This window comes from Hippocampus zosterae, chromosome 2 (genome assembly GCF_025434085.1).
Source record: "Hippocampus zosterae strain Florida chromosome 2, ASM2543408v3, whole genome shotgun sequence".
Classification (NCBI taxonomy): domain Eukaryota; kingdom Metazoa; phylum Chordata; class Actinopteri; order Syngnathiformes; family Syngnathidae; genus Hippocampus; species Hippocampus zosterae.
Window position 1 is genome coordinate 9,827,305 of NC_067452.1, and position 143,292 is coordinate 9,970,596.

Genomic DNA, 143,292 nt, shown 5'->3' on the forward strand with positions numbered 1-143,292 from the left:
CGCGAACTTCATTCTCATGCTTGGCCCGATAATGCCTCAGCATGGTGGAGGTGCTTCTGTTGGCGAATTGACTTGGCAAATTCGACATTTCACCTGTAATGAAATGTGAATAAGAAGTAACAAAGAGTTACCTTGAAATGTATTCGGATTAGAATGGTACAACACATGTCAATAATCTGAGAGGCAGAGTGCCTCTCGCCGAGAGGCTCTCGGCGACAGAAAAGGCGATTTGAATAAATAAATAAATAAACAATACCTTATTCTCCAGGACATCAAAATGGTCCCACACGGCGGATGATTTGCGTCTCTGCTCCATAATCGGCAAGGAAGGCAAGGCACGAACACGAAGTCTGCACTGACACGAGCTTCGACAAGCGAGCGTGAGTGAGGTCTGGCTTGTTTCGGCAGGTGGCATTGTGTCGCCAAACCCACTTCGTTATAAACACTGTGCGGCGGGCTTTTGCTGCGTCAACGCCCTCTGCACTGAGTCGACGCCCCCTGGACTAAGTGGCGCAGCCTGTACTGTGCCAAGCAGCCGATGCGGTCTAAACTGCACCGGTGCAGTTCACGTGTCAATTAGCAGCCTGGACTGTGTCAACGCAGCCGATGTGTCAATTAGCAGCCTGGACTGTGTCAACACAGTCGATGTGTCAATTAGCAGCCTGGACTGTGTCAACGCAGCCGGTGTGTCAATTAGAAGCCTGGACTGTGTCAATGCAGTTCACGTGTCAATCACGTGATGTAATGAAGCAGCACATGCATCGACACACGTGGTTTGCTCTGTGAGCCCGGCGCATGTGTCAATGCATCGGTGTCGCTGGACCCATCACTACTGCCTACTTCAGGCGCAAGACACAAGCGCCCCGGGAATGTCCAGCAACGATAGTCAAATTGCGCCCCGGGGATGTCCAGAAACGATAGTCAAATGGCGCCAACATTCCTCCTAATCAAGAAAGATGTGGACTGTTTTCAGCGTTTTTTTTGGCCACGCCATTTATCAAAAGAGAACAATCTGTGCTTGGTGGTTGCGCCTTCTCGGCAGCACACCTGTACCAGCACTGATTTTGATTGGGAGGAATGTCGGCACCATTTGACTGTCAGTGCTGGACAGCCCAAGGTCGCTTGTGTTTTTTGCGCCTCTAATGGGCAGCATTTTTCACAGCCCCATTTTGTTCAGTGGAGATGTCGTCGCTGTTGGACAGTCTGCGTTGGTGCGGCTGGATGGATGGCTGCTGAAGTTGAGGGAGAGGAGAGAGGAGCGTCGGCGTGGAGCGCAGATGCGTATTTGGAACTGAGAGTCGCCGCTTGGAATTGAAATGGATTTACATGGGACAGGAGAAGTAAACCAATCTCTTTTTTTCCATCAATGGATGGCATAGCTTCTTGTTGACTTTAAAACTTAGCTTGTTGCTGACATTTTGAGCATGACGTCTGTCCGTGCTTTATGTTATGGGTTGTGTTTATCATTTTACTTCATTTTAACTGTTTTATTAAGCGCTTTGTTACAGCTGCAGTTGTTGTTAAAGTGCTATATAAATCAGGATGTATTGTATTGTATAAACATTGTCATAAAAACTACAGAACCGCTTTCGTACACAGATTTTTTTCTGCTGACCTGCATCAGTGAAATACTCTACTCCTTGTCACACGACTAAAATCCTTTTTCACTTCCATCCATCTGCTTTCTTTTTTTATGCTTTGTGACTGAATCAACAGTTTGTATTTCTTAAATTCAGATTGTGTATAGCAGCAATTTTTATTTTGTCTAGAAGCGAAGTCAATGTGATTTTTAAAAAATCTCTGATGTAATGTAATTATTAGAATTTTTATTGTGCAGACCTCAAAATTCAAATCTCAGGACTCTATCGTGAAAACAGATAACATTAGTGATTATGAATTCATATAAATTGATATAATTTTAACAGTAGGCCTGTCATGTTCTATTGAGGATAAGGGACTCAGAAAATGGATGGATGGATGTTCTGCCTTGAGTGTGCGCATATTAGTGAAGGGCGTTTACCTCCAGCAGGTCGACCTGTGACGCGTTTCCCCATCAAGCCTGACTCTGTACTTAAGGACTGACAAGCTGCTTGGTCCATGTTGGATTTTTGACCTTGCTCGCTGTTGTGCTAAATTGTGCTTTTCTAGACCTGTCGGTACAATTCCTAGTCGCTCTCATTTTATTCATAAATCTTGTTTTAAGTATTTTTGTTATTCTCTTATTGCTCTTTATTTTTATGTGAATGGACTTTGGGATATTTTGTTTGTGCACTCTTGGCGTTTGTTTGAATCTTGCATCTGATTTTGTTTCATGCCTTGTTTTTCCTGGCTCCTTGTGACCAGCGATTTCAGCTTATACTTTTCTGTAATATTGTTCTAAATGCACTTTTTCTGAGCCTGCATTTTGGGAATCCTAAAAATTATTCGGTTTGGTCAGAAACCGACAAGGCCGTTCCTCCTGACTGACTTACACTGTAATGGAAGTCAATTTATTTCCAGTTCTGGTACAATTTATCTTGCATGATTTTTTCTGTCCAGAATCCAGACAGTTATTAATTGTCCCGCTATCTCGCTGTTCGAAATTGGATGTTCATCACTTTAACACGGTTCCAGGCAGATGTCTGTGAAAAGAGTAATCGATCACCAAACCACTTAATTGCAGTGTTAAACACACTTGCTGTCATTTTTAGTTGAGTTAGCATTTAGGTTTGTTTCTTCGTCTTTTTTCACCATTCCTTTTGTAATTATGATATTCATCAGAAATGCATCTTATTTAACCGTGATGCGGGCGATGATTACTGACTTAGGAACGACAACGTGTTCAGGTGCACTAGTAACCAGCCGAAGCTGTTGCGAGCAAGCCGTTTGTGGGCAAGTCGTGCAGAGCTTCTCCATGACCTACGACTACCTGCTATAGGTGGCATAATCCCATCGAAGCTTTGCGGGAACGTCCTGGTGGTTCTTCTTCTGCTTGTTTCAACCTTTCTCAATTTTTGCCATTCAATATATTTCATGAGGCACAAAATATACTGTACATTTTGATGAGTAAACGCCAATGTGAAACCGGTTATTTCGAGCCTTGCATTTGTGTAATACAGTATACTGAAATATACATTTAAGCTTTGTGTAATAGACAGTTTCTTCACTAGTGTATTCAAGTGGGAAAAATAATTGCTACAGTGTATTTGAGCATTTCAGTAATGTGGAAGAGTAATTCAGTTGCGTGGATGAGTATTTCAGTTGTGTGAGTTAATCCTGAATTACTGTGTCTTGTAGTTGATTATTGTATGTAAGCCACCCAATTAAAAAAAAAAAGTCCTCTCTCTCTCATCCATCAATGCTGTTGTCCGTTAAGAACTATTTGTAAACAGATCGTTCTCCCTCCCCCTCCTGCTCTTCCTTCCGGTGGGCCTCCACGTGCTATCAGCAGGGCTTTGTCTGAATGCAGCATTTGAGTAACCAATAAGCTATGAGGAGCCTAAACCCCTGCTGGTAACTTTTATATTTTGCAGTCTTCCACTGCCTTTACGAAACTGTTACCTAATAAAATGCTGTCAAGACAATCCTTGCACACTTTTATCATCGTTGAAGCTCAGTTTCTCTTGATAAGTAGCAGTCACCTCATGTGGGTTTATCGTCATGTGTCCCACCTTGCTTATGATGACACGTGAGGCATGTGCGATTGCACGCAGGGTCCTCCATGCACCTGTGTTCTTATGGGGCTTACTGTGGAATGTGTAATTCCTTTGGAAAAGTCAAGAACACACAGCAACCTAACCGTCTCTTTCAAATGACTTGTGTCCAAGAGTTACACACTTAAAGGCAGAAACTCCAGCCGAAACTGTAGTACAGTGGGCACTTTTCTTTTTATGTGTTTTTTAAGTTCAGTTTTTGTTTTTGTCTTTTCTGTGTCGACTGAATTGGGCTTTTTTTGTAATATATATCAAATATCAAGATTGTTGTTCATCTATGTGCTCTGTGATTGGCTGGCAACCAGTTCAGGGTGTACCCCGTCTACTGCCCGAAGGCGGCTGGGATAGGCTCCAGCATGCCGTGACCCTTGTGAGGATAAGCGGAATAGATAATGGATGGATGCGTGGATGGATAACATATCAACACTTTAGCCTAAGCCTGGCCCCAGGATCTTTAAAAATGCAGTAAGTTGAACCAAATGAACCGCACCCAAGGTGGTTGTTTGTACAAGCACCTGACTTCCATTCCAACACCTAATTAAAATTGTTTTTGTCTACAAGTTGTGGTCAAGTGTTTATCTCTTTGCTGAAAGATTATAGCAAAGGGCTCTCTGCTGTTTGATCTTTGTTAAAGCAAGATAGAGTTTCGGCCTCTGCGGTTACCGGGTGCTAGGCAACTCACGCAGACCCTCAAACAAACGCATCACCTCACAGTGATAACTATGTGAGTGACACAACAGGAACTGTCTATGTGTGTGCTCTTGTTTTAGTTCTCAAACTCATCACACGTGTGGTGGAATCGTCCGAACAAATAAATGTCATGCCAAATTCACATTTTGTCCATGCAAAATACCTTTTTTTTTCTTTTGTCCCCACAACACAACACAATGCCAGAGCTTTTCAGGATCCCAGAGTTTCCCAAGCCGGTTGAAGAAACAGTCGGGCCTTGCCTCCCATGTGCATGTTGAGGTTCACCAATGTGACATGCGGCTCCACCGGCCAGGCTTGTCCTTGCTCTGGCTGACACAGCTACCCAAGTGCCTAAATATCCAAAGCACTGCTTGTGAGTGCTTGAAGATTTAGGTGTTGCCAAAAGAAAGACCGGCTCATACTTCACACCTGTTGCATCATAACACTCGTTCCTTGCTTTTTTTGGGAGCTGTTTAATTGTTCCTTCCCAAACTGTGACATGGTGTCTGACAAGCACAAATGTTTGTTGTAGTGTATTTTAAAAAAGAGACCATTTGGAAATGTGCCAATCCAAAAAAAGCACTGCCTCTCTTTGACCATGTTGCATAACAAACTACGCTATGAGCAAAACAGCACTCTATGTCTCTTTGGTGACCTTGTCATGTGTTTTGATTCCACCGTCTAGCAGCTTTTATTTTTGGCCTTTCTCGTTTTCCTTTCCTCTCTGGCCTCTCTGCTGCAGCATGAGCGGCTGTTTGCATATGATAAACGTGTGTCATGGGTGGCAAACGAGATGAGATGTGTAGTGCTGTGTCGAGGGAGCATGTGATGTGACATAATTTTGGACGCCCAGAGGAAAATGGTTTGAATACTGACACAACATACAGAGGATATAAAATGTTTATACACCTCTTTTCGAATACCAGGTTTTTGTGATGTACAAAAAAAAAATGAGACCAAGGTAAATTATATCAAACCTTTTCTACTACCTTTAATGGAACCAATAACTTGTACAACTCAATCAAATTGAAAACAAACTAAATTATTGTGGTTGTTCACACCCTCTTATAATTAGGGTATGTTTGTGTTCAGAATGAGTCGGTCACATTCAAAACACATGTTAAGTAGGAGTTTGGACACAAGCAATGACCCTTTTTAAGTGTTTTGATTTCCCATGTTCTTGTAGGCTCAGCAGAAAGAAGCCTGAAGGGGTTTCGTTTCATAAAACCTGGCATTTGAACAAAGGTGTGTAGACTTTTTATGTCAAATTTATCAAATGTATGATAGTCTGACTATGTACCAGGCAAATGAATGAGTTCTCGAACAATGTGCAGTGAAACAGGCTACACAAAGGTGAACATTTCAAAGCTTTATTGCTTTTCTGACTGTATTTTGCTTGAAGGTGACGTTTTGCTGAGCGAAATTGCACTGCTGTGGGCATCATGTTACAGAGTGTTTGTAAAGGTTATCCTCAACTGCCCCTTGTGGTCCAAAGATAACCCCTAAATACACATAACACGTACCCAGCACAGACTCCATATGATCGCTTCCTGTCTTACATCCAAATTACACAACTGAGCTGATATCAGGCAAGGATGCCTCGTGCATAGTCCGAGAGATTCCCGCAGTTCATTTAGCTGCCAGAAGGGGAGCAAAAGGAACGCGGCAACGTCTCCCTCCTCTCCTTTCCTTCTTCATATTGTCTCAAGAGCTCTCCCAAAAGCCCCCAAGCATCCCTTCGGTGTGTCTCGAGGCTCGAGCTTATAAACACTTTAAAAGCGAGGACAGGCAGTGCAGAGGTGGAATGTAGCCTTGAAATGATGCTTCTCCTGGAGCAGGGGTCCCCAACCGCCGGGCCGCCGACCGATACCGGACCGCGGGTCATTTGGTGCCGGCCGCACAGAAAGAATAAACTTACATTCCTTCAGTTTTAGTCAATCCGGAATCTGAAAGACGTTTTATTTTGAAAAATTACTGGATTCTCTATTACATCAGTCTACAGTATGCGACTCTTGATGCAGGTGAATGCGCACTTCTTGGTCACGTTACCGCATAAAAAAAAACGTCTTTTAATTTTTTTCAGGAAGGGGAAAAGGCCCAGCCATGAAACAGAAGAGGAGCCAACGACTTCCAAGAAAGAGAATGCTACATTTAATAGACAGTATCAGGAATCCTATTTTAAATACGGCTTTATCTCAACGGGAGATTCACACGCACTAAGCCAACTCTGCATAATAAGCAGAAATGGTGAGTCGTATTTTTCATGCACTTTTTATTTGTGTGATGGTTCTGTTTGTGACCAACAGGTGGCACTGTAGGGCTCGGCCTGCAGCTGCACACCTGTTGGTCATTGTCCCATTAGTGTCTGTTAAAAGGACTCCTGGCATGACCACTCGGTCATTACTTGTTCTGTCATGTTTGTTTCTGTCATGGTTTCTGTTATTGTTAGTTCTTTGCTTCAGCCATGGTTTGTGTTTGATACTTTGGACTAGTGATGGGTCCATGAGGCCTAATGAAACATGTTGACACAATGACACACTGTGTTGATACTGTGTCACTGACCACTGACACCTGCTGGACTTAAAAAATCCCTGCAGGCACTTGACAGACTGAAGTGACTGATTTGAGGATGAAGCGTATACAACATCATTCACATCTATCTATTCCCATCTATTCCCCTCTGCCAAGTATCGCTGGAACTCAAATATAGGATCTGCTGTTGCACCTCTTCCCATTCTCCCTACCTCATCATCCAAATGTTGCCACAGGTCATCTAAACTAAAACTAAACCTAACAAAATTGGCATTTAGAATAGTTTCCAAAAAACTAATGATGAGTAACATGCCAGATGTAGTTTGTAGAGGTGCTTCTGTTGGTAGATATTTCTGTATGGCAAATTCGACATTTCAGCTGCAATAAAATATGTGAATGTAAACTAATAAGAGTTACCTTGAAACGGATTTGAATTAGAATGGAACAAGACATAAATCTGAGAGGCACTTGGTGAGACAAGGAGATTTCAATACATACCTTATTCTCCAAAAGGAGATCAAAATGGTCCCACACGGCGGACAATTTGCGCTTTCCCGGGAGCTGCTCCATAATATGCACGTACTTCGAGAAGCGAGCGACAGTGAGGTCTGGCTTGTTTCGGCAGGCGACATCGCGTCGCTCGACGCACTTCCTCATAAACACAGTTTGGCGGGCTTTTGCGGCATCGACGCCCCCCGGACTGAGTCAACACAGTTCTTGTAGTGGTCACCTGATCGTTTTGAAGCAGTACGCGCACCGACGCAGGGATTGCTCTGTGAGCTCGACGCATGCGTCAATGCATCGGTGTTGCTGGACCCATCACTACTTTGGACTCTTTTTGTGTTCAGGACTTTGTTTTGGATTTAGTTTTCTCGGCATTTTCTTAAATGCAGTTTCTCTAGTTCACCCTGCTCTTCCCTGCCTGCCTGCTTTTTGGGGTCCTCCATCACCACCATTCGTGACAGAATGACCCAACCAACTACTGGACCCCGCAGGAACCAAGGACTGGTCCCAGTTCCACCCTGTGCCTGGCGGAGCACATCTGCGGCCAATACCCTTTTCCCCTTCAGGCAGCGCAGGAGCCCTGTCACGCCGAGCCCCGTCCGCATCCACATTGCCATGTCAAGTGCCTGTTCGAATTAAGTCACATCCACGTCCACGTTGAGCCGAGCTACGTCCACATCAGACCGAGCCCCATTCATGTCTGGCTGTCCCATGTTCCCCATCACGTTGAGCTCCGTACACGTCAGGACGAGCCGAGCCATAGGGCTGCCGTCTCCCTCTGTTCTTGTTCTCCAGCAAGGCAAGGGTTGCCGTCACCCTCGTTCCTGTTCCCGGTGAGGCAAGGGTTGCCGTCGCCCTTCATTCCTGTTCCCGGTGAGGCATGGGTTGCCGTCGCCCCCCGTTCCTGTTCCCCAGCGAAGCAAACCTATTTGTGACCAACAGGTGGCACTGTAAGGCTCAGCCTGCAGCTGCACACCTATTAGTGTCTGTTAAAAGGACTCCCGACACGACCACTAGGTTTCGGGTCATTGTTTGTTCTGTCATGGTTTCTGTTACTGTTAGTTTTTTGCCTCAGCCATGGTTTTTGTTTAATACGTTGAACTCTCTCTGTGTTCAGTACTTGAGTTTGTTTTGGATTTAGTTCTCTCAGCGTTTTGTTAATACAGTTTGTCTAGTTCACCCTGCTCCTCCCTGCCTGCCTGCTTTTTGGGCTCCTCCAGCACCATTTGTGACAATTTGCTGCGTATCTTATTTTGAAGGCGCATTTAAAGGTTACCAGAGCGACCAGAGAATGTTGCGGCTACATAGGACATTCCTCGTGTTTATTATGTTTCAAAAATACCACACTTTTCATGCAGGTCATATTATATTGTTGTATCTATCCGGCCTTAAAAGGCCGGTCCCTGAAAATATTGTCGGACATGAAAACAGCAAAAAAGGTTAGGGACCTGTGTCCTGCAGGATACTATGAAACTTCACAAGGGAGCTATTATAAATTCCCCAAGCAATGGTAACCTTTTGGTTGATGAGAAAACATTTCAGCCATTGTGGTCAAGGTTTGTGTCACGTTGTGCCCGAAGCGACAGAGTAATCGTTTCGTGCGCAAAAAACTGGAGCGAAGTGGATCACCGAAATAGCAGACAGAAAGGATCACAAAAATGATATTTATTACAACACAAGATCCCCGTCCAAACGGACAACAGAAAACGCTGGTCAAAAAGAGAACCGGGAAATAATTGTAACGAGGCAACAGAAAACCCTTGCGGAAAAAAACGTCAAGGAGAAAATTTAGGCAAAATACTATGATCACTCACGAGGGGATATCTAGGAACGTAACAATTGTCAATAGTCTTTAAAGCAGGGGTGCCCAAACTTTTTGGATCGAAGATCTACTTTTCGATCAACTAACCTCACGGGATCTACCCTTACCGGCGCGTGCACACACACAAATTTAAGATTTACTTGCTTTATTTTATTTTTTAATTTTTTTTTTTGATGAAAATGAGACTGATAAGATGATTAGTGTGCAGTGTATATTAACACAAAAAATATATTACTAACATGTACAAAGACACACAAATGGTTGTTTGTTTTTTTTTCTTCTCGACACTCCTCGGATCTACTTGGGACCTGTCTTAGATCTACCGGTAGATAAGGATCTCCTAATATTAATAGATGACACAGACGGTTAAACACAGCAATCATCACAGACCTGGAACCGCCTCGGGTGGTGGTCCGGAGGACACCGTCGTCGCTGGCGCCCAAAGGGTGTACTCTTTGAGACAAGGGCACTCCTCTTCCACTGTGCAGGTTTTCAGGTGCATATATAGCAAGATGTCATACACGGGCATTTCTCGGTAATTCAAAGCAACTCGTGTTTCACACGCAGTAGCTCACTTTGCTCCAATGACAGATGCCTGCATTTCAGTAGACAGAAGAAACTGAGTCTTTTTCCAATCGAAAGGTCGCTTTGACAATAAGCCACTTGCAGATCTCCTCTGCGCATGCGTGAGAATGGAGGTGAAAAAGCAGCTACCAAACAACATGCGGTTTTTATGACAGAACATTGGTGTGGGCCTAACTGTACACTTTAAAGCTTGCAAGCATTGTTTAAATAGGCTTTGAGCCTGATGCGACAAAATGATGGGTGCGCTTTGTACCATGTTTAACTGCTCTGATGGAATTTGGAGTCTTGAACTTTGGTGTGAAATAAGAAAAAAAAAACCACACCATTGCAAAGCATTGGAAACATTCGATCATTCGTCACAATTAGCCGAGAGAAAAAGATCCAGATGGACGAAAATGATTGACTCAAATTGTAAATTTCTTGAGCACGTTTATTCACGAGGCGGCACGGTGGTCAACTGGTTAGCATGTCCACCTCATAGTGCAGAGGTGCAGGGTTCGATTCGGGCTCCGGCCTTCCTGTGTGGAGTTTACATGTTCTCCCTGTGCGTGGATTTTCTCCCAGTACTCCGGTTGCCTCCCGCATTCCGAAAACATGCATGGCAGGCTGATTGAACACTCAAAATTGTCCCGAGGTGTGAGTGCAAACGGAAATGGTTGTTCGTCTATGGGTAGCCTGCGATTCCCTGGCAACCAGTTGAGGGCGTATCCCACCTACTTCCCGAAGTCAGCTGGGATAGGCTCCAGCACCCGCCACGACCTTTGAGAGGATAAAGCAGACCGGAAAATGAATAAAAAAATCTGATTTTGTTATCTTGCAACAAAACCAGGATCAGGCACACTGGGCCACCCAAGGTCTTCAATCAAAGTACTTTCATAAAAATATGATGCTCCATTTCAAAATAAAAAGCCTCTGAAATATGCCAGTGTGACCTTTACACTATTTTTTTTTAATCATTAAAAATTCAGTTTTCGTTATCCCGCAACCAGTTTACTTCTAGGTCACTTTGGGTGGGTACCTTGAGTGGACTAGTGTGCCCTACATGTAGTCTGGTTCTTGAATTTTTAATGATTTTTACATTTCAGGTGTAAAGATCAAAATGGAATATTTCACAGGCCTTTAATTTTGACATGCATCATCAGATCTGAATGAAAGAGTATTTTCTTATTATTATTCTGATAATAATAAGTATTATGATATGAGTATGATACTTACAGTATTTAGTATCTGGATACCTTGGGTGCATGCAAACTCCACACAAGGAGACCAGAGCCAAAATCAAACCTTGCACGTCTGCACTGTGAGGTGGACATGCTAACACGTCAACCACCGGGCTGCCCTCATATTTAATTTGTTTTTGTGTGTGTAAAAGTCAAAATTGAAGATTTATACATAGGCATTTTATTTTGAAATTCAACATCAGACCTTAATGAGAGTATTTTAATTAGTTTCGATAGAATGGATAGATTTAGATAGCATGGATGGCCTCGTGTGTCTTAGAAGTAGTCTGGTTGCAGGATAAGAAAAAGAAAAAAAATTTTTTGATTCAGGTATAAAGGCAAAACTGCAGATTTCATAGGCCATTTATTTTGAAATGTAACATAAAATCTTTGAGAAAGTAATGTGGTTGGATACCTTAGTTTCCTTGACCTGGTTTGGTTCTTTTTTCATTCATTCATTCATTCATTCATTCATCTTTCGAGCCGCTTGATCCTAATTAGGGTCGCGGGGGGTGCTGGAGCCTATCCTAGCTGTCTTCGGGCAGTAGGCGGGGGACACCCTGAATTGGTTGCCAGCCAATCGCAGTTCTTTTTTCATTTCATTTCAATTCTTTTTCATTTTTTTTAATCAGGTGTAATTGTAGTCATTGATACGGAGTTAACTGACTTTTGTGCCTATCTCAACTTCAGAACGCTTCAATGTGCTATTCTGAGACAATTTTCGTTCTCCTTGGGTGAACTCGTTGCCTGACTGCTGATAAATTACAGTGATCCCTCGCCATTTCGCGGTTCGTTTATGGCGGCTTCGGTGCATTGTTTTTTTTTTTCAAACATTCATTAAAAAAAAATTGAAATATGGAAGGTCCAGGTGGGGCGCGTGCACGCTTGGGCGTGCAGGTGAGTGTATGTGTGTTGCTCAGAGAGAGAGAGAGAGAGAGAGAGAGAGAGAGAGAGAGAGAGAGAGAGAGAGAGAGAGAGAGAGAGAGAGAGAGAGAGAGAGAGACTTATAAGAACAAAAGCAGGTCTCTCCACCCTTAATTGTCTACACAACTTTAATTGACAAATCATGAACACGTCTGCTGCACGCCCAGGGATCGATGGCCTGTGTGTGTGTGGCATTTTTTTTATATGTGGCATTTTTTGTGTTAATTGGTCGCTACTTCACGGATTTTCGTTTATCGCGGGAGGTTTTGGTCCCCCGTAACCGCAATAAACGAGGGATTAATATATTTTATAACATGATTTTAAATACTACGGGTTGCCCGGTGACAAGTGGTTGGCGTGTGGACCTGGCAGTACAGAGGTCGTGGGTTCAATCCCGGTTGCGACCTTCCTATTTGGAGTTTGCATGTTCTCCCCTTGCCTGTGTGGGTTTTCGTCGATTTAAAATAACGTTTTTGGATCTGCTTCATTACATTTAGCGGCATCGGTTGCTGTTTTGGCAATTTTTGCCTCTTAAATTATATTAAAAACTCGGACTTCCAAGCGATGGCAGCTATTGATCCACTGTTTACATTATTAGCAGCTCCTTCTGATACACATGCGCAGAAAGTCGGTAAATACGGCAATTCCACTTGGACAAAATATGTAAGTGCAATGAAACCATCGATTGACGTTCCGTATGTATAAACACGAGACTATAAAATATTTCCACATCAACACTTTGATATTATTCTTTTTTTCCTGTGTGGCCCACTTTGGAGTGGGACACACACACTCGACTGGAACGGGGCAAGTATTCTTCCAACCTTGTTATTCCGGTTGGTCACCCGCCACTAAACGGCATTCCACCGTATCAAACGTCACTCAATTTTAGTGACTGAGAACGACACGGCCGCGACACCTGAACACGGAAAATAACCCCATTCGGAATATTTTCGATTTCCTCGTGATGGTTACGTTAAATGGAGTTTGCTGGTCTTATTTTCGGTCCCGTGATTGAATAGAATTTGCCCGAGCTTATTGCTAGCTTGTGCAATCAGCGCACGGAACATCCCGACAGGTAATGCTAGCAACGTAATACCGCGGGTACATCTGTATGTGCTCTTCAATTTCTTATAATAACCGACTCTTGTGTTGAGATGGTGTTGTTGTGAAGCGATAGGCCTAGTATCGCCTAGTAGCCAATGTAAGGCAGTTCATGTGGAATTGTATATAAGTAGATCTGCAAATGTAATGTTTTGCAGGTTCCTGTTTGCACAAAATGCACCATTATCAGAGTAACGCGTATTTCTCAGAAAAGATCATTAGAAGGTCAGACTCTTCACAGGCACCCAATTTTATGTAAATTCACAAAATTAGCAACAGAGGGGGGCATTAAGTGTATTCACGACGTTTTTCATCAAGGACTCACCACAGACTCAGAAGCATGACTGTCTTGTCCTTTACATGTTATATTTAAGGAGAGGACAGGCTTGGTGTGTGACCCCCATGATCCAGAAGAGCAGTCATGCACAATCCATCACCTGAAGGAGTAACAGAGTACCCTGAAGGATTTGTGGTGGCAAAAGATGCCACTCCAGAGACAACGCTGGGCACTGCCTACTCTCCGGTGGACTACATGAGCATCACAAGCTTCCCCAGGCTGCCAGAGGAAGAAGTGATGCAAGGGGGGGACATTGCCTACAAATCTCGTAAAGATGATGACAACGTCCTCGGCGAACAAGAGACAGGTCCGTAATACTGTCACATGCCGTTTCCGGAAATAAAAAAGTCCCCGAAAGACTCTTGGCGTGTTGTAAAGATTCAGAAAAGTAGTGGTAACATTATTCTATATATTTTCCATTTCAGACCCAGACATATTTTTGAGGTCTGCTCGTCTTCAGCGTCTCCCGTCCTCAGCATCAGACCTGGCTTACCACGATATCGTGTCTTTGAGGGAGACAACCAAAGACCCTTTTACGCGAGATTGTGCTTGCCAGCGGGATGGACTGAGTGTCATCATAACAGCCTGTCTCACCTTTGCCACAGGGGTCACCATTGCGCTCATCATTCAGATCTACTTTGGAGACCCCCAGGTGGGAGTGGGCATTCGTATGTTACAACAAGGATGATTTGCTGAAATATTTCTGGCCTGATGAGTGAAGCTACACACATACTGCCTGCTTTTTCTTGCTAGGTCTTTCACCAAGGAGCGGTGGTGACAGATGTGGCTCGGTGTACATCCCTTGGGTTTGAGGTTTTGGGGAAGCAGGGGTCCAGCGTTGATGCTGCCATCACTGCTGCCCTCTGTTTGGGCATTGTACATCCTCACACCTCTGGTTTAGGAGGGTGAGTTGTCCAAGGAAAAATCCTGTATGCATTGGGGAAACATTTTTATTGCATTTGCCTGTATTTACCGTTATGTCTATTGGTGTACTCAGGGGTGGAGTTATGTTGGTGCATGATATTCGAAAAAATGAAACGAGGGTCATTGACTTCAGAGAAACAGCGCCGGCTGCCATTCGGGACGGGTTACTCCAAACAAACCTTGATCTCAATGTGAGGCATTTTATCCCATGTAGCTGTTAAGCAAGTCATACTTTTAGGATTTTCTAATTGCATGATTTATGTGCCTTTCAGCCCGGTCTGCTTGTTGGAGTACCAGGAATGCTCAAAGGGATGCATCATGCACACCAACTTTATGGCAGGTGTGTAATAATACATTTTAGCCTTTTAATTCCACTTGAACACCTCGATGAGGTTCAATCCTTGTGCTGTGGCACACTGACACCACAACTTCGACATTCTTCTCCATAATGTATTCCTTCAAATCATGGCCTTGGGTCTTCATTTACTGAACTGTGAAGAGGCAGAACTAGAAATTATACTATGTTATTATCTATCATAGAGAACAAAGAGCCCAACCACACTAATTGTACTTGTTTCATCGCTGTCTCATATGAAAGACGCAGGAAAGGTCAACTTAACAAGCAGAAAGAACTAAAACAAATCACAAGGAATGGCATCTAATAATGTCAGCCCAGCGAAATAGATGGACCCTCATGCTGCGGTCAGACCCAGTGCGAGTTGATTGTTTCTCGTGTTGCATTTTCAAATATAGTCATTGCAGTTCACGAGGTCGGACACGAATGCATGCCAGGTGGGGCAGATTAAGTAATTTGAAGCAAAAAAATGTTTCTTTGCCCATTTGGCCAGGGTTTACAAATGTGAACTTGTTCTCATGTCACGGACAACTAGTTGAGAATGTAGTATGTCAGCGACAGCACACGCACAAACAGGTACACTTGGTGAAATAAAAAACAATGTGGGACACAATCATTGCGGTCTCTGGGACCAAGAGGTAGACAACACAGCCATCTTAGAATAGCAACTGGGATAGAGCCAAAAAGAAGCAGGTTTGGTAAATGGATAGCGAGAAAAGTTGGTGATCGGGTGAGTGTATTGACTTGTTTACTGGTGTTTAAATGTCAACCAAGATAGCATTTAACAACCAAAGTAAACAAACCACCTGTCACCAGATCGCCCAGTGATGTTCAAACTTCATTTATGAATTTATTTATTTTAATTCAGTTGAAGAAAGAGAAACTCCTCCTATTCCCCACTTGACATGACCGCCATATAGTTCCCCAGTGAACAAAGACAAGCGGGGCATTGTGATATTTTGTGTTTGGTCTGAACTTAGCATCACAATTTGGCTCAATCATCCTCAATACAACTTGCATGATTTGACTTGATTGATCAGTCTCCAGTTTGCATGCGAGTACCAAATTATGCGACACGTTTTCATCTCATCTTTCACCTAACTCAATATTTGTATTCCTAGGCTGCTAAACTGGCTCCGTGTTCAATTAGTTCTTGTACGTGTTTTGAATCGCTTAATTGCAGAGAAACTTTTTACTGGAGGTGCTACCATTTAGAATAGGGTCGATCCGTGTTAATTCCCACAAATCTCCAGAGCCTCCCAATGACATCTCTTCAGTTTGTGTGATGTTTTTTCTATTGGTGCCATATGATGTCAAATGAAAGAATCAGTAGTTTGAGCCTCCAAGCCCAAATTGTTTTCAGGTTACGGCCTGTCAAAGTTTGACTGCCAAATATAATGACAACACAAAACATTTCCACAATATGAACCCCCAAAATGTCCTAAAAAGTAATTGGAGTCATTAAAAATAGCCATTCTTAAAGGGTCAATATCACTAAAAATACTACACCCATGCTGTTTTTAAGTGCAGGTTCTGACAGACAGGGTCAGAATACATAGATATAGGAATGTACTGGTCTTTACCTACCTCAAAATAAGAGGTAAGGGCCTCCAAATATGGCCCAAAATTTAGTGTGCAGTACCTGGATCCCCAAAAAGGGCGTGGCACTCAAACTATGACAGGCCATAATCTGAAAACCGTTTGAGCTAGGAGATGAACTTTGGGTTCATTCATTTGACATCACAAGGCACCAATAAAAAAAATAATCAAATAAATTGAAGTGGTATCACTGCCGAGAGTGAATGAAATTGGTGAATTCCAATTGAGTGGAATGACCCAGTAACTATTGCAATTTTGATAATACAAAAATAAATAGCTCATGAAAACCCATATAGCTACCTCGCTGAACTGCTATCCTATTCCAAGGGCCCGTTTGCAAAAGGAGTACTGATGACAAATCATGATTCGTTTAAAAGCCTTTCTCAACTAAGCCAGTATTTCATGTCATACATTTGCCAGAATACCGTGGAAGAACGTGGTTTCCATGGCAGCAGATGTGGCCAGAAATGGATTTAATGTCACTCATGAGCTTGGTAGGTAATATTAATGTGACGTGTGCGTCACTTGGAAGAAATGAGATTTGATGATTCCTGACATCTTTTCGTATCCCTAGCTGAAGCTCTTGCAAACGTTAAGGACCAAAACGTCTCGGATGCATTTCGGGATCTCTTCTTACCTAATGGCCAGGCACCTCTCTCTGGGTTATTGAGCAGACGGCTGGATTTGGCCAGAATCTTGGATGCTATTGCAGTTAAAGGGATATCGGAGTTCTACAGTGGAAACCTGACACAGGAAATTGCTTCTATGGTAAAGAATTCGCAAATCTTCGCATATAAGAATGCATTCATTCTTCACACGCTCACTGAGCACTCATACTGCTCTAACATATCTAAAACCTACCTACATAACATAAACATACCTAAAATAATGGCATATGTCATTTTTCATTCTTTTCAGAGAACACAAATATACGAATTAGATTATTTTTATTATACATTTCGTTTTCAAGGGAACAATTGAATGATCTGGAAATTTTGCTGATTTTGAACAGAGGTGGCCAGGATCCTGAGATGTTGAAGGCAAATAATTATTCAGTCATTCATTCATCTTCCGAGCCGCTTGATCCTCACTAGGGTCACGGGGGTGCTGGAGCCTATCCCAGCCGTCTTCGGGCAGTAGGCGGGGTACACCCTGAATCGGTTGCCAGCCAATCGCAGGGCACACAGAAACAAACAACCATTCACACTCACACTCACACCTAGGGACAATTTAGAGTGTTCAATCAGCCTGCCACGCATGGTTTTGGAATGTGGGAGGAAACCGGAGCACCCGGAGAAAACCCACGCAGGCCCGGGGAGAACATGCAAACTCCACACAGGGAGGCCGGAGCTGGAATCGAACCCGGTACCTCTGCACTGTTAAGCCGACGTGCTAACCACTGGACTACCGGGCCGCCCGCAAATAATTATTTTTTGTTAAAATATGACTAAGAGGGGGACAATATTTTTTTTTTAACTTTTAAATGTATTAATGTAATGTATTTAATTCATTAAAATGCCATTTTGGGGGATAAACGTCTGATAGTACACACTATTTCAAAAAATACCAATTAAATCAACTCTAAAACAATACATTGGTTTCGTCAGGGGTAACTCAAACTATTAGTATTTCAAATCAACTTTCCATGATCGGCAATGCCTTCGATACGTTTAAGTTTCCGCTAAAAACAACAGTGTAATGTTATGTGTTTTTAATAAGGGAAATACCACTACACTGTACTAGTGTTGTACATCTCTCCAAATTCGATATGATTCTCCATACATATGGGGTACAATACGATTCAAAGATGCAAAGATTTTAAAATGTGAATGATTCATTTCAGTGTAATTACCATTCGATTTGAAATGGTACGGCTGTAGCTTTGTCATGTTTGTTAATATGCGACAACTTGTAAAAATGTTCCACAGCCCAAACTATCCAAGTTGATTAAATTCAAAGAAACCAGCAGTCATCAGCAATGTCAAACTGCTTTATATCTGCTGTATATCTGTAAGAAAACACGATTCGCTACGTATCTCAACACACAGGGTGCCACACAATTCAAGGATACGATTTTGAAATGTAACAATTTGATTTGGGTTGTCAAATCGAAAATAGATTTTCTGATTCAAATTGTTTATTATTCCATACATACGCTTCAAGAGTTTACTTGATAAAAATACAGTATGAACAGTTTGTGAGCCATGATTCATTTATTGCAGCTCCTGGTTAAAATTCGTGATGACTTGGCCATCGGGTGGCAGTATAATACAGTTATGAAGACAAATTAATTTTACGCCTCTACTGTAAGTAAAGCTATAATCTGGAGGAATATTTGCTGTTTTCTGAGTATTATTGCACTGTTTGTGTTCAAGAATCCGTTCCTTAAAACCTTACATGACCGCCACACAGAAGCTATTTGTTCGCCCCTCTAGTGGTAACCATATTATATTAGTGGATTTAAAGACAAATGATCAGAATCAGATTCAGAATCATCTTTATTAGCCAAGTATGTAGAACACACAAGGAATTTGTCTCCGGTAGAACACGCTGCATTTGTATCGTCATAAACAAGGACATTACAAATAAGTATGGAAAAATTAAGTCTGGAAGGACATTCCGTAATGTAAGTGAGCTGTTGAGCGGTTGTACAACCCAGTGACAACTGTGAGACAATGTGCAAAGTATCAAGCAGAGCTAAAGTGATCAGTGGTAGAATACAATACTATAACAGTTGTACAGTTGGTGCAGAAAATCATTAAACCATTTTAAAGTGACCAGTAGCAGTATTTGAAGGACAAGAAGTGTGCAATTATGTGGGTGTTTTAAATTTCCATTTAGTTTGGCAGTAAACCTCAACTGAGAGCGGAAGACTCGACTTAGAGCGGAAAACTCGTTTTTTGAAGAATTAGTCACATACTGCTTGTTATGAAGTGAGGTCTGTTGAGTTAGCTGCCACCATACATCACTCGTATCGCAAATTATTGCTCACCAATCAAAGCAGGGAAAAAATCAGACAAATTTCAGTTTTCATATCAAAAAGGTCACTTGTATTTCAAGGCACAGTTGAAGTTCGAGATGTTCTGAATTGTAATAATGGTAATTTTAGTGTTTTGTTTGGACCGGACAAGATTGAATTCAGTGGCCTGACTCTGAAATGGCCTTGACTATTGTGTTTCTCTGTTGTCCTCGTTTTTATAGGTGCAAGCAAGCGGTGGGGTGCTCACAGAAGATGACTTTGGTAACTACAGCACAGTCCTAGAGCAGCCAGCACACATCAACTATCAAGGTGAGTAGCAGTTTCATTCTCCATTTTCTTTATTTATTTTTGCAACAATAAGTGCAACTGACATATTGTTTTTATTGCGGATGTCTTTGAAGGACACCATGTGATGGTGACTCCGGCACCCCACGCCGGTATTGGCCTGATCACAGCCCTCAACATCCTCGAAGGTTACAACATTACCAACCAGGTGCCCAGGAGCAGCACGTATCACTGGACTGCAGAGGTACTGTTGAACCTTTCACTAAAACATATTTATAGTACAGTATAGTGGAACCTTGCTGACGCATTGGTGGATTCCATTAGAGCCGATTGCCGGTTACATTTCCTTTTTTTTCTGAATGATTGTAAAGTACGTAATGCAAAGGTTTATCTATAGAGTCCATAGATAAGAGCTTGACAAAAAAGCAGCTGAATGGCGTACTGAAAATATCATGTTCGAGATACATGCATGTACCAAATGATGAAAACTCGCTTCAGCCAACAACAGCTGATGCTAAGCTAACGTTGTAAGCCATGTTGTCCTTTACCTTTAATGGGACAGTTACCTCTTTTGACATGGCTGCCGCATATGCCCATATTTTGCCCTTGATGAGAAAGTTGCCCCCGCCATCCTGGCCACCACACAGGTGCGTACGTGAGCCTACCTTGGTCTACTGTATAGCTGTGACAACAGCGTCACAACCAGGAAACACATGGACCAATCTCGATCTGCGATTTAACCACTAGCACTGTGGCCAGTTGGGGCAAACAGATTTTGACAGCTGCTGAACAAAGGGCCGTTTTGAGTGGACTTGACACTATTTTCTATCCGAGGTTCCACTCTACAACAATTCATTTATTGTTTTGTTTCAGTCAGTGAAAATAGCTTTGGCCTTGGCAAGTGGCCTAGGCGACCCCATGTTTGACACTTCAGTCTCAGAGACAGTCAGCAAGATGTTGAGGTACACGATGCATTGCTCTCTTCTGCATTCATATGTGGTTTCTGTCAGGCTCATTCATAGAGACCTTCACTGTCCAATCTCTAAGCAAAGCACAGGGGTCCTTGCTCCGCCAAATGATCAACGACTCTCAGGCCTTCCCTGTCAGCCATTACACACCCTCGTTTAGTTTGGAGGATGGTGCTGCAGCTGCCCAGGTCATGATCATGGGCCCAGATGACCACATAGTCTCAGTTGTAAGGTATGCTTTCATGCAACTCTGGTTTGTTTGTTTCTTTATTTATTTCGTTTTTATTTCTTTTTGTTATGACTGAACTGACGAGCAAATTATTTCATGCAATATTTTGATTTTTAGTTCCCTAAATAAACCGTTTGGCAGTCGGATAGTGACTCCTTCAGGGATCCTTTTGAACAGCCAAATAAAGGCCTTCTCTTGGCCGAATAAAACCCACAATTCCAGACCTAACCCTGTAAGTAAGCCTTATTAGTGCTGCCTTGGGATACAAATTTAATTTGCTCCGTGCCCACACTCGTATTGCAAATCATTTCTCAGTGAAATTAATGGAAATGTCGTTGATGTGTTCCAGCACACCATGCTTGACACGTAGCTTACTCAGTCATCATAGAATAAAAGTTTGAGTTCTCAAGTCAAAGCAAAAAAAATGACTGAAAGATGGCCTCCATCTAAAAAACTAAATGGGATCAGTCGTATCTCAAGGCAGCACTCTATTTTATAATGTTGGATGTTGATTTCTTGTCCCCTTCTGAAACATGGTTGATGTCATTAGCATAACAGCCTCCAGCCTGGGAAGCGGCCATTGTCCTTCCTGATGCCCACTGTAGTGAGGCCATCCAACGGGGTGTGTGGTACATACATTGCGGTTGGATCCTCCAACGGAGCGAAAGCTCTGAGTGGCATCACGCAGGTGATTATCTTCCATAACAAGTCAGAATTTTGACAATGAGTGGGTGGTAATTTACACCTGGGAGGATGGAGATGTATATATTTGTATGTTCATGCCTTTATTCATGGAATGATGTTTTCTTATCTGTCACAGGTGCTGCTAAGTGTTTTGTCCTCACACAAAAACATGACTGACAGTTTAGCGTATGGTAGATTCCACCCACAGCTGGAGCCAGACACACTGCTGGTGGACTGTAAGTTTGTTTTCTACTCCTTTGTAAGCACATTCTGCGGATTCTCTTTGACAAAACTCTCCACAATGCATTTTGTAATTATTTTCTTTTTTTTTATATCAATCTCCATTTCAGCTGCAGTTACCACTGTTGACTGTTGCATTTAAACAGTATTTTAGAACCTGTTCATTTGTACAATCAATTCTTAAACTTGTTATTAAATGTTATAATATTGATGATTGCATCCAAGTCCAATGCCCCATTCTCTCTTACAGCTGAATTTCTAGATGAAGATGTTGAGCTGCTGCTGGCCAAAGGCCACAAGGTTGAAAGGATAGATGTTTTGTCATTGGTCGAAGGCACCCAGAGAACAAATGACCTTATCGTTGGAGTGACGGACCCCCGTAGTGCTGATGCCTCAGCCCTTGCAATGTCCAGGACTTAGCCATAGTCCACAAACACTGCTGCTTATTACAAACACTGCTGCTTATTAATTTTGGACATCAAATAAATGGAATGACAATGGACTATTCCGGGTGAAATCAAGCCACGCCAATGTGCAGTTTGAGGTGATTTCGCAGCTGTTGCTTGGATAAATAATTTTAATGCAGTAGTCCAAGAGATCGTTGTTGGCCTGCTTATCACAATTGAATATAATCTGTTCTTCTCCAAACAATGCATTCCCAATGTCTGCCAAGCAGATACTACATAGAAAAATGTATTTATCTGTTCCGATTCAGGCAGTCCTGATCATTTACAGTTAAACACCAGACTGCGGACATGTGAAATCAGACATGTAAAGTTTGGCAAACAGGATTCTTTGAAACTGCCTGCGCTTCTGCGCACATACAACATTGCTGCTGTACAGGACCATCCTTGCCTGGTACCTTTCCAAAAATGTCTGCCTGTAATGCAATTGAAGCTAATATTAAGAATCAGAATCATCTTTCTTGCCCAAGTACTGTATGTTTCAAACACAAATGAATTACTTTCTAGTATTTGTAGCCACTCCACTAGTCCAGCAAATAAGCCAATATAACACAATAGACATTTAGGACATGAGCACATACTGTCAGTAGAGAGTCATTGAGCAATGTTAGGGTACCATTAGTGCTGTTAAATTGAAAACTGTGCAAATGATACCGAGTTGTTAAGCATTTTAAAGTATGGTAAAGTAAACTAAAGTATGCATAAATCTGATTCAATAACAGTTGTGCATATGGTGCAAAGAGTTCTCAAGCACTTTAATGTGTGTTAATACTGATCAACAAGTCAACAACATACAAGCCAAGTAGTTCAAAATTGTTGCACCAGAAGATGGTCACACCAAATCCAACAAAGAAAAATGGAACTGTAAACGTTGTTAGAATGTGTTTGACCTACTTGCAAGTTAGTCCCAAAAATCATTCAAACTAGTAACTGTATGTACACGTACATAGTTTTTTTAATGCGTTCAACCTCAGATTTTTTTATTTATATTTGGAATTATTTTAGGTAGTGTACATAAAGGTTGGAAAGTCGCTATTGTCAAGTTCTTGAAGTGGTTCTATTTTAGTGTACGCTGGTGATAATTTAATCTTAAATTGTGCAATATGGCTTTGATGCTTGTTTTGTCTGTCCAGTGCCATGGACTCATGCACCATATGTGAATGTTTTATGTGATTGTTTTTCATACAACTCAACATCCTCCCTCAAAGTAAATTGTGACTAAGACTGCTCTATTGCACACGCACTGTATATATTTAAAAGAAAGTACTCTACTGTTTTAATAATACTGTACTTTTATGTTTAGATTCTATACGGCCATTCTTGAAAACGTGTATATAGTGTACGTATATTGTGTACAATTAAGTTTTATTTCGTTTGGCTTGATGTTATGATTTAAGTAACTGTCGCCGCTTATGCTTCATTCACTTATTTTGAAAAGCCTAAACGGAAACCCTGAGCGTGCGTAATGCCGTGTTTTTCGTTATCCCTGTTTTGTTAGCTAATTTGGCTAGCAGATGTCGACAGGTCGAATTTATTTCCAGAAAACAATGTGTGGTAAGACGTTTTCTCCTTGTTAAGTAACATGCCACGAATAATGCGTAGCTGATGTGGTAACCTTAAAAAATAAATAAAATGATTTCTAAAGCTATTATGTGATTTTTCGAAGTGTTTGCGCTGAATTACCTGCACGGCGCTAGCGATTGCTAATTGAAGCTTACTTGGATACCCAAAGTATCAGCATGGTTATAAATTAGATTTTTTCGAATGTGTAATTTGGCCTTGCACAACCAGTTAGCTTGTCGTAAAGCAATGTAAAATAGATTAATACAGGATTTGTATTTTCTTTTTTTCCCCCCGTGTACAGAGGCTTTGTGCCAAGGCCTGCTACTCCAGGGCCGATCATGTTATCCGACCTTTTGAGGGTTTTTAAAATCTATTTTATTATAATTATTTGAATTGCAGCTTGGATAAGATAATGCCAATCCTTTCATCAGTCAGCACATAAGCTCAGCATCGCACGTACTGTGCGTTAACACGTGTTTTGCTGGCTGCAATATTTCTGGTTTCTGAATGTCACAAATCCGAGGAAAACAATGAGTGTGCAATTACATTCTATAGTACTGTTTTACTGGGAGCGTTTCAATATCTTATCCTGAAGACTTTGTCGTACACGTGGACAAAATGGTTTAAATAACTTTGAATCTAACATAATAAAAAATAAGAATGTACAGGTATTGAAAATGAACCAATGAACATCAGACATGGCTGTATTTTGGAGGTCCATTATTTTGTTTTAAAAAAACGTAATCAAAGTGGTTCTTTTGCATTCCCAATCTGGCAGCACAGAGCAGAGTAAAATCAGGTGAAATAAAAGAAAATACATTTTAATCAACACAAATGAGTGGTTCTCTGAAAACCTGGTCCAGGAGTGTGACGTGTGAGTCCAAAACTGAACTTGTGCAAAATCATTACAAATGCTATCATGTTGCTTTCAATCAAAATTTATTGCAGTGTATTAAATAAAGATTCCGGGAGTTCATGCGCCCCTTTGTTTACAGGAAATTGTTGAATGTTGCCCGCTACTCTGTTGTTACGTGTTGGTACGATTGTTACATGGACAACATATACTCTAGTACCAAATTAGTTTACCTTTATTTATTTATTTATTTTAAACACTTGAACAGCTTCATTACCTCCATACAAAGATATTCAGTTGAAAAACTGTAACATGTGGACACTGGGGCCGCCACAAGAGATTATTTAGCTCGTCAACTAATCATCAACAGTCGTCTCGATGTTTTCTGAGAACCACCCATCTACAACAAATTATACAAGGTGATATATGCAAACTATGTTGTACAAACATTTGAGAGAATTTCTGCGATCAAACGGTTCACTTAATGAGACTTGACATGTCTTGACTGGTGATTTACCTGATCATTCATGCGAAAAGTGCCCTAATCCAACCTTCTCAGATTTGAAGGGTGCCCCTCCCCAGACTATATTTTTCATCTTCTTTAACAAATGTCAGTACTCTAAAAATAGTCCTTTTGACAGCCACCAAAGTGTTTCATGCCATCATTATGCTCTGTGACATATGACACTTGGAAAATCATTGGTTCCATGATATTTGCAGAATGATACAAGCTTTGTAGCAGCATTTCAGAGTAGTAATATTCGTCGGAAACGAGCTTCAAGCTGTTGGTTTCATTTGACCATCACTCCCTTTTGTTCAAGAAAATGATGAGAACATGGTTGAAGAAGCTTTGTGGCCTGTCAATGTGCATTTCAGAAAATCCCCAGGTCATCAGTTTAAAGTTTTCTCCATAATGATTGTCACCTACTATAGGTTCTGGGACTGTATTGCAAAATCTGGCTCATGGTGTATTGAAACTGTGCAGGCGTTGCTGATTTGTCTCCTGAGCATTTGACAGTATCAGCCTTCGGATTGAATCATAATCACTTGTTTTTCTCGTGTGGAATTTTAGTGTAAAGAGTGTTCCAACGCCACTCCCAGACAAAGAGGAGAATGGCTCATCGAGGCACTCCACCTCAGCTGTCCCAACAGACCCAAGACCTGGAGCGTGACAGTGACTCCGACTGGGACTCTGGCGTCGGTGATGACGTTGACTGTTGCCACCGAAGCCCGGAGAACGAAGAGGATCACAACAACCAAGATGCCACTGAAGACTGCATTGGGGCAGCAGCACATTTTACTGTTTTTGTTGCCTTTCAAGGGAGTATGGAAGATGAAGACTTCACAATTAAACTTGATACTGTCCTCCGTGGTATACCCAGCATGCTTGATATGGGTTAGTATCCTTTACTTAAACCCATTTTTCTAATCCAACGCACTTGTCATTAGCAGTAGCCAGCCAGTATGGATTGTTTTGTTTTGGAGTTGGGTTGTTTTAGGCAGAGGTTGAAAAATTGATTCCCGATTAATCATCCAAATACAAAAATCATATCGTGAATAAAATAAAAATGTACATTACAGGCAGAATAGTTGATGTTTTTATATTACTTTGTCCTTTAGTGGAAACCCCATTCCAACATTTGGATGTCGTGTTAAACATTCATTCATTCATTCATTCATTCATCTTCCGTACCGCTTGATCCTCACTAGGGTCGCGGGGGGTGCTGGAGCCCATCCCAGCCGTCTCCGGGCAGTAGGCGGGGGACACCCTGAATCGTTTGCCAGCCAATCGCAGGGCACACAGAAACAAACAACCATTCGCACTCACACGTAGGGACAATTTAGAGTGTTCAATCAGCCTGCCACGCATGTTTTTGGAATGTGGGAGGAAACCGGAGCACCCGGAGAAAACCCACGCAGGCCCGGGGAGAACATGCAAACTCCACACAGGGAGGCCGGAGCTGGAATCGAACCCGGTACCTCTGCACTGTGAAGCCGACGTGCTAACCACTTGGCTACCGGGCCGCCCCGTGTTAAACATAAAAAACATAATACAATTATCTTCAGATCATTTTCAACCTACATGTATATCTAATTGAATACACCCCAAAGACAATATATATATTCCAAAAAAGCTGGGTCATTTATATCACATTTTCTTTTAAAATTCAATTCAACGTCTGAGAAGTGACTGTTAAAGCTTTGGTGGAACTCTTTCCCATTCTTGCTTGATGTAGAGCTTCCGTCGTCGTATTTGACGCTTCATAATCCGCCACACATTTTCAATGGGAGACAGGTCTGGACTGCAGACAGGCCAGTCTCATACCTACACTCTTGGATATCACATTGTTGGAACACGCGCAGAATGTGGTTTGGCATTGTCTTGCAGAAATAAGCAGGGGTGTCCTTGACAAAGACCTTGCTTGGATGGCAGCATATGTTTCTCCAAAATCTGTATGTACCTTTCAGCATTAATGGGGCCTTCACTGATGTGTTGGTTACCCATGTCATTGGCACTCATACAGCCCCCTACCATAAAAAATGCTGTCTTTTGAACTTTGCGTCCATAATAGTCCGGGTGGTTCGTTTCCTCTTTGGCCTAGATGACACGACATCCACAATTTGAAATGTGCACTCGTCAGACCCCATAGAACACTTTTTCACTTTGCATCAGTCCATCTTGGATGAGCTCGGGCCCGAGAAACCGGCAGCACTTCAGTGTTGTTGATAAATGGCTTTTGCTTTGCATAGTAGAATTTCTTAGTTGCACATATGGCTATGTGGCGCAGAACTGTACAGTATTTACTGACATGGGTTTTCTGAAGTGTTCCTGATCTCATGTGGAGATATATTTTACACATTGATGTCAGTTTTTGATGCAGTGCCTTTGAGGACCGAGTTTGGACACCCCTGCCTTAAACCGTTTAATTATTTTGTCACGCAGTGGTTCACAAAGAGGTGAACCTCGCTCCTTCTTTGCTTGTGAATTCAGGGAGGCTTATATTATTACCCCATCACGGCACCCATTTTTTTCCCAGTTAGACTGTTCACCTGTGGGATGATCCAAACGTGTGTTTGATGAGCCATCCTCAATTTTCTCAGTCTTTTTTTGCCACCTGCCCCAGCTTTTTCAGAATGTGTTGCAGCCATAAAATTCCAAAGTTAATTATTTGTAAAAACAGGAACATTTATCAGATTGAACATTGAATATCTTGTCTTAGTAGAAGACTTGTAACTTGTAGCGTACCTTTAACGGATCATGCACCTCTAAACTGAGTGTTGGCTTCATGGTAGTCATTTGTTTTGGAGAAGGGTGTTTAATAGTTTATTTTCTCATCTATGTTCAAAGAAAAATCCCAACTCAATTACATTTCAGATAGATTGGAAGTTGTATTCTGCCCTCTTCTAGAATCAAAGACGCTTCACCCACAGCTTGTCGAGCCGTGGAACAGTGTGCGTGTTACCTTCAACATTCCACGGGATGCTGCTGAACGACTGAGGCTGCTGGCTCAGAACAACCAGCAGCAGCTCAGAGACCTGGGAATTCTTTCTGTGCAAATTGAAGGTTGGATACATGGATCTTCGTGCAAGACCATTCCACATACATTTCCTGCATCAAACAGTCGAAATAAGAGTAACAATAAGTGTTAAGACATAAACGTTTCCTCCATTGTTTAGGAGAGGGGGCCATCAACGTTGCAGGGGGACCAAATCGGGGACAAGAAGTCAGAGTTAATGGACCAATTGGAGCAGCTGGCCAAATGAGAATGGATGTGGGAATTCCAAGTCAGCCTGGTCCAGGTAATGCTGCTACAATGAAACAGTTTGAGAATTGTTTGTTTTAGCTCGACCTGTTGAACTTAGTGATGGAATTTTCCATCAAGACTTTTTGTAAATGTGTTTACCCATTCATTTTCTGAACAGCTTTATTGGCTAAAATTAATTCGCATGCTTCCAGGTAATATATTTTACACACCCTTGTTGAAATACTTTTTGCGATAGTTAAGAAAATGTTGACCGACATAAATCATTTCTACGCTTTTTCTACAGTTTTTTGTTGTCATTTGTTTTGTCGTTTATTTTTTGTTTTATAACAACAAAAACCTTGGCATTTGAACAGGAGTATGTCAAGTTTTTATTTCCACTGTAGTTTAATATGCTACTTTTTCCCAAGTAGGGGTGAGGATGTCAAATCCTTCGATGGTCCCGACAGGCTCAGCCATAGCAGGCCAAGCTCTCATGCCAGGCAACGGTGGACAGATGCATCCTCGTGTTCCAAGACCATCTTCACGGACAGGTTTTTGACTGTTTAACTTTTGTGTACTCAGAGATATTTTATAGTGAACATTTAAAGGACAGGATTAAAATTGTCAAAAGTTATACATTCTATTACAGATGTCATGGATCCAATGATGCCAGGCATGTCAGTTCAGCAGCAGCAACTTCAACATCAACAGGCTGGTCCCCATGGTCCCATTCTTCCCCAGGCTGCCCATCACATGCAGGCTTTGCAGTCTGGTAGACCAATCAACCCTGCTTCTTTACAGCAGCTTCAACAACATCACCAACAGCAACAAGCCCAACAGCAAGCACAATTCTCTCAGCTTGGAGCGAGACCTCCATTCAACCAACCGGGCCAAATGGCTATACCTCCTGGCTGGAACCCCTCTGGAGTCCTCCAGACACCGGCCGCCCAAGGAGGTCCTGCCTGGAGGAAGCCTCCACCTCAAGCCCAGATGGTTCAACGCCCTCCTTCCCTTACTACAGTACAGACGCCCAGTCACCCTCCACCACCTTATCCATTTGGTAGCCAACAGGCAGGTCAGGTATTCAGCGTAATGGGACAAGGACAATTGCAGCAGCAACAACAACAGATGGCAATGGGTCAGTTTGCTGCACCCCAGCCTAAAGCCCCACAGGTTGTCCCAAGTGGTGTTGTAGGACCACCAAGACCACCTCCACCCATTCCACCCACTAGTGGCCCACAGGGGAATCTCGCTGCCAAATCCCCGGGGTCGTCGTCATCTCCTTTTCAACAGGGTTCACCTGGAACTCCCCCAATGATGGCTCCGAGACCTACAACTCCACAGGGTTTTCCACAGGGTGTTAGCTCACCAGGAAGAGCAACCCTCAACCAACAAGGTAACATGCAACAAGGATTCATAGGAATGCCTCAACATGGACAACCTGGAACACAAGTTCATCCAGGTCGGTCACTTTTCTTTGGTGGGCATATTTGCGTGTATAAAGATGTAGACTGATCTACTGTTTACCATTAGAATTACTTGCCATTGCTATACTTGAGATGATAAGTCAATGAATCTTGACCAACAGGTATACCGAAGAGGCCAATGGGCTTTCCAACCCAAAACTTTGCCCAAGGTCAGGTGGGTACCACCACGTCAGGAGCCCCTGGTGCAGGATCTAGTCAGCAGCTACAGAGCAGCCAAACATTGACTCATACTGGTAAAATGCATTAAATTACAATACATCTTTGTTATAGTGCTTTCTCAACAGCTATAGATGTAAACAGCCAATATTTTCCTTCTCTGTATGCATCAGGAGTCCAGCAGTCATCCTCAACCCCAAACTCAATCCATGCCCAACCCAATGTTATGGGTGTACAAGGTGGCATTCCAGGTCAGTCCCCGGGCACAGCTAGTGGGTCTAACATGACCCAGCAACAGCAACAGCAGCAGCCAGGCCTTCAGACGCCGATGTTGGGCCTCCAGCATCAGGCCCAACCCGTGTCCTCCTCCCCCAGCCAGATGGTTCAAGGCCAGGGTGGAGGTCAGACTGTCCTCTCAAGGCCCCTCAGTCAAGGGCAGAGAGGAGGGATGACCCCACCCAAGCAAATGATGCCTCAGCAAGGCCAGGGGGTGATTCATGGGCAGGGTCAGATGGTTGGAGGCCAAGGACATCAGGCAATGCTCCTGCAACAACAACAACAACAACAACAACAACAGCAGCAGCAACAGCAAAATTCCATGATGGAACAAATGGTTGTAAGCCAAATGCAAGGCAACAAACAGCCATTTGGAGGAAAAATACCGTCTGGGGTTATGCCTGGCCAGATGATGCGTGGCCCTTCACCAAATGTTCCAGGTAACATGGCTCAATTCCAGGGCCAAGTCGGCCCACAGCCAATGACACCACAACAACAGCAGCAGCAGCAAATGGCTCATATTCAACAACAACAGTTGCAACAGCAACAGCAGCATCAACTGCAACAGCAACAGATTCAGCAGCAACACCACCACCAGCAGATGAATCAGCAGCAGCCTCAACAGGTTCCACTTACTGTCAATCCTAATCAGATGATGGGTATGCACGGACAACAACATTTGAGGCTTCCTGCTGGTCACCCTCTGATCCAACAACAGTTGCAACAGCAGCAGTTACATCAGCAGCAGAAACAGCAGCAGCAAGTAATGTTGCAACAGCAGCAGCAGCAACAGCAGCAGCAACAGCAGACCGCTCAACCACACCCACATCAATTGGGAGATCCCAATAGTGGGACAGGCGATTTGGGGGTCCAACAGATGGTCCCTGATATGCAGGTACAGCAGGCTCAAAGCATGATTGGTGGACCTCAGCACATGCAAATGGGAAATGGACACTTTGCAGGTCATGGCATGAACTTTAACTCCCAATTCCCGGCTCAGGTTCCTATAGGGGGGCCTTGTGCACAGGCAGGTGGTTTTCCTGTCAGTAAAGATGTAACATTGACAAGCCCCCTGCTGGTAAATCTCCTGCAGAGTGATATCTCAGCCAGCCAGTTTGGACCAGGAGGAAAGCAAGCTGGTGGAAGCAATCAGGTCAAACCCAAAAAGAAGAAACCTGCCCGAAAGAAGAAGCCAAAAGATGGAGAAGGACCCCAGCAAGTCGAGGGACCTGGGTAACCACTTTTATTGGCAACAAAAAGCCACTTTTCAAATAAATTGGACATTAACATTATGATTCAAGTTGATTTTTTTCTTACATTTTTAGAGGTCTGGATGTGAGTGGTATGGAGGATTCTGAAGTGCAAAATTTTGCTGGAGAACAGAGTTTGGGCCTGGACAACTCGGGCCAAAAGCTTGCTGACTTTCCCAATAGGCCTGCAGGTATTTAGGAATTGGTTTATTCATTCAAATATGTCACAATTACCGGTTTGAGTAAAGCATTGGGATTGACAGCACTGCCTTATAAACCTATTTTCTGATTACCTTTTTAAAGGTGAATTTGGACTAAGATACTCAGACATGAAATGAATGACTTGCCTAAGTGTCTTATTTGTAGTGTCATGTGGGTTTTAGCAGCATCGTGAAGCAGAATAGTTGTGGCATGATTTCAGGTGATATTAAAAAAGCAGGGGTGGGTGGGACAAATATAGTGAATAACTGCACGTGTAGTGAAGGCTAGTTATTCTCGGTTTCATTGAGTCGTTTTTAAATAGGGTCCGTTGTTGGTCTTCATGCTGCCGGTGATGTCAAGTTTCTTATGTCCAGTTATATCCATGTTCTTTGTATATACTGTATGTTGACATGTTTCCATTTGCTCTCTGTTTGCCCAAGTATTCACTGGCCAACCAGGTGATCAAAGGATATTGCAGCAGGTACCAATGCAGTTTATGCAGCAGCAGCAGCAGCAACAACAACAAATTCAACACATGCAACAGCAGCAGCAAATCCAACAGCAGCAGCAAATCCAACAGCAGCAGCAAATCCAACAGCAGCAGCAAATTCAACAGCAGCAAATTCAACAACAACAAATGCAGCAACAATTACAACAGCAGCAGATGCAGCAACAGCAAATGCAACAGTTGCAGATGCAAGGTCTCCAGAATGCTCAAGGGCAGCAGGGTATGACAGGACCACAGACCACAGTTCAAGGCCAACCCCAGGTACACCATCAGCTGCAACAGCAGCAGGGTCAACAGCAACAACTACAACAACAGGTAATTAATTGTAGTGATATAGGAGAGCATTTAACAATATGCTGTAGATATCCATTGATTAACTGATGCTTGATTTTCAACCCTAAACTACAGCAACAGCAGCAGATGTTAATGATGCTTAAGATGCAGCAAGAGCAGAAAAATCGCATGTCCAGCGCTTCAGGAAGTCAACTTCCTCCTCGTGTCATTGGCAATCAACCTGAGGCACAGAGACTCCCAGTCTCACAGCAAGGGAACATGCCTGTCATGATCAGCCTTCAAGGACATGCGGGATTAGCGCAGTCTCCTGACAAAGCAAGAGGGATGCCCTTGATCATAAATCCCCAGGTGAGGGCAAGTGGCGTACGCATGGAAATTGTGATTAAAATTACTGAACTATTAAAGAAAACTACATTTTACTACATGTGTGCTACATTTGAAATTCGTCAATTCTACTGTGTTTTGGCTTTCAGCTTGCAGGTGCTGCACGACGAATGTCCCTCCCTGAGTCGACGCAGGGTCCGCAAGGCACTGGATCTGATGAGACAACATCTGGGATCCACCCAAAGCAAGATAAACCAAGCGGTGCAGAAAGTGGCATGCAGCCTGGAAATGGCGGCCAACAGATGATGGCCAACCAGGGTTCCACAACACACGTGATGAAGCAAGGCACTGTTCCATCATCAGTGACGCAGCACACTGGAGCCAGTCCACAACAACAACAATTGCCCACTCAACCTCAACAAGGAGGACCCATGTCTGGCATTCATTTCCCTAACGTTCCCACAACTTCACAGAGTTCCAGACCAAAAACTCCCAACAGGGCCAGCCCCAGGCCATATCATCACCCCCTCACCCCAACTAATCGTCCTCCAAGCACTGAGCCCTCAGAAATCAACCTTTCGCCAGAAAGGCTCAATGCTTCAATTGCAGGGCTATTTCCACCTAAAATCAACATTCCTTTGCCACCCAGGCAGACAAACTTAAACAGAGGATTTGACCAACAGGGCCTCAACCCAACAACTTTGAAAGCCATTGGACAGGCGCCTCCAAACTTAACTTTACCAGGCAACAACAGCAACAGCGGAAATGGTGGAAATAGCACGAGCAACAGTCAGCAACCTTTCTCGACTGGTACTGGTGGGGCAGGCACTAAACCCGACAAGCATTCTGGAGGACAGAATAAAAGGGCAAGTCCTAGCAATAGTCGTAGGTCAAGCCCAGCTTCGAGTCGCAAGTCAACCACACCAAGTCCTGGAAGACAGAAGGGGGCAAAAGTGGCCATCACATGTCCTCCCCAACCTCAACAGCTGGTTAATGCTCAGGGGCAAACTATGATGCTAAGTCCTTCTTCAGTGACGCCAAGTCCAGTATCCATGGCGTCACAATTAAGTGGCAACATGGAGATGCAACAAACCCAGAGTCCCCTCCATGGTTTACAAGGTAACCCTCCTGAGGGCATCAAAGAAAGTCATATAATGATGGCATCCGAGCAACGTCAAATATCTCAGCCTCAACCACATCCTCAGCCTGTGCGGGAGTTATCGGCACCAAGAATGACAAGTCCTCGTCCTCCCGCTCCTCAGCAGCCGAAATCTGACTTGGAGTTGCAAGCTGGGACAGTCGATAGGCAGTCAACACACAAAGCACCACTGCAGGACTCTGGGGGTTCAGTGGCTGTCAGGGCTGCTCCCACTTCTCTGAACCAGCTTCTGGACGTCCCGAACAAGCCTCATCAACCTGTGCATGGTACTTTGGTTCGGGACGTTATGGCAAAAAACAGCCCTCAGTCAGCCATGGATCCAGAGAGACAACATCACTTAGACACTCAGAGTACAGACACGCTCGCCCCTGTTGCTACTTCTGCCGCTCCTAATGAATCAGAAGTTAAATCCAAGCCTCCTGTGTCAGCTCCTATTAGCAGTCACAGCATGCATCCTCATGTGACCTTCAATGCCGCTCCTAGCAATAACCAAAACCCATTATCCTCTCCAGGTATCAGTTCCAGTCTGAGTACAATGACTAGCCTTTGTTCTACCTTCACTAACACTAATGTTGTCCAGAGTGTAAGCTCTAAACCAGTTAATTCCACTCAGGGCAGTCATTCGATAGCAGTTAGCAGCAGTTCTAATGCCAGCTATAGTGCAAACCAAGCCGGCGTGATGCTCAAGCCCGGCATGGGCCCGAAACCTATTACAAGTGTGCACTCAGTCATACAGATTCCTACTTCATCCAGCTCAATTCCTCCCAACCAGATCACCGTATTTGTCACACCTAACCCAGTGACTTCTACACCGACATCTCAAGTTCCTACATCCGTGGTCTCCACGATGGTAACTCTTCCAAACAAGAATATTCGGCCGCAGGATATCCGACATCAGACACCTGTAACTCGACCGCCTCAGTTTATCACCACCACCCCTGTTTTTATCAACCCAATCTTTCAAGTCCCAAGTACGTCTGTGTCGCCCAATACCACAGGAGTTTCTCAGTCAGTCACTATGGTGGGACCTATCCAAGTATCTACGTCAAACATCCAACTTTCTACCGCCACTAGTTCCACACAATCCTCTGTGGCAAATATAAGCACATCTCAACTTGCACGAAGCACCGTTGGACACCTTCAGACTGTCTCCAATGTCTCTTCAGCCACCCCAATTGATGCACATTCAGGTCCTCAGCAAATCAACCATGGTGCTCTTAAAGTTGAAAATATAGTTGACGCTCAGAAATCAGGTTCAGCAGTCAGCCAGCCATCTCATTCAAGCCCTTCAACGTCCACCTCTTTCCAACCTCCCATTGCATCTCCGCCTTGCACAAGCCCTAGCAGTATGCACACACTTCGAAAGGACCTCATGTCTGCCGCTCCCACTGCGCAGTTAAAAAGTAAGCCGGCGCAGGTGGCCGTAGCTCTTTCTGGAACAGCTGATTCCCAGATACCTGCTCAAGTGTCCAGTGTGGCTGCTCCTCCACCACATGTCTTCCACCCTTCTGCTAGTTCCGTTATTCCAACTGAAGCTGCAGTGGACCACACAACTCATGCCACTCCAAACCATACAACACCAGCAATCTCCTCTTTTACTTCGGCTCCTGGGCAGGTTACTGTTCCAACACAGGCACCATTGCCTTCTACTCCTTCATTGTCAAACTGCACCCAGGCTGCAACGTCTCAAAATCCCATCACGAGTGTAGTTGGTACCACCGTTGCAGTCTCCTCTACATCATTGCTCTCTACAGTCAGTCCGGTAAAGAATCCAGTACCGTCCGTGGTTCCAATTGTTGCCATGCCTGGACTGATTCACGAGACCCCACCCACAAATTCATCTGTTGCTAGCACCGGCAGAGTTCCTCTTTCTCAGACCGGACCTGTGTCTTTTGAGCCTGCTGTTACACAAGCACTGGCTCCTCCTGAAACTATTCAGACCACACCAGGTAAATAAAAGGTCTTAGATAAATTGTACTGGATGCTTGGTACTTGTGTGTCCTCAAATTCTAGCCCACATATTTTTGTACTGGCAATTGTTTCTAACTCTTGAATATGTTGTGACTCATTTATCCGTGTTCCCTCAGAATCTGTTCAGCAAGATGCTTCACAAGAACCTGTTGCTGTTGAGAAGACAAGTGAGTGTGTCATTTTATTTAGATACTGAATGTTTTATGTGATCCCCTTTGAAATTAGGTAACAGACTTGTTTTTTCCTGTCCTTTCAGGTGAAGAGATCTTAACAAGTCCTGATCAGGGGTAAGATTCCTCATAACACGAGTGCTGCAGTTACTTTGACTACGTGTCTATTTGAGTACTTGTGGAGCTGGGATTTACAAAAAATACTCCTTATTAATGATTATCTTAGTTGGCCTAAGCCTTGTGCTTTCGAAGAAAAAACGCTTTGAAATTTCTCGCTCTACTGAAACTCAGGGAGGTCATGTGGTTTGCCAAGGGATATATGGTGAAAATCAGTGAGCCTCGTGGCCTCGGGACATGGTATGTATGATGAGCATGCAACTATACCTACACATGTCTCAGGTTACTTCTAGGTTATACAACTCCGCTGACCTTCATGGCCCCATCTCGTTGATGGGGATTGTATTCATACATTTGGAAGTGAAGCCATGTTTGTTCAGCACAGTTGATAGTTTACCGCTGTTTTTCCACTTCTATCACAGATGGGCAAAGAAAAGAAAGACGCCCATCAACTTAGTTCCAAGGTATGTATTTGAACATGTTTGCGCTGCAAAGACACAAGCAGTGGTCATGTTGACGTAGTGGAGCTGTCAGGACGAAGATGGACAGTATCTGTGGTAGATGAGGAAAAACAGCAGAAACCTGCGGGGTATCCGATCTTCCTGAGTATCGCAGAGTTAAGCTCACCCCCTCTTAATAATGCTGTCTTTTATTTTCTTCTCTTGGTTCGTCTTCTATCTGCTATTCCTAGGGCTGCTGTGGAGAAACCCAAGGGGCCGAGTAGACGCAGCTCTCGAGCAGAGAAGGAGGTGGAGGAAGAGCCAGTAGCAGAAAGTGGTGTCAGGAAGCGATCAGCACGGCCTGGAACAACTGCTGCTGCTGTTAAAGGTAACCCAAGCACAAGTGAATAAATGCCGTACACTAACAAATCTGAATTTTGATGACCACACCACATTTAAACTACTCGCTTATTATCTACATTCCAACAGAAACTGGAGCCAGCCCCACTCAGGCCAAACGAAGGAAGTCAAAATAGGAGCAAAATTCTGCTTTGACCACTGTTATGTTTCTGTATTCTGCTGTGAATCACTTGATTTGGATTTCTCTGTCCGACCTTTTTTTTTTTTACTCGAGCAAGAAATCATGTACAGATTGTTTTTTAAAAAATGAGATGCGTTGTCCGTCCTGTAATGTGAGATTGTAGTTAAAATGTGTGCAAATGTTTTTTGTTACATGCTGGATTAATCATGTTTAGACTGATAATGGAGCTTGTCTTGTTTGCAAAATTGTTAAAACTGAATAAAATTTTCTACCGTTTTAGTGTGTCAAATGAATTTTAGTTAGTCATAACAAACGGTATAGCGAGGCACAGATCAAAGCAGATTTGCTCCTTATTAGACATTAAAGCCATGCAACACACTCTTAAAATGTTAAAATGAAGCATTTCTTTACCCCTGTCGAGACTCAGATTGGATATTGTGCCGTCTGTGATTTTACATTTTGACTTGAAGATGAAAATCCCCCAACAACGCTTTAATAACAGACATTGTGTAGTCTGGTCGCGCATGCGCAATCCGTGTCTGTTCAGACGGTAAAGCTTTGTGGGCTTTGAATCCTGCACAGCTGTTTGCACTGACAGTCACCTGTTTTACTACTCGTTTAAATGTATACTGTATACCACATAGTGAGTTGATGTCAGCCCTGTTATGGGCAATTATTTGCTCCCGAAGTTTGAATTAACGGCGAACAAATAACTTTACATTCATTTTCTAATCCTCACAAATAGACCAACAACGCATTTGCGCTCACAATCACAGTCACACTTCAGCACAATTTAGAGAACCTGGAATCTAACCTGGCACAATTTAGAGGGCCCGGAATCGAACCTTCTACGTAGCCCATAAGGCACGGGTGTCAAACTCATTTTTGTCAGGGGCCACTTTGGAGTTTGACTCGGCATGACTCAGATTTGTTCTTTGTTTTTCTGTTCGGTGCTTTCTACCGTCTTTGTTACAAATTGCTTTACTGTTGTATGTTAGTTGCTCCATGTACAGCACTTTGTTTGCAGCGATGGCTGTTTGAAAGTGCTCTATAAATACAGTTGAGTTGAGACATCTTCCCTCAGAGAGCCGTTAGGACCGTGAAAGCAAAGAAATGTTTATTCATCACACATCGTATTATTACTTGTACACAAAAAAAAAGATAGCTCACAAGTGTTGGAATCAGTCAAGTATTTGTTCAATTATTGCTCAAGTGAGTATAAACAGGGTAAAAAAATTATTGCACAATGACACAGTTTTTATTTCGTAAGACAATTTGAGATTTTGGTACAGATTTAAAAAAGGATCATGAAAGTTGACACAGATATTTGCTTTCGCGGGCCACATAAAATGATGTCGCAGGCCAAATCTGCCCCCTGGGTCTTGACTTTGACACATGCCCTAAGAGGACATTGAAGGAAAAAAAAAACCTTTGCGTTGCCTTGCAAAGTTTTGCATTCCATTGCAAAGGTTTGCGAGATATCTCAAAACTTTTTTTTTTTGTAAGGGGAAGCTCTTTTTTCAAATGCGCGTTTTTGTACTTCCGGCTCAGCTCTTTTGTTAAACACTTGCTTCAGATGTCTTTCGTTCATTTGGAAAACGCATATAAGCTCAAGAACAGTTTTAATGTCTTTGTGTTTTAAGCCAATTTCAAAGTAAAATTTAATTAAGCTCGCCAACGGGTGAAAACACGCCATGTTTGTTGTTTTCAGTTACCCGCTCAGGTCTTTCCAGGGGAGCCGGTCTCACATACTGGTCCTGCGGTGCCCCCGAGTGGCCTTGCAAACTTCCATGGAGTGGTGTGAAATTTGCGTCTTTTTTTTTTTTAATGAGTGACCCAGTCAACGTCCTGTGCATGTTTTTGGAATGTGGGAGAAACCGAAGTACACAGAGAAAACTCACGCAGGTACAGGGAGACCATGCAAACTCAACTCAGGAAGGGCCGGAATTAAATCCTGGACCTCTTACTGTGAGGCGGACGTTCCACTGTGTCGCCATTATATTGATTTTCTTCACTTTTGCTTCTCTGTTTGCATTCAATCCACCGCTTGCAAGGTTAAATCAATGCAACATGGATACTAATTCGCACGAGAGTTACAATATCAGATGAAAAGGCTTAGATACTGTATGTGTTTTCTTTTTCATATACACAATGTGACATTCATGTTTAGTTTGACAGGAAAACATCTGGCACTGGCATTAGGCAGCTCGAAACGTGTTTTTTGATGAATTGCTCACGATTTGCCAATTAACGTGAAGTGTGTTGAGTTGACTGCCACCATAGAGCACTCCTGTCTCAAGTCTAGGGTCCCAAGTCAAAGCAAAAATGCAGTTGAATGAAGACCCGTATCTCTGGAAAAACGCAAATTTCACTTTTATCTCAAGGCATCACTGTACCAATTTTCCCTGGTGAGCAACATCTACCATGGCAACATAAAGGCAGGATATTCCCTCACAGTGTTGGGGAAAAGGAGAAGAGAAAAACTGCTGACTGAGTTTGCTGTTTGGAGGGTCAGGCCATGCTGAAGAGGTGGTCCACCCTCCTTAACCGATGGCCCACTGCTATTTTGGGGAGCCTCCTCCTCTAAGCACAATGGATAAAGGGTTGTTCTGTGTTTTGCAAGGTTATGTGGATTTCAGCTTTAAGGGTGGTTCATGTACAATGTAGATGTACGTGTGCGAATCAAAATAAAATAGGTCAACAAGACGCGGAACGAGATAGGGTGCATCAGAAGATTTCTTGTGTTTGAAAACGTTTTGTCGCCGTCTCCCTCGCTCGCTCTCTCTCTCCCTCTCTCTCTGCCTGTCTCTTTCACTCTTTGTCTTTGTCCCTGTGTCTGTCTGCCTGTCTTTCTGTCTGTCTGTCTCTGTCTCACTGCTTGTAAGCAGCAAGTTGGACAAGGAAGAATGATTGCCCGTGACTTTCGACCCTTCAGATGGTACTGCACAAAAAACCACCAGTGTGTCAAGGATATCGCCACATGGACTCAGGAATACTTCAGAAAACCAATGTCAATAAATACAGTTCGGTGCTACATCCATGAGTGTGAGTTAAAACTCTAGTATGCAAAGCAAAAGCCATTTACCAGCAACACGGCTGGCTTTTCTGGGCCCAAGTCATCTAAGGTGGACTGATGCAAAATGGAAACGTGTTCTGGGTTCTGACAAGTTCACATTTCAAATTGCATTTGAAATTGTGGACCTAGTGTCCTCCGGGCCAAAGAGAAAAGAACCATCCGGACTGTTATAGATGCAGTGTTCAAAAGCCGCATCTGTGATGGTATGGGGCTGTGTGAGTGCCAATGGTTTGCGTAACTTACACATCTGTGAAGGCACCTTTAATGCTGAAAGGTACACAGTATACAGATTTTGGCGCAACATCTGCTGCCATCCAAGCAACGCCTTGTTCATGGATGCCCCTGCTTATTTCAGCAAGGCAGTGCTGAATCACATTCTGCATGTGTTTCAACACCATCGTAAAGGAGTGCGGGTACAAACATGGCCTGCCTGCAGTGGAAACCTGTCACTATGAAACGTAATACAGTATATGACAACGGAGACCCCAGACTGTTGAGCAGCTGAAGCTGTATATCAAGAAAGTAATTCCACCTACAAAACTTCAACAATTACTGTTGAAGGGCATGTGAATTGTACAACTCATATCATTTTTATAAAGCTGTTCATGTCTGCTTCTTAAAAATTGGTATTTGTCGTTATTGATCACATGAAAATGACTCATCGGCTGGCAGTACTTTTACTGTGAAAGGTTTCACCGGAAAAGCCCAGTTTTATTTGTATTTTGACGCTACTAGTGGTCGCAATGAGAAGAATCAAGTGGGCTGCCACTTGGTGACTTGAGCAAAGAGCACAGTTGCGCACTGCTCTCGCGGTCTGCTTGTCCAGCTCTATGGACGGCCAGAAAAGAGACGGCGAAACGGGACGTTTTGTCGACGGGAGCTGGTGAGCCTCCCTGGAGGCTTGGCGGTGCTCAGATCCAGGAAAATCGGACGAAAAACACAAGGAAAGGCAAAAAACGGGAGAGAGGGACAGACATCCGTTAGAGATGTGCGGTCAGGCCGAGATTGCGGTGGTAAGTCCAGCGCAACGCAGCAACAGCATCTACCGCATCGCGCCCCCCACCCCACTTTTTTGTTCAACGAAGATATGAAATGAGACACGTTAAGACACGGAAGAGTAGCTATTCCTACCTGAGCCCATTTGAGGGGCTTAAACGAAACATAGCAGCATTTCTGTGCCCGTGGCCCAGCGACATGCTAGCTCACTCTCTCCGGCCGCGATTCCACGCTGAGGAAATGTCCAGACGACGTCGCTTGTTTCCCCTACTCGGCTGCTCTCTTCCTTTAGCCGCAGCCAAGTGTATCTCCCAACTATATTGTCTCGCTTTAACGTGTCCGCGTCGCCAATATCAAAAATGTGTTTGAACCGTCACAAGACTTGAAAGTGAAACGTGTACGGTCAAATGTTGAGCAGAAAGTTACTGTATACGTTGGGTTAGCTTCAAAACGCGGTCGCTTCACTGCCAGATGTTCTTTTCTTTGATATCTTACGTGTATTTGTCCTAATGTCACTTGACACCGTTCAGTTTTTTAGATTTAAAAACTATTCGGTCGCAAAAGGCTAAAACAGACTGTTGACTTACTTGCACATATCATGTCGCGGTACAATGGATCCTTGTGTTTATTTTGCCTGAAAGATGAGCTCTGAAAAATGTCGCCTGTGATACCTAAAGCCAAATTATTATTTTTATTACCAGCTTTGCTATGCACCAAACTACTTTTTAATTAGACCTTGAAAACTGATTACATGCTGCCTGATAAGACATGTACTTCTCTATGTGTTATGAATACTATTCAGCTCCGGACCTTCCTCCTGGCTGTGTCAACTGTGCTTGAAAGCAAGCAAAGGTCTGACACACTTGAAATTTGTTTTTTTTTCACAGGCCTACTCCTCCTTCTGTTGTAGGTATCTCAGTCTACTAGGCCTGCGCTGAGCATATTGTTCTGAAAGGAAACGGATAACAAACAGAGGAAGTGAACATGGCTGGGACCTCAGGCTTCTTTTCCAATGGGCCCGTTACGTGGATGGACAACGACGCAGAGATGAACAACCTCTACAGAGATCTGGAACTGGGCACAGTGCTGACACTTTTTTATTCCAAAAAGTCTCAGAGGCCAGAGAGGAGAACTTTCCAAGTCAAGCTGGAGACGAGGACCATTATCTGGACCCGGGGTACAGACAAAATAGAGGGAGAAAGTGAGTACCCATTTGTACACTTGTATTTTGTCACAATACCAAAATTTTGACTTTGATCCGAGTCCCGCATGAACCGATACTGAAACGATGCAAAAGTCTTCTCTGCTCTAAATAAACATTTATTGTAAATACTGAAACGTGGGATCAAAATTTCCGTGATCGCTGGGTCCCATTCACAAGAATGAAAGCTGCAAACAAGGCTCCCTCGACGGTGCTTGATGGCCGTGGCCCTGCATCAAGGAAGGCGGTTTCGAGTGGATGGCGGAGGGCTTGGATGCCAGAATAGGATGATAACCGAGACAGGCCTTTTTCTTTTTAACTGTATTTTTACTTTCGGTACTGGATGCTATAAACTTAATTGACATTGGATGACAGTACAAATTGACCAGTTTGAACGGCTTTTTAAGAGAAGAATAGATAAGATATCCTTTATTTGTCCCACACTGGGGAAATTTACAGCCTCCAGCAGCAAGAATGTATGTAGAAAGAAGAAAGGAGAAAGAGAAAAAAACAACAAACATCTTTCAAATAAATACAATATGAACACAAATGGATAAATCGCAGTACTATTTACAATTTTCCTTCACAATTTTCCTTTTTTGCCGCACTTTCAACATTCCGGTCGAGTTAGCAGGATCTCTGTGGATTGCCATCTGGTCTGGCAGGCCGCCTCGGCGGCTAAGAGTCACAAAAGCGGGGCTGCTGAGCCGGGCGGGCTATGGCTAAAGTCATGGCCAACCACTAAAACCTCCGTTGATGAGCGTCTCTATCTCCAACACCAGATCCATCGTACAAAACGGTTTGACTGGAGCTACAACAAACAGGAAATCGCTAATTTGATTAATTACAGAAACTTGGTAACACGTTCAGAATCCCCACGCTTAAGTGCAACTTTACTTGAGGCTAGCCTTGGCACAAAGTGAAATTGTATTGCCAGAGTATTATGTACAATAATGGAGAGGCTCCAGCCAATGAGAACTATTGCACGCTTACGACTCTTGTGAGCATGTTTCAGAAAATGGATGGATAGCAAATGCCATGTCACTGCACTGTGTAGGTTACTGTCATAATAGTAATTAATACTTGTTCGAGTACAACTGGATTGAAGTGTGAGACGCTCATTGAAGTGTAGCTACTGTAAGGGATATTTTTAATAATTCGTTTTGGTCCTTTGGCCCGAGTCTTTAAAAAAAAAATATTATTTATTTATTTATCTAATACAGGGGTGCTCAAACTTTTTGGATCGAAGATCTACTTTTCGATCAACTAACCTCCCGGGATCTACCCGTACCGACACACACGCACACGCACACGCACACACGCACACACACACACACACACGCGCCCTGATGAGAAACAGCCTGAAACGGAGGCATGCGTCGCACTTTTGCAGCCTGTTAACTATCGTGGCTCACACGTACCGTTTTAAAGTGCTTCCCTGGGCCTTCCTCGATTCCTATTCTTTGCTCGTGCCCTCGGTGAATTGTACACGAAGCAAACTCTGAATGAGAGTAATGACGATAGAAGATAGAGCGCAACAGTTCTGATAACAAGCTGCAATTGCAGACTGCTAAGAGCTAACAACTTCCGCTGACGTAATTACGCGCCACCGTAAATTCAAGATTTACCTGCTTTATTTTATTTGTAAATATTTTTTGGTGAAAATGAGACTGATAAGATGATTAGGGTGCAGTGTACATCAACACAAAAATATATATTATTAACATGTACAAAGACACACAAGTGGTTGTTTTTTTTTTTTCTCTTCGACACTCCTCGGCTATACTTGGGACCTGTCTTAGATCTACCGGTAGATCAGGATCTACCCAATGAGCACCCCTGATCTAATACATTTTATTGTACTTACTTTCAATGCAAATGTCGCATGTCCTTGAGAGCTGAAAGATCATTGCACTTAAAAAGGATGTACTTAAATTATTTTTGCTCTAACATCATCAGTATATCAAGGCATTTAAGAAAATACAATAAGAGTAAATACAATTACTATAAGTATAAAGTGTATGTTTTTTAAATTGTGCACAAAATGAACCAGCCAGTGATGGCCAAGCGGGCGTATTATAACTACTGGTAATTGACATGTTGAGTCGGGTGTGTCTTAACCTCAATGGCAGAGGCTGATCTCACTGATCTCGAGATCTGGATATGTATCTCGATAGAGAGAGGCAGATAGATATGGTTGATTCTGCTGTTGGATGTGATTTAGACCAGCTTGTGGTAGAGAGGTCTGCCAGAGCTGTCTTGTTCACGTACATTCCTACATTGTGCTGCTATTGTTGTGAGATACTTAAATTGGTGAACAAACTGGAACTCCCTGAGCAAGCATTTAACTTTTTGCCTCCGAGGCCAAGGCCAAGGACCAAGGACTGATTTTGAAACTGAGGCCTAGCCGAGGACATGTATAAAACCATACTATCATACCACTTGGTAGGTCTTCATGATTTGCAACAGCCCTCCATCATAACCCTTTGCACTCCCTAACGCTTGAATGAAGTGTTTTTATTCAAAGAGTAGAACAGTCAGCATACGTGTTATTTATACTTAGAAAAACAAAAATAAAAGCATATGGTATACATTTATGAATGAATGTTTTAGTGCATTAGTTTCTTAATATGAAGTAAATCAACACTCAACAGGCATGACGTGGCATGGAACACAAGTTGAGAAATGACTTTGCATAGAAGTCAATCACTGGCTGCAGAAAAAGCGGTAATCTCTCAGTGATAATTTTAACGTTTACCGGCAGCGAAACTGCTAACACCAAACTGCAGCATACCCGCGATCAGGCGGCCGATAATGTAGATGTCTTCCTCCTCCTCAACGGACAGTATTGACAGGCACACCATTCTCCACTTCCTCCGTGGATCTAGAGTGTACCCGGCAGCAAATGTCCCGAGGGGCAAGCAGGCTCCCCACTGCCTGCTCTTCTCGTCGATAAAAATGTGTCGATTGCATCAAGAGACCAGCCAACCAATTCCAAGGTTTGTTTTTTAGGCTGAAAAAAACATCGTCCAAAGGGCGTGATTCATACAAAAAAATCAGACGAGCATTCCCATTTCTTAAATATCGTAATTAGTAGTAGAGCTTGGGGAGTTTTTTTCGCCGCCATCTCAAACTTTCATCCGCGCGATTCCTCAGTTTGCGGACTAAAATAACAACCCGCATGCGCACATAACGTCATCTGTTGTGAACCCCCCCCCCCCCCCCCCCCAACACTGAAAACAAAACAAAACGAAAGTAAATTAGAAGAAAGACACTCACACACCATACCACATCACAAACACACATACAGGCGCAGTGAAATCGCGTGGATCACACAGTCAATTCAAGTGCGGTGACTTTTATAATTAAACTATTTTTCGGTACCGTGAAAAACACGGAAACGACACGCTACCCGTAACGATTGTTACTGTGAAATCCTCAGGCTTGCCGTAGTTTTTTTGTTTATTTGTTTTGACTGAGAAATTTCCTTGCGTCCCAAAAACGCACATTGTTTGGAAATGTGCGTCCTTTGGGAAAATTATGCGTCTAGGACGCGGGACGCAGAGGTAACGAGATGGCTGATCTCTAAACATTCTCTGAGTACTACTATTATTACCACTCCCACTAATACTACATTAAATAATTTAATACCTTCAAATTCACAATAATCATAAAAATTAATTCAATCAACCATAATTTTAAACTATGTATTATCAATATTCATTATTCCAAACATGAGAAAGTATTCAGCAAACATTACTAGAATCGAGCAAAAGGACTCCAAATCACAACGGCCAAACCCAGAAGTGAACTGCCGACATTATTGACTCCAGCTGTGACGCAAATTACTTGGTTCAAACATTTTAGTGCGACCGCACAAACGTGACGACTGTGCAAAAATAACTAAATAAAAGGTACCACTGTTACAGAAAGGCTTTACACGCTATTTAAACTTCCGATCGCGAACGCAACAAACCGTGATTGAAACTAAATGCGATGCCGCTCTTTATACGTTGCGCTAACTGTTACCTGTCAGTGGCAGACCCGCCCCTCTCAAAGCGCCAGAGTTAAACCATCAATATGGGTTTCCTTGGATGGAATTTATTAGATTCGTTCGTGATTTTTGCTGTCCTTATTCAAGTGTTTCGGGGCTCTAATTCCCCCCCTTCCTCAACTGGCGGACCGTGATCCACGTCCGGACCGCCGACCTCCTCTGTCTGGACCCTCGGCAAATTGTATAAAATAATAAATTATAAAGTCATTTTTACGTTATACATTTTCTGTTTTTGGACTATAATCTGCGCATGACCGCGATCGCTTGTTAAAATTATCCGTTGTATTATTTGCATGCATGAACAGATGTATTGCAGAGGACGCAGCAGCGCGACTGCGTGTGTATAATGTTTGACGAACTGGAGACGAGCAGGCTGAAAGCATGCCTTCCTTAGTACGTCTGAGCCAGGTGAATGTATCCAACCACCATCGATCAAAACCAATAGTTCCGTTTTTTACAATTACAGTTGAACACTAGCATTATTGTTACGTTCTCTAAATCAGCTTCATATTTTTTCAATGAATCAGGCGTGTTTGGTTACAACAGAAATATTTTACCCTGTTTGAAAATGCAGTGGAGAAAGGGTAGTTATGTCAGGACCCCCCATACCCGAAGGCAGACGGAGGCTACCTTCTTTGTCCACCGGGGTGAACCCCAATGTACATGCGTAGTCGGTGGGCAATAAGTATGCCCACACCTGCTCGGCGCCTCTCATCCTGAGTCAGTTCCTCCTCCCTCAAGAGGATTAGTACCATAGCCCAAGCTGTGTATGGAGGTCAGCCTGACGAAAAGTACTTAAAAATTCTCTACCTTGCACACCTCAGGTTCTACACCTACATCCCTAGAACCACTTTCTGTAGCTGGTGATCAGATTCCAAGGCCCCTGCCTTCCGCTACAGCCCACATCACCTCACACCCAACCCCTTGGGGCCCCTACCACAGGTGGTGAGCCCTTGGTGCAGGCCGGCCCACCAGGTGCCTCCCATTGAGACCCACTTCCAGGCTTGGCCCCGGAGGGAAGGGGAAAACAGAGTCTTTATTCTGTTTCTATCTCTATTAACTCTACCTACTCTTACTTGGGTTCGCTTTTCTACGGGTGACCCTGCCATGGACATACATAACCTCTGAGAATTTAGCTCTTAAGATCATTGGGACAAACAAACCCCTGCACCATGATAAAGTGATGGCTCAGAAAGGGGATTTGGGAGTCATGTGCATGCCAAATGTAACTTTGATCAGAGGGTGTGACTATGTAAATATTGAGGGAATCACCTGCTGAGCTGGCCGTCACCAGTCTGACCTGCTTTGTCTTTATCTGCTGTAAAGAGGCACAATTTTTCCTTGAGCACTTCATATGTATGATGTAATCTGGAAACAGTTCCGAAGTGGAGGCACATGAAACACTGGGGTGAATAATTCAATATCTGTCTTGAGATGTCTGGTGTATGCAAATACCTTTGTTTCCAGCATGTGAAGGAAATGCTTTCGTACGCAATAGTAATTCTTCCCTGAACCACCAGGTTGGATCAGAGAAGGTGCAAGTTCACACTGAAACAACCACTGTTGCTTTCACAGATGCGGTATGACTTTTATGTTGTCTTTCACTGCTGCCTTTTGGTTGCACACAAAATAATAATTAGTATTTCAGCTGTATTGCAGAGCTTTGATCAAAACTCGTTTTACATCTACTGCCTGAATAATCCCGGCGGCATCTTCAACCAGAAGTCTCAGAATTTCTTTGAATCAACATTTTTTGACTGAATTAAGAAAAATGTCATACTGATTCTGACACTTTGTTCAAAAAAACTGTGATCTTCTGAACGTACAGTACTAGGGATGTACCACTGCCACTGATATCAAGTACTGAGACTCGGTGTCATTAAATATCAACTCAACTTTATTCATAGAGCATCTTAAAAAGTAACACATCTGCTTACAATAGACTGCACATCTTGTAAAACCCAGACATATAAAAACAAAGACAGTTAAAATCATAAATTAATAACAAAAGCAGTCAACGTAATAATAATAATCATCACAACCAAGCTCTGCAGGAGCCTGCTAATAATCATGATTATTTTAATTAGGCGTGTTTCAACTTTCAGCAGGAGACAATGGAAAAACATGCAGTCCTCGAGGACTGGAGTTGAGACCCTCTGATTTCGAGATTTCAAGACAAATAATCTTGAATTGAATTTTAAAATGTACAAGCAGCCAGTTAAAGGGTAAAAAAAAAAGATGGATTTAAAAACAGCACCGATTTGCCGTTCCAACTTAAAATCCAGATTTGAGACTGTTTGCCCTAGATAAGAAGACAAGGGGCCAAAGTCAAGACGGTGAGATATATAAAGGTTCACTGCACAAACATATTGCAGTCGTGACAAAAATGCTTTTATTACAACAAAATGTTGTTTAGAAACACAAAAACAATTCCTTTCACCTTGATTTAAGTCTCTCTCAAATACATTTTACTTCAATGTAGTCTGTAAATATCTGCAACTGAGCCCACGAAATACTAAAATGTTATGATTATAACTTAAAATTAGACTGTACCCTAATGATGACAAGTACTGTAGAAAATTGATGGATGGATGGTTGTAAAGAAATGTTCATGAACATTTAGTTTGTGTACTTAAGAAGTGCTTGTGGAAGACACAATGGAGCGATGAAGGAAGCGTGGGAGTGTGCTGCAGGGTACATCCTCTCATCTCCTTTAATGAGGTTTATACCGCTGGCTACCTCCTTGTTTCCGGCATCTGCTCAAGTCGGTACCACAAAGTTGGACACAAAGGACTGATACAAGTCAACCTGTCCTGGTTTTCATGCAAGTCTGTCAGCACAAATTGGTGAACTCGGCTTGGTCCACGGAATGAGGGAGTAAGGTGGAACAGTTGTAAATGAATGCTTTGTTACTTATCATGACAAAACAATGCTCATGACAATTACCGGTAAACACTGTCAGTGGTTGAACAAGTTGTAAGTGTAAAAGTTTTAAAAAAAGATAGAACAGCACTATACAGGTCAAGCCTATATGCTATTTACCGCGTTTTAGCTTGGTGAAATTCATAGTCTGTTTTTTTTTCTTTGGGGGAGGAGGGCGGAGTGGGGTGTCAGAAAAGAGCATGTACACCTTAAAACAAGCAGATGTGGTGTGTAGGCGACAAAAGCACAGGAAGTGTGGTGGAGGAGCAGGAAGAGTGGCAGGAGCTGAAAAAAAAACATGACTGTGTGTGTGCGTGCATGTGTGTTAGTTAGAGAGTCCCCTCATTGCCAAGGCCTTCGAGACTCCTCAGCCCACACGTAAACTTTGTGTGTGCTCATTAACAAGAGGCAGGCTCCAAAAATCATGTGTCTTTAATCTCTCAAGCTCAGTGAGTGTATAAGCTTGATCATATTTGAACTTGGTAAGAGCAGTCAGAACCTTAGCTTAGTTAGCTTTTATATTGCAACACTGGGTGCTAGAACTGAAACACTAACCTCAATTAGCAGTTTCTTCAGTGGCAAAAGTTTGACTTGAATGCCGGTCACAAACCCCACACAGCATTTAACTGTAGTTGACGAGTGGATCAATAATTAACTTCTCCCTGGTTGGGAGTGGTACATTCGATGCCAATACTGTATTGTGTTGAGTGGTGTTGTTTGTTTGATTTGCTTATTAATATGTATTTATTTATTGCTTGCTTTTGCCAAAGTCTTTTGCCTAGTGTACACCAGTTGATTATTTTTGTTGTGATATTCACGCGTAACTCTACGACGGTCCACATACATCTCTCCCTCTTTTCATTAATTTGCCATTTTGATTGTGTTTTTTTCCGGAAATGTTTTTTTGCAAGCTCTGCAGCTAGTTTGCCCTTGTTTTGTGGACTCACCTGTTTTCTCAACACTTATGTCGTGTCATGACATCCGTGTGCCGTATCAACAGTTGACATCCGAGAAATCAAAGAGATCCGACCCGGGCAGAAGTCCCGGGACTTTGAGCGGTATATGGAGGACTCTACAGCCAGGCTGGATCAAGCGCACTGCTTTGTCATTCTGTATGGGACAGAGTTTCGCCTTAAATCACTCAGCCTCGCAGGTATGCATTTGAAGATGTTTGACTGCAAAAGCATTACAGCATCGTGAATGGCGTGTTGTTATTGTGTTCTTACCCCCCCTCCCTATATATCTATATATATATCTATATATCTATATCTATATCTATATCTATATCTATATATAATATATATAACATATATATATATATTGCTCATGAACCTAATAGCAACGTCGGATGAGGAGATGACCATGTGGGTGAAGGGGTTGAACTGGCTTGTAGCAGACACGTTGAAATCCCCAACACCACTTCAAATAGAGAGGTAAGGAAGTACATGGTGGACATTTATCGTGTCTTGGATTTCACTGTCGGGCTTTTAATGTCTTTAATGTTTCGAATTAGGTGGTTACGGAAACAGTTCTATGCCGTTGACCGCAACAGAGAGGATCGGTAAGTTGTTTAAATCAAGTTTCACGCTCATCACCCACATACTTGCACCTGTGGATTTGCAGAATTGGGCGTAGGGAGGTTGGGTGTTTGAAAAATGTTGAACCCCACACAAACTCAAATTCAAACGCACACATAGACACACACCAATTCCATGGGTGTCAGTTATATGCTGATTTTCACTTTTCTCGGGTTGGCCTGGTCCCTACCTCCTGTGAAAACGGCGATCAAGTTCATGAGCTACAGCAGCCTTGAGTGTTGGTGAGATGCATTGAAGGAATTAACCTCTCAGCCACATACCAGCAACTTTTCCTGTCGCAGGAAACAGTCCATGCAGGACTCGAGGAGATACACAGAGATGTTAGTCTGTCCTAGACAACAGAGCAAGTCACTTTGGGGCTGCAGGGGTTTTTCTTCCTTCTTGGCCAAACAATGCTGTTGATAGGACATTAACGCGCATCTTCATATTTGTGTTTAAAACAAAAACAAAATTCAACCAAGCATGTCCTCATGTTCAGGATATCCTGTAAGGATCTAAAGAACATGCTGAGCCAGGTCAACTACAGGGTACCCAACATGAGGTTCCTCCGAGAGAAGCTTCCGGTAACTTCACACTACTTGACACTCTGGCTTGCTCTTCTGATGCTTACTCTGGTGGCTTTAGTATTGGGACTGACACTTGAAGCGAAAGATGACTGCTCTTCTTTGTCATTTTTTTTCTCCAAGGACTCTGAGTGGAGGAATGGAGAAGTGTCCTTTAGCCAGTTTTCACAACTTTATCGCAACCTCATGTTTGATGCTCAGAAGAACGTAAGTTTATACGATGCATCTTGTAATGTGTCCACTGTTCACAGACAAGTCTGTCTGAGTTTGCGCATCCCCTCAACCATCAACCCCCGCAGTCCGATGCCATTTCCCAGGCATGTTTCCTCCCCCATCTGTCTGTTCTCAAATGGCACCAAGATCAATACAATCCGGTTAAAAACTCTCAAGCCCTTCTGGGGAAGGCCATTAGGACGCAAATAAACACATGCCTACAGATGAAGAGGAGGCAGGCTGGGGTATATTTCAAATAAATGGATGACCTCAGTGCCTGCCATGACTAACCATCCTCACACGACACAAGTTTGTGCTCATCCTCGCTCCTCCATTTAAAATGACATTGTTCTCTCTTTCCTTCAGCTTGATCTCCCATTTTTGCAGAGGTAGGCCAAAACTAAAACAAATAAATAAAATAGGCCTCCTCAGCCACATCCAATATGCGTGCTAACTGAGGCATTACTCCCTCTGCCAGGTTCATTGATAGACCAGAACAGAGGATCTCCCTTGAGGACTTTAAGAGCTTCCTTCTGGATTCTCAAAAGGTAATATCTCTGGTTTATTGCAGATTGGCTTCCCCTAATGCGTGAATATCTGTGTTTTTATGCACTTCATGTAAATGCAGGATATGTGGGCCACAGATGGCAGCAAGGTTCAGGAATTTATGTTTGGCTACCTGAAAGACCCTCTCCGGGAAGTGGAACAGCCTTATTTCCTCCAAGATGAGGTACACATGTTTTACAGTCCCAATATTATTGCAGGGGCTTTTTGCTGCCTGCTCGTAAAATGTGAAATTGTAGTCAAATGAGTTTGGAAAGTTTTCCACGCACCCCACTTCTCCAAATTCCCAGACTTGTTTGTTAAGGTAGATGGTGTTCAGTACTTGACACAAGAAAGCTCGATGTTGGCCTTAAACACCTCTTACACAATTAGAAAAGGTTGGCTGCGGTGTCATGTGAGTGTATGCAGAAAGTGCCGGATGCACTCTGTGGTTGCCATGAAGCGGTGATTAAGTAAACACAGCAGACAATTGAGAGCACTTATGCAAATCAGCTTGTCAGAGTTTGTACCGTCTCAATTTGCAGGAGGTCATAATTCACTTAAAATGACTTAAAACGGCTGGGAACTACTTAAACATGGCGTATGTTGCTTCACTTTATTTTATTTTTTCAATGTTCAGCAAAGGAAACATTTGCTCGTTTTTGCATACCAGTGGCGTTGGGTGGAATCCTGGCATCTCCAAAATCATCGCTTTTCAGGAGACCTCATAAAACAAGTTTGCTCAACACTTAATATTCAATAATCAATATTCAATCATTTGTAAACACCCACACGTGGACTGACCAATATAGATTTGTGCAAAAATATAACATTTATGTAATTGTGACATAGGCTGTTTCGGCTCAACGCCAGCGACATATCAAACATGATGCAGTTTTGTTGATTTGTACCTCAGTTTTATGTAATTCTGTTGACATTTCTATGAATGAATAACGGATTAAAAGGTGCAGTCTCAGTTAGGGGTGCTCTTTCTGTATTTAACACATACATAAGGCAGACTCTATTATTGGACGCAGGTACGGTAAAACTTACACTAGTTTAAAAAATAAGCATGCATGCATGCACTCTGGCGTAAGACAGCGGGAGCAAAAACTGAGTTCGGTTGAACTTCATTGAAGTATCTAACAATGTACTCATGATATTTTTTAAATCATTCCACATGTACAAATACATCAAAGTCCTCATCGTCTGTGTCCGAAATGAACAGTTGGGCAAGTTTTCCATCAAACCCGCCAGGCTCACTTTCGTTATTGTCGGTCAGTCTCGTTGCCGTGCAGCTTGTCAGAAATGTCGCCGGGATTTGTGAAAGCTTGAACAACAGTGCAAGCAGACTCGTTAGCCCAAGCATCCACAATTCATTCACAAATTGTGGCAGAACTCTCCCGGCGCTGCCTTGCAGTCTTAGTAAAGCTGTGTTCGCCTTCGCTCCCACGGCACTCACAACTTCACTTTGAACGGCATGCATACACTAATGTACAACGGTTGGAGTTCGTTTTTCAAGTCTCCTGGAATGATGGCAAGCTCAGAGAGTTCATTTGCTGCACTCGGTTTTTCACAATGGCTGTGAGATGGGCGCACTTCGAGTCACAAATCAGCAGGGATGGTTACGATTGGGGGTGGGGGGGAAACATCCGATCTCTTTGCGTCCACCTCACTCAGCCACTCTCTCATTTTCTCCTCATCTATCCAGCCCTTTTGATTAGCCTTAAAAATGACTACAACTATAAACTTTTCTTTTTGTAGCGTCTTCTTCTTAAAAATCACCCTGGGTGGCAGTTTCTGTCCATTACCATAGCAACCAAGCACAACAGTAAAAACGGATGTCTTGTGCCCCGTTGTGTGTATTGCTACCGTGCCGGTCCCCTTCTTTGCAGTGTGGTTCACTGCGATGTCGAAAGTGAGTGACACCTCATCCATGTTGATGTTATCATTCAATCAATCAAACTTTGTTTATATGGTTGAGCTGGATGTGTTTGTCGGCAATCTTTTTGCTGCAGCAGGAGCGGAAGATTGCCAGCCAGCCTTCCATTTGTAATCCGTCAGATATTGCTGCAGCCCTTGCCTTGTTTTATAAAACGAAAGCACAAAGCACCATGGATTCGTTGAGCTTGAATTCTCTCGCGGCTGCTCCATTCCCATGTTCCTCCGCGTAACTGATAGCTTGCAGTTTAATCGGTGCTTCGTAAGCGTGTCTCTTCATAGGTGCCATTTTCGGGGGTCTTTAGCAAAACTGATACTCTTTTCACAATGCACATTCAAGCACTAGACACTATACCTACTGGGGGTGTGCCTTTAGCATCCTCTGAAGCGCACCCTTCCCCCTTTAACATCCGCATGCTGTCCTGATCACGGCCACCTTTCCTCTATACTCTCATCGTGTCGGCACAACATCACTCAGTCAAGCGGAGCGCTCATCAAAGTCACACATTTACATTCACAGATTTTGGAAGTTGGTGCACACACAAGGCGCACCGCATTATCAGGTGCCTGCCTTATGGTCGTGAAAATACGGTAGTTATGTGTAGCGGAGTCTTATTGAGTCTGCTGTCTTTTTTGAACAGAATCATACTTGATGAGTAAAATGTTGTTGTTGCTTAATAATAATAATAATTAAATGATGTGAAGGAAATTGTAAATAGTACTGCGATTTATCCATTTTGTGTTCATATTGCATTTAATTGAAAGATGTTTGTTGTTGTTTTTTTTTTCTCTTCTCTCTTCTTTCTACATACATTCTTGCTGCTGGAGGCTGTAAATTTCCCCAGTGTGGGACGAATAAAGGATATCTTATCTTATCTTTTGGTCTCTCATGTCTAGTTCCTGACGTACTTATTCTCCAAAGAGAACACCATCTGGGATTCCTCCTTGGACCAAGTATGTCCAGAAAATATGAACAACCCTTTGTCCCATTACTGGATCTCTTCTTCCCACAACACGTAAGCTTGTTCCTGTCTACACCTGCTGTTGGGTTTTGAGTACACTTTAGTTGGCATCTTGTTGGGAAACTTCCATGCTTTTGAACTGACATCACCAATTAGATACAAGTGGATTATTCAGCAAACCATTTCCAGAATGTGAGAGGGCCTTCATTTTGTCAGGGAATTACATGTTTTCCTTCTATTGAAAAATGTATGAAAAACTGTTCGAATGTGAACTTCCTCTGCTGATAGCCAAACTGTCCTCTTTGAAAGAGCAGAATGACAGCTTCCGATGTTGCTTTGATTTGAGTCTGCATGTTTGCACTGGTCAATAAAAGAGAAACGGAAGCATGGCCTTTGTGTGTGAGCGATGCCAGTGTGATTAGCGTTGAATGCTTCAGAGTGAAAGAGGTATGCATGCTATGACTCTTCACATGCTTATTTGTAGGTACCTGACAGGAGACCAGTTTTCCAGTGAGTCGTCTCTGGAGGCGTATGCACGCTGTCTCAGGATGGGTTGTCGCTGTATTGAATGTGAGTAAACACCGTTTCGACTACTACATGAACCTGCCACACCCATGCGTGCGTACACACACACACATGCACAGAGCAGTTATAAATGAAATGTATTATTATTATTTCCTAACTAGTGTACATCAACATATACATGAACTGGTCAAGCTGGTTTTCTTTGAATGCCATAAAAGTGTTTCCTTGTGTCATACAAAATGGAACATACAGGTATGTCACACAGTGACTGCAAACGACTGTTGCAAGTTGAGATTCAAGTTCTATGTGTTGCTCTGTGTTATTGTTTCAGTGTAGTAGCTTACTGTCTTTTGTTGTTGTAGTGGATTGTTGGGATGGCCCAGAGGCAATGCCAGTCATCTACCATGGGCACACCCTCACAACAAAGATCAAGTTCTGTGATGTGTTGACCACCATCAAAGAGCACGCATTTGTTACGTCAGAGTGAGTTCACAGAGACTGTCAGCCTCTCTTCAGTGTCTTGCTCTTGGCATCCCCGGTGATGTATGACAAAGATAAACGGGTTGCGCACCTAAAGTGTGTAGAAACAATGCGACTTGAGGAAATTGTACGGTGTGAGAAAATAAGATAAGAAATGGCACCTAAGTGCAGTGAAAAGGGAAGTTGCGACTTTCGGTCTGATCTCTCCCACAGCTTTCCCATAATCCTGTCCATTGAGGACCACTGCAGTATTGTCCAGCAGAGGAACATGGCCACTTGCTTTAAGAAACTGTTTGGAGACATGTTGCTGACCAAAGCGGTGGATATCGCAGCGGATGGCCTACCCTCACCCAACCAGCTCAAGAAGAAGATCCTCATCAAGGTTGAGCTTGCCATGTTATTTTTTTTAAAATCAGCTTTGTACACACTGAGCTGCCTCTTTCATGTTTGCGCCATGTATTGTAGCTAATTGACTGCGGCCTCTGCTGTATTTTCTCATTTGCACGAGTCATGTAATCATGTTTTCATACTTGAAAATTGCATCGGTTTCAAAATTGCGATATTGTTGCAAATACAAAAGAATTTTTCATCTTCACTCTCACTTCTCTCATTTTCCATGTGGCAGCATAAGAAGCTTGCCGAGGGCAGCGCCTATGAGGAGGTGTCCACCTCTACTCCCTACTCTGAGAATGACATCAGCAACTCCATCAAAAATGGAATCCTATATTTGGAGGACCCGATCAATCATGTAACTGTCTTTGGAACAGTATTAAGCTTAACATGCATCTTCTGGGATACGTTTGTAAAGTCTGTTCACTGTGTGTTTTTGATATTGTGTAACTGTACCCTGCTTAGAACAAAATATCTTTGAACTGCTTTTCCTGATGGTCACATTTCTGTGCAACACATGGATGTTCTAAATAATTAATGTAGCTCACGCATTCTGCCTCCTCATATCCTGTCCCTCTTGCCGCAGGAGTGGTATCCGCATTTCTTTGTCCTGACCAGCAGTAAGATCTACTACTCCGAGGAGACCTCAAGTAATCAGGGTAATGATGAGGAGGAGGAGCACAGAGAGGTCAGTAGGTCTCAGTTGACGTGAATACAGTCTTGGACCATGCTGTCCCAAAGGCGAGATCTTTGCAACACTTGAAATGTGCAGCATCAAATTCTATCTTTTCGTTACGGGTTTCAGCTGTTTTATCACTCTCCCCACCACGTGCTAATTGACAGGTTTCCAATGGAATGGACCAGCATGTTACAGAAAAGTGGTTCCACGGAAAATTGGGCGCAGGGCGGGACGGGCGACAGATAGCTGAACGGCTGCTGTCAGAATACTGCCTAGAGACTGGAGCGCCTGATGGCTCCTTCCTGGTTCGAGAGAGTGAAACCTTTGTTGGAGATTACACACTGTCTTTCTGGTATGTTCCACATGGAGTATTTTATGTAGTTTCTGAAAAACGTGATTTTAAAATTCCAACAATTGAGGATTATACACATATTAATCTATAATAAATGACCAAATATTTTGGGTTATTTTTTATCAATTTTACAATACAATACAATACAATACAATACAATACATGCTGATTTCTATAGCACTTTCACAACAGCGGCAGCTGTAACAATAAAATTTAAATTTAAATTGAATTAATTTATATTTTCATTTTACATTTAACATACCGTATTTTCACGACTATAAGGCGCCATTAAAAGTCTTAAATTTTCTCCAAAATGGACAGGACGCCTTATGATGCGGAGCGTGTTGTGTATGCCCTGAGTTCCAAAACCTGACTGACAGCCAACACGCTGAAAGGCGGACGTGACTGTGGACAGGCCTGCGGCAATGAAGTCGGCCAATCAGCGAAGGGTGGGCGTGTATATATACATATATGGAGAGAGACAGAAAAGGCAGACGTGAGTGAGGACAGGCATGCGGCGAAGAAATCCGCCAATAAGTGAAGGGTGGGCGTGTAAGTGGACGCTAAAGGGACGCCCCGAGCAGGTATCAACACCTGTATAGAGTGTGGCTATGTGCATTATTGCAAAACAACTTCGGGTTTGGGTTTCTAAGAACCCCCGAAAATAAATTCTACAAAGCCTACGAAGCTCAGTTTGGACTGCGCCCAACAATACGGTGCGCCGAATGATCGTGAAAATACGGTAGTTTTTTGAATTTGTATTTGGGACATCAAATGAGGACTGCACTGACACGCAGATTCATTCTAGTACATGTGCATTTCATGGATTTAATGTTGTCATGTTCGGAGCATTGACTTTGTCAAAGCACTGACTCACAACACGTGGTGTCACGAACGGTGTAATCAATGAAAGTGATGGATTGAATGAATGTGGTCAGAGTTTTCCAGGACAGGTCACGATTGACCAAAAACTTTTTGAAGGTCTAGTACAGTGATTCTTAACCTGGGTTTGATCGAACCCCAGGGGTTCGGTGAGTCAGTCTCAGGGGTTCGACGGGGCCTCTGCCACGGAGGGTAAAACACATGTGACTCAACATGTTAATTAGTTATGACACCCCCGCTTGGCCATCACTCGCTGCAGATGATCACATTACATTGCATGTCCAATCTGTGGGAAATTTAGTTCGCTTAGTAGTCAACGTGTAACTTTCATGATAGTACGTTGTACAATTTAAAAAATAAAAGTACACTTATCCCTTGAAATTGTATTTGCTTTTTTTGTTTTTTTATATATATATATTTTTTTTAATATCTTGAATTTGTAAAAAACAAATATGTTTTTCATTCATGAAGGGTTCGGTGAATGTGAAAGGTTAAGAACCACTGGTCTAGTATATACGGGCTCTACAAGCACCCTGGAAAACGGTGACCCAAAAACAATACAATACATTTTTATTTATAAAGTATTTTCACAACTTCATCAGCTATAATTACATCTCTTTATACAGTATTCTGTGACTCCCTTGATAACTATGCCATACTAGCTATGTACTGTACTTAGAAAGGCCTGGAAAATGTTTTTGTGTTGTTTTTTTTAACACAAAAAAACCCACACTCTAAAAAAAATAATACGGAGTACATACATATTGTCACATTTTTACACTTTGTCGATCCCATCTCCTTTCCAGGCGTTCAGGACGAGTGCAGCACTGTCGCATTCACTCACGTCAGGAGGCCGGCAGCCCAAAATTCTACCTGACTGACAACCTCGTGTTTGACACACTCTTTGCGCTCATCACCCACTACCAGCAGGTGGCATTGCGCTGCAATGAATTTGAGATGAAGCTGACCGAGCCTGTGCCACAGACCAATGCCCATGAGAGCAAAGAGTGAGACTCACTCCCATATTAAGAATGACAAATTGTTTAGTGGGTTGTACAACAAATATTACATGTATTCCACTGCATGTATTTATTTAGTCGGGAACCAGGACTCTCGGAACTTGTCTCAAGTAGTTTCACTGCAGATGTCACATTTTAGATCTTATTTATTTGTCATTTTCTCTTCTTAATTCAGTGACTCTTTCCTGTAGCACCCCCCCCCCCCCCCGCCCCAAAGAAAAGAAAAAAGGCATACCGCTGTCGGTGCATGTACCACACTTTCTGAGTCATTGGTAGTGTTCGAATGTCCACCCAATTTCCTATATCGGGGTCGTGCCATTTTGTGGGGGGGTGTCCAGAGAGAAAGAATGTAGTGTACTCAAGATTAACCACAGTGCACTTTAAAAAATAGTGATCATTGATTGTCAATCTGCAGGTTAATATAGAACACAATGCATTGCAAGCAGGAAAATGAATACCGCAAGTGAGAATATCAAAGCGATACAGTAACCATACACGACCATTTACTTAAGTGAAAATATGTACAACAAAGGAAATGAAATTATTTCATATAAATACAGTATATATTTATAATTACAGTAAATAGAGATTTTATTGAGCTAGTCCGTCATACAGGTACAGTGGTCACGTGACATGCCATGAGGAGCAAGTTAGCTGGCTGACTGAATCGCCATACAGTGTGAGGGATGTATTATATGGACTACTATATACTGTAATGTGGGAATACATTGTGAATGAGAAGTTACTGATACTGATCAAAAACTCATGCAAAGGACAGATTGACTGAGCTACAACAATGGAAATAGTTCATTATGGCACTCCAGAGATGTGCAGAATTGGCAAAGTTTCACGCTGAAGTTGTAAGTCAACTGTTCAAGAAGTTAATGGCAAGGGGAAAGTAGCTGTTGGATGCCTGCTGGTTTTGGTGGGCTTTGTTCACTTGTGCCTACCAAAGGGAAGGAGCAGGAAAAGGTGGTTTCTGGGGTGAGTTGAGTTCAAGAGAATTAGATTGCACTCATTGTTGTTCTTGCAGTGGTCCTTGAGTGGATAGTGTTCAGAAGATGAGAAAATAAATGTACCTGTTCTAATATTTATATATATATATATGTATTTGGTGTTCCAGATGGTACCATGCGAACCTATCGAGGAGTCATGCTGAGAACATGCTGATGAGAGTTCCAAGAGACGGTGCTTTCCTTGTCAGGAAGAGAGCCGAGTCTAACTCATTTGCCATTTCCTTCAGGCAAGTAACTGTGACTTAATTAGCACATTTTGAGAGAATGTAACGATGGATGAAATAGGCAATGTATCGTGTGGTGCCAAGTCATTTATTGTATGCCAATGGTTGCCGTGCAGGGCTGAGGGCAAGATTAAGCACTGTCGTGTACAGCAGGAAGGTCAGACTGTGGTGCTGGGCACCTCGGAATTTGACAGCCTTGTAGATCTCATCAGCTACTATGAGAAGCACCCTCTGTATCGCAAAATGAAGCTGCGATATCCCATCAATGAAGACACACTGGAAAAGATCGGCACTGCTGTGAGTACCACATTGGGCTGACTAGAAACTAATAACTAGAATTTTATGTGGCTCTCTCATGTTGAATGCAAGAATGACGATCCAATTAAGAAACATTGTGTCATGTGACAGGAGCCCGACTATGGGTCACTCTACGAGGGCCGAAATCCTGGCTTTTACGTGGAAGCCAATCAAATGCCCACCTTTAAGGTGAGTGCCCGCTGATATTCTCCATCAGTCGAATTTCTTCTGACATTTCATTAACTTTCTGTCTGCTCTTTGCAGTGCACCGTAAGAGCCATGTATGAGTATAAAGCTCAAAGAGATGATGAGCTCTCCTTCACAAAAAATGCCACCATCTCCAATGTGGACAAACAGGAGGGAGGATGGTGAGTTTGATCGACATTGCGGAAGGAGCTCTCATGCGTTGGTGGCTAGCTGCATTATTTTATTCAGTGAGTTGTTGATTTTAAAATTACCCTTCTGCCAGGTGGAAGGGGGACTGTGGAGGGAAGAAGCAGCTGTGGTTTCCTGCAAACTATGTGGAAGAGATCAGTCCGTCAGCCGCGGAGCCGGACAGAAGTGTGAGGATTAAAGCCACGCAGCACTATGTGTTTCCTCAGCTTCACTCAATTCACCTATGCTCCTCTTCCATGTCCAGCAGGAGATGACAGAAAACAGCCCACTGGGAGATTTGCTGAGAGGAAGTGTGGATGTCTCCTCCTGTCAAATCGGTGAGCTACAACCCCCACCATCCTCATTCCGCTTCCTATTCGGCTCTGTGCTGCTGCGACTGCTGCTGCTGTTGTAGTGCTTGCAATCGCTGTGTCAAAGGGCTGTCTCCTTCCACGATTACAATCTATATTTCCAACTAGTTGTGCTGCTTTTGGCTTTTGTCGCTCTAGTACTACCATAGGCCATTTTTTGTTTGATTACAATGCTTTTGTTTCTTACTTATCAGCAATCTCGGCCCTGTGGCTAGGCAGGCTACCTCCATTTGCATTGCTATAGCCTCTGCTCACAGCATTTAGGACAGTGGTTCTTAACCTTTTTGGAGGTACCGAACCCAACCAGTTAATATGCACATTCACCGAACCCTTCACGAGTAAAAAATAAATGTATTATAAGTTCAAGATGTACCCCCCCACCACCACATTTATTAAAAACTGAAAAAAGTAAATGCAATTTCATGAGATAAGTAGCCTTTTTTTTTAATTGTACGACGTACTATCACGACAGTCACACGTTGCCTACTAAGTGAACTAAATTTTCCACAGCACTAATTGGACAAGCAATGTCATGCCAGTGATGGCCAAGCAGGCGTGTCATAACTAATTAACATGTTGGCTCTCGTGTGTCTCACCCTCCATGGCAGAGGGTCCGTCGAACCCCTGAGACCGACTCACCGAACACCTGGGGTTCGATCGAACTCAGGTTAAGGACCACTGATTTAGGATCCAAAAACGGCATCTTGTCCTTAGCTGGGGTTTTGTCTCCCTCTAGCGGCAGTATGAAAGTTAAACATTTTCTGCCTTTCTTCACACAACACAATACAACACATGCTGATTTATATAGCGCTTTCACAACAGCGGCAGCTGTAACAAAGCGCTTAACAAAACAGTTAACATAAAGTAAAATAATAAACACAACACATAACATAAAACACGGACAGTCGTGCAGTCCTAACCACTTTTCCGTCACACGCCTTGTTGTTTGAAGCAGTTTGAGATGAAAGAGGAGAGAATCAAAGTGTCCTTTAACCAGCGGATCCGAGACGTCATGCTCAAAATGTGCACACGTCGGCTACAAGCTAAGTTTCACGTGGTATTCAATTAAAAAATGGTATCCCAGTAATACTTACTTATTTAAAACGGGTCCTGTGAATTTAAGTGGAAATTTAACCTGCCAGTTGAGTAGAACCACCCATGACTATAACCAAACTGTGGCTGTGTTCGAAGGCCACATTTTCAGCCGCCTGATGTCATTTACGTGGTGTCCAAATTCACATTACGCATACTCAAATTTACCAAGGAGGCTACATGAGGAGGAACCTTTGAAGGCGCCGACAGACCCAGCCAGCAAATTGTCTTTCTAAAATGTGTTCGAGTGAGTTATGCCAGATGTGAGGTCATGCAGCCAAAAATGCGGCATTCGGAGGATGCAGCCTTTGAATTTGGACACAGCCTGTGGCAGGGTTTTTAACGTTCCGGATCTAGATATTTGATTTGAAGTGCACATCTGAGTTCTGAACTTGGTGTTTCCGTGTTTTGTATTTTACGACACTAAATACTGCAGAATTTTTGTGGATTTTAGAGAAATCTGTCATCAAAATACATGTACATAAATGCAGAAGAGTTGAGCCAGGACTGTTGACTATGTTTTTGACTCTACATCTGTTTCCGAAACAGTTGTACGGACCGATGGCAAAGGAAGCAGGCCACATGTCTTCTCCCTTGTGCCAACCACAGCCCTGCGGACAGGACCGGTGCTGGATGTTGCTGCCAGCAGTCAGGAGGAATTAAAGGAATGGGTTATGAAGATCCGTGAGGTGGCCATGACCTCCGAGGCCAAGGTTCGTATGTCAAAACCCTCTGTTCGTTTGGACTGTGCCTTTGTGGCCAGAGTTTTTGTCCGTTCTGGGGCTTCAATCTGTAGTACAGATGTTTCAGATTGATTGTGCAGTTGGCCTGAGTATTCTCATGTCAGTTGTGTCTGCCTTTACATAGCTGGAGGAGGGAAAGATGATGGAGAGAAGAAAGAAGATTGCACTGGAATTATCCGACCTGGTTGTCTACTGTAGACCTGTGCCATTTGATGAAGACAGTAAGTCGGACATAGCTTTGAGGCGGTGATAATGCAGTGAACCACCACCTTATCGTGTGTCTGTGTGTGTGTGCGCGTACGCGTGTGTGTTCTGACAAGACAACACTAAAGAGTGCTAGCCAATTTCGAGCATTTTTATTCCACTTTTTTGGCAGACAGAATATTGTGTTGTCACTATGTAATCGGGTACCATATGAAAGAAAAACTACTGCTGTTCTTTCATAATCGCCATTTGAAAAATTCTTATTTTTTTGGGTGACATCTCAAGATTTCAACAGTCCTTCCTTTCTATAGTACATGATAAAAATAAAAAAGAGAATATGTTTTTGATGGCAAAATAATTTGCACATGATAATGTGCATCAACAGCAACATTTTCACATTGAATAAACTTTTTACAAACTTTGCTCTGTTATAGGAATGTATGCATGTGTGTGCGAGTGCATCTGTTTTTTTCCCTCTCTAACCCATGAGTTTTTGGGGGCTGTTAGAAAGGTGACGTACTCTCTTACGAGCAAGGGGAGGTACTGACAAGCGTACGGGTTGGTCTCATCCACAAATATGGGTCTTGGGTTTGAAGTGTGAAGCATTATATTTGGCTTCCAGTCAACTTCATGCCGCCCAGAATCTTTCTCATGACCTAAAATACAAATATAAGCAATCACCATGCATATTATTTATTGTTATGATTTTTGCAGTGTCTTTGAGAATACCCTTTCCTTTCTGTGCTCTGCCAACAGGAGTGGGATTTGCACTGCTGATGGGTGTACCTGTGAATCACAGAAAAATATATAGTTACCATCAATCCATTTTATTTATTTTTAATTCCCATAGGGTATTGTGAACTTTTTTTTAACCTCTCTTTGCAGTGCGTGGGTAACTGTGAGATGCAATCTGTGTGATACAGACGTAGCACATTTACAGAAGCATGACCGTGAATATTCTCATCCATCCATATTATTTAATTCTGAGGGGATTACCTGGATACTATAAAAGTGAATAAATCCAGCAGTGATTGGCGATTTACAAAAGCTCTTACCAAAATGCTACACGTTAGTTACGTACGAAGTTCGCGCGTGCCTTCATGTATTTCTGAAGCGCTGCTGCTATCGGATGATCCAGAAGCGAATCACTCATCTGTCAAATACATATCAGGTCGCTTTATAGTACATCAGTCGCCGTCAGTTGACAAGATCTCTTTGTAATACGGCTCAAACCATCGCCGCGTTGCTCGTGAATGCCTTTTCTAGTAGACGTTGCAGTGTGTCTGTGGCGTTTTCTCCTCCCCATAATCCTTTCCGCCATCTTTCCTGTCACCAATTTTCCGTCTGCCACGACAAATACTTTGCTGGAGCGTCACTTGCTTGTAATTGGCCGTTGACTTGCTTTTTTTGACAGAGTCCTTCTTCTGCTTCCTGGTTTTACCCAAAGAGACCAACTGTTCTCTCAAATATACATGAAAGTGCTTTCTCGGCGCAATATTAAGAGGAGGAGGTGCCCAAGAGTCTCATCCACCCATTCATTAGAAAAGAAATAAACTAGCAAACAAACAAACAAAAAAATACAGTTGATAAGAAAATTGAAGCTCATGATTTTCCTGGACTGACACAATTTCTCATCGCTGGCAATGAAAGAGTTAAAACAAGCAATTGTTTGAAAAAAAAAAAAAGTGATTGCGTTAATTACTCACAGTTCTTCGGTCCCAATGCTGTATGAACACTAGTCCGGGTGAGTCAACACTGTCCTTGTTTCTCTGCATCCTCTAGAGATCGGCACAGAGCGTGCCTGTTTCCGGGACATGTCATCGTTTCCCGAAACCAAGGCGGAGAAATATGTCAATAAGATCAAAGGGAAAAAGTTCCTGCAGTACAATCGGCTGCAGCTGTCCAGGATCTACCCGCGGGGTCAGAGATTGGACTCCTCTAACTACGACCCTTTGCCCATGTGGCTTTGCGGTTCGCAACTTGTAGCGCTTAACTTCCAGACAGCGGGTATGCCCCAGTTATCACATTTCTTTATCGAGTCAGCACTGTTGACTATTGTTTTTTACGTTCATGCTCATCTCCTATCCAGACAAGCCCATGCAGATGAACCAGGCGTTGTTCATGTTGAATGGAAGGAGCGGCTACGTACTCCAACCCCCCATCATGAGGGATGACAACTTTGATCCCTTTGACAGACACACAGTGCGGGGCCTCGAGGAAGTCACTCTTCAGATCGAGGTATGACTTACTGTGTGATGTCATAAATTAAAGGGAGTTCTTTTGTACTTTGCACACTTTAAAAAAAAAGTGTGCCCCAGTTGGAAAAAACTTTTGGGGTCATATTGGATCAGGTCATTCCTTTTGATGAACTGTAATCCCTTCCATCCTGCTTATTCCACCGCAAAATAATATTTCTCAACTTTTTGGTCAAAAAATGTTGGGCAACATGAGGGCAGATTTCATGCATTTCAAAGATCCCCATCGAGTGAGGATTTTTATTTTTTATTCATTCATTCATTCATTCATTCATTCATCTTCCGAACCGCTTGATCCTCACTAGGGTCGCGGGGGGTGCTGGAGCCTATCCCAGCTGTCTCCGGGCAGTATTTTTTATTTTTTGTAAAAATCATATTTATTTTTTAAACAAATTAAACAAAAATGGTTGGCACGTTTTTTATGTATCGTTAACTTTATTTTGCCTATTGGTGCCGGCAAACTGAGCGGGCAGCTATGCTCGGGGTCCAACATACAGTACATAATTGTAGTTATTGTCCAATGCAAGGGTCATCCAGCTTTTTGAAACGAAGAGTTCTTCTTGGGTACTGATTAATGCGGAGGGCTACCAGCTTGGTAGTATGCACTTTGAAAATACATTTGCGCAAACCTTAAGGGCTCCCTGGTGCCTGTGGGCACCACCTTTGTGACCCCTGGGCCAATGACATGCCTGAAAATGTGTTTAATTGCCGTGCGCTAACCCCTCTGCTCCGTCCTTGCCAGTTTTGGGGTGAATCCAATAACTTTAACTTTAAGGTGTAACACATTACTGGGCTTGATCATATGTTGTTACTTAAATATCACAGTATAGACCTAGATCTTATTGCCATCCTTTTTAAAACTCAAGTATTCTGTAACAATAAGAATTATCTCAAAATGTCATCGTAAACTTGTGTGTGTGTGTGTGTGTGTGTGTGTGTGAGATATATATATATATATCTATCTATATCTATCTATATATATATATATATATATATATATATATAGATAGATATATATACATACATAAATACAATACATCATTTCCCATGTCTGAGGGTTTTTTTAACCTGTCAATCTCCTGCCAAATGTGGTGCATAACGTGACAAAAATGAGCCACATCTGTCTCGTACAAATTATGTTGACTAACAACTAATACAATACTAATACTGTACCTCATTAGTATTCATCCTGATGATTACTGTAATCATTGGAGTCATTTACGGAACCTATTCGATTACATTATCAAATGTCTTATTGAGACAATTAATTAATTATCAATCGGTATTAATGTAACTGCTATTTGTAGTCTGTATGCGTGTTTTTTTTTCCCCCATACGACATTCATATAAAAGAGTTGACACCAAATTAACAACCCAATAAGTCACTACTTGAATTAAATGATCATTATGATGATGAGGATTAGCAACCCAAATTCCTGGATATATTGCAAATCTCTATCAATTGGGCTACATTTGTACACAGTTTCAACCCCCATAGTATTGGTTGTGCCCTGTGACTGACTGGCGACCAGTTCAGGGTGTGTGTGTGTGCGTGCTCGTGTGCATGCGTGTGTCTGGATATCATGTCACATCACACAGGTGATGGTAATATATTTACTATATTTACCATATTCACTTGCCACGTCATGCAACTGAGGCTGGGTCCTTTGCGCTCTTAAAGAGACAGTACTTTGTAAGTTCTTTTCATGAGAAGTGTGATGTAAATAAAGAGCATTTTCTGATCTCTTTTTAAAGGTGTTGGGTGCAAGGCACCTCCCCAAACACGGGCGTGGCATTGTTTGTCCTCTAATCGAGATTGAGGTGTGTGGGGCCGAGTATGACAGCACCAAGCAAAAAACGGATTCAGAAGGTGGGTATTGAATTGCAAAACAATTGACAAATAGAAGTATATTGTAAAAGTGTCGTGGAAACGCATTTTCCGCCTTTCCGCATCGTGTCACAACGCCGCCAGCAGCCATGAACCACATTTGCTGGTTCAACGGGGGCAGAGGGAATGGGGGTTCTTGCCGAGGCAGGGCGGGACACGGCCCGAGAGCAGTCCTCGCCGGCGGGGGACAATCAGAATCGTGTTCAATGTGCCGATAGTTTGGAAATGATGAATAATCATTTTCAGTCTCACTCGAAGTATGACCGATGATGATTGGTGTGATTCTTATGTTTTCCATAACCGTGTTGTTTTATTCATTGTTTTCTCCGTTGCACTCTGTCCCGTTGCAGCCGATAATGGTCTGAACCCCACGTGGCCCAGAAAGCCGTTCCAGTTTGCAGTAAGCAACTCGGCCTTTGCCTTCCTGCGCTTTGTGGTCTACGAAATCGACATGTTCAGTGACCAGAACTTCCTGGCTCAGGCCACGTTCCCGATTCACAGCCTGAAGACGGGTATGCACTGCAGAGCACTCCCACTACTTCATTCGTGCCACTTGCATCACCAACGACCTTGTGTGACCTCTTGTATTATACATTCTGCCAGGTTATCGCTCTGTCCCTCTGAAGAACAGCTTCAACGAGGATCTCGAGTTGGCCTCCTTGTTGGTTCACATGGACATCGTCAGAGGAAGAGTAAGCAATTATCATATGCTAGCGGGCCTGTTGGTGCAGACCTCCTGCAGCTACGCTGTTGTGCCGTTATCTACTGCCCAAGTCTTGATCCACATTTGAAAGAGGCCTGATTTGTTTCTGTTTAGTTTTTGTCCTCTTGACACTGCTACGATACAAAACGGAATTGTGACACGTTCCCAAGCGTGTTTTTAAAATGTTGCGGAAGTGAGGGAGGGATGCGAACATCATCTGTGTATCCATAGGTGGCGCTTCTGCCACTTTGACCACTATCAACCCTGAAATTGAATAGAATTGAAATGACTGGCTGAGCTCATTTCGGTCAGCAGTTGTTAACTTTTCAACTGTTTGCCGTAAGCACATAAAAAAAACTTGAAGTTACATCAAACATGTTACTACACCTACAAAGACACCAACGCGGAATAATTTAAGTTGCACGACGCCGCATGCAAACAGTCTGGCCAGCTACGGACAGACGGAGCCAAAAATCAAAGGCTCATCGTTCCCTGTTCGCGTTCGGTGCAGATTTCAATGCCTTTCTGTCAATCTTTCCATCCTTTCTTTGGAACAAATATTGTGACAATCGGCACACACACGCCTGGTTGTAGGGTGTGACAAAGGTGTTGGAGCACCAAGACACAGAACGTATGGGCTGAGAAAGTGCCTCGATGTAAGTTTATTCTTTTATTAGTCATGAGACGATGCATGCGAGTTAGTTCCGCTACAATATTTGTTCGAATCCTGGACGGAATTAGTGGTGTTGAAATTTGATGGATGGATATTTTGTTGGATTGTTTGTTCCCCCTCCTTTTCAATTTTTTTTTAAATTATATTGGCCACCTATCAAGGAAGTGACGATTCTTTCAGCCATTTCATAAAGGGTGTGTTCTGAGTAGACAAAGCTGCTTGAAGGACTCGAGCGCCTCACATTCTGGTCATTGTGAGAAAGATTAAAAATAATGGTCTGAGGCCATGAGGTATTTTTGAAATTTACGTCCGGCCCACCTGTGTCGATCCCTTCCTGGTCTTCTCGAATTAAAAATTCACCCACATACAGTATGTCCTAAAATTTGTGATGAATTAGTTGTTGCTTAAACTTGTAGTATTGATGTTAACCGTTAGCATTTCCATCCGCAGGATGAAAACGGCGAGATCGTGTGCCCGTTCTCCATGAGCTCGTCGAGTGCTGCGGTGGCTCACGCGGGGCGAGAACGTTTCGGAGAACATGGCTCTGCATCGTCCGTGTCCTCCGTGTCGCCCGTGCCGCAGTCGCCCGCCCAGGCTGTGGCCGCGTACAGGGGCCGGGAGGGCTCCTTCGACTCCCGCTACCAATCGCCACTCGATGACTTCAGGGTTTCGCAGGAGCCGCTGCTCGACCACATGGACACGCAGAACAGAAGGTGCATCCATGGGGGGCACGAGGAACGATCACGAGGTCTCAGACATGCTGACTGTTGGGCTTTGTCCCTTTTTCAGGATGCTGCGGCGGACCAGAGTGGGCGGAGAGAACCGCGTCTGAATCAAAAAGCCGGCCCAACCGCACCTTGTGCTGACCCCCCCGAGCTGATCCCGCTCCCAGCCCCAATCATTACGCCTTTGCCCGTACTGATGATGTCACTGACTGCTGTGAACAGTTTCCATGGAAACGCCACCACCGCTTTGGCCTACATTTCAGGCAGCTCATTCGCTCCCCACACCACCACCCCGTCCGCCCAGCCCGCTCAACATCGGGGAGGGAGGGCCCGCGACACCGGAGAGGAAGCTGGTTGCTGCACACAGGAAGAGGGGAAGGGGGGGGGAGACATTGCAGGTGCTTTGTGAAAAGATTGAAAGTGTTTCCTGTTCCGGGCTGTTTACTCATCTCTGTGTGTGACAATGTATTTATTCCTGCTGTGCTGTCGGCTAGAGGACAGCGGCTCCCGACGTGCTCTCAAAGAGCTCTCGTCTGCCCTCATTTTAATTATTCCAATTATTTAAACAGTCATAATGTGATCTTTCCGTTTTCTTTCTATGTGTATGTGTGTAAAACACGAGGGCTCTGCGACTGTTTTGAACATTTTTCTCTCTTTGTGCTTTAGGGGATGTTATGCACCTCCTCTTTACATATTTAACTTTTTTTTTTTTGTGAAAGGCATCAGGAAGAAGTCATAGCTGGTCGTACAGCAGACGCAGCCATTTTCTTTTTTGTTACATTCCAAAAATCACAAACTTGCACACAATTGCGTTTTCATAGTTGACCATGCCGCTCGATCCTTTAACCGAAATTTCTAGTTGATCTTACTTCAAAGCAGTAGCAATGATGATTCATTTCGGTTCGTGATGGCAAACTGCCGGCGCCATGATCAGAAAGCCCTCCACTATTGCAAAGCGTGTTGTCAACATTTTGCTCATTTTTAAGTTTAGCTGCGCTGTAGGAGTGGGAAAATATGCCATATTCAAATGCTTCGTCCCACCGCTGCCATCATGCGTTTTAGGGATTTCAGGTTGAACTGACACCGCTCTTTCATTTAAACATCGACAGTCTTCGTTCACTCCTGACCTCCCTTCATGTTTGTAAATTCAAAGCAGGCGGATGGCAGTGCTTTTCGGATGGACGTCCTGGTGCCTTCATTGGGTCCACTCGGAGCTCGAGTTCAACTGCTTATTTGTTTTCGCTCTGTCATGATGTAAATTCAGTATTGTTGCTCAGTGTAACAACACTGAGACTCCCAAGCCATAAGGTATCATGAAGAGTTGGAAGTGAGAGCAGTGATGTTCAGGAACACTTTGTTAGGCCACAGAAAGACTTTTAGCATCGTGTGTGTGTGTGTGTGTGTGTGTGTGTGTGTGTGCGTGAAAGATATATAATGTGTACCCCGTATTAATTTCCCCCACCAGCTGTTGATGTTGCAGTACTGCAAATGTCTGTCTACACACCCCCAGCATTCACTTGCAGACATGGTACACACATCTGTTTTGACTGACTGGGTCTCAGCAACGCGTGACAAGACATAACCTGTTGCCCTTTCCTGTCATTTTTGGGGGGATTTTTTTTTTCCTCCGATGGCTTCATGCAGTTTGAGATTTAAAGAGGTCAAATAGATAGAATCTCACAAAGCCTGATTTTGGATGTGTGTACTGTGCGGGGCCCCAAAGTGTCTTTTTGTTTCCTCGCTTGACAGTCTTGCCTTTCTGTAATGTGCCTAAGACAACTATGGAGAGGAAGAGTTATCATTTTAATTTTGCCTTTGGTAAGGAACATACTAAAGCCTGAGAATAAAATACTTCATACTCACTGTTTTGTCTTTGTCTCATTTGATGGCCATCTTCTAATGTACACAAGAATTTGGAGGAATGAAACATTTCATGAAATACAGTTTATTCTGTAAATACACTTGTAAAAATGATACATTTTACCTAATTAGGGAACCCCAGTAAGTTCGGTTTTACAGTCAAATGTATGCACTCGGTAAAAATGTTCATACACGTCGAGGACGTCAAGGAGCGCTTTCAAAATTCCATCTATCAGTTATTTTGCTGTTGTGTTCTGAGGATGAATGCATCACATCCTTTGTTTTTACACAATGTACAACTAAATGGACAAAATCGGGAAAAAAACAACTTTAGTGCTTCATTTGTCATTTAGACGCTATGAAGAGTCCAACTTGCACTGCCGTGTCAGCTGCCACAGTCCAGAGGGAGTTAGTGCAAGATGGCAATTGTCCAAAGTCACATCCACTCAACGAGAAGGGGGAGGTACAGTTTCAAGGCCCTTTCCCATGGCGTTTGTCAATCTGCTTCTGTCGTGGGTCAAAGCAGAAGGAAATACTGTACCATTAGTGTCATTACATTTCAGAGCAGATTTCAAGTCACACAAGCTACCTTGAGTAGTGTTGTGAGTGTCTCTCTCGCCTGCTTGGCCGCACAGCGACTGCTCTATTTTCTCATTACTTCCTCTCGGGTGCGGCTCCACGGGGGAGGAGCCTGGTGGCGGCGGCGGCTCAGCTACTGCTGCGCCTGCTGCAGGTTTCAGCGCAGACACTTGCTCTGGTCGAGCTGCAGCTGCCCTGGTGGCGAACCAGTATCTCACCAGATCGGTTGTCAAACCAGTCACCTTTGCCAGTTCCTGTAACTGCAGCCGGAAAGACCAGTGTTCACTGTCGCTCATTTCAATAAGTATTTGCTCCCCCCCCCCCCCCCAAAAAAAAAACGCATGCAAATGAATTATTTGAATGCAACATAGAAAGAGCCCTTTCTCCTCAAGTACAAAAATGTTGGATGTGGTTTACCGAGTGTGTATATTGACAGTACGCTTAAACCTAAGTGAATTCAGAGCTTAGTTTTGGAATGCACGTTTGACGGCAACAGCTGTTTTTCACCATTTCAATTTTCCTGATTTTGTAATTTTGGGGTGTGGCCTAAACGGAACCCAGTGGCGCACGTTCGCATCTGGCATGAGTCCACATGCGGACTTGAACTTTGTTCCCATCCGTGGTCATCTGGTACAATTGTGAGTTAGTGATAGTAAACCCGGGCGGCTCGGTAGTCCAGTGGTTAGCACGTCGGCTTCACAGTGCAGAGGTACCGGGTTCGATTCCAGCTCCGGCCTCCCTGTGTGGAGTTTGCATGTTCTCCCCGGGCCTGCGTGGGTTTTCTCCGGGTGCTCCGGTTTCCTCCCACATTCCAAAAACATGCGTGGCAGGCTGATTGAACACTCTAAATTGTCCCTAGGTGTGAGTGTGAGCGTGGATGGTTGTTCGTCTCTGTATGCCCTGCGATTGGCTGGCAACCGATTCAGGGTGTCCCCCGCCTACTGCCCGGAGACAGCTGGGATAGGCTCCAGCACCCCCCGCGACCCTAGTGAGGATCAAGCGGTACGGAAGATGAATGAATGATAGTAAACCCTTCTTCATTGTGGGGATTTTTTTTGAACAGTGGACTACAAACACAATTAAGTTGGGACCTTGTGTTTGTCGAATAAAAACAGAACACGATTTGCAAATCATATCCAAACTATATTTTTAGTTTAATACACTACGAAGAAGATATTGAATGTTCAAACTGATAAAGTATTGTATTTGCATTTTGTAAAATGATAGGACAGGTGGCACAAAAGACAGTCATCAGACACCTGATTGGAACATCCCACAGGTGAACAGGCTAACTGGGAAGAGTTGCGTACCATGATTGGGGAAAAAAGGAGCTTCCCTGAATTGCTTAAATTGTCATTCACAAGCAAAAATGGGGTGAGGTTAACTAACCTCTTTGAAGTGCTGCGTGAGAAATAATCCAACCGTTTTACAATATTCCTCAATATACAATTGCAAGGAGTTTGGGGATTTCATCATCTAAGGCCCAATGTATAAAAAAGGTTTAGAGAATCTGGAGAAATGGCTGCATGTAAGTGGCAAGGCCGAAAACCAACAATGAATGCATGTGACCTTCGAGTGCCTCAAGCGGCACTGCATCAAAAACTGACATGAATGTGTAAGCTAGGGGTGCCTATTACGTCGATCCTGATCGACGGGTAGATCTAGAACTCATCCCAATTAGATCTGAAAGGTGTAGAGGAGAAAAAAAAAACATTTGTGTGACGTTGTACATGTTAGTAATATATTTTTGTGCTCATGTACACTAATCATCCTATCAGTCTCATTTTCCCAAAAAAATATTTTAAAAATAAAATAAAGAAGGTAAATCTTTAACCTACGGGTGGGCGCGTGACCTACGTCACCATTAGTTGTTAGCGCTCAGTCTGCAATTGTGATCAGAGCCGTTGCGATCCATCTTTGATCGTCATTATTCTCATTCAGTTTGCTTCGTGTACAATTCACCAAGGGCACGGGCAAAGAATAGGAATCTAGAGGGCTGAGGGAAGCACTTTAAAACGGTACGTGTGAGCTACGATGGTTAACGGGCTCTAAAAGTGCATCGCTTCCTTCCGTGTTTGGCTTCTCATCGTGGCGCACGTGTGTGCATGCGTGCGTGCGCGGTAAGGGGCGATCCCGGGAGGTTGGTTGAACGAAAAGTCTATCTTCGGTCCAAAATGTTTGGGCACCGTGCGGGGTGGTCCAAATGGAAGGTTGGTTACTGTATGACTGGGTACTTTTTTTTTACGACCTTTACAGTATTGAGTTTGCTCGCGAGCTGAGCTTACGTCTCTAAAATACATTTTCTCTCAATGCGACAATTCACAGAAGAGCCCCGTGTTGTTATGAATATTCCTGACAAGCCTGCCCGCCGGCTGGGAGACAGCCCAGAAACATAGCAAGCTAGCGCCAAACCACTAAATAGCAATTGCCCCCAAAATGCCAAGCCAAGTTCAAATGGCCACTTAATCTTGAGTCCAACATATCAAGAATTTTGAACATAAAATGGGTTCCGGAGAAATTGAGTTTGTGTCAGAAGGGGTTTTTTTTTTTAATATTTAATTTGAAAGATTGTTAACACTTTTCTCTGCGATGTGTCAATTTTAGAAAACATTGATTTGCATGGACAGGGACTTGAACTAATTTCTGCCAGCGTGAATGAACTTTGACTCATTGCGCCGACTGGTTTGTGGTCAGTACCTGCGACTCTTCCTGACCGCCACGGCTGTCGAGGTGCGCCTGGAGGAAGCGCTCGTTGTCCTGGTGGAGATCCTCGTCCAAGGCCGTGTTCTGGTACGCTTCCAACCACTTGAGCTGGCTGTTCTTTTGCATGTAGCGACAGTCCCCGAACCAGCGCACCACGTCGGGCCGGGGCAGCCCCGTGCCCGAGATGAGCTCGTCGTACTGAGCGGCGCTGGGCCACTGTGTTCTCGCGTACACTCGCTTGAGCAGGTGCAGCTGCTCCGCCGTCTTTTTGCCTCGCAGAACGGCCGCTTTGCCGCCGGGCATCGCCGCAAGGTTCGTAGACGCGCCGGATTGGGCGCTCCCACCCAGGCTGTCCGCTGGCTCATCCTCCAGTTTGCCATTGGCCTCGGTGACCTTCAGCATCTTTAGATTGATCTTAATTGGGTTGACTTTGAGTTCGCCGGAAGCGTCGTCATTTTGTCCCTCCTCGCCGTCAGCTTCTGTCCCGCTGCCCGATGCTCGCCCCGCCTCCTCTTTCCGTCTTTCGGCCGCCGCTGCTTTCTTCCTCCTCTCGGTGAACCAGTTGTGAATCTCCCTTCTGGTCATCTTGGTCTCACTTCGCAGACGGTCCACTTCTTCTCCTGTCGGTTCGGCGGCCTGAGTGAAGCTGGCCTCCAGCGCTTTAATCTGAGAAAAAAAAAATCTAATAAATACAGGTATGTAATAAAAAATGTATCTATATATATACTTTATACACGTCGGCTGTTGCTGGATGTTATGGCCTCTTAGGGGCAGTGTAGTGCTGTGCATGGATGGAGAAAGAGAACAGAAGAAGTGACTAACTCTTCATTTAACTCGTTTTTTACCGATTGGGAGGAATTTGTGCATTTGAGTTGTGCCATCTTTTTTGTGTGTATGCGTTTCCACAGCATTTATTTGTGAATTTTGGTTATTTGAAGGAATATCACTGCCAAGGTCAATGAAAAATGGCCGTTAGCATTTGAATGGCATCTTCCTTTGACTTTAGCATTAGCAGTGAATATTGTCTCCAAATATCAGTTAGCGGTCTCCTTGACTACTGTATTTACAACACTGGTCAACAGCACATTTGAATCAGGTGGTTTCGGGCACCCCTACAGGTATTTTTGACACCGATTAAAAAAAAAAATCCTAGCACATCGGTTTTGTGAGATATTCCTATTTTCTATGACTGACCTATAAATGATTGTGCAGTACGGATTTTACCACGCGCGTTTCAGAAAAACCCCCCGCACCTTTTTCTAAACTTCATATTCAGAAACTACTACTAAATAAAACCTTTCCTCTCACATGAACACTTTGAGACAGTAATTCATGCCTTTGTCACATCCCGGCTCGATTACTGCAACGCCCTGTACTTTGGAGTCAGCCAGTCGTCCATTAAGCGCCTTCAGCTGGTCCAGAATGCCGCTGCTCGCCTCTTGACTGGTACTCGTAAGAGGGAGCATATAACTCCTACTTTGGCATCCCTTCACTGGCTCCCCATTCATTTTAGAATTATTTTTAAGATCCTCCTCTTTGTTTTCAAATCTCTGAATAATCTCGCGCCACCTTACCTCTCTGAGCTCATACGCCCCTACACCCCTGCCCGGCGCCTCAGGTCTGTGGACCAGTCTTTGCTAGACGTACCAAGAACTAAACTGAGGCTCAGAGGGGATCGAGCCTTTTCTGTTGCTGGTCCATCTCTCTGGAATGACCTCCCACTGAACATTCGGCAAGCCTCCTCGCTGCCCATCTTTAAAGCCCTCCTCAAAACTCACTTGTATTCTTTGGCGTTTGACTCAGCATGACTTAGATTTGCTCTTGATTTTACTGCTTGGTGCTTTCTACCGCCTTATTACTTATTACTTATTACTGATTCGTCTTACTGTTTATTGTATATGTTAAATCGCTCCATGTACAGCACTTTGTATGCAGCGATGGCTGTTTGAAAGTGCTCTATAAATACTGTTGACTTGACTTGACTTGACTTAAATACACGCCATATCTTATGAAAACCCGATGTGCTCGGGGAAAACAAAGCAAGGGCTGATTTTAAATCAGCACAAAAACAATCCTCTGGAAAAGTTTACTCTCTGATAAAGGTTAGGTCTATTTCTTAGCACTGTTCTCCCGGGATGTAAATTTGTCAAAATGGCAATCTATTTATTTATTGTGGCCATATGCTCACCTGGTGGGGTTCCCTCTCCTTGTAGCGGACAACTGTGAAGTCAGGAGAAGGCGATCTGGGCAGCCTGCGTGAGGGCGTCGAGGGAGATGTCGGAGTGTGCGTTGACGTCGGGCTCAGAGGAGCGCAACCGTGCTGTGGCGTTCTGGCGCCGCTGCTGTTTTCGGAAAGGTCGATGGGCCCGGGGCTGCCCTCGTTGCCGCCGCCTACCGACGCCTTGTGTGGGGCACCTGGGCCTGAGCGCGGGCCCTTGAGGTTGCGGAGGTGGTAGCGTCGATCGCTGAACCACTTGCGGACTTCGCGCACTGTGAGTCCCGTCAGCGAGATGAGGCGGTCCACCTCCTCCTGGTCGGGGTAGGCGTTGCTCAGAAAACTGTCCTTGAGCGTGCCGAGCTGCTCCTGGGACTTCTTGCCCTTGCAAAAGCCGGGGTCTAGGAACACGTTGATGCCACGGGAGCTCAGGGAGCCGCCAGCTACGGGAGACGGAGACGAGGATTTGGAGGAAGGCGAGGATGCTTCGTCCATTTTGAAGGAGTTGCTCGCGCTCAGGTCGGCGTCGTCCGCACTGACGCTCGAGGCATCGTTTTTGTTGCCGCCGCTACTGTCCGTCGTGCTGCTGTTGCTGCCATTCGAAGGCTTGCTGTCCGCACTGACTCTGGGGGCATTTGCACTTTTACCGACGTCACTTTTACTCTTGCCCTGGGTACCGCTGGGGTATTTCACATTGGCGCCACTCACCTTTGTATTGCAACCCTGAGTGAGATTAATGACGCTCGCTTGACTGGTGCTACTCATGACGTTGCTCGTGGCCCCTCCTCCACTCCGACTACTCTTACTGCTTCCAATGACGTTGCTCCCGCTACTGCTGCTGCCCACTGACCCCATCATGCCGGTACACTTGTCGGCCACCAGGGCCGCGGCGGGTCGGGCCTGCATCGCGGGCCGGGCCGCCGTCTGGGGCTTGGGTGTTACGGCCAGTGCCACGGGGGTACCGTTGGCCATCACGGGCTGCGTGACGATGACGCCCCCCGGACTAACAAGAGAGCCCTGCAGTATTTGAGGGATCCCAGTGGCCCCCAGAACTGTGATTGTGTGCGCCGCCGGACTCGGGGGCTGGTTGTGTGCACGAGTGGATGCGGTTTGGATGACGGTGTTGAACAGTTTCCTCCTGGCCTCCTCAATCTCCTCGGGAGACCAGCTGATGCCTTGTTTGAGTCGCTGCGCCGTGAACCAGATCTTGATCTGCTCTTCTGGGAACTTGGTGACCACGGTCAGGTAGCAGAGCTCAGCCTTTGTGGGATAGGGGAATTTGCTGAAGGAGGTCTTCAAAAAGGAGGAGGAGTCCATGGAGGCATTATAGGTGGGGATGCTGCTCAACGGAATCATCACCTGGATGGGAAGGGTTGAGACGGTGAACAGGAGGTTTCCGTGCCGACAAGCGTCCATGTTTAATGAGCTAGAATTGAAGCAAAAATTACTTTGGGAAGATTCTTGGAAGATGAGGCGTCAGTGGAAACTGCAGTTGGAGACGACTGGTGCAGGCTTTTGTTGTGAACAGAGACCACCTGTACACACATTGGATTAAAGGTGCAATAATTCAGACACAGCTATTTTAAAAGCCGATTCATCGCTTCGAGACCTCCTGAGAACTTCTGACTTTAACCAGAAAATACTCTCGGATTTTCCAAGAAAGCAGACATTTGTTTTCAATGAAAATAAGACATTTGCAATATCTGCTTTTACTTTTGGATGAACATTTTTCCAGATGTTTGGACACGTTACGGCCCAAACCAGAAACTAAGGCCATGTCTACACCCAATTGGGGGTTTTTAAGCTGCGCGATGCGGCAACATTTACTGACACGCCTACCTCTGGTTATCTGACAGTAAAGAGCCCGGCTTTGAAGTCCTCCTTCGCCTGTGCTCTATGACAGCGTGCAGTAGTTATGGTTATAACCCGCACTTTAGCTGACGTCCAGACTGGCTCTCATGAAAAGCATTTTGGTAGCAGAATGATTATGAATCTCCACAGCCAAACGCAGATCTGAATATACTGTATCTGCAAATCGCCAGTTTGGCTGTAGTTTTCAGAATCCTTGTTTTTTCAATTAAAAAAAAAACTCTTTGGAAATGTTTTCCCATCCTGTTCATTGGTTTCTCAAAAACAACAACACAAATTCAATTGTTAAAAAAATGATCATTATTTGCAGTGCTACATTGCATTTCGTGAAGCAGTAAGTTCAACATGGGAACATCAAAACAAAGCAAGGAGGGAGCCTACCTGTGTGATGGGGGTCTTAAGGACCGGTAAAGTTCCAGACCCATTGACGATCTGAATCGCTGAGGGTAGTGTCACCTTGGTTGGTCCATTGTGGACAACCGTGGGGACATGAGCGACTTGGCTGACTGCAACGGGCTCCTTTTTCTCTGGCTCCTTGGAGCCAGATGAGGAGTGCGTATCTGAGGAAGGCTGGGACATTACAATTCGCTTGAGCTCAGATTTGCCTTTCAGCATCTTCATGATTGGGGTTTTGGTGATGGAAATCTCATTATCTTTGCCTTCATCTGACCCGGTGACTAATGTCTGCTCCACCACCGCCCTCCGATCCCTCCTTCTCAGCTGCAGAGGGCAATTAAAGGTGCTCGGGTGAATCCTGGCATTATGAAGGGCCAGGCCTTCAAACTTAAGCGCCGAAAAGCCACAGTTCACACAGAGGAAGCTCGGGTCCGAACGGAATTCCGGGTGTCCGGCGTACACGTGGTCTAAGAACAAATTAAGGTCATAGGTTTCAAAGTTGCAAGGCTTGCAGATGTAGGTCCCTGCATCCTCTATGGCTGGGTCTGCTGCCTCGAATTTGGGAGAGTCCGTGAGTTCCGGCGGGCTGAGCCTGGTGCTACTTCCAGAAAGTGTGGTTTGCCGCTGAAGAACCGGAATGTCCACGTCAACGTCCTTAAAGTGCTGTATGATCTTGCTGGGGATCATGCAGGGTATCGTGGACTTCCTCTTGCTGGCCATGGTGTGGCCGCACGGTGGGGAGCGTCACTCAAATAATTGCGAGTGGGGTGTGATCGGGAGGATGGGTGCTTGCTGGCAGCCTATAGGCTGGGCGTGGAGGGAGGGAATGCGCACAGAACGTCCATACGGCCACTCGGTACCTTCATCGTGGCCTGGAGGCAAAATGTGAAGCAGATAAAACATGTTGTTACAGTGAAAGAAAAATACAACTTGTGTAGCAACTTGTTCAGGAACATTGCTGGGGTCTGTAAGTAAACAACCTTAATTGTAAAAGTGAGTGGAAGATAGTAGCAATTAAACCAATCAAACCCCCAAATGTCGACAAGGGATCCTCATGAATGAGAATTTTTCAAAAAGCAACTCTGCTTCTTCACTAAAGTCGTTGGGGGAGTGATCCTGTCCGACCCCTCCTTTACCTCCCCCGCGCGCTTCCCCACCATCATGCGCACCCTACCCCCAAACGGAGAGCAGGAGAAATGGGGGGGGGGGCGGGGGGTTGAACGGGTCCTTACACACCTTGACAAATATTGGGACAAAGACTTCCGACATCTCACGTTACAGATCGACTTGCCGATCGTTATTCGTAATATTCCTCAGTTTTGTTGCTGCTTATAAGTCAGTATTTTCCTCCAAATTCTGCGTCTCCATACAACATAGTGAGGCTTCTTGCGGTTCTCCATCCCGCCTTCTCTTTCCTAAAATAATTCATGAATATCAACTAGACAAAAGTAGGCATCGGCAAATTCAAATATTCCCTCCCAACATTACTTTGAATTAAAATGATATTTTTTAAATAAAATAGAGATGAATAGATGAAAATACATTGAGGCCAATCCAGCACAAGGCACAGCCATGTTTATCATAAACCATCCATCCACTGTCGTGAGTGTTTATCGTCATTGGCGTCATTGGTGAGCCTGAACCTCTCAGTAAAGTAAATTTAGATTGCTGCCATGTTTTATGAATCGAACCAAAAAAAGATCACCCAATCAACAATAAATACCTGCAGATCATATGACAAGTAGCCCGCAGAATGTACCTCAATGTAAAGCAATACAAGTACAACCATTTCTTGACAAAACACTCAAGTGAAGTAAAATGTACTTTGATCAACACAATTTACCCCCCAAAAACTCTGAGTAAACGTAGCTCGTTATTACTCACCTCTGGCAAAGGGGGAGCGATTAAGTACCGGATGCTGGTTCTGGGGCCTGGACGTGATACCTCACGAACAAACTTACAAAGGTTATGGTCTCACCAGTTTAACTGGTAAATTCAACAGCCTCTCCAAGTCTTGCCCCTTATTACACAAAGGCACAACTGCTGGTAGATAAGACGATTCAAAATGTTGGCCACAACACAAACCTGCCCTTCTTCAAACAGCGCAAATACCTTCCTTCTTTCTGTCACTGGTGCCCACAAAGTAAACACACAAAAAGTGTTCTAGCAAGAGAAAAGTCATGGAGCGTTAGTTGCAGATGAGTTCACGCTCACTCCACAGCGACGCTACACCTTGACACACCAAATATGCGAATATCAATTGTTTTCATTGAAATGCTCAGTTTGGTCAACACCACTTGAGGTGAGTGAGGAACTGAGGCCTCGGCTCCACGTCGCCGGGGATTTTGCAAGCGCAAGATATTTTTCTACTGTCTGCCTTTTTTGCCACACATCCCTGGAGATTTTTCTTCATTTAAAAACAACAACAACAAAAAAGGAGGTTCTGAAAACTGTCCAAAGTCGGGATTTGCAGATATCTGCGGATCTGCATTTGGCTATTGACAGTTGTAACTGGAGGTTTATAACAATCAGTCATTCGTAAAGTCAGAGACACGCATCTCCTCTTCTTGCATGTTAAATAAATAAATAATAATTCAGTCAAAAGTATTTCTTTCTCCTCGTTGACACACATGTGCGTACAGTTCAGTTTCAGTACTTTTTTTTCGGAAATACAAAATAGTTTTGTGCAGTCAACAGCAGACACTGCTATTTTTGAACACACCCATTTGAAATATTTGCCCAATTGCACCGTCTTCGGAACGTGCCGATTATGAATGCTTGGTCTTGTTTGTTTTCTGAGAATCTACTGCACCTACTGGTAACTTGTCTGGCATGTAACAATAAAAAATGTACTAAAAACCAGGGATATTCTGGTTCGTAACATTGCACTGCTATTATTTTGAACAGCACTGTGTGTGTGTATGTATATATATATATATATATATATATATATATATATATATACTAGCTGGTTCGCCGCCCTCCGGGCGGCTCATCAGCTAGTTCCTGCGGAAGGCTGGTAAGGTGGGCCTTCGGCCCACAAAAGTGTTGTTGCTTGGTTCAACTTTTTGTTCATCTTCATTGCTTATCGCGAAAATAAAGAGATGTTTAGCTCTACTAAATAACTAACAATTTTATTGCAATGCTTGTGGGTAGACAACATTTTTTCGCTAAGATGCCCGCGCGATCGTAGTGAGCCACTGCCTGAGCGGCGCAGTGGCAGCGTGCAGCGGCGCGGTGAAGAAGGTACGTTTTGAAAAGGGACAGACGGAAGGACAGACCGCGTGCGGGACGACGCGCAATATATATATAGATATTGCTCTGTTTTGATTTAATTAAAAAAGCTGTTAAAGCAGCTGTTGTGTGACAAAATATTTTTTTCACCGTTATTGATGGACAGTAATATTGTGTGAGAGATTATGTGTGAATAATGTGTGAAAAAAAATGTTCATGTAAAATTGAAAATCGAAATTGTTATTTCATTAAATATTTTCATTTGGCACATGATTCCAAGTTGATGAGATCATTAAAATGGGGAAAAATAGGACAACAAATGTAAAAGGAAATTCAGAAACGATAAAAAATGTGAGTAATCACGATTAATTTTTTAGTTCATTTGAGTTAATTATGACAGTTGTATTTTTAATTAGATTAAATATTTTAATCGTTTGACAGCTCTAATATATATATATATATGTATATATATATATTATTATATATTCCCCCGTTCTTTTTTTATTACAGACATAAGCTTCCATAAATATATTGTGTGTGTGAGTACATATTTGCTTTCTATCCTGTTTATATATTTGTGACTGTGTAAATCAATGTGTATATGAACGAGGCCGTCGATGTGGAAGAACATGAACCTGAAAAACGCAACTGTCCTGCCGTTTTGGTTGATTTTAGCTAGGAAGACAGAATAACAAACAAACAAACAAACACACGTGACAACTAAATATTTTTGCAACGTGTTCGGTCTTTAACCATGAGACCTACAGCCCCCGTATTTCTGATGGTACGGACCCAGTTAGGGGCGATTACACGAACATGCTTGTAAATGCTCTAAGCATACTTTTGCGGCTTGGTGTGGATGCGTTTTTTTTTTTTTATTTAAAATAAAACAAAGCAGCGCGGACAGAAACCTCCTCCTACATGGAGAGGGGGAAATATTCAATTTTAAAAAAGCCCATCTTCATGTAGACGAAGCCTGAGTTGGCTACCACTTGATATGAACTTGACCATTTTTTCCCTCGTGACTTTCGCCATTAGCAGTCACACAGGGTGGGAAGTGAGGGGTTAACTAGCAACTGAGATTTGTTTCTGCCAAAGGAACATGATGTCCCTTGTTCCTTTGAGCATCCCTGGGTGAGAGGCACGCCGCTTGTCGTGGGCTGCTGCGCACCCCTCCTACTCCTCTGGCATTCAATTCTGCATCAAGGGGCATCGCGCTGCCAAGGCGGACCGGTCACATGACCGAAACAAAGGCTTCTGGGTGGACAGTTTCAGTCATCCATTACGCGGCCGTGTCGGGTGAGACGAGCGAGAGCCAACAGTGGGGGTTGGGAGACGCTTTGGGGTGTGAACTGTCGTGGAGGAAGCGCTGAGTTGTTTCAGAGAGGAATTTTCCCAACCCGATTGCCCCCTCCAACCGCCGTACCCTGCCCACCCCCGCTCTTCGACGCCCCCTTCTTGCTCCAAACTACAATCATGCAGAGCTCCACCCCACTTTGCCACCTCACTCCCTTTCCCTCCTCACTGTGCTTGCTCAGACTGGAATGTTCCAAGCCAAGAAGCTCCTCAGTCAGTGGAGATATTCTACAATTCACCTTCAAACACATTGGACACTGTTCTGAATATGATTGGAGAGAAAAATTCTATAGGTATAACATTCGGGGCAATGGACAGAGCTACAAAGTTGTGCCACAAAGTTTAGCCCAATCAGGGACTGCGCGATAAGCCTCAGCCAGGCAAGGATGCAGACAAAGCACTACGCAGGCTGCGCTATGAACAACACACCCAGCCGGCGTGTTGAATCCCGGAGTATGAACGCAATGGCGTCAAGTTGTACGTCACGTGTTGTGGCAATGGCGACTTTGTGTCTGTGTGTCGGCATTTGCATGTGTGGGTTTCCTGTGCGAAGTGAAGCGATGGAGGTTGGGGGAGGCCGAGTGAGCAAGGGCGCATGTGTGCTTACGTTCGTATGCATGTAGGACGTGGGGGTGGCTGCCGGCGTGCCAGTGAGTGCGTGTGAAGCTTGTTTACGGAGGGACCGAGGCGGCTTGTTTTCCTGCGTGCGACGGTCGCAGACATGCCGGTGACACAAAGAAATCTTTTTCTGCCGCTGGTTATTCAACACCTGTGTGGTGGTTCTGCACAACTCTCTTCATCTCTCAGCCTTACTTTTGGGAAGGGCCTCGATGGATCCACAGAATACAGGACAATAATAGCACATGCACCAGCTATCGTAGAGAGAAGGCTGCGTAGTATTGCAACAAAAATACCAGTCACTAAGCAGCGGATGCACTCGTGCCGATGACAATGCTGTGCTTAAGAGATGTATGTATACTGTTTTCTTGTTTACTCAGTTTCAAGCTTCCTTGCTTGTCCTTTTGCGTCACGCAGATACACCCCCCGCCTCCACTTCCCCTCTGGCCCTCATTCCTTCCCAGCGTTCCTCCCCCCTTCTCGTAACATGCTTGGCCAAGGGAGACAGGTCGGCAGCGCCACTGATGTGTTACTGTCCCCATGGCAACCACCCCAACGACTTGCACCACCCGCCGGGGCTTCAGGAAGACAAAATGGAGTTGTGTACCTCACACACACGTTCACCGTAGCTATCCAAGTTTGTTTGTTTGAAGCGGCATTTGGCGCATCCCTGGACTGCTCTTATTTTAGTAACTCCCACTGATAGTATTGGCGTTTCCCATATAGGTGTGGTCGGCATGGAAAGTTATTGGCCAGAGATGATGCTGACTCTTCCTGTTAACCACATGCCTGAGTGCCCTTACAGACATCGGCCTTGGTAACTTCTCGCTTTCTTCCCGAGTGGGATGAACAAAACCTCTCTCTTTCTTTGGGCTTGGTCTGCAGTGACCTTGGTAGTGCTGAATCTCAGTAAGCAAAAAAAAAAAAGAATAAAGAATTTAAACATTAAAGTCAAATGTTTATCGAACCACCCTTTGACTACCAAGTTATGGTCTTTCTCAGTTGCTCGTTTGCTGACATTCACAAGTCCCTGAGAGATTGGCTTGCGCTCATGACTTCAGCTCAGCATTGGCAACAGTGGAACACTTTATGTCAGTTTCCTACTGGGACAGCCCATCCTCTCTCAGCGACTCTCGGGTCACAGAGCAGATGGCTGTGTGGGTTGCAAAGGGCTGCATTGCTGTGGCCTCTGCCGGGGCATGCAGAACTGGGCTGCTGAATAGACCGCGACAGAAGGAGAGCGGGGAAAAAAATGGCGTTGCATCATACTCTGTGCCGCCCAACCTAAAATGGCTGGCATCACATGCTGCTAAGCAGCCGAGCAGAACGCAGGCTGCCGCTGCTGACCAAAACCTGCTCGCGCCGGATGTGGGAGTGAATCGGCGTGCTTTCGCCAAGACTGTGAAAGGCTCTCGACTGTCAGTTGATGGCGAGCTTATTGTCGACTTGGTAGAGCTACACGAATACACTGTCGTCATGACAGTGGAGAAGTGAGTGTGACGTCACTGAACGGCTGGCACACTGAAATGACTTCCTTGTAGAAGCCTTGAGAGGATACTGAGGATACAATTCAATTAATTCAACGGGTTACAGAAATCTCTTTCATTCATTCATTCATCCTCTGAAAGTAAAAACCTAACCTCAAAAAGCAAGTTTGGAAAGAGTTAGCAGTATTCTATAGCATTCCGGCTAAACAAAACACGGCAAGCTTGAGGTACATCTGTGTTGTTGTAAATATGGTGCATTTGGCGTTCACTGAAGTTCAGCCTGACTTCAACATTGAGTCATTGGCAGCAGCGTTGCCGTGGGTGAACTTTTAAATCCCCCAGAGCCGCACAAACATGACAACACAATATGATTAATCACCAGGCCAGCATGCTAACTACTGTTGACTCTTGAGCATCACTATCAAGCTGCTTGGAGTTAAATATTTCATTAAAGCAAACGATGAAGACTTAAAAAAAAGGCACAAGTTAAGAAGCCTATTTACAAAACATTTAAAAGGGGCCTCCATGGGTGTCATTCTAATGAGACAAATCGCATATGGAAATATTAGTGCCGTCAAGCGATCAAAAAACAATTTTGCGATTACTTAATTAGGTCTGTAATTAATGAACCGAATTCATCTATATTTTAATCTCATCTAAAAATTACTGAGAAAATCCCTATTTTCATTTTAAAATCGTTACACTATTGAGGCAGATCAAAAGACAAAAGTGGCATTATAAAGTATTTTATTGTTTTTCAGCAGACTTGGACAGATGCAGTCCTAGCCATTTACTTTCTGCTGTATTTGAGACTAGTCAAAGTGCAACCTTTAGTTTCGACCACAAGGGGGAATAGCACTGTTTTGTTTGTTTTTGTATATCTCTAAAGAATTACAAACTAAAAATAAAATAGAACAACAGGTCCTTAAAAAGTGCTTAGGTTAATAGATGGAAAATAGTAAGAACCATTTTCTGAGCAATACAAGTACTCAACACTGAACTTGCTTCAGGTAAACAATAAATAAAACAGATCCTTAAATCACAGTGCTGTAAGTTAGCACTTCAGAAATAACACTGTTCATCATGACAAACTAAAAGTGGTGAAATAAACATCAATCACTTCTAGTAGTCTACAGAGGATACATCAACTATGCCTCATACGTGGGATGTTCTCGAGTTTAGTTTGCCGAAGAGCTTTGCTATGTATGGCTCGCTCGCTATATTGCTAACGCTTTCAGTGCTAACGTTAGCTGTGGCTGCGTTCACGACTGTGTGCTTTGCACTGATGTGGGAAGCTAAATTTGAGCTGCTTCGGTGGTAAGCAAACTCCTTTTTACAAATTGGGCACAACACTACCTTTATCAACTGTGTCGCCAGGGCGTTTTTGGAATGTACATTTTCCATTCATTGTGGCGCGAACTCTCACATGCTCCTCCATTTTCACCTCTCCATTCCTCACCTTAAGCCCGCCCAACTCCAATGGGAGCCTATCAGCGTCGGCTAAACAAGCCCCAACATAATGGCAGCCAATCAATGTCCGCTTAAGGATGTGATTGACAGTTGTTTCCCCACCCTCAACAACTCGAACAAAGGAAGGCAAGACATAGGAAGGGCAATGAGAAAAAGGCAACCCACCTACAGAAACAATAAAGGCAGAGACTAAAATTTAGATTAACGCGATTAAAAACATGATGCGCTAAATGTGATGCAATTAATCGCAATTAACGCGATAATTTGACACTTCTAGGTAATATATATCAGATTATAAACCATGTTTCATGAAAAGTCAGGAATGAACACATAAAGAGTATAACGTTAGAAGCCTACAGTCAAACCTTGGTTTTCGACCATAATCCATTCCAGAAGGGTGTTTGGAAACCGAATTGTTCGAAAAACGAAACCATGTTTCCCATGAGAATCAACATAAAATTTGTTAATCCATTCCAAGTATAGAAAACAACTTTTTTTAAAGCATTTTTTCAACTATTTTACTCCATAAACTGTATACACGTGTAACTCTCTCTCTCTCTCTCTCTCTCTCTCTCTCTCTCTCTCTCTCTCTCTCTCTCTCTCTCTCTCTCTCTCTCTCTCTCTCTCTCTCTCTCTCTCTCTCTCTCTCTCTCTCTCTCTCTCTCTCTCTCTCTCTCTCTCTCTCTCTCTCTCTCTCTCTCTCTCTCTCTCTCTCTCTCTCTCTCTCTCTCTCTCTCTCTCTCTCTCTCTCTCTCTCTCTCTCTCTCTCTCTCTCTCTCTCTCTCTCTCTCTCTCTCTCTCTCTCTCTCTCTCTCTCTCTCTCTCTCTCTCTCATGACAATTGTAGATTGCATTCTTTTACACCTTAAATTTATAAACCCTAAAGTAATGGCTGTAACTATGGACGCTCTGTCTGCAATCCTACACTACGGTACAAGGTAACATCCCTCCATCCATTTTCTGAACCGCTTTATCCAAACAAGTCCAGTCTTGTCCATATTAAAAGTTTGCTGGGGAAGACATTCCTCGGCCTTGATGAGATTTACAAACTTAACTTTAAACTTTTCGGCAGCTTTCTTGTCTGAACTCTCTCTCCGTGACGAATCACTTTTTTCCTCAACTTTTCGAACCATCCTCTGCTTGCTTTAAATTCAAACTCTTCAGGAGCAATGCTAGGATCCTTTTCCTTTTTTAAATCAAATCTCCATACAATTGTCTCGTTTTGCCACAAATCGTATCTTGGCTAAGACTGTCCCCTGCTAGCTGTTTCTCATTTATGAAAATAAGTAAAAAATTCTCCACTTCCTCTTATATTTGTGGACTTTGTTCACTAAACACACGAGATCCTTCAGCCACATCACTGACTTTATGATGGTCTTTCGTTTTTAGGATGCTGCTGATTTCGCCATGCCGAACTCCTTAGCCAACACAGACAAATGCACACCTGATTCATATTTCACTATCAAATCTTTCTTAAATTCAATAGTTTTGCGCACGATTTTCCTCTTTTTTCAGCAGATTTACCGTATTTTCTGGACTATAAGTCACAGTTTTTTTACATAGTTTGCCCGGGGGTGCGACTCATACTCTGGAGCGACTTATGTGTGAAATAATTAACACATTCTAACATTTGACATGTTATTTTCACATTAAACCGCAAGCGGGGATCTCTAGGCCTGTGTTGATGCTTTCCACATTGACAAAAAAAAAAAACCTACGATGAATCTGACGTCAGCGAAGTAGAAGAGGAAGCACTGTCTCTTCTACCTCCGAAGTTGGCAGAGTTGCTTAAAAGTGACACCAAGGATGAAGATTTCATTGGATTTAGTGATTTGGAGTGACACTGATGGTTTGGTAAACTTGTTAGCATGATCATTATGCTGCAGTTATCTGAATAACTCTTAAAATTTCAGGTGAACATACCGGGCACATTCTCAGTTCATTGTTTATGGGTCATGTAACGTTAGCATATTGTACTCTTATTCAGCCTGTTGTTTTATTTTTATTTGCCTTCAAAGATGACATGTCTGTTCTTGGTGTTGGATTTTATTACATAAATTTCCCCCCAAAATGCGACTGATACTCCAGTGCGACTAATGTATGTTTTTTTGTTCTTTATTATGCGTTTTATGGCTGGTGCGACTTATAGTCCGGAAAATACCGTACTACTTCCACTTGCTTTCTTTAGTGCAATGCAAAAATAACAGTCCAATTTGTGTCGATCTCAACAAACGTCTGCTTTTTTAAAAATCTTTATTGAAAACATTGGGCGCTCTTTTTTTTTTTAAATGTCTTTGAACACGTCTGCTCACAATGTACGCTCTTTTTTTTTATTTTTGAAAACGTCTGCTCACAATGGCGCTTTTTCTTTTAAAAAAATCTTTATTGAACACATCTGCTCACAACGGAGGCGTCACTTCCTCGTCAACCTGAGGAAGCGTCACTTCTTTGTGTAACGAAGTCGAGAGAGGTCGAGTGGCACATTCAAGTGTGCTCAGTTTGGTCAAGAACCGAATTTTTGTCGTAATCCGAGGCATTAAAAAAAACTCTAAATTTTTGGTCGAAAACCGATTTGGTCGAGAACAAAGACGTTCAAAAACTGATGTTTGACTGTATTTGCAAAACTGTTTGAAAAGGGCAACCACGCGTTTCATTCTAATTGGAGAACAAGAACTATTTTTCATAAGACACTAAAGAATTGTATAGAGCAACAATTCTTAAAGTGTGGTACGAGTACCACAAGTGGTATGCTGGCTCTCTCGAGTGTCTGCAAAAGAATCACTGAACTAACACAAAATTACAGCATTGAATGCATGAAATAAAATCAAACCTATTATAGTGAAACTTGTAGATAAGAACACAGTCAATGTAAACGTTTTTAATCCAGTAATTTCCATGTACGGCGCATTAAAAAAAATGAACATTTTCAGCTGTGTTTTATTAACAAGATCTAACTGTTTTTTATAATTTAAATATGTGTTTTGACTTTTATTTGCAATACATCTTAATTGAATCTTTGTGTATTTTTTTTCTTTTCTTGTTGATCATTTTCGATCACATGACCAGCGTTTGTTTGTGTTGGTGTATGACATTGGGAAGATTCACTTATCAAACACTCATTAAGCAGCACCACAACAAAACAATACAATTATGTCATGGGGGAAAAGGATTTCCATTTAAGCACAGGGTTAATGTTTGTGTACAGTATATCACAGTGGCTTACAATAATAAATATGAATGTAATTTGTTCACACTACACTACTTTTCCCCATGAACACATAGACCTAGTATGTAACTGCATTTTAATGTTGGTCATCATAGTGGTACTCGCTAGTATTTGTTGGAGGTTGTGTTTAGAGAGTATATAAAAACTTAAAAGCAAAATGTAAGTGGCCTAATTGCGAAACTTTTAATGAGTGTCATTCAACTGGGAAAATGTTATTCATTGCACATCTAAGAATTGAATATGAAATTATGCTCAAAATTATTCAATCTTCAAGTGTTGCCAATTTGTCCGGTTGCACAAATAATGTTCTAATGTTATAGTAATTATAAAATCTAATCTGACCTGTCAAATTGGAACGGCCGAATGAGAACGTCATCGCCATCATACATTTCCCATGACGAAGCGTGTTCATCTTCCTTCCGCTCAACTTAGGCAGGCGGAGTGAGTCCCAACTTCGTGGACACGACAATAATACGCGCGTTGGAACCTTCGCACTCGCAGCGCAGAATGGGGAGAAAAAAAAGACAAATCTCCAGCCCTATAACACCACCCCCCTCCCCCGTCGGCTGTCGCCATTTTAAGCAGGCGACGTACGGTGCAGCTGGCCGGCGAAGGCGGACGCAAAGTTGGACGAAGGCTGAAGCGGCCCTGGTAGAAATGAAGACCAGGAAGCGACACTCACCTCACGTTGTCGGCGCACGTCGCTGTGGCAAACAAAACACACATAAAATAAAAGTTTTTTTCAACGGTAGCAGCTCAGTGGCACCAGCACGCCGACAGCAGGTCTGCGCCTCATTGATGGCAACTTCAAGGTGGAAGCTGCTCCGTCCATCTGCCGGTTGTCAAGACGCCTGAAGCTCGGCGGCTCGCGCCAGCGACCTTTCTTCGGTTCGGCCTGGTTTGATTTCGAGTGGTTCCAGTATGAGAGCAGCCAATGGAGGGAAGCAAAATACGGCGGGCGTAGAGAGGGAAGAGGCGAGCACGTGATGCATACGTCACTGACGGTGGAGTTGGCGTGAGAGCCCCCAGTGAGAGAAAGAGGCGTCCCGCCGTCAATCGAACCCCAGACATCGGACGGGCCGGTGTTCAACGTCCCGGCCGGCATTCTTCAACCGCATGCAGTGCAGCTAAAAACGCCATAAACACACCTGTCTCCCCAGGTGACCTCTCTTAAAGACACAGAACCATAGCAGTCATTCGTTCTTCTTTCAAATGGCAAGCAAAAACCGAATAGTCACACACATGACTCTTACGTTGTTTTTTGATTCTTAATCAAGGGCGGCCCGGTAGTCCAGTGGTTAGCACGTCGGCTTCACAGTGCAGAGGTACCGGGTTCGATCCCAGCTCCGGCCTCCCTGTGTGGAATCTGCATGTTCTCCCCCGGGCCTGCGTGCATGGGTTTTCTCCGGGTGCTCCGGTTTCCTCCTGATTGGACGCTCTAAATTGTCCCTAGGTGTGAGTGTGAGCGTGGATGGTTGTTCGTCTCTGTGTGCGATTGGCTGGCAACCGGTTCAGGGTGTCCCCCGCCTACTGCCCAAAGACGGCTGGGATAAGCTCCAGCCCCTCCCCAATTTTTGAAATTGAGATATCCGTAACTGCATTCCTGCGATCTACAGTTAATCACTTATTCAAGGATGGTGTAACATCACTTTTGTCATTGATGTTATTCAGTGTCTCAACTCTCATTACAGATATCTACAATTCAGTTCCAGGGAACCGCTAGAAAATTACAGATATATGCAACATAAATTGAGATACTTACGTTGTTTCTCTTACTTAAAACTTATTTTAGATTAAAGAAACTTGAGTTGAGCAAATACTGTATCTTCAACTGGAAATAGCATCTAGTCGGAAGGAAATTATCGATGTCTCAAATTGAATTTTGGGAAATCTTTAATTCCGTCACAGATTACTTGTAAATCATACTGCAGGTACCTGTAATTGAATTACAGGTACAGGCAAAATGACTTTGCAGACCTCTGTAATGGAGTTTGGACACAATACCGCACTTTCTTTTTGTTGTGTGGACATGGAATTCCTAAAGAGGCACTTAAAATGGTGACAAGTGTGTTCTGACACCTGTTTCGTAGGTTTGAATGTGATTGATTCATGTTGAACTCAGCCACATCTCAATCACATGAGGGTGCACACACTCAAGGATGCAAACCGGGAGCAGGTTTTTCGGTGTTTGTCAGTGATGGAAGGGTATGTAAATGGACCCACGCCTGAGCATCAAATTAAGCAGCTAGTATGTTTTACATTGAGGCATGTTTCCAATTACATTTGCAAGTTAACCTCCTTAAATATCACAGAACTTTGAAGCTTGGTAGCCTAAGGGATGATGAGTTCTTGTCTAACTGTTAACATAGTGTGCCGTGTGCGCGCCTAAAATGTTAGTGTTGAAAGCAGTTCCTTGTTTCGTTCAACTCATCACCTATCCAAATAGCCCCTTTGCCAGTTTATTAGGTAAACACAGCCTAATGAAATTCTAATATTTGCTTATTTTCTTGTTTGGATGATTTACGTCATTATAAGCTATTACATGTGCCCGCTTCGAAGTAAACAATGTTAGGCAGTCTTCCGAACCGCTTGATCCTCACTCGGGTCGCGGGGGGTGCTGGAGCCTATCCCAGCTGTCTTCGGGCAGTAGGCGGGGACACCCTGAACCGGTTGCCAGCCAATCGCAGGGCACACAGAGACAAACAACCAGCCACGCTCACACTCACACCTAGGGACAATTTAGAGTGTTCAATCAGCCTGCCACGCATGTTTTTTGGAATGTGGAGGAAACCGCACCACCTGGAGAAAATGCACACGGGGAGAACATGCAAACTCCACACAGGGAGGCGGGAGCTGGGATCAAACCCGGTACCTCTGCACTGTGAAGCCGACGTGCTAACCCCTGGACTACCGGGCCGTGGTAGGCAGTCCAAATTCCAAAATACATACCAGATATTTATCACATTGTTGTGATGGGCAATACCAGACAATTTTGATTTAACACAGTACTGATTCATCCATCGATCTGTCCATTACCTGATCGTCGCGGGGCTGCTGGAGCCTATTCCAGCTGTCTTCGGCCAGTAGGCGGGCTACACCCCAAACTGGTTGCCAGGCAATCGCAGGGCACACAGAGACGAACAACCTGCGGCGCTCACACTCACACCGACATTTAGAATGTACCATTAACCTGATATGCATATACCCAGACAAAACCCACACAGGCCCGGGGGGGAACATGCAAACTCCACACGATAGTTGTCCATTTAACAATTGTAATGTGTTTTGTTTGCAGCATATTAGTGATAAGGAATTACTTTTTAATGTTTTCTCAATGATATGTAAAAGAGTAAACCTCAAATGGCACACTTGAACTTTACTTAATATAACTTTACACAAGTTACCATTATATTTAAATCAATAAAGAAAGTAAAGTGTCATAAAAAGTAGGGTACACAATATGTAAAAGTCAAGTCAAGTCAACGGTATTTATAGAGCACTTTCAAACAGCCATCGCTGCATACAAAGTGTTGTACATGGAGCAATTTAACATGCACAATAAACAGTAAGACAAATCGGTAATAAAGGCGGTAGAAAGCACCAAACAGTACAACCAAGAACAAAACTAAGTCATGCTGAGTTGAATGCCAAAGAATACACGTGAGTTTTAAGGAGGGCTTTGAAGATGGGCAGCGAGGAGGCTTGCCGAATGTTCAGTGGCAGGTAATTCCAGAGAGAGGGAAAGGGTTAGTAATAATAATAACAAAGGGTATAAAATGTAGCTTTAAATTAGGTTTTCAAACTTTGGTTAGAATTTGAAAGCATGGTTTGAAACAAGGATTAGATTTCAAATTAAGGTTTTAAACTAGTGTTTGGGTTTCAAAGTATGGTTTTAAACTAGTATAAGGATTTCAAATGAGGGTTTTAAACCAGCCTAAGTGTTTCAAAGTCGGGTTTTGAACTGGGGTTAGGATTTCAAATTTGAGTTTGTGTGTCAAAGCAGGTTTTTAAACTGGGGTTAGGATTTCAAATTAGGGCTTTAAACCAGGGGCGTGCAGAGGTTGAGGCCACTGCCATTCACCTGGTAGGATCAGAATCAGAATCAGAATCATGTTTATTGGCCAAGTATGTAGAACACACAAGGAATTTGTCTCCGGTATAACACGCTGCATTAGTATCATCGTAAACAAGGACATGACAAATAGGTATGCAAACACTAACAGTTTGGTCATACAAACACAACAATGATCTTGTAGACGTGTACTCGTCCCTCCTCCCCTCCTCCAACACTGTCATTTCTAAATTTCCACCAATGCAAGTATGATTAAAAAATATATCCAACAGAGAAAAGTTAGAGAAAACTAAGGTAGGTGACACTCTTTTATTTTTGGTGCAGAAGATCAACACACAATAATATTAGGAAAATGTCACTGGGGAGCTACTGTATTTTTCAAACATCCCTGCAGGTTAATCATATGGCCCTTGGGGCTACCTGCTGATCGTGAGCATCATGTTGACGATCCCTGACTTAAATTATTTGCAGACAGTGTACGGCTGGCTCTGACTCCACCCCCACCACAAAAGTATATATCAGGCTGGTTAAGTGGTACAGTATTGGTTTTTCTTGAGTCCGCATACAATTACAGAGAGGTGCAGAATCGGTCCTGGTTTCATGGCATCCCTATGAACAACTGCAATAAGTTAGACCTGAGGAAGTCAGTGTTGCTTTTTAAATGAAATATTTTGGTAAACAGAATGCATTCATTCCTTTATTTATTGGAAAAGATGTAATGACTCGTAAGCCCGTTCGTGTGACTGGAATAGGTTTACATTTATTGACCACTTGGTGTCGCTGTAGATTTTCTGGACCTTTACGGCAACAGAAACGTAAGGACGTCGCCATCTCTGATTGGCTAACTCCAGCCGGGGTCAACCTACACTGCGCCTGCTCAGTCGGCCTTTTGAGGCAAGCTTCTGAAATCTGTCAGATCAGCGGACTGTCCTAACTCCTAAAACCTTCCTATACAGCACAACACCAATCGCATTTACTCCTCGCCAGATACTTAAATTTACTTTAAGGTGCCTTTAGTTTGTATTTTTTTGTTATTCGACGTGGGTGAGTACAGAAGCTGTAAAGAATGATGAGCAGCTCAAAGCGGAAAGAAGAAAATCATCTGCTGAACGGGGGTGTCAAACAGTCCACATGGAGCAAAGCGTTCAACAGCAATGCAGTTTGGGAGGAGAAGGTCAGTCAGCAGCGCTTTAAAAAACGTAACGAGTCGTATTGACTGCTTTTGTTTTGCGTAAAACACCTGTTTTTTTGTCCATTGCATCAAAGGCGGTTTATAGTGATTTTGCGGTGATGTTAAAATCGTTCATAATCGACTCAGATTAGCCAAATGAACAGTTTAGAATTTTTTTAATGCATATTTAGTTTTGCAGTCTCAAAGTGATCCGTCAAAATATTTTTGACATCTAAAAAATCATAATATATATCATCATTTTGACATCTGAATCTTTTTTTGAAGCCAAAGACAAAACCAAAAAAAAGTCCAGTTCGTAATATAGAAATGGATTGTGATGGAGTGTGTAAATCTAGTACAATAAAGTAATATTTGAATATGCAACGAGATATAAACGGGCTGCTGTAAATATTGTGTTGCTGCAATGTGACAATTCATCTTTATTTATCGAGCGAGCACCTTTAAAACAATAAAACGGCTAAAAACACAGAAAACACTCAAATAAGGGCAGTCTTCTGCTGTGTTGACAGATCAGGAATAGAAATTGGGTGTCAGGTGTTTTCTAAAAAATGGACATTGAGGGAGGCCTTTCCTTTTCTAATGTGCACCTGTACGTCATTGTAAAGTTTGGGAATAAGCAATAGAAAAGCTCAATCCCCTTTGAGTGTCCGCTTAGACTTGGGTCCCTCTATGTCTTAGGATGCATGATGCATCCGGCAGGAGTGTTGGGATGTAACAACTCAGAGACCTAAGGTGGGGCGAGACCTTTTTCAAATTTGCAAGCAAACAGCAGAATATTAAAATGAATTCTTATGCAGAGGGAGCCAATAGAGGAAGGACAGAATACGAGGTGTTTGCTCCCTCTTATGTGTTTCAGTTCATCGGCGAGCTGCAGCATTTCAAACCAACGAAGTATTATTAGCGAACGTCTACGACTTTAGGAAACAAAACATGGTGATGTGTTGCAGGGATTTAACTGATAATGCACCATTAATTTTTCTTCTCTAAATCTTTGAAGGATGAGTTTTTAGATGTGATTTACTGGCTCCGGCAAATCATTGCAGTGATCCTTGGTGTCATCTGGGGAGTCGCCCCACTGAAAGGATTTCTGGGAATAGCCATGTAAGCATTGTTCAACCGTCTTTTCTTCATATTTCATCAGCTTGATGCTGCAGGCTAACTTTCTCATGATGTTTTTGCCTCATTAGATTTTGTGTCATCAACGCGGGCGTCCTGTATGTATACTTCAGCAGCTTTCAACAGATAGATGAGGAAGAATACGGTGGAACGTGGGAGCTCACCAAAGAAGGCTTCATGACATCTTTTGCTCTGTTTCTGGTTGGGGAATATTAAATGATGCATGCATAGAACACCTGAAAAACATATTTTAGGCTTGTAAAAATTGTGCTTTGTTTTATAAAAGAAGGATTATTTATTTAGTGTGATTAAAAAAAATATGTGTCCGATAAAATGGGATTTAGGTGGTTAAAGTCCTACTGACAATACCTTACTTTCAGTATACTATACACCTATAACAAAATATATTCATGATCGAGAGATGAAAATTGTTGTTCTTGTGCGTATGAATCAACAGTTTAAGCTTGCCATTATTGGACTCGGCTCAATAATTAATATCTCCCATTGTTTGTGTTTCTCAGGTGGTGTGGATTATCTTTTACACAGCCCTACACTTTGACTGAAAGCTATTCCACCCAACAATGTATATGAACATTTGTGTCAAGAAGCAGGAACTCTGGCTGAAAGGGTGCTGATGTGGCCACAAACAGTGTGACTCCCCTGTGTGCACTACATAATGGACGTAATTGGTTGAAGATGGACATGATTTAATCAGTTTCTGTTGTCGCCGGGCTACATTTTACGGGTGACAAACCTTCGCATTTGTCATTCTTTCTCCCTTATGTATTAGTCACCATGTCTGACAAAACTTTTTAAAAAATTGTGGCTCTGGTTCAATTTTGAATGAATCAAATCCTTGATAGGAAATGGAGTATAGATGCTATTCTTTTGACAGACTTGTCTGCTGGAGAACATGCATATTGGCATCTGTTAGTACAATATATTTGGTTCAACTCCCACGCTGGTCCCTCAGGTGCACATGACCGTCACTCGGGTAATGTTGATGCTATTTGTTGCTTTTAGGATAAATCACACCGGTCGAATGCATTGAAATTGATACCGTTTTTTTTGTACTGTCATACCAAGTGTGTCAGAAAACATCACAGGACTGGTGTCACAAAAGATATTTCAAATTCATGTTGCATGACTACTGTCTTCATGGGCAGGAACTGTCAGCTGTTCAGGGCTTGTGAACAGTTGCGTTTTCCTACCACACCTTGAGCTGCTCCTTGTTCACTGAACCAAGTAAACGTCAAAGGATCCCTTCCCTTTCAAGATGGTTTTGAAATCTATCTTTCGTGACACCAGTACCGTATCTGTACCGACACACCTCGGATTATGCCGTTGCAATTTAATTGCTAGATTGTATTTTTTTGTCAATTGTCTTGTCTATTTGAATTTCAATCAAAAATTTCAGTTGGACTGCAGTAAGTTGATGTTTACCATCTGCTTCAAGTGTGTATGGTTTTAATAGTGGCTGCATTTTAGTATTCCTTTACTCATTCTACCAGCCTCGATCCATCTGTCTATACAGTATATTAATCACAATCTGTCCATCCAGTGAGGAGGAAACTGTTCATTTTTGTAAGCTAAACTTGGCCTGTGCACACCAAGACAAACTGTTCGTATATCTCAGTGTGTCATTTATCAATGACTGGCAAGGGAGGGCATAGAAATAATTTAATGTAGCTTGCAGATCAATCTTACTTCTTGTTTTGAAATTTAAGGTATTTTGTAAATTCTGTTGAGCGAACCTGTCGTCAAACCCAAATCTATGTACTTGCGTTACCTCTCACAGGGTGTAACATTGCTCAGTATTTTATAGTTGAGAACTTTTGATCTCAGTTCTGACAAAGTTGTAATGAAACTGTTAGGGTGCGCGCATATATATATATATATATATATATATATATATATATATATATATATATATATATATATATATATTATTATATATACATGCAGATTGTGGTTGAACCAATCCTGTTTTCTGATCAAATCTTTTGGGAATGATTAAACATGGGCTTCATTTGGCCTCCATTTTCAATGATTTTGTCCGTTTTATTTTTACCCATTGTTTACATAAATGACTGGGAACAAAAAGCATCGACTGTTCAGCGACTATTTTCATAACAGAAAAGGCACAATTGAGACTGCGGATGGAACTGAAATTTTCCAAAACTATTTTCGTTGCGGGAGGGGGATGGATTTTAAAAAGGATGATACCTCATACTTTTCACAGAACTGTCTTGAAATGCTCCATTCTTTGAACAAATATTCTTTTTAATGGAACACCTGAAAACAGATTTTTGAGGGGTGGAATTTTATTGCTTTTCCCCATTTCAAAGACTTTGTGATTCATTATCGTACAAATAACATCAGTACTGTAGTTCCAGTTCTCTTGGGCAGTGAACGAATTAAAAGGAAGAGAAACAAAGTACGGGGAGGGACTTAATTGATTTCCGTGGTAATTATTGTTTGAAAAACTGAATGCCTCGAAACCAAACGATACGAAGACGCTTTAAAAAAAGCTTTATTGAACAAGTCAGAATACAATTCTCAGCAAACAGAAAGCTTGGCAGTGACGTCACCAAAGAACATTACGTTGTGACGTCGATTCCAAGATGGCGGGCCCGCGTTCCACGATGAAATTTTGGAAGCCGGGTACGTTAGTTAAGTGTGTTGATTGGCATCGCTATGAGTATGTTTGATTCCAAATTAACTCGCTTGTCAGCTTTACAAGCCACTCAGCCGTTGAGGGGTCTTATGCCTCAATCCGGAATGTATGCAGTATGTGCAGCTAATTCTGGGGGAGTCGCTTTTCAAATTAAAATACGGGGTGCAAAGTACAGACTGCATGCATTGGTTTTGTCAATTCCTTTTTCGTTTCTTGGGTGTTCAGGGGCCGAGGCACCTGGGATCTCCGAGGAACGTGAATTAAACACCGAGACCAGCGGTTCCACCGTCGTCTTCAATCCTTTCATTTCGCTATCCATCGAAAAACAGAGACAGAAGCTCCCCGTTTTCAAGGTGGCCTTAAGACCTTACTACATGTCTTTATCTCGGTCTCAAGGCACAGCGAGCTGATCGTGGACCAACTGATTGTCTTTCCAGCACAGAAACAACATCTTGTACTTAATAGAAAGCTATCAGACTGTCATCATAGTTGGGGAAACTGGATGTGGGAAGACGACACAGATCCCCCAGGTTTGTGCAACATTTTTACAACACAGAAGTGATGCAAAACAATGCGTGAGTTTTGATTTATTATTCAATGAGTTTACATGCTGAGGGAGAAAAGGGAGGGAGTCATGAGGTGGGCTACACCATTTGATTTGACAGTTGCTCTGCAAGCTTGGAATATGAGTGACCGGACCTAGGAGTTTTTCGAGGTACGAGCCATCATTTGGCCAATTATTATTATTTGCTTGTATGTGTGAGTGCACACTTAAAATACAAGCAACACATGATGAGGAAGCATTTCTCAGCCTAGCTTGTTTGCTTTCGAGGGGGAGGCTTGATTGGATTAATGGCAGTTCCCTTCAGTGGGGAAAGATGATTTAAGATGTAAATATTTTGAGTCGTGAACATGGTCACGGAACGAATTCAATGAATATGTCAAAACACCACTGTATACACGCTTCCTACTTTGTCAAGAAAAGGCTAGTTACTTTTTTCTATGGATGCCAACATGCCTTGATTGGAATCTTGGGGTCAGGTGGGGAAAAAGGGGACGGGATTTTTTATTTTTATTCTTTACTTTGACGCTGGAATAGAATCAGTATCTTTACTTTGACCAGCCTCTTAAAAATATGTATGTATTTATTTAAAACGGGTATCTCAACTTTTACTTCAGTACAGACTAGAATGTGAGCACTGTTCCAAACCAGCTGAGCGGTGATGTCCTCAATTGTGACTTGAACTCAACCTGACCTCTTCTTTGTGGTGTGGTCTGGGTTTGTGTTGTGTCAGCACTTCTGCAACATTGATGTCATTCTACTCTGCTCATTCTGCCACTATCTTTCTGAATTCATCTCCCCTCAGTACCTTCTGGAAGCTGGCTGGGCGGCCGAGGGGAGGGTTATTGGAGTGACACAGCCTCGACGTGTGGCTGCTATCTCTGTAAGAGCTCTGCAGATGTCCCAAAGTTTGCCTTTTCTTTCTCAGAGTCCTTTCAACTCAAGAAAAATCAGTTCAACACTCAAGGACGCGGCCGCTTCAAGCACTTTTCCTTGTCGTTAGGTGGCTAGCCGCGTTGCAGAAGAGAGAGCCGCCCGGTTAGGACATGAGGTGGGCTACACCATTCGATTTGACGACTGCTCTGACCCCCAAGCCACAAGGATCAAGGTATTCACAAACACATGGCAAAGTGTTTTTATGCAGGGGTGCCTTGAAATACGAGAGACTCAATACTAACATTAAATAGCATCTACGTTGCAGTGCGATTAGCCTCAAAGCAATGGCTTGAACACAAACGGTGCAGTAGCACATATAGACAGACAATACAACAGTACTCAGTCATATATTCTTTTTCCTCTACAAATAAGAAAATATATTACTGGCCTTGCTGATGAGCTGAGGGGAGTTGACGTCTTAATTAACAGTATATGTGTCTGTCTCTTATACTGCCCCCAGGTGGCCAATGTATGCACACCAGGAGGAGCAGCACAATGGCCAGTCATTTGATAAAATGTGTTAAATAGAATGCAAAATAACATTTTTAATTATGTCATTACCATGTGTTTTTACAAAGTAATGTGTCATATTATGGAGCGATGCTTTCCCTTATTAAAAGGGACAATTTTTCTTGTTTTTGGGGGTAAGGCTAGAATGAATTAATGGCATTTCAATTCATTCCAATGGGGATAGATGATTTGATATTTGATTGTTTTGACCAATTAAACTTACCTATTCTCAAGGCACAACTGTAGAGTGCACACATAACATAATAACACAACATTGATTTCTTCCTATGCCTGTGGGCTTCAGTTCCTGACAGATGGAATATTAGTCCGGGAGATGATGGCCGATCCGCTGCTTAAAAAATACAGGTAGTGCCATGAAACCGCAAAGTTGACCTGCTTTAGTGGCTCCTCGTAGCTGTAATGTTTTCTGCTTTGGTGTCTGTCTTTCGCAGTGTCCTGATGCTGGATGAAGCACACGAGAGAACCCTGTACACAGACATAGCCATCGGCTTGCTAAAGAAGGTACCACAAGTTCAAAATTATAAGTCAGGGGTGTCAAACTGGTTTTCATTGCTAGTATGTTTCATGTGGGAAGCCTATTGCCGCTGCCTTTGATTTTTAAAAATTTGATGACTGGTATCTAAATTTTGTGGCAAGCAGTCCGGGGGCTTTCCTCTTATTTCACTTTCATGAGCCTTGTGAATTTTTTTCTTGATCAGATCCAGAAGAAACGTCGAGACCTGCGGCTGATTGTGGCATCTGCCACTCTAGATGCCAAGGTAACTGCGTCATTAAGATGACGTGAGAGGCTGGAATAGTGAAAAAAAAGTCATTGCCTGGTCAGACTTAATTGTACTGACAATGTAGTGTTCACTCAATGTCAGCTGAAATGTCAATGTTGTCTACATATGCAAGTTACTCAGTCGGATTGGGATGTACGCTACAGATACAGAGCTGTGCCTCGGGGGGGGGGGGGGGGGGGGGTAGACTGAATGGTGTGTTCACTTCCCAGCTCCCCTCTGCCAATGTGCCCTTGATAGTGAATCGATGATTTGCAAGCAGTATTGTCACAGGGCCAAGGTTCTGGCTCGGTACTACAGAAAAGAAATTGGGTGTATGTGTGTGTATAGACATGTATATCCAGCTCCTCTCTGAGCCCTTGGTATTTCTCGAGTTTCTCGTGTTCCTTCTTCCTGATGTTTCCATCACTTGGGACCGCTACATCTACTACAACGGCTTTCCTCTGCCCTTTATCTATGATCACGATATCTGGTTGGTTCGCCATTACCATCTTGTCAGTCTGGATCTGAAAGTCCCACAGGATCTTCGCTCGTCATTCTCCCTTTATATCTACACAAAAAAAAGAAATGTGTGTGTGTGTGTGTGTATGTGTATATATATATCCATCCATCCATTTTCCGAACCGCTTAATCCTCACTAGGGTCGCGGGGGGTGCTGGAGCCTATCCCAGCCGTCTTCGGGCAGTAGGCGGGGGACACCCTGGATCAGTTGCCAGCTGATCGCAGGGCACACAGAAACGAACAACCATTCATGCCCACATTCACACCTAGGGACAATTTAGAGCAGTGGTCACCAACATGGTGCCCGCGGGCACCAGGTAGCCCGTGAAGACCACTTGAGTAGCCCGCCAGTGCCTGGACATTGTGATTTGCTAGTAGAAATTATGATTTAAAAATGCAAACATTGGCAGTACTGTGAGACATTTCGAAACACGATCAAAGTCTGACAATTTAAATCATCAAGTATTAAAAATAACACATCCTCATATTATTGAAGGTATTTTGGACAAATATGTTATTTCAGACGTGTATCAATTTGGTAGCCCTTCACACAATCCGTACACATGAAGTTGCTCTCACCCTCAAAAATGTTGGTGACACCTGATTTAGAGCATCCAATCAGCCTGCCATCCATGTTTTTGGAATGTGGGAGGAAACCGGAGCACCCGGAGAAAACCCACGCAGGCCCGGGGAGAACATGCAAACTCCACACAGGGAGGCCGGAGCTGGAATCGAACCCGGTACCTCTGCACTGTGAAGCCGAAGCGCTAACCACTGGACTACCGGGCCGCCTTGTGTGTGTGTGTGTGTGTGTGTGTGTGTGTGTGTATATATATATATATATATATATATATATATATATATATATATAAAATTTTGGTTAAAGTATCAATTATCTTGATACTAAAACACCAGGAAGACCGGTGGAACCAAATATGTCAAAAAAGGAACTTCAAATTCAAAATTTTAGGCAGCGGAAGAGATTAAAAAAAAATAGATACAAATGAATGAAAGATTTGATTGCAATTAAATCAAATTGCATTGTACCTTAGGTGTTGAACATGACAATAATTATTGCAGTAGACATTTTTAGCTTTGTTTAAATTATCAACATTAAGTCTCCCAAAGCTACACAAGTGAAAACCAGCACACATTTCTGTTTGTTTTTCCGTCTTATTTATTGTTTGGATATTTAATAATTACTAAAAAAGAAAAAAAACAGTGTTCATCAGCGGATAGAGGTCTACATACTACTTATATTACCTGCAAATTTCAGTTGGTCAGATGGAAAAAACTGATTGTTGCGCAACTAGTGACCCCAGACACATTTGGTGTCATATGTTAGACAACTTATGAAATGATTAAGACTCCTTCACACAATAGGTTCTAAAAATGTGTCAAATCCACGCTAGTTAATTGCACTTTCTAAAGCACAGACAGATCATGCGCCTCGTAAATGAAACATCCTTTTGACTGCAAGTACCTCAACCAGTTGCCCTCGATTCAACCATCCACAATCAATTGTTTTCTGTCTCAAACGAGGTCAAACAGGAATTTTTGTCTCTCTAACCATGCGATTCCTGTTTCCCAAAGAAATTCCACGAGTTTTTCAACCTGAATGAGTCTGGAGATCCCAACAAGGACACGTGTGGCATCCTGACTGTGGAGGGCCGCACCTTCCCAGTGGATATTTTCTACACGATCAGGTAATGACACTGTACAATCTTCAGACTTGACTCTTTATACTGAAGTCTCTCTATGTGGTTCCCAGTCCTGTACCCGACTATGTGAAGGCCACAGTGGAGACTGTGGTTAAAATACACGAGGCGGATGATACTGGAGATGTGCTGGTGTTCCTTACCGGGCAGGTTTGAGGCTTTTGTTTCTTAATTCCACTCACAGCGATACTTTGGCGTACACATTGGGTATTTATCCAAACCACATGAACTCCGTTTGGATAAATTCACTTGCTAAATGCTCACGCACAACGCAAAACACCATAGACAGGCAAGTTGTGTCTTTTGTTGTGGTAATTATAAATCCTTTTACAACTTATGTTTGAACTTAAGTGGTAACGGCACATGCAGACATCTACAAAAAAAACCCCGACTAATATTATTGCACCTTATTTCCAGTAGTTTTCTTCAGTTTCTTCATTAAATTTAAATTTTACATTTACCTACATATTAATTATGTATAAAAGTTGCATAAACATTTTGTTTGTATTTATTATCCTGTCACGCTGTGGTCAAGGTGCGCACACCATAATGAACTCTACAACGGCCACTGAATTATATTGCTGCATGGACTGTTTAATAGTTTACATTGAATTTAATTATGATATTACTGTATGTTTTTATAAGTGAGCAGTCATTCTCAAAGTACCACTCGTAGCATGCAAGCTCACGCTAGTGGTCCGCAAAAGAATCACTGCTCAAGTACAGTTCAGTTGTAGTTAAAACTGAGTCCAGTTTATATTTTGGCTTTTACACGCAGTGCCCATTACCCCATTCCCCCAACATATTGTCATGCTTTGGGTACGTTCTCTTAGGAAGAAGTGGAGAAGGCGGTTTCCCTTCTGCAGGACCAGGCGCGGTCTCTGTCACGACAGGGCATGAAGAAACACCTGAGAATTTTGCCAATGTATTCCGGTTTACCTTACGCCGAGCAGATGAAGGTCTTTGAGCGGGTGCCGGCCACGGTTCGCAAAGTAAATATGCTGCAAAAGACTGCAAGTTTGTGCATGGATGCAATAATTGGTTGATTTCTTTGCTTGTCGTATTACAGAACATGCTGTAGTTCTGAATGTCTTTTACTTCTTGAATATGTTTTGCTTCCTCCAGGTTGTGGTGGCCACGAACATAGCCGAGACATCCATCACCATCAACGGTATCGTTTATGTCATCGACTGTGCTTTTGTGAAGCTCCGCGCGTATAATCCTAACACTGCCATTGAGTCACTGGTGGTGACGCCCATCTCCAAGGCTTCAGCCAGCCAGAGGGCGGGGAGAGCTGGCCGGAACCGACCTGGGAAATGCTTCAGGCTCTACACGGGTGTGTCTTTACAGGAAAAGAATATATAGTTTGTCGTCTTAGGTCATGCGTTGATAACATGCTTCTTCTTTTCATCAGAGGAGGACTTTGAGAAACTGCCTGCCTCTACTGTGCCAGAGATGCAGCGCACCAACTTGGCCCCAGTCATTTTGCAGCTCAAAGCTTTGGGCATTGACAATGTTCTGCGCTTCAGTTTCCTGTCGGTGAGTAGAAAACCCAAGTTGCTCCACCAGGAAGCGGAATCATTTGATTTCAAACATAAAAGACATGAGAACCTTCTCGTAAGAATTTTACAAATTGAAAGATTCCAAATATTGTTCATCAGTTACTCTTTTTTTCTTTGATTTGAATTCCATATGATTAAACCACCGTTAATACTCACATTGACACCTTTTTGGCAACTTGGTGCCAACCTAACTTGCGTGAGGAACCAAAAATGCACACAGAAATACCCAAACTGAGATTTGGACCCACAACCTTTAAAGTTGAAATAATTAATAATAATAATAAATCGAAATACAGTGCCATATAAACACGTACATCGAACTGCAGTTTTCTTTTGCAAATTGTGAAATCAGAATCAGAATCACAATCATCTTTATTGGCCAAGTATGTAGAACACACAAGGAATTTGTCTCCGGTATAACACGCTGCACTAGTATCATCGTAAACAACAAAATCATTGAACCATGAAATGTAGTTGGTAACTGCATAAAACCATGTCTTCAAGGCCTTTAGTTAAACAAGTAAGCTAAATGCGTAAATCGCCACCATTGTAAGGTGTAGAAAAAGCCTAAAAGCCATTGTATTGACCATGCCATCTACCTAGCCTTTTTTGATTTGTTTTGTTTTTTGTGCCCAGCCTCCTCCAGCTCAGAGTATGGTTCAGGCTCTGGAGCTGCTTTTTGCTCTCGGAGGTATGAGACCGACGTGCACCGGGAAGCCCGCATGCTTCATGTTTACTGTGCACTTGATCTCATTCTGTGGCAGCGAGCATATGAAAACATCACTCTTTGTTTATAGGCCTGGACAATTACGGACGTCTGACCGATCCCATGGGCGTGCGGATGGCGGAATTCCCTCTCAGCCCCATGTTTGCCAAGATGCTCCTCGACTCGGGAAACTTTGGCTGCTCCAAGGAGATTGTCACCATTGCGGCCATGATGCAGATTCAGAATGTCTTTGTTGTCCCGCCCAATCAAAAGAAAGCCGCCGTGAGGAAAATAACAATGATAGCATCGGTGATCACGACTGTCAAAGCAGTTTCGGTCATCAAGCCTTTTCTGTCACCTCCCGCTTGCAGGCCCGTCAGCACAGAAAATTTGCTGTTGCCGAAGGAGATCACCTCACCATGCTGAATGTGTACGAAGCTTTCACAAAGGTACACTGAGCATACATTTCCTGTTTGTGTAGTTGGCAGGTCAGGAAGTCTGCAATGTTTCGCCTTCTATTTTTCTTTGTGTATTCTGCAGCATCAGAAGAGCTCCAAGTGGTGTCAGGATCATTTTCTCAATTACAAAGGTCTGCAGCGTGCCGTGACGGTACGAGAGCAGCTGCGGCGCCTCATGACCAAGTTCAAGGTGGTGTGGACATCCAGCGAAGGTACGTCAAGCTTATTGCATCAACTCTTTTTAATACAGTATTTTCAAACATAGCTCGCCTCGAGCCCCACCTTCATGCTCGCCTCCTTCAGCCACATGTTTCATTGTCAGTTTTTTGCTGCATTGCAGGTGATCCGGATGTGATCTTGAGGTGCATCGTGTCTGGGTTTTTTGCCAACGCAGCGCGCGTTCACCACTCTGGTTCTTACCGGTAAGCACTCTTGTTTTCCTTTCTCGTCTGTATTTCTGACTGTCCACCGTGGTGCTCTGCCTAAAGCAGTTTTTTCTTTTTCCCCGGACTACTCTGAAATCGGTTAATTTCTTGCGGCACTCCTGAAGATGTTGCACAGCACATTATTGCACCATGGTTATGTATTACTGAATTCGTTTTTGGCCCCAATATTTTCTTCTCTTCCAGGACTTTACGAGACGATCGTGAGCTTCACATCCACCCGAATTCTGTACTGTACGGAGAGAAGCCACCAAAATGGTTAGTACGTTTTTGTTGATGTCACAAATAGGTACCATATTGGTTTTTTTTTCTCTCCATCTTTCTCTTGATTTTACTTCCATGAAATATATGTTTTTATGGCAACACTCTCCTACCACAGGGTTGTCTTCAATGAAGTGCTGCAGACAAGCAAATACTTCATGCGAGATGTGACTGCAGTGGAGTCGTCCTGGCTCGTCGAGTTGGCCCCTCATTTCTACAAGCAAGCTAAAGTAAGTCAAACTAGGAAAATGCTTTGATTTATTTAAGAAAGGTGTGCTTGTATTGTAAAATAGAATTTGTTGTTCAGTGGTGCCTTGACATACATGTACAGTTTGTCTCGTGACCATGCTTGGAACTCAAAGCACTTTTATCCCAAATCTAATTACCCTATTGGAATGAATGCCATTAATCCGTTCCAGCCACCCCAAGGCCCCAATTATTGGTGTTTTTTTTAATTGTTATTTTTTTAACTCAGAGAAAGAGCACCATACACTATTGTACTTTGTAGAACCTTGATGGATAGAATTTTGCAGTTTTTCATTTCTCATCAGTAATTTGTTGTGATTATGTCTTTTGATCTGTTCGGTCCCTATACTGCCGATGTCAGAGTTTGGTTCGTATTGCCGGCAATAAGTCGGAATCGTTTCCAGTGAGGGTTGGACTCTGCCAAGGCTGCCCTTTGTCGCCGATTCTGTTCATCACCTTTATGGACAGAATTTCTAGGCGCAGCCGAAGCGTTGAGGGGGTCCGTTTTGGGGGCCTCAGTATTGCATCTCTGCTTTTTGCAGATGATGTGGTACTGTTGGCTCCTTCAAGCAGGACTCTCCAACTCTCACTCGAGCGTTTCGCAGCCGAGTGTGAAGCGGTTGGGATGAGGATCAGCACCTCCAAATCTGAAACCATGGTCGTCAGTCGGAAAAGGGTAGAGTGCCCTCTCCGGGTCGGGGAGGAGATCTTGCCCCAAGTGGAGGAGTTCAAGTATCTTGGGGTCTTGTTCACGAGTGGGGGCAGGAGGGAGCGGGAGATCGACAGGCGGATCGGTGCAGCGTCTGCTGTGATGCGGACGTTGTATCGGTCTGTCGTGGTGAAGAAGGAGCTGAGCGAAAGGGCGAAGCTCTCAATTTACCGGTCGATCTACGTTCCAACCCTCATCTATGGTCACGAGCTATGGGTCGTGACCGAAAGAACGAGATCGCGGATACAAGCGGCCGAAATGAGTGTTCTCCGCAGGGTGTCTGGGCTCTCTCTTAGAGATAAGGTGAGAAGCTCGGTCATCGGGGAGGGGCTCAGAGTAGAGACGCTTCTCCTCCACATTGAGAGGAGCCAGATGAGGTGGCTCGGGCATCTGATTAGGATGCCTCCTGGACGCCTCCCTGGTGAGGTGTTACGGGCATGTCGCACTGGCAGGAGACCCCGAGGACGACCCAGGACACGCTGGAGAGACTATGTCACCCAGCTGGCCTGGGAACGCCTCGGGATCCGCCAGGAAGAGCTCGAAGAAGTGGCTGGGGAGAGGGAAGTCCGGGCTTCCTTCCTAAAGCTGCTGCCCCCGCGACCCGACCCCGGATAAGCGGTGGAAAATGGTTGGATGGATGTCTTTTCATTTTGCAGGTGAAACCTTGGTGGACAGCTGCCACTCACTGTTATTTTAGTTCAGGGGTTTCAAACACATTTTTGTCGCGGGCCACATTGTACAAAGTAGCTCCAGTTTCTCCTCGAAGAACCGTTATGACTGTGAAACAACATGAATGTTTAATCACTTCCTCATATGATTACATATACAGTACACAACTCGATGGATAACAAATTTTCAAATCAAACATGTATTCAACTATTATTCAAGTTACTGTAATCCTGTAACAAGAAAAGGATGGTAAGATTGAGCAAACATGATGGAAGTTGACATACTTGATTTGCTTTTGTGGGCCACATAAAATGTTGTGGCGGGCCAGATCTGGCCTTGAGGCTACGAGTTTGACACGAGTGTTTTAATTGGTCTTGTTTTCCTGACCTGCTAAGGGAATTACTGTTGTCCCCTTTCTCTTTCAGCATGGCTCACTTGGCAGCAAGCGTTCCCGCATCCTCTGAACCCGTTCATCTTTTCCACCCTGTCCGTGTAAATAAAGATGTCATATTTATTGATCATGTCCACATGCCCAACAGTGACCATGCTCGTTAGCTCTCGCTTTGGGATAGTCATCTCCTTTGTATTAGAACTGTGTGAGCGCGATTGCTGATGAATGTGAGATGAGGTCATACTTTGTACATAGTCAGAGAAGGCTCAGGTCCGGGGATTGCTTGCAGTCGTACCTGGTTCTCGGCTTTATTTTTGTAGCAGTTGTATTCGTTGAATACTGCGTGATGAATTATGGGGGAAAAAAATTAATTTTTGAGGATGTCTCCCATTTTGACACCGTTTTTTTCTTCAATTCATTTGCTCTCATAACGCTGGTGCCTTTAGGAAAGTGACTGGTAACATGACCTCTGATTTATTTTTCATTTTTTAAAATGGTCTCGTGATGACACTGTGAGAAGAGCGTCTTTACCTTTTGTGCAAACGTCCTACCTGAAGTCCAGAATGTGCTGCCTTTTCACCGGTTAGTGCCAATTTCCTTTTATCAGCCTATTTCTCATTTCATTCCTCAATGGATTGTGTAAAAACACATGAGCATTGGAACTGGAAAACTGAAAACCAAGCAAAGTGCTGTTTGTCATTGTGGCGACTGAATGTGTAGTTAAATGCACTCGTATGTAGCCTAAAGCCTCAAAAGAACTAGCATTTATGAAACCTTTTCATTTTTGGTTTGGCATCAGCATCTCCACAACACTTAATGGCCGTAACTAGTCACTGGTCACTAGTCACTAATGTGCACTTCAAAAATGCTTTTGTCTTCAGATGTTTCTCCATTTGCAGCTGAAATGTCAACGGACAGTCTGTCAGATGTTTGCTATGATATTACTAGAAAGCTAGAAGCTATTAATCCAGGGCATTCAAAACTTTAGACAGATATGCATGATTTGTAGTTCAGTAAAACCTCAGCCAAAGAAGCACAGCGTACAGTAAAGCAAACGTTTCATGTTAAATGGGCTCGTGCATATTCATCGAGTTATCGCCCTTATAAATAGTTGTCACTTTCTGCTTCCTTACATCCTCAAATAAAACCCTAATGGGCTCAAGCATGGTGTCAGGTTTTTTTTTATTGAAATGTCCCGGTTGGCCACTGGATGTCGCCATTCGTCCACAAACGCAAATTGCCGACACATTCTGGGGGGAAGAAAGACTCCAGCATGCCTTTGTATAACTCGTTATTTATTATAATAACATTGTGTAGTTTTCATGAATCGCAAAATAAATTGTTTCATTTTGGCTGCCACTGAAGTCACATGACAGACCAAGAAAAGGGTCAAAATTAGGTAGCCCCAAGCCATAAAGGTCACATGATACACATATAAATCCATAAATATAAAATAGGCCTGCTCCATCAGAATTACAAAAAGTACTTTATTACATGTGTGTACAATACAGTTTTAGAAATAAAGATTATATCTCTGTACTGCGAGTGCTAATCGAGAATTATTTGAAAAGTACCTAATATTTACAATGTATAAATAGCTGTTTGGCATGCATAATACTGCCTGTATACTCCAATTTCACATTCACCCAGCAAACTATATGGGCAAATTAGGCATTTAAAATATTTATTTAATAACACTTAACCATTAGGCCTATGCACAAAAATGAAAACGAATATGTTCCATAGTTACTTCGATGGTAGCAAGTAAATATATTTATGTAGCACTTTTTATACAAATTGCTTAGTGTGGTTAAATGCCCCCCCCCCCCCAAAAAAACCACAACAAAACAAACACATTTTTATAGTGAATGGGCTATACAGTATGTACGTACAATCAATACGTGAAAAACATAAATGTTCGTCACACAGTGAAGCGTTGTCTGAAAGAATAGCGAATGAATTGTACGACATAGCATGTTTAGGGAACACCTGACTAAGTCTTCTGCGAGTGAGAAAGTGTCATGGGGGTAACGTAATAATCAAGCATTCTCAAAATTCCATCCATTATCCGAATCGTTTATGGCTATATGCTGTGCATATGTTTATTGATCATATAAAATGGCGTATTTTCAGCGCATTTCACCTAGGCATAAATGCACAATGAGAATGCGGTAGTGTTCTAGCAATCTCCACTAGAGGGCAGACTGAAGTAATTACTTTAAAAAAATCTTCAATTAATATCATAACGCTGGGTCAGATTTTTAAATGACAATAATTTATGTGTTAAAAAATCTGCATACACGTGATGGCTTTCGGGGTTTATGGCTGATTTAAATCCCTCAGCTTGATTGCTTGTAAAGCTTGCTAAACAATTTACGTTTCCCCCCCCGGATTTTAACAAGGCTGTGCTTACAGCAAATGGTGAAGTTTAGTTTTAGTAGTTTGTTATAAATACAATGCATAAAATCAAACTTTTCACAGGAGTAAGAGATTTTTCCTCCGAGAAATGCGTGTGACGTTCCTGCATGGTTGAAGCTGTAAAGTGAATTGAGTGATTTGTTTCTGAAATGCATTATATACACATGCATATACAAATGCACACGTTACGTCATACGCAGAAAGGAGAGAGCAAATAGTGGTGGAATTAATTAAAAAAACAGTATATACATGTATGACTTGACTGTCAGCGTGTGGATTGAGGCTTCGAGCCTGTGTGGCCACTTTAGAACCCCTGGTTGTCTGCGGTGAGTGCATGCGTATTTCAGTGAGAAAGATGGAAGAGCGAGAAGGGGGTATTTTATTAAAATTTTTAAAAGTCAGACTTGACTTCCGGCAGCCAGCGTTGGTTCCAGAACTTCAGGCTGGCGTGGCCGCTTCAGAGTACCGCATTGCTGCCGTGTACAAAAAAAGCCTTGCGGTGATTTAATGGTATACTGTATACTGAATTGCAGTCTCTGAAGAGAATATGTTTTAAATATGTGAGCCAAACACGAAAGTAATTAATAAATGGAAGAAGTATCTACATGCTCAAGTCTTTTACAGACAGTTGAAAATTGAGGGGGGCATGCTCATCGCATTTGAGTGTTGAGTGACAGGACTAATGTATTTTCCATGATTTGGTAGCCTCCTTTTCGATACTTGTTATTTTTCTATCGTTCTAATATCGTTGACAGCATTTTACTCTGTCGTGTGTCAATTCACTTTGCAGGGAATTTAATCTTCTAGTGTGGTAAGTGAGAATGATTGACTGTTTTTGAACTCTATTTTTGCAGTCTCATCAGTTTTTTTTTTCTTCACAGAGGCATCGTAATCCTTGTGACTGTTTTTGTCTCAGTGTGGAGAAAACGGACGAGTCTGCATCCGACATAGCCAAACAAAGCACCAGCAAAAAAAAAAAAAGGCAGATCCAGCTACATTTATGTTTTTCATCCCCTGACCTCTGTTGCCCATCAAGTTGTGTAATGGGCAACATTAAATAACATCCAGAGGTATTAATGGCGAGCATGTGACTCGGCTGAGGAGGCAGGTGGAGTCGGGTTGATTGTGTGATTGAATGTTGGGACTTGAGATAACAATTACGTTTTTTTTTTTTTCTGGCAAGACCAATGTCACCAGATGGAATAAAGAGTGGTGTTATGATAATTTGAAAGGCTTCAAAAAGCGGGCAAAAATGGTGGTAACTTTCTTTGTTGTAACAATGGAATGGCCTGTGACTGAACGTCTGTGCAAAGCGGTGTGCGGCTGTTGGGCGTCAAGTAAAAGCCAAGGGAAGGATTTTGAGTCAAGCATCGGGAACGACTGTGTGCCATAAAAGCCATTTCTGCAGTGCGAACCCCATCTGCCTGTTTGTTTGGCTACCGGAAATTCCCAAACCATCTGTGGCAACGGATGGCAATCGCTTATCCCGATGCAAGGCTCCTCTGTGTCACTCCTCCATTCAAGGTTAGGTGAGATACCTTTTGGCAACGTATCATGTTTTCTGACAACGGACAAATTGGATGCACCTTCATCTGCATGTCCCCTAAAACCGCCAAAATAGGCCAGCATCGATATAAACATTCCAGTCAAAGATGAGTTATCCCGCTGATAAAAATCGAAACACTGCATGAAAATCATTGAATCGAATCGACCACAAAAGAGATTCTTCTGCACGTTTTACTTAAAAATGGATGTGGGAAACATCCCAGTAGTTTTAACAAGCCACACCGTATATTTCTGATCCCATAAAAATGTCCTCATGAAAAATGGTGGAAACGAGTCAATTGTCACTCACCTATTTGAATATTGCTCTCACGTTTTCACTTTATTGACTTGCTTCCGTCAAAGAATGTTTGAAAGAAACCATGTGTATTTCTCTACGCTGAATTTAGCTGTTTGAAGCGATTTCTTGCATCTTTTGAACCCTTGGTTATGTTTAAGGGCTCTCTTGTCATTTTGTTGTTGATTGTGGGGTGGGGTGGCATGGCTCAGTGGTAAAGAGGTTGTTTCCCAACCCAGAGGTTGATGGTTTGATCCCTGGCCATTATGACCATGTTGAAGTGAGCAAGATACTGAGCCTACAGTTGCTCCTGATGCTGCGTCATCGGTCGGTGAATGAGATTACAGTGTTGGTGTGCATTGAGTATCCGAGGTAGAAAAACAAGCGACAGCCCTTGTATCATTGCAACACCAACAGCATGTTGCAATGTCGATTAACATCAATCTGTTGTGTTTTTATTCTGCTGCTACAAGCGATATTTTTACATCACATACCTTTGTTGTTAGCAGCAGTTAGAATGCAGTGGTAAATACTGCAAAATTCATTTAGGGGTAGTGGTGTTCAAACTATGGCCCAGTGAGTATTTGCGACCATTTTGTAGTACTTAACATTCTACAATGGGTGGCAAGGCAGGAGAAAAGAAGAGGAGGGAGAAGAAGAAATGGATTATTCTCCCTCACTTCCTTGGTTTCCACCAATCACCCATCACTGCAACGGTGGCATTTTTATTCCAAATACCTGGATGAATAAGGATTTTTCTGTTGGAGCAATGAATTTCTGTTCTGTCTCAAGGTCAGCCTAATAGTACAGATTGCTCCTATTTTGGTACAGAATGTAGAGAATGCTTATGGTCAGTACAGGGCAGTATAGATGGCCAACCCCCAAAATCCATCAAGGGGGGGGGGGGGGGGGAAAGTAAAACATCTCTGTCTCTCTCGCTCTCTCTCTCTCTAGACTGCACATCTTTTATATACAACGCTGACTTGGTTTTGACGTGTTAAGTCATACTTGTAAAAGTGGCTCTTGCATCCTTAGTTTTTTGGATATGAGGCCTTTGGTTTAGACAACCCAGTACGACAAAGACAATTGATGCTCATGCTCAGCATCCACTGATATAACAGCCCTGTTTTGGAAAATGGGACGATAAGGCAAGAAATACGCTGAAATTGCCCAAATCTCGATGCATGTTCTCAAACAACGGAATCTTTGAGTTTCTTTTGAGATGCGGATGCGATGGCAACAGAAGCCTGGGACTCACACGGCCCTCCACGGGTGACAAATTGGAAGTGTCTCGGTCTAGTTTATAGCCGTGATCAGGTCAAACGAAAAATATTGGAGGTCTGTGTGAGGAGACAGGCCCGCCTGGTGCAGATAAATGGACTGATCATTTCTTATTGAGAAACAATTCCTAAAAGGTAGTTTACTGTGTGACTGGGGAAGCGGCGAGCTGAGAGCAGAACCCGCAGCCACTGCTCCCTCCCTGACCCTTCCTCCATTGCCGGAATTAAATGGATAGAGAGAACGCGTGTTTCTGATGGCACTCCTCTGCCGGAGAGACACTCCATTTGTTATGAAGTAGGGCTTCTGATGAAGTGTAGAGAGCTCCTCTTTCTTTCCCCCCCACAGCCCCCACAGCCCCCCCATCCTTCCTTTCTCAGGCACTACAAGGCCGGCCTTCAGTCTGCTTCGCGTGAAATGGATGGAAGGAGACGATTGAATTTTACACTCCCCTGGTCATGATTAATGTGTTTGGTGTGGAGCGCCTCGGCAGTTAATCGCCTCTACCGCTAGCTGGTGCTCAAAGCCCTTCATTGTTTGCATTGTGAGAACTGTGCAGAAGGATGAGTAGGTCGGGATGTTCGCTCCTGCCCCGCAACCCTTGCAGCTTCTCTCATGGCTTTAATAGAAAATATCTGCTCTTGCCCACTCACTACTTCACGGTCAGTTTCTCTTCACGCGCTCTAGCCAATGTTACGAGTCAAAGTGTACTGGAGGAGTCAGATTATCACTTAACCCATTGTTAAAGGGTGAGGAACTTCATATAAAGTTTCGGGTCCTGAACTGTGTCTCATGTTAGGCAATTTCTGAACAAATACCTCCTCGTGTTTTATGATTAGCACTTCATAGTACGTTGTTCCACTTGAAATCAGTAATTCCCAAACTTTATTGGTACTAGGGGCACCCATTTTACATGTAAAAATGTATCTAGGTAAAATAATTATGATCTCAGAAATTTAATCTCGGTGAAAGCTCGCTTCGTAGCAAACAAAGCTGATATATTCGCGGTAAGCCATCGTTTATTCTCTTGTATGAATGGCAACAGATGAATACGCAGCTTTCTCGTACCTTCTTTCATCTCGTGCAGGGACGTCAAACTCATTTCACGTTGTGGGCCACATACGGCCTCGGTAGATGTCAAGTGGATCAGACCATTAAAATAATACCATACTCTGCTATAAATAACCAAAATAATATGTCTTTCCTTTGTTTTGGTCTAAAGAAGCACAAGACCATTAGGAAAATGTTGCAATTTAATGAACATATCTTTTACAAAACATTTCATGGAGCACCTTAGATTTCCTTCGACAAATGTGCACTTTACTTTTATAATTCATACATATGCATTGAAAGTGATCCCACTGATTGTACCAAGTCACAAAACTTTTACAAGTAATTGGTATTGAAAAATATAGTCTTGCACTTTAAGATTAAACGAGATTTATCAAGACGGGAAATTTTCAACCATCTACACGTGTGCATATAAAATCTAAATTTAATCCCTGCCTACATTTGAGAAACTAAGGACGGTGCTCTTAAATGTGTAAAGAAGAAAGTACAGTATTCACACGTCTCAAACTGATGAACCAAAGGTTTATTAGCTGTAGCTGGAGGGTTTAGTGATTCGTGATGCAACACACAATTGTACTAAGAACCCAGTGTCAATGCTGATTGTGGACCTGTATTCTTGCCCTCAGCTCTCGGCCCAGCGCGCACCACCAACATTGTGCTCCTCAGTCCTGCTCACTGTGTACCAGTGGCGAGGGCTTGCGGCTTTAAGTACGATCTTGTTAATATAACATGTCCTGAGGACAAACGCTTCAAACAGGTGATAGTAAGGCAATTGGAGAACTAAGTCAGTATCACAAAGCCGCCGTGCGGCCGATCCAGACATCTTCAAAGTGTCTGGTGATAAGGTGACGCATATTTAATGGTATTAATGGCCAGGAGGAAGAGACTGGATTTACACAAGTGCCTCAGATAAGAGATCAATAAAGAGGTAACTGAGTGGATGAGCCAGACTAAGCAGGAAAGGAGGTGGTTTAATTTTGCATAAATAATGTAGTTGGAGAAGGGGTGAAAAGGAGATAAAGAGACTGCAGTCTGGTGAAAGTTGTTTTTCTTTCTTTTTTTTGGAATAGTTTCCCAATATTTATTGCCATATATTTTTTCATTTTTCAAAATATCCCCTTAGTATATTTTGATATATGTACTGGCACTGAAACATTGGACAGCATTCGTATGATTATTATGCGTGTTGTTAATGACATTTGCGCCCGCGACCCTTGTAAGGATAAGCGGCTCAGATAATGGATGAATGGATAATTAAGTTTGCATTTCCCATTTCCCCCAAAAAAACACAGTTGTTGTTTTTCAGAGTTGGGCAATTTACAACATTTTGCCAGTCCGTCATCACCATTCACTCGCGGCCTGGGCACCCGGTTGTCATCGTCAGTCCGTCTTTATTTCAAGCCAACCGAAAGTGTAATTATCAATTTGTCATTCCGTCATGTAATTTAACCACACTTCTATCATCGCTTCCGTGAGTTAAATTAAGCGGTCTGCCAATCCATCAATCTAAAACAAACACCAACAAAAGTCAGTATGTCATTCTATTCAAAGAGCTTTACAAAGGTATTGGGTATTTTTATTGTATTAAGAGGGTGGTGGCCAAAACCTCTCAAATGTTCCTTCAGTAAACTTTGTCTATTCGATGCCATTTCTGGAGTTACTAACTACAGCATACTTTCAATTCACAAATTGTTGCGTGCCAATAATCAAACATCACTTTCCCAAAATCATGTTCAAACCTTAATCTAATCCACCACAAAAAATAAAATTGCCAATTTATTTTCATTGATTGACATAGTACAAAATTTGAGTGAAAAAGCTCTACAAGTCAACCAAATTGAACGACTGCGGTTACGTCTGTCTTCCCAAACTCTATTCCAAAGGATTATCTTTTGTTAAATACAATCTTTTTATGCGCTCACTCACGTTACAAAAATTCTCATGACACTTCTCTTGCGAACGCAACGCTTCCGTGATGTGACACGCATGCCCACAAAGCACGGCGTCGATTGACGTGCACAAAAAAAATCCACATCACGTGGCACAGGTTTTACGGAAGTAAATATGGTCCCGCTTAACGTATAAAAGGATACAACTCCAACTGAAGTTTCATTGCTGAGGCCTGGTGTGTCTGCGGTTGAACAACAGAAGATCAACTGTCTTTAGCCTGACATGGGTGCGTGTGGGTGGGGGTTTAGGGGGTGAGATACCGAGGGAGGTAACTAGAGATAAAAACAATGGAAGAGTGACGGAGGACGGGGTGGCTGAATGAGGCAGAAATCGATATGAAATCAGTGTTTGGGGCGGGCCTGTCGTTTATCAGGTGACTCGGTTAAACAGTGTTAAGGCACTAAAAGTGAGAAAAATATGGGCTCTAGCTGTGCCGGTATTGATCAGGGAGAAATGGGGTGGCGGAAGGCCGAAGCCACTAATAAAATAAGACATATCTGAGCAGGAATCCGTCAGGGATCGATGGGCTTGTTGATCAAGGCAACATCGTCACAGGAATTTCAGTTCTGCTTGCTTGTAACCTGAATGCAACTTGGCAAAAGCAGAAGTTGAGATGATGCCCACAGTTGGGACACACAAACTTCAAACAGGGCTGACGTTTTCCATGTGGGTTTTCGTTTTTTTCCGCTCTATGGTGCTTTTATCTTCCATGCACCTCTACAACCGCATGAAGTTGTACTCCTTTTGGATAAAGTAATACAGATTGAAAAGCAAACACTTTTTACATATTTGCCTACAGTTTCCACATCTCCAACTACAACACGTTGAGCTCTTTCTCAATCGTCGTGTACCATTTCCTGTCGTTCAGTATGATTCCACATCATTTGATCGTCCCGCCACGCGGCGTGTTACGGCCGAGAACTCCTCCAGTTTGCGAGCAGCAGCACGCAGCTGATTTGTTTACCATGACCTGTCATGAGTAGAATGCTTTTATTATATATTTTATTTTGAAAGTACGTATATTTTCTTTCAGAATGGGCCAAAAAATACACATGTAAAAGCTTTTTGTTTTTATTGGCTGTGGCAAGACATGTTTTTATTCTTTCTCTCTTTTTTTTCGGCTTTAACATTGAACTTTTGTTAGAATAGAGGTTTCCTGTCCAGTGGTGGAGTGTATAGATCAGTTTCCTAACTCCTTGCCAGTGTCTTTCCTGTTCTCATTTATTCATTTATCACATCATGTGTCACAACATAGATTCCCTGGGAACAGAGTTTCTTGCAGTATCAAGGCTCACAGTCAAAAGGGGCATCGCCCCTGCTGTTTTGTAATCAATATATCTTTCAGCGTCACTTGCATAACACTCCAAAAACAGGCCAATTGGTCATTTCCATTAGCCTGCTGCTGGAGTTCCTGGATGGTTGTGGTTGCTGTTGTGCTGTGCATTCAATCCATCAAAATGTTGATGCGTGAGCACTTACAGACGGTTGAAAAGCAGTTTCCTGTCTCAAGTAAAATGTCCAAACTGGCAAGAAGTGCTCATAAGCATTGTCACTGCAGAGTGGACGGAAGGCCTGATAAAGAAAGTAAGAAAAAAAAAAACTACAAACGTGGGGCCAGTACAGTTTTTGGTCAGGACGCAGAGGTTACGTGTGGACGCCTTGCAAGAGGCTTAAGTTGGAATGAATGATACACCAAATGATGGCAATCAGTATTAGCTCAGTATCACATTTTTTTTCTTTTCTCATCACTTTTTCATTTGACAAGTGCTGCAAGTGAGAAGCGACTGAGGAGGGAGAAGTGTGACCAATAAGCAGCGCATCATGCAGAAAATGTGCAATGCTAAACATCACATGAGGGGGTGGGGGGGCATAAAACAGGATTGAGGAATACAAGTCATGGCTTCATTTTCGCTGTTCAGAAAATATGTTGAGCTAGCAGGAAAATCTTGCCGGTTTTGAGTTTCTTTTTGATGTGCCCTGATGACCATTATGAAATCCAATAAAAACTAATTGGGAAATTAGGGGGGGGGGGGCGGATCAATAAGATTTACTCCGGTGGACATGCTATTTGTGCGCGTATGTTTGTGTGTGGCGACTCATTTCTGCCCAGGGAGTGTTGCAGGTCTGACCTGGCCAAAGCAATTGTTATTGATACTCCTCTGTGGATTAAGTCTGCCCTACACTCACATGGCTGTAATTTATATTTTGTTGACTGCAGGTTTCATAGTTTTTGTGTAATGTGACTCTCTGGGTTGACATTGTTTGCCAATTCCACCCTTCTAATGTTCCGACTAATGTATCACCTTATTGGTTTAATTTACTTATTTAGAATTGTGGTGACCACCACAAAGTGACATAATGCTATGACGTGCGATGATTCACAATGAGCATTTAGATTCAGCGCTGCAAACAGTAAGATCCACATTTTTACTTTCTGTTCAGTCTAAAATGATTCATGCCGTCAACAAAGTTGAAGTGCATTTTTATATGTCAAATTGATGTCTTTTCCCTTGGAATGATATGAGGACGTGGGAAAATACTTGAAAACTTCGGGTTGTATTTTCGTGAAGGGTGTAAATCCTGCTTCGCGCACGGTCCAGGCGGTTGGACCTACCGTTGGCTGACCTGCGAACGCCTTGGGATCGCCCAAGTCGGGGCTCCTTAACCAATGGCGGTTCTGGATCAATTCCATTGAGGGGGCCGGGCTGGGGCCAGGGGTTTAGATGGAGGGGCACATTCAACTCAGGGCTAAAAAGACAGATTCAAAATCTTATTTGACTTTTTACTTCTTCAAACTTTGAAATTGTAGTTATAACATTACAGTGATGCGAAAAAAAAAACAGTATTAGGAGGGCTAAAATGTCTGCAAGCGTAACAATACGCCGTGTCCATCTGTTGAGAATATTCAAGCCAGGGGATGATATGATACCAGCCTGCCTTGTATTCATTATTTTTTAAATTGTATTAAATAAATATAAATTAATACATTCTCAAGCCTGACCGGGGACAAAAATTGCAAATACACTGAAGCTAGATGTTTTACATGCATATAATTATCCAAATTTTAAAAGGCAATGTCTTATATATTCATTCATTCATTCATCTTCCTAACCGCTTGATCCTCACTATGGTCGCGGGGGGTGCTGGAGCCTATCCCAGCTGTCTCCAGGCAGTAGGCGGGGGACACCCTGAATCGGTTGCCAGCCAATCGCAGGGCACACAGAGACGAACAACCATTCGCACTCACACTCACACCTAGGGACAATTTTTAGAGTGTTCAATCCGCCTGCCATGCATATTTTTGGAATGTGGGAGGAAACCGGAGCACCCGGAGAAAACCCACGCAGGCCCGGGGAGAACATGCAAACTCCACAAAGGGAGGCCGGAGCTGGAATCGAACCCGGTACCTCTGCACTGTGAAGCCGACGTGCTAACCACTGGACTACCGGGCTGCCCAGTCTTATATATTGATCCTGTTAAATAAAAATAAAAATAAAAAGGGAGACTAAAAAAGTTACACACACACACACACACACACACACACACAGAACAGGATCATGTTCTTTTCAGCATCACATACCTGATGGTCCAGTGCTTGTTGAAACGCAAATATCCTCTGTCTCACACTCCACTTCTATTGCAGTCTCGTCGTCCTCATTCTCAGGATCTTCAGTCGTATCCCTTTCCTGCTCTGTGTCCTCGCTCTGAAAATAAATGCATCCCGTGTCCTCTGACTCTCCCTCTATGGTGCTTTCAACTTGCTCCTCTTCAGAACTCTCACCACCATCATCATCTGACTCTCTCTGTGTCTAGATCAATTTTTTTCTTTTTCATACAGAAATATGATGTAATGTCCGTTTTTCTTTTCATTTTTAACGTTAAATGTTTAAGTGAAGAGGAATTAGAATTAATAATGCTACTGTTGGGGGGTTGTTTCGTTTTGTAATTTTACATCGAAAATATAAATGGTGTGTCGAAAATAGCACTCGTGTCATGGTAATTTCCTTCTCTGCGGACTGCTTTTCATTTTCCCGGTCATTTTTAAGTGGTGCAGCGCACTAAAGGGTCCAACTGGAATGTTAAACCACGCACTTATATTCCACCTTTCGCATCGGCGACTTGGGTGGGTTGGGGGGGGCAGAATCAGTGCTACAGGGGCACTGGCCCCCGTTGCCCCCCCCCCCCCCCCCCAGAACTGCCACTGTCCTTACCCGAAAGTGGAAGAACTTGCATGGTTGAATGGATATTAGATATTTTACTGACAAATATTACTCTTCATTTTCATTTCCTGATTAATTGGCAATGTTTTCTTGATTTGTGTCATTTCCAAGACAGCCAAAGAGAGATTCTCTTGAACTCAAAATACAACCAGTTTCAACTTAAGCAGTTTCACTGCTGCAGGCCAAGAGGATTGCAGGGAGTATTGGACAGTACCAGTACACCTCACTGCTACTCTGACCAACACCTCTGTCTTATCTGGCCCTACTTGCTGCCCAGTGGTCGGTATGGAAACTGGGCCTTATTTAGCGTCTGGACCCGTCCTTGTTCATGGCTGGTGATTTGTCCTTGTCTAATTATGGCTGTTGGCTGCTGCCCGTGTACACATGACTAATGGAGGGGCTAGGGACAGGGAGGGGCGAGGTTGGATGTTAGAAGGTGGGGGTGCTGTGAGGAGGAAGCACCGGACGAGCAGGCGAGCCACTAGTGATTTGTAGAGCAGGCACTCTGTCATTGCCCTGGGCCCATTTGTCTTCAAGAGGAGATGGGAGGAAGAGGGGTGGAGATGGCGGGGACGGCGCTGGCGTTAGTGGTGGGGGCTCCAGGGCAGAAAATGGTTTACAATGACTCCTGTTTTCCAGCCCCCTGACCACAGCGGTGTGCATTGTTACAAGCAACGGGACGCAATAGGCGGCTGACATGATGTAGAACATGACAGAAACCTTGACAGTTTGCTGTAGCTATTTCTTTTTGGTGGTTGTCTTGCCTGAGAGGAAGGATTATTTGTTTTCTCCTTGTCATGTGGCGAGAGCACACAACTGTCTGGATCCTAACACTTGGAATACTTGTCTTGCAATGTAATGAAGTTTTGCCTCAGTCAAATCAGGTATTAACAGTGGTGGGCCATAAATGTAGGACTGGTGGTTTACTTGACTCAATAAACCACCGTCAGGTTGCAACTATAGAAACTATGGACGCACTGATACCATTATCAGTATTGGTGTCTCTACAATGTGTCTGCACTTGTACTTTGGGCTCATGAAAATGCTCCAATACTATGATAACACTTATCGGTCAGTCGTCTGGAGGTACTTTCAGGAAGCATACGTGCAGAGCATATTATGCTCTGCAAAAAGAGTGATGAATTCCGTTTGGGTGTGCTGCCTGGCAAAAGATGGCCTGAGCAAGTATCAGTACTTGGTCTCAGCAAGTAGTCAAATGTAAGTACCGGTACTTGTACTCAGTGTGGAATAAGGTGTATCTGGGGATCCTAAATGGAAACCATCCATACCGTACAAAAACACAATATAACGGGGAGCGCTGTTCACAAATGGGTGGTCATTTGGACATTCGTACAAGTGGGCGTGGCAAATTAAAAATAAGATCAGAATTTGCTGAATCAGATCAAGATGGTGTGACATCACTGGAACCAGCCTTCTGTTTACATAGTTACAATTAAGTGCCAGTCCACTTTCTGTGCCGTTACATATAAGGTTGCCACCCATCCCGTAAAATACGGAATGGTCCTCTAATTGAGAATTAAATTTTGAGTTCCATATTAAACCAAGACTGTACGCGGTTTGTTCCGAAAAGTCCGAACTATCCCATTTGTACGTCACACACAAATGTGAACACTGAATTGAATAATAATGAACAAAATAAAAGACAGTAAATAGTAAATACAGCAACGTGGTATTGGCGGGGGGTACGCGGGACCTCCTGCGGACCTGCGAATGTAGCCTACACCAGGTGAGTTCCCCTTTGCTCTGTACCAAATCCTGTCTGCCTGCACGCAGGCAGCCTCGCCCCTTGGCGCCGCCGCTGCCTGTCACGATTGTACAGTTGTTATCGCACTCTACAGTTTATGCATGTATTACAGTATACTCAAGTTCAGCCTCGTTAAGTCCATTCAGCCTTGAACATGGATACACACAAGTTTACAAGTGTTCCATTTTTTTGTCTGAAAGTAAAGGTGTCCCCAGTTGTTTCATTTACAGTACTTTATAGGCTATTTAATTTAAGTATTGTCCTCTTTCAGTAAAAGAGTCCCCAGACAGGCTTTGTTTAATTTACAGCACTTTATATGCATACAATACTGTAGGCCAGGCCTATAGGCTCAAGTTTAGACTAAGTGTTTCATAATTGTTAAAAGTGTTACAGTACCAATCTTTGTTAAAGAAGAAGAAGAAGAAGAAGAGGCTATGCTCAGGTTCAGGCTACTGTTCATTGCTCATAAAGCCCTTTGAACTCTCAGTAGCTCTCAATGCTCTCTTGACCTTTCCTTGCTTACTGACCACCAAGTGACCCCAGGGCCCACAGGCTAATATGCCAAGCTAAATAATGTCAAATCAATCAAAGCATTTTAAAAATATATATATATATTTAAAAAACGTGATTCTATGCATTTCAGGGTTTTGGGGAGCGTGGCTTGGACGCAACGTTGTGAGGAGTGTCCCTTATTTCCAGATCTGAAAAGTGGCAATTCTAGTTAGGGACTTCAACATGTGAGAATGCCAGTTGATACATCGTCAAAGAGAATATGTATGTATGGAGTACAAACACTTTCTTTTGACATGCTCTGAATCTTTTCATGTCACCGTGTTGCCAAGCTCCGCAAGACATTTCGAATGCTACAGGGGCTGACGATTGTTTAGAAAGGTGAAGCAAAACAAGTACATTTGCAGGCAGGTGGCCGTAGACACATATGTATAGATCGAGCCTTCACTCTGAGTGGCAGCCATGTTGAACAGGGAGCCCCGGGATAGTCCCACTTATAAAATGACACATGGCTTGTATCAGAGGTGTACGTCCGATGTTTGTAACAGCATAATCAGCATCAAAATCATGAAAAAATCCACTTTTAATAAACCTGGAGCCAAACACACCCAAGATGGCGGCTATTTGTGTGTCATGAAACAGCAAAGTCTTGCTCGAGCTAATATCTATGCTGCACGCTAGCCCATCCAGCATTCAGGATGTTTGCCATGAGGTTTATTTACCACTATTTGAGAACACCAAAATGTGCAATAACCGACCCAGATTCTGCCACTGACCACAATGCAATGTGAGATTTGATTGAAGGTAAGCCACTTGAAAATAAAAATAACAACTATTCCGTATTCCCTACAATGCAGAAGCAATGCGTGTGCTGATTATATAAAGTTTTGAAACAATTGGATGTCAGGCTTTGTAAAGCATATTGGGCATTGTATGATGAAGATAAACGGCCATATAAAAGACGTTTAATACTTATACCAAAATGTTTTACATTTTTCCAAGAAATTCATATTTTTCTCCCTGAAGTTCAGAATTAACCAAGTGCATCAAGTATTTGCGGGCGTTGGCACAACGAGCAAATCATAATTTGGGGAAAGAGCCCTGATAACAGTGCCCATACAACTGTGCCACCACGCACTTCAGCTGGAGCAATTCAGAATCAAATGAGCAGGGGGAAATGAGCAGACTCGTGTATGTTTAACTGAAAGAAGTGCAGAAAGAGAAACAATATGAAAATAAGACAATAGAAACAATACAATTTTATGGAGCACATATGAAAATTGATGTTCTAAAGGTAGGTCACTGCTTCTGTTAGTGTGTAGGCCAATCAAGAAGCTCATGCTGAGTAATATAGTGTGGAAGCAAAGACGATAAATAACATACTGGTACTCCCCACACCATCTTGCCAACAGCATTGTAATTAAACAAGGTTTCTCTGAATCAGTGTTGGCTTGAGGTTATTGAATTAATATATGCAGTTGGCTCAGCTTTTTGACTGACTGGTGATACCTCCCGGTTTGACTGAGATAGTCCAAATGATCTTAACCTCATTTCTAGCTAGTGCCCTGTAATGAACATTTGAGTTCTGAACCGATCAGATGAAGACAGAAAAAAATAGTGACACAGAAAGACAATTGTATTTCTGTTGTTTCAAGACTAACAGACATGATGAACCTCAACTCTAAAAGAAACGTATGACAAAGGAACATTACTTGGGTGACCAATGGCCGGAAAAATGCAAGGACAAGTCAACAACCGAAATATTTTTAACCGACTATTTTAAAGGTCGTCCTGTCCAGGTGAAATGAGCCAGTGGTTGCAAAGTATGTGATGGTCATTATTTTCCCCCTGTTGTTGAGTGTGAAAGCAGACTGAGTCCATTTACCAGTCGGTCTTTGTATTCTTGTCGACCAGTGCTTAGAATTTGTCAGGAAAGGGCAGCAGCAGGGCGAGAACTACAAAGTCTATATTGATTTTACGCCCCCCCCCCCCTCTGCCCCATGCCATTTCTCCAAACCTTTTTAAGTAAACAAACAGCAGATTTGTCATCTTAGTCCTGTGAGAGGAAGCGTTGACTGACGGGATTGGAGGTGGGGAAAAAAAGCCCCGGCCCAAGTCTTGAGGTGGCTCCGCCATGATTCATTGTGCCATCTGATGGATCGAGGGATTTGGGTAGGATTGTTGAAAGGTGCCCGTGGAGCCTCTCCCTGACCTCCCTCGCTCCTGACCCTCCCTGTACGCTCTTTGGCAACCCAGATCCTAAATCACTGTCTGTCATTGTGTTGGCAGAACAATGGTACAGGCTCTTCTGCGCCATGTCAGGCTCCAGCCGACTGGACACAGTTTCCTCCATCGTAAGTGTGCTCATTCCTCGCATGGTCCTTCCTGGCCCCTGAATCCCAGAGGTCCAAAAAGAGGCTCGGGGTTAGCACTCACATGCTTATGTCGCCATGCAGACATCTAATGCTTTTGGATGGTCACAATTACTTCATCAAAATAATGCTGCACTTGGGTTTCCCAAAGTTTTTCATTACGATCAAGTAGAGCTTCAACAATGAATTGACATGTAACTGAAAGTCATTGACAATGACTCCTTGAGTTGATTCATCATTTGGAGACATAGTTTATATTAAAATCGTTCAAATTTCAGCCTCCAAACAGTATCTCCTTTCCCATTTCTGTTGTCCTTCTTGAAAGCAGACTGATGATGTTTGTGTTTAATCAGAAAGAAGAGATTGGCATTCATCTGCTTCTGCTTCGGAAAACAATGATCAACATTTTGGCTCATTATCTGACATCCTACTGACCAAACCAGTCAGTGAATTATCAATTATTTTATTCATTCATTCATTCATTCATCTTCCGAGCCGCTTGATCCTCACTAGGGTCGCGGGGGTGCTGGAGCCTATCCCTGCTGTCTTCGGGCAGTAGGCGGGGGACACCCTGAATCGGTTGCCAGCCAATCGCAGGGCACACAGAAACGAACAACCATTCGCACTCACACTCACACCTAGGGACAATTTAGAGTGTTCAATCAGCCTGCCACGCATGGTTTTTTTGGAATGTGGGAGGAAACCGGAGCACCCGGAGAAAACCCACGCAGCCCAGGGGAGAACATGCAAACTCCACACAGGGAGGCCGGAGCTGGAATCGAACCCGGTACCTCTGCACTGTGAAGCCGACGTGCTAACCACTGGATACCTATTCTACTAATTATTTTATGTTTGTGCATATTCCGCACTATTAAAATGAAATAATGTCAATTTAAAAAAAAATAAAAGGTCAGAAATTATTACTTTTTTAAATGAACAATTGAAGAAATTGCATTGCGTGAAGCTTTCGTTATATTTCACACCTTTCAATTTGAAATACATTTCAGATGAAAGTAATACGGCGGCACGGGGGTCGAGTGGTTAACACGTCCGCGTCACGGTGTAGAGGTGCAGGGTTCAATTCCGGCTCCAGCCTTCCTGTGTGGAGTTTGCATGTTCTCCCCATGCCGGTGCGGGTTTTCTCCGGATACTACGGTTTCCTCCCACATTCCAAAGACATGCATGGCAGGCTAATGGAGCACTCGAAATTGTCCTGAGGTGTGATTGTACACGATGATTAAACATGAATGGCTGTTTGTCTCTGTGTGTCCTGCGATTGGTTGGTAACCAGCTCAGGGTGTCCCCGGCCTACTGCCCTCTTGTGAGGATAAGCGGATTAGAAAAAGGATGGATGCATGGATGAATGGATTAAAGTAATAGATGGTCCATCTGTGCATAACTGGACACATCAATAACCAAAACCTTTAGCCTTTAGCTATTAATATAAAATATTCTATCTATCTATCTATCTATCTATCTATCTATCTATCTATCTATCTATCTATCTATCTATCTATCTATCTATCTATCTATCTATCTATCTATCTATCTATCTATCTATCTATCTATCTATCTATCTATCTATCTATCTATCTATCTATCTATCTATCTATCTATCTATCTATCTATCTATCTATCTATCTATCTATTCCTTCTATCTATCTATCTATCTATCTATCTATCTATCTATCTATCTATCTATCTATCTATCTATCTATCTATCTATCTATCTATCTATCTATCTATCTATCTATCTATCTATCTATCTATCTATCTATCTATCTATCTATCTATCTATCTATCTATCTATCTATCCTTTTTTAATATTAAAAAATACATTTTTATAAGATAAGAAAACCTTGATTAGATGTATAATATATATATATATAAAAACAAAGGTTTTCTCATATTATCTTATTTTCTTTGACTCCCCAGTTTTTTTCCCATTCCTTTTTCATCCCTTTAAAGTCAAGTGTCTGAGGTCAATCTATCAAATCTCCTAACCGAGGGCCGATCGATATGTCAGCCGCCCAATGCTCCCTCAGTAGTTATGATGATGTCCGGGGTGCTGGGCCACCCTCGCTTGCAGTTACAACCGCTACAGTGCGTTGAGCAGGGGATCGAACGCAGCTTGTCAGAAGGCCTGATGGACATCATGAATCACTTTTGCTGGAACGCCGCTCTACTCGTCAGACACACGCTAACTCTGATGCACAGTAAATAGTATGCCACACTCGAGACACACAGCCATAAAACGGAGGACATACTGTATGATACAAAGGAATTTGCACATATTTGGGTCACTCAACATAGAGTGGCGATAAAAAGTTGACACGCCCTTTTTTAAATGTCAGAATTTGTGACATAAAAAAATTAGACCAAAATAAAACGTTTTCAACATTGATGTGACCTACAAAAAAGTTGTTGAAAAAAAATCTAAAGTCAAAATAAGCCTGTAAATATTTTCATTGTTCCGGGTCATGTCACTCTCATAGCATTGGACTGATCATCTGGACTGTTGAATTTTATTCAGAAGACCTTTTGCTTCTCCTCTGAGTAGGCTTGATCAGTTCATGCAAGAGGGCATGGTTCGGACTGAGCTTACCTCTGTAAATAATGTGGTTGCACAAGTGTGCACAACCTTTTATAACTGAGATGTGCCTGTGTTCAGAATTCAAGAATCCCAGTCAAACTCGTATTAAATGGGAATCAGCGAGCACCTCCTGCCACTGCTGCCATTTTAATTTCAGATGTTTAGTCGGCTTTGCTTGAAAAAAGCGTTCATCCTTGGCCATGGCCATCGGAGCCTAACACATTTCCTCCACATGTGTTTGGGAGATATCGTTTTGGTCTCATAAAATGAAAGGTGAACCTTTTGGCCATAATTCCAAAAGTTATGTTTGGTGGAAACACAACACTGCTCATCTTGGAAAGAACCCCCATATCTACAGTGAAACATATCGATTATTGCATCATGCTTTTGGGGCTGTTTTTTTTCCAGCTGGCGCAAGGGACTCATACAAGGTGAACACTAACAGTTCAGAATAGCAGTCAGCATTTGCACAAAACCAGGCTTCTCTTAGAAAGCAACCATAACATATCACGGAAAGCCTCCTAGAACATCTGGAATTCATTGGAGATTTATCAGAGACACTTGAAATGGTGGCGATGTGTATTGACAATAATTTAACACAAGTTTGAATGTGATTGGTTAATTCTGAACTCGACCAAAGCCCAGTTTTAAGAGAGTATGTATAGACACACACACACACACACACACACACACACACACACACACACACCTATAAGTGCAGACTTCCTCATGCAATGAAGTGACGGTCGGTATTTGACCCATTAGCTCCTGAAATATGATCCAGGCAGCACACAAGCTTTGGACTCGTTAGCTATGCGTGAGCTCAGTTCAGTGAGCCGGCATGGACTCCGATTACCTCTAACCTGATTGGAGCTCTTTAGGCACAACTATCGAATGTCCGTATGGCGGACAAACAATGTGCACACTAATAGCGCCGTAGCATGTGTAGTTGTTTAGTCAGGGTGTTGCACATTCACCGCGTTGCTGAGCAGGGAGCAAAGCGATATGATGTGCTAAAATGCGTGGTGCATGTGTGTATACGTGAGCAGTGTCTGTGTGTGAAAATAATTTTCTAGTTTCAGGATGCAATTTCTCCTTAATATGCCCATCCTAACGTAATTTGGCATCTGTGTACGGGGTCTGGCTGGTGTGCGTTTCTGCTGACTGGTCTTGTTTTGTGGAGCTGCGCACAAGTGGCTCAATGGGAGAACATTATGCATCCTTTTCAGCATTTAAACGATTGTGTGCATGGCGGCTACAGAGGCATTAGACAAACAAGGAAATATGGCCTGATTAAGACGTCTTTTATCTCTCGATAGATGAAAAGCCACAGTTTGGCTTGCCGTGCCTCAGACCATCCCCATGACACTTTTAGGTTCCTTGTGATTTCTTCTTGCTCTGGTTGTCTTTGCTTACGATGAGGGAAAGCAGATCATTCATGAAGTTTCAACAATGCAGCTAACCCAAAAGTTCACTGGTGTCTTTCAAAGAGTGAACAATTTGTACCAGCTGAAGATTACTGTCCAACTCAACCCAAAAAGCTTTTGCAAGCAAAGTATGTGAACCCTTTGACATTAGATTTCAGCTGACATTTGCCATAAAATGTGATATGATCTTCATAAAAGTCACAACCATTCTACACAATATTTACTGCGCACACACCATGTAAATATGAACTTTTAAATGCAATTGCTGGTTACGCCTGCTTTGGCAGCAACAACCTTCACCCAAAGTTTCCTGTAGTTTGGATCAGATCTGCATAAAGGTCGGGAGAATAACAATCAAATCTTCTTCTTCTTCTCCTTATTATACGGTCATGCATTTTTTTTTCAATTAAATGGTAAGTTGGGAAAAACCTCAACCCTATTAAAAAGGCTGAATTTGATTTTCAATCAGGGGTATTCATTCCTTTTGCCATTACCAATGAATGTCATGCAAACAAATGAATCAGAATAATCAAGGTGCGACTGGTCTGCGCATGATCTGTCTTGATGTAAATGCGGAGTGACATTGTCGTAAACCAGTGTTTCTCAAAACATGCTTTTTTTTATTTTTTCCTGTCCTAAAATAATGTGCAGTTTTACCTACACTACGTTAGGGGGCAGTGGCGCTCTCATTGGCAGAGTTTGCGCAGGAAGCATTCTCAGGGAGGAAATATGACGAGGCGTATGAAGCGCTTGGCTTCAATGTAACAGACGAGGAAAGATCCATATGCTTACTGGGTCTCAAACTTTTGGGAGCGGACAGCATGAAACCAAATAAATTAATTCACTTCAAGACATTACACCCCAATCACGCTGATAAGCTGCTTGAGTTTTTTTCAGCAAAAACATGCCGGATATTGCCAACAATCATGCTGCTTTGTGACTGCTACTTCAGTAAAGTAAAATACAGGTCCCGGCTACACATTGAGCAGGAGCCGAGAATTGCTGTGTCCTGCTTCAAACCTCACTTCGTAAAGCTGTGCTTTGCAACACGTGCTCGTTGTAGCCAATATTCCAGACATCATCTTTGATTTAAAAAAAAAAAAGAAAAGAAAAACCACAACTTGTTTTATATATTTTTGTTTTGCTGGTTAAAGTTTTTAAAAAATATTGTGCTCTGAGATAATGTTGGTGATTAGTTTGAAGGCATTATTGGTTATTTATTTTATGTAATTTTATTTTTCAGTATCGTATGGTTTGACATGGTCAGTCAAAAATGAAGGATTTAATCTTATTTTTGAATTTCAGATGCACTTTAAATCTTTTCTGTTCCAGTTACTAAAGCTATTCTTTGTTGTAAGCTGGTCCATAAAGTTGGTCCATATTTCTTTCTTTTTTATTCTCTTATTTATATATAAGGATACAGTGTTATGCAAAGGTGTAGTTATAACAATTTTATAGACAAATGATACTATTTATAGTCGTATGGGGGTGGGGGGGGGGCGCGAGATGTTTTCCTCTTCCTTGGGGGGGCATGACAGAAAATAATTGAGAACCACTGTCGTAAACGCACCTCAAGATGGCAAAGTTGTTTTTGAGAAGATATTGCTCTAATAGACTACTGTGCTAAATACACAAATGAATGCCATCTTGATAAATCACGTGATGTTTTCATCAATGTCCGCGTATTGCACGACTGTACCACGTAAACGCTGGCTCGGCAAACATCACGTCACATGTAAACAGGTGCCCAGCGCTTTTCATGAGGAGTGATTTCAATCAGAATGACCAAAAAGTCAGCTGATGTTGGTTTGCCATTCAGCAATGTTGTGCCTACCTTGAATGCTCTTTTTTCATCCAAGCAGGCCGTTTGCACTGGGGGGAAAAAAGATCACAGTACGTGGTTATTTGGTTCTGTGCTTCAACACCTTTGTTGTTGAATAGTGGCTCTTTTATACATACGTTGAAATGTATTATGAAAACTGAAAACTATTAAGAGCACATACGTTGCACATTTCCATTGATTTGTCCATTTTTTTTTCATATCCTATACGGCCCCCCCGAGTAGCCCCGATGAAAAATGTTGGCCTCTTCCAGCATTTAAGATGGCCATCCCTCTTCTCCATCCTCAGAAAAGTGCCTGCCACTCCCGGACATCACTTACCAGTTGTGTTTGTAACCTGCATTTGAAAATGAAAGTGGGTGACAGCCCACGGAGAGAATATGGCTTGAAGTTTTAAATAATATCTGTAAACCATCAGTGATGAAAGCTGTCATGTACTGTTATCATGCTGACCAATGAATTCATCCCTCAGCGCAGGTCAGTGATTTATGTGCGTTCGTCAATATGCTCAGACAGGATGATTGATCACCATTAGAGTGAGAGGCATTTGGAAGCTATGGTGTCTTTATTGCTCTCTCGTCACACACACACACACCGGATGTTTTATTTCATTCTATGACTTTAACTCCCCGTATTTATTTAGTGGAAGCCAGTCCCTCAATTAGAAAGTCCTTTTCCATTTATAAATTCAACTTGCAAGTTGAACATTTGTGAAAAGATTTAGACTTGCCTGAAAGTTCAAATGTGTCAACAGGGCTCGAAAGACACAGTTGGACAGTAATGAGCTTGCATGGAAATGTCTTTGTATCCTCATCTGGTGGCTTTTAGTGTCTCACGGTCAAGCGTCACGTTTTCACAGCAAGATGGGTGAGTGAGAGTCCCCATTACATCCTCGACTTGGGGCCTGGTTGTCAAGTATGAACACCCTTGTGTTTAACTTTTCAGCCCTCTACTGCTGACAAAGAGCAACACAGGAGGGAAGGGTAAGTGTGATCCCGCGTTTTTGTGTGTCTTGTGTGCTTGATGGGGACCGAGTGGGCTGAGACTGAATGAGAACAGATGGAGATGTGCTCTTTAATTAACCCTGAGAATCACAGGGCTGAAAACGGGCCTCAGTCCGTGAATAACATCCAGCACATTCAGGCTTTGTGTAAGGTGCTGTGTTAGTGTGTGTGTGTGTGTGTGTGTGTGTGTGTGTGTGCTTGCTGTGGACTAGCCGGAGCATCGACCCATTCCCCCACCCCCTCTTCCCCAGAGCGGAGCGTTTTATTTCTCATTAGTGGGGAGCAAACTGCTGGGGGATAAAATTTGCTAACAGGAATTAAAAGTGCATTAACACATCTGAGAGATTCATTCCTGATAATAGTTTTATTAGTGCTCTGACCTTTCAGTTCATTAGAGGAGTGCAGGAGTAGTGGAAAGGGTGCACAGTGGGGGCATGGGAGCTCACTGAACAAGACCTTTCTGAAGCAGCTCAACTGTCAAAACAACAAAGGTTGTAACTTGCAACTTTTCCCCTTACATTTTCTTCTAAGTGACACGATGGCAAAATAGTCAACTTTGTGGTTGTCCAGAAAATACTTTTCATAGCCCCCATTCTGTGGACTAATTTCCATCTATTTCTCTCTCTCTCTCTCTCTCTCTCTCTCTCTCTCTCTCTCTCTCTCTCTCTCTCTCTCTCTCTCTCTCTCTCTCTCTCTCTCTCTCTCTCTCTCTCTCTCTCTCTCTCTCTCTCTCTCTCTCACACACACCCTCTCTCGCTCTTCTTCCTAACCCACCCACCTCCTCAATTACCAGGATTTATAACGCAGTGTTTTTCAGGTCTGTTAGCGCTTGAGTGTATCACTTATCCAGGCAGTTAATTGTTTATGAACGGTGCCCTCCCTTTTTCCAAAAACAAGGTGAGGGGTCCAAGAAGAACCAAGTGTGACACATTTGTTATTTTGAAGGGGTGAGGGTTACCAAAGCCAAATGTTTTTGGTATAAAGGTCACAATTCAAGTGCAGCGGTTGCTATAACGGCTCGGGAGATAATGTTTCACTTCACCCTGCTGTGCAGGGGAGGCCAGCGAAAATGTTGTTTTTAATGTTGTTTTCTTTGTGTTTTCTTGGAAAGCAAGTCAGGCAAGTTACACCACAATTTGCTCATTCCTGTTTCCTATAATTAGCACCGTACAGACATGAAATCACGTTGACAAAGAGGTCAATAATCCTGATCTATTGTGAAATGAATCCTGCTATCGACACAACAAGCAAACAATACAATTAAGACAGTGGAGGAAGGAGATAGTAAAAGGAAAAAACAAACAAAAGCAGACAGAAGGAAAGGAGCAGCTCAGAGGAAAAGGATGTGTTTTATCTCCTGGGCTTAGCGTGCAGAAATCCTATGAAGGCTTCTAATGAATTCATCTATTGTTAATGAGGGCAAAGCGAGGAACCAGGGATTAAACGTGAGAGGAAGGAACACAATTAGCGATACTCGGCTAATGATTGCTTTTTTAACGTGCAATTGCTTCTGCCTCGTATGTACTGACGTATGTGGCGTATTGGGCACATTCGACACTTCTGAGTGGATCACGGATCATCCGATAAAGATACTACTATGCGTTTAAAAAGTTGACTTGCCAAGAGAAACCATTTGAAAACCTTTTCTACCAATAACGGGACATATAACCTGGAGAACTCCACTGAAGTTTTTGTGGAGAGCGAGTAAACAGAAACCTTCGACCGTCTTTATTACCGATTTGTTTGACTGTTTATTGTGTATGTTAAATTGCTCCATGTACATCACTTTGTATGCAGCGATGGCTGTTTGAAAGTGCTCTATAAATACAGTTGAGTTGAGTTGAGAAACAATATAGTTGCACAAGTTTGCGCTAGGTGTTGCGCAAACAACAATTTAATGTACTCTGCGCTAAGGTGATGAGAATCAACTCAAAGTGAAATTGCTGTTGACCAGTCAAGATATGCCACCTGAAAGTCACCCAAGGAGCCGAGTGGGGATAAGGCCTTGTAGGCGCAAAAGGAATTTTCAAATCTAAGAGAGTTATTGTGTTACAGATGGCACGCATCAAGTTGACTTGAGTTGAGTAAAACGGCGATTTTGTCCTCCTTTGGAAAATACTTTTTTCGATCTGGGGAAACCACATGTATCCCACCAAATAAGAGGACATCTTTTTTTTTTCAATGTTCCGCCACTTCCTTTTTCATCAGGCAGGGCGCTTCTTTGATTGCCCCAATCCTGTTCACCTCACAGTTCACGGGTTCATCGACGAGCAAGTAGTTAGCTTTCCCCACATACATGAAGATTTTTGGCCACGTTTAATATTTTAGATTGTTAGACCCATTTTGGACGCTGTTGTCGGAGCAAATCCACCCTTAACACCCATCAGACAGAAGGAAGGCAATCTTCGGTCACAATGGGCAAAACTGGCAACAAAAACAGCCGACCATCATTGTCTTTATGTGTGCATGCGGAATAAGCAGTGTCAAACATGGAGGGATGGACACACTCAAAAGATTAGGTTTTGAATAACCCGTACATTGAAATTGCTATGGAAAGGAAACCTAATTCCGCTTGGGTCCCAAACTTTGCAATAGTTTGAAGGTAAACCCAGCTAGCTGTCATTCCTGCTGAGGGAACCGTAGAGTTACAGGGCCATTAACACATTACATGTTAAGATCAGATAAGAAAAGAAACCTTTGTAAGTCTCGCAATGGAGAAATTCCCAATTCACAGCAACAAAGTTATGAATGGAAGAAGTAGAAGAACAAAATATAGGAGCTGCTGGAAAGGCAGCCACTCTCGCGGCGCCATCTTGAAGTCAAAATAACAAAATAACACAACACAACGCATAAGACACAGACAGTTGTGCAATCTAACACATGACATTTGAAGATTTGCATGAGTTTTTGGGACATCGCTAATTTTCAGCTCCATCTACAGACCTTGTATAGCTTTCCAGGCCAAATCCTTCTGATTCTTCTTTTGTCACCCTCCAAATGTTGCACACTGAGCTGAGTCCCACAACTCCTGAATTCCGTCAGCCCAGTGATGCCAGTGACAGAAGGGGCCCGGTGCTGTTCCCAGCTGAGTAGCTTTAACTTGCGTTGGGCCTGGCCTGGGGATGTCGAGGGGAGCAGAGGGCAAGCACGGTGGGTTGCATCCAAGCATCCGAGGGCGAAGAAGGATTGCCTTTCACAAATTACGAGCCGTTAAATCAGAGCTTGGAAATCTCAAGGTTCCCCGAGACTGCTGCACAAGGAATCTGGGGTGGAGAAATATTGTTTATGGTTTGAAAGGCTCGGTGATGGATTCATAAAAGAAACATTCATCATTGCGGGAAAACGGAACAAAACATTCTGGAAATAAATACTCACTCTATAGGTATACTTGTCACCCAGACAGCACAATAACAAGTGAATTGCGAGGGAGATCCTTCATCGGTTGGCAGCTGCAGCCCCAACCATTCTCTGCCTACACGTTAAGGTAAACCTGTACATCAATTGTACAACGACCCATATTGGCAGTTGTATAATAAGGATCTTGTGTTTATTACAAGCAGTCAGAACGTTTACGTTGCTTGAGGCACAAATCCAATCATCGGCTTCGTCAGTGTCCGACACTGAGCCTTTTCGGGTGGTGACCTTTTAGTGCGCAGTGCGCCACGTTGTGGTGGCCCCGTCCGAAACGGTACTGGCCCGTATATTCTTAATTTCAGAGGACAGGTGATGATTTCACATTTCATATTTTGATACTGTTTTATGAAAGACTTTGAGAACAGGGCCTCTTTCTATTACCTGGCAAGCCTGTCGAGCTTCACCAATTATGCTCCACCAAGCTTGTGTAATGGGAAGACGCATCCGACATGTCGAAACAGTATCCACTGAGTGCTGTCATTTTCATAACTCCCGAGAGTGTTTCTACGACTCGGCTTCAACATCTTCAACTTTTCGTTTCCCATCATTTCACATTTTAAGTATCAATGGGAGTGAGTTCTCCAGTAAACACAATTAAGAGTATTGATCATCCCAGGCTGTCCCATGAGCGGGTAAATATGGCTTTCGTGATGGAGCTGTGTACGGGAAGGTGATTGCTTTTGGTCAGTGACCTTGAGACGGCGTGGAAAATCTATGCTGATGTCTCAACACCGTCTAACACGGGAACAAGTCAACCAACAAGGAACACGGCTTATAACAACACACCACTGTGACACTGATCAGTGTTTGTGTGTGTGTGTGTGTGTGTGTGTGTGTGTGTGTGTGTGTGCGTGTAACATAGTAATGAGATGTAATTTTTTTTTAAACCAAGCCTTCCAAACATGGATATCCTTTGCTTTGTACATTATTAAAGTTATGAAATCATCTAAAATACATGGCCGTAAATACAGTGGTCATCCCTCTTTGACTGACTGATTGCATTGTGCTACGTCCATGATTTGGCATTGTTGCTGGTGTGAGTTATGGTCTTGTAGTGTTACACATCAGCAGCCTGAGAAAATCCATTCTTCCCACTCTTGTTGAATCATTCAGGTATATACACATGCATACTGTATGAAAAGCAATTCATTTAGTTTACACGTTAAGTGTTTATAAAGTTTTAAACCTAATAGGAAGCTGCCAGTGAGGGAGTGATTAACTCCTTACGCTCAAAGTAAAGATTTCTTTTTAAAATGTGAAATAGCACATCAGTCTTTAGAAAGAACCGTTGTACACACGAGAGTGAAAATGCTCAAGTGAACTTATTGACGTGCATGTCCGAACAGTTTGTGAATTTACATGTTTTTTTTTTCTTCACAATTCCCCGAGGATTGTGGCCAGGAATTTTTATTGATGAATGAATCCATTAGATTCTGAAGAATTGGCTGATATTGATGAGTCAGGTTTTGCTCAGTGAGGCACGCTTGTACATTTGGTCTCATGGGGGATCAGCATGTTTGTCATGTCACGGCTGGAAAAAGATTAGAAACATGTTTGATCGACGCATACCGTATGTGTTGCATGTTGTTGAAGTGTGAGATCATCCCCGGTGAATGCGAAAGCTGCGTGCGTGCGCATCTCCTGACGTCCTGGAAGTCGAGGTGCTGAGTGTCAGCGAGCACAAGCGCGTCTGTATGTGAGCCCGAGTGTCTGTGTTTGCTTGATGGATGAGCTGGCAGGGCAAGTCAGTGGGTAAAGTGCAAACAAACTGGGTAATAAATGAGTGCGACAGAGGAGCAGTGATGAAGCCCACTCCCGAGCTCCTGATGCATGCCGACCAGCGCTAAACAGCCATTTGTAGTCGAGAAGTGAGGAAACGGCTGTCGCTGGGATGGAAAGACACTAACAGTGTTGATCCTTTACAAAAGAGTTATATCGCTTCCACTTTCCCTCTATAGTAGGGTGATAATAGTTTGGCAATTTTCATACTACGGTAGTTAGGTTTCATTTCATTTTGAGGATTTTTTTTTCAAATTTAGTTCATTTTAATTTGTTTTCAGAGCAGCTTTGTGAGTTTTGATTAATTTTTCAAAATGACTTTTACAGTCGTATTATTTTTAGTTTTTTGTTTTAATTTGCTGTATTTCTTGTGCAAGATTCAACAAATACCACATAAAGTATTGTCAAGTAAAAACTCCCCCCCCCCCCAAAAAAAAAAACTAGCCCTGCGATTGGCTGGCAACCGGTTCAGGGTGTACCCCCACCTACTGCTCGAAGCCGGCTGGGATAGGCTCCAGCACCCCCCCGTAACCCTTGTGAGGATAAGCGGATCGGAAAATGATGGATGGATGGAACCAAAAACTATTGAACAACGACCATCCACATCAAATATGACTTTCAAGTACAATAAGTGTCGTGCATAATACTGCTCCCAAAGTTTGGTGCATCACAACTCATCCATCCATCCAATTTCCGAACTGCTAATCCTCACCAGGGTTGCAGACAGGCTGCAGCCTATCCCAGTAGACATTGGGTGAGAGGCGGGGTACACCCCAAACTGGCCAGCCAATCACAGGCCATAAATAGACAAAACAACCATTCACACTCTCACAACTCTAAAAATAGCATCCAATATTGTACTTTATTTAAACAACAGCAACAACAATCAGTAATTACATAATTCAATAGAATGTATGGATTTACACATTGTGCTGCTTGTTCTGATGTGTAATACAGACATATGGTGACATCACAATTCTTCGGGCAGGAATATTAATTGCTCTTCGCAGAGGATAAAGAAAGTATGCTTTTCATGTAAGCTGGGTCACTCATACCTCATGGCACCATATAACTTTAGTGAGACAAGTCAGAAAACTGGGTGGCCCAGTAGTCGAGTGGTTAGCACATCAACTTCACAGTGCAGAGGGTCAATTGCAGCTCCGGCCTCCCTGTGTGGAGTTTGCATGTTCTCCCCGTGCTTGCGTAGGTTTTCTCCAGGTATTCCGGTTTCCTCCCACATTCCAAAAACGTGCCAAAAATGTCAGGCTGATTGAACACTCTAAATTGTCCCTAGGTGTGAGTGTGAGCGCGGATGGTTGTTTGTCTCTGTGTGCCCTGTGATTGGGTGGCAACCGGTTCAGGGTGTCCCCCGCCTACTGCCCGAAGACAGCTAGGATAGGCCCCAGCACCTCTCGCGACCCTAGTGAGGATGAAGCGTTCGGTAAATGAATGAATGAAAGTCCGAAAACCTTTCTGGCACACCTCGTGTAAGCATTAAAACAAAACAAACACAAATTGTGTTCGACTGTTCTTTAACATTTTTTTCCAGCACACTCTTAAGTGTCTAAAACGTTGTCTACAACAAATTTAATTTACCTTAGACCTTATGGTGCACATTAAAATAAATGAAAACACGCTACACCGACTTTTCAAATCCTCTTCATGGCAAAGTTTGCTACTCTCGAAAATCCAACTGTAGCAAGTGTCCTGCTCTTAATAAAGAGGAGGAAAGCAGGCAGCCGCAAAGAAAACTTTTCACCTGTGCAGATTTGCGTTGGCTTTAAGGTTATTTACATTTGTTCAAAATGAGGACACACAATCTTTCAGTGCAGTGACGGCCGGCGTTCTCTGTGCCACCCAGTCACTTGCAGCAAACGGCTGGTGAGGCAACGGGGGCAGGCGCTATGTGCTTGTTTCATTTACTTAGTTGTGTGTTTGCGTGTGGTGCGTATATAGGGGCGAAGCAATTTAGAGATGCACCTGCGTGTGGATAATTAATGTGGACCACGAAGTACCTAAATAAATCAGTGCCTGTCGCTGACTTTCCTGTTGAGGGTCAAAATCTTCTCTCAATGCACTGGATTAATCATGTCCCCAAGTGGAGGCAAGATGTATTTTCGTATGTTTGGAAGTTCTTTTCCGTGTACTCATTTGCCGTCTTAGAAGCATCAAGGTTCTTCACCCCCCCCCCCCCCTCCATGCTTTGCATTCCCATCTCTTAGAGGACAAACAAAACAACATCATCATTTTCACACTGGTGTAATTACCTCTGCCATCTTTGCTACAGTGATGAAGAGGTGAACCTTTGGTTTGCATTCGTCATGCCGCGTTGGCATGGTCACACATGTGGGAGCTGGAAAAAAAACGGTCAGCGCAAACAGGGATGGTCGATGGTGCAGGCTCCTGTAGGCAATGTTCAGCAGTCATTCTTCTTCTCACCTGCTGTATGTTATACTTTCATTCAAATATCACAGCCAGAGATTATTATGTTGCGCTTTGCTTATTCCTGGAACAGTTCATCTTCCAGAATAATGACTGCATAGGATGTCATCGTTGTCCTGCGGTACCCTTGTGTTTCCAAATAGGGCCAATTTCACATTCTTTCCCCTCACTATACACTATTAATGTTGAGTCCCGTGTGGCTTGTTTTCTTTCTTTATTTTTGTTTGTTTGATTGGGTATGTGACCGACTGGTCTGGTAACTGTTTTGATTTCTGAGACTTCTGTCTCAAATCCTATGAATGTTTTGTTTTGTTTTTTTTAATAAGGAAAGTATCATTCTATAACATTATACCTTGTAAAACTTGATGAATGACAGCTTCTATCTCCCAAAATGAGAGTGAACGCTCTCGGACACATCAACTTTCTGAGAAGTATTGTTTAACCACGCCATTATTTGACCAAGCGGGAGCCTGGCGGCATTGTGTGCCCTCAATAATTTTTCTTTTTATTATTATATATATTAACCTTCAAGATGATGTAAGGTAACTCAAGAAAAATTGCATTCTTTTTCTTCTTGCGAAAAGTAGTGGTTTTGAAAATCCGAGGGTTCTGCCTGACGGTGACAATATGCATTTTATACGATTGTCATGATTTTTGAATACGTTTTGGGTT

The 143,292-nt window shown here is 43.1% G+C and overlaps 6 protein-coding genes and 1 long non-coding RNA gene across 16 annotated transcripts; 6 read left to right on the top strand and 1 right to left on the bottom strand.

Annotated features, from left to right (window-relative positions):
- Positions 1-5,402: 5,402 nt before the first annotated feature.
- Positions 5,403-9,576, top strand: LOC127595405 (uncharacterized). 2 transcript variants are annotated; one of them, XR_007961263.1, is made up of 3 exons: positions 5,403-5,627; positions 6,466-6,629; positions 7,880-9,576. It is a non-coding gene; the product is annotated as an uncharacterized LOC127595405 (long non-coding RNA). The 2 variants fall into 2 exon arrangements; XR_007961262.1 differs by lacking the exon at positions 5,403-5,627 and adding an exon at positions 6,147-6,403.
- Positions 9,577-12,793: 3,217 nt separating this feature from the next.
- On the top strand, positions 12,794-23,782 carry LOC127594686 (glutathione hydrolase 7). The gene is made up of 16 exons (XM_052056497.1): positions 12,794-13,047; positions 13,448-13,717; positions 13,836-14,062; positions 14,164-14,315; positions 14,408-14,525; positions 14,607-14,674; positions 16,709-16,782; positions 16,863-17,056; positions 19,490-19,577; positions 19,670-19,797; positions 20,427-20,515; positions 20,601-20,753; positions 20,868-20,982; positions 21,301-21,438; positions 21,571-21,670; positions 21,925-23,782. Exons 2-16 carry the CDS (start codon positions 13,495-13,497, stop codon positions 22,092-22,094), a joined length of 2,037 nt encoding a protein of 678 aa, XP_051912457.1. The 5' UTR covers positions 12,794-13,047; positions 13,448-13,494; the 3' UTR covers positions 22,095-23,782.
- Positions 23,581-37,470, top strand: ncoa6 (nuclear receptor coactivator 6). Of its 4 annotated transcripts, XM_052056359.1 has the most exons (18): positions 23,581-23,692; positions 25,627-25,950; positions 27,964-28,119; positions 28,233-28,355; positions 28,729-28,851; positions 28,950-29,762; positions 29,889-30,020; positions 30,117-31,114; positions 31,220-31,452; positions 31,545-31,660; positions 32,111-32,493; positions 32,587-32,820; positions 32,946-35,904; positions 36,043-36,093; positions 36,183-36,213; positions 36,636-36,677; positions 36,905-37,041; positions 37,143-37,470. In XM_052056359.1, exons 2-18 carry the CDS (start codon positions 25,668-25,670, stop codon positions 37,187-37,189), a joined length of 6,861 nt encoding a protein of 2,286 aa, XP_051912319.1. In that variant the 5' UTR covers positions 23,581-23,692; positions 25,627-25,667; the 3' UTR covers positions 37,190-37,470. The 4 variants fall into 4 exon arrangements, with proteins under 4 accessions (XP_051912319.1, XP_051912298.1, XP_051912305.1 ...); XM_052056338.1 differs by having other exon boundaries at positions 30,117-31,452; XM_052056345.1 differs by having other exon boundaries at positions 28,732-28,851; positions 30,117-31,452.
- Positions 37,471-41,025: 3,555 nt separating this feature from the next.
- On the top strand, positions 41,026-70,856 carry plcg1 (phospholipase C, gamma 1). Of its 5 annotated transcripts, none has more exons than XM_052056369.1 (33): positions 41,026-41,283; positions 42,177-42,467; positions 50,444-50,596; positions 50,783-50,876; positions 50,957-51,004; positions 51,520-51,604; positions 51,728-51,811; positions 52,184-52,206; positions 52,296-52,365; positions 52,446-52,547; positions 55,199-55,317; positions 55,748-55,833; positions 56,151-56,271; positions 56,482-56,650; positions 56,894-57,016; positions 57,245-57,346; positions 57,502-57,689; positions 59,378-59,578; positions 60,714-60,833; positions 60,947-61,127; positions 61,239-61,316; positions 61,392-61,495; positions 61,597-61,690; positions 61,768-61,840; positions 63,515-63,678; positions 63,833-63,929; positions 65,695-65,919; positions 66,002-66,150; positions 67,923-68,037; positions 68,406-68,567; positions 68,659-68,747; positions 69,882-70,144; positions 70,221-70,856. In XM_052056369.1, the coding sequence occupies exons 2-33, from the start codon at positions 42,251-42,253 to the stop codon at positions 70,261-70,263; spliced, it is 3,942 nt and encodes a 1,313-aa protein (XP_051912329.1). In that variant the 5' UTR covers positions 41,026-41,283; positions 42,177-42,250; the 3' UTR covers positions 70,264-70,856. The 5 variants fall into 5 exon arrangements, with proteins under 5 accessions (XP_051912329.1, XP_051912336.1, XP_051912331.1 ...); XM_052056383.1 differs by having other exon boundaries at positions 41,027-41,283; positions 61,771-61,840; XM_052056376.1 differs by lacking the exon at positions 52,184-52,206 and having other exon boundaries at positions 42,154-42,467; positions 51,728-51,815; positions 52,277-52,365.
- Positions 70,857-72,085: 1,229 nt separating this feature from the next.
- Positions 72,086-92,281, bottom strand: zhx3b (zinc fingers and homeoboxes 3b). 2 transcript variants are annotated; one of them, XM_052056399.1, is made up of 7 exons: positions 91,851-92,281; positions 79,764-80,650; positions 78,962-79,048; positions 77,487-78,872; positions 75,293-75,964; positions 72,606-72,855; positions 72,086-72,523 (listed from the first exon to the last, which is right to left on the bottom strand). In XM_052056399.1, exons 2-7 carry the CDS (start codon positions 80,496-80,498, stop codon positions 72,513-72,515), a joined length of 3,141 nt encoding a protein of 1,046 aa, XP_051912359.1. In that variant the 5' UTR covers positions 80,499-80,650; positions 91,851-92,281; the 3' UTR covers positions 72,086-72,512. The 2 variants fall into 2 exon arrangements, with proteins under 2 accessions (XP_051912359.1, XP_051912366.1); XM_052056406.1 differs by lacking the exon at positions 91,851-92,281 and adding an exon at positions 91,511-91,671.
- A 3,798-nt stretch (positions 92,282-96,079) lies between these two features.
- rab5if (RAB5 interacting factor) lies at positions 96,080-99,598 on the top strand. Its single transcript, XM_052056864.1, has 4 exons — positions 96,080-96,414; positions 97,430-97,533; positions 97,620-97,749; positions 98,070-99,598. The coding sequence occupies exons 1-4, from the start codon at positions 96,307-96,309 to the stop codon at positions 98,109-98,111; spliced, it is 384 nt and encodes a 127-aa protein (XP_051912824.1). The 5' UTR covers positions 96,080-96,306; the 3' UTR covers positions 98,112-99,598.
- A 521-nt stretch (positions 99,599-100,119) lies between these two features.
- Positions 100,120-111,859, top strand: dhx35 (DEAH-box helicase 35). The gene is made up of 21 exons (XM_052056496.1): positions 100,120-100,212; positions 100,451-100,578; positions 100,663-100,755; positions 101,593-101,670; positions 101,791-101,895; positions 102,538-102,599; positions 102,686-102,755; positions 102,953-103,012; positions 105,128-105,240; positions 105,306-105,402; positions 106,086-106,244; positions 106,378-106,588; positions 106,667-106,791; positions 107,451-107,505; positions 107,612-107,802; positions 107,892-107,969; positions 108,061-108,190; positions 108,319-108,400; positions 108,608-108,679; positions 108,801-108,912; positions 110,732-111,859. The coding sequence occupies exons 1-21, from the start codon at positions 100,173-100,175 to the stop codon at positions 110,768-110,770; spliced, it is 2,100 nt and encodes a 699-aa protein (XP_051912456.1). The 5' UTR covers positions 100,120-100,172; the 3' UTR covers positions 110,771-111,859.
- Positions 111,860-143,292: the final 31,433 nt, after the last annotated feature.

Coding starts and splice junctions, on each gene's coding strand:
- LOC127594686 (XM_052056497.1), top strand. CDS start 13,495: ATGCACAATCCATCACCTGAAGGAGTAACAGAGTACCCTGAAGGATTT. Junction 14,675..16,708: donor GCACACCAACTTTATGGCAG/GTGTGTAATAAT, acceptor TACATTTGCCAG/AATACCGTGGAAGAACGTGG. Junction 20,516..20,600: donor ACAGTCAGCAAGATGTTGAG/GTACACGATGCA, acceptor CCAATCTCTAAG/CAAAGCACAGGGGTCCTTGC.
- ncoa6 (XM_052056338.1), top strand. CDS start 25,668: ATGGCTCATCGAGGCACTCCACCTCAGCTGTCCCAACAGACCCAAGAC. Junction 28,120..28,232: donor TCTTTCTGTGCAAATTGAAG/GTTGGATACATG, acceptor TCCATTGTTTAG/GAGAGGGGGCCATCAACGTT. Junction 30,021..30,116: donor CCAAACATTGACTCATACTG/GTAAAATGCATT, acceptor TGTATGCATCAG/GAGTCCAGCAGTCATCCTCA.
- plcg1 (XM_052056376.1), top strand. CDS start 42,251: ATGGCTGGGACCTCAGGCTTCTTTTCCAATGGGCCCGTTACGTGGATG. Junction 61,841..63,514: donor TGTCTCCTCCTGTCAAATCG/GTGAGCTACAAC, acceptor TTTCCGAAACAG/TTGTACGGACCGATGGCAAA. Junction 63,679..63,832: donor CCATGACCTCCGAGGCCAAG/GTTCGTATGTCA, acceptor GCCTTTACATAG/CTGGAGGAGGGAAAGATGAT.
- zhx3b (XM_052056399.1), bottom strand. CDS start 80,498: ATGGCCAGCAAGAGGAAGTCCACGATACCCTGCATGATCCCCAGCAAG. Junction 79,049..79,763: donor TTAAGACCCCCATCACACAG/GTAGGCTCCCTC, acceptor ATGTGTGTACAG/GTGGTCTCTGTTCACAACAA. Junction 72,856..75,292: donor GCGGTCAGGAAGAGTCGCAG/GTACTGACCACA, acceptor TTCCGGCTGCAG/TTACAGGAACTGGCAAAGGT.
- rab5if (XM_052056864.1), top strand. CDS start 96,307: ATGATGAGCAGCTCAAAGCGGAAAGAAGAAAATCATCTGCTGAACGGG. Junction 96,415..97,429: donor ATGCAGTTTGGGAGGAGAAG/GTCAGTCAGCAG, acceptor AAATCTTTGAAG/GATGAGTTTTTAGATGTGAT. Junction 97,534..97,619: donor GGATTTCTGGGAATAGCCAT/GTAAGCATTGTT, acceptor TTGCCTCATTAG/ATTTTGTGTCATCAACGCGG.
- dhx35 (XM_052056496.1), top strand. CDS start 100,173: ATGGCGGGCCCGCGTTCCACGATGAAATTTTGGAAGCCGG. Junction 106,589..106,666: donor ATGCTTCAGGCTCTACACGG/GTGTGTCTTTAC, acceptor TCTTTTCATCAG/AGGAGGACTTTGAGAAACTG. Junction 108,401..108,607: donor CACCACTCTGGTTCTTACCG/GTAAGCACTCTT, acceptor CTTCTCTTCCAG/GACTTTACGAGACGATCGTG.